The following is a 122685-nucleotide window of genomic DNA, read 5'->3' as shown; positions in this document are numbered from 1 at the left end:
GCTGTAAAAGGCTGAATTATGTATTCCACAGCAGGCAGGTTGTTCAGTCCCCCCAAAGACATCCATGTCTGTTTAATCCATAGAGTCAGTCAATAAAATAGATTAGAGGAAGACTCTTACCTATCATTGAAAGCTTGGAGGAGGAAAGGAGCCAAGAAGGTCAAGTGATCTCTAATAACAACAAAAAGCACCAAGGTTGACTCTTCCCTAGGGTCTGTAGAAGAAAACAACCCTGTCAACCTTGATTTTAACCAGTGAGACCTGTGTTAGACTTTTATCTAACACAGATAAACTCTACCATAATATACCTGCACAATAGGAGGGCACTGGCACACACTCCCACTAAAGGGCTAGCAAGATTTGAAAACATCTATAAAAACTCCCTATTTGGTATTATCATTGCCCTAAGATCATTCGGGCTTAAGTATTCATTTCACAGCACTTAAACAACACTGCCCGGTATGTCCTTGCCTTTTCTTTCCAATCAAGTCGATTGCAGAAGAGATTTAGTGACAAAAATCTCATCAAAATCACAAAAACAGTGATTCTCAGGTGTAATCAACTGTTGGGTGATAATGCTACCACACAGTGCATTGTTTAAATTTTCCAACGTGGTGCTCCTCACCAAGCCTCACACACTTAAGGATTGAATACAGAGAGGCTTAAGTCCAATTTAGAAACGGTTAAAATAATTTCTGTGAGGAAAATGAAGATTGAGAACTACTATTGTGATTGAATGTATGCCAGAAATCAAGTATTTAATTTTTGTCAAGCTGGAGGTAGAACACACTACTCCTGGTATACCGAGGAAGCCCTCTATCGCTGAGCCACAAGCACTTCCCACCACAAATTTTAAAATAAACATTCTTATAAATTAATGTATAACTATTACAGAAGAGCAAATGTACAAGTAGAATTTTCTTGTCTACTTAAAAGAGTAGTCTTCAATAAAAGATCTAAACCAGTACAAAAGGATTCTGCTATCTTTATAAAAAACAGATGACTGGCTGGCTATGGCTACTGTTTAATAAAAATCTAGATGCTCCCTCATTTCTCCCCAAAAGAATTAGGCTACAAGTCTGCAGTGAGAGTCCCCAAGTCACACCCAAGGCCATAAATATGAGGATATTAATATTCATTAGGCTAATATGTACACAAGATGCTCAACCACCTTGCGTCTTACTTCTGCCACCCAGTGGCGATACCCATACTGCTCTCACAGGTCCTGCTCAGTTACAAACTGCTCCTGTGTGTTCACCAGGCTGTTGTTGGGCAAGCTCTGGTCGAGGCCAGGAGTTTTTATGCACCTCCCTGCTTGAGTCACAATACAGTTCCTTGAGCAAGGGGAACAGGTTTCCTGTGTATTGTGACACATGACAGGAACCCAACATGTAAGAGGACGTGATACCTTAAGCTTCTTAAAAGAATTTTGTTGTTGTTGTTAATGTGTGATGTCTAAATTTGGGTTTGTAGGGATTTTTCCCCCTCTGGCATTTTTTGTGAAGCGTATAACCCGCGACGGTGTGTAAGGCTAGGTGATACCGTGGCACACAGCACTACACGCCCCTCCGCATTTGGCGCGGATGTGGAGTCGCGGGGTCACACGCTCGCTTCAGCCTGCTCCGGTTTTCTCACGGGCAGGGCCGAGTAGAGCTAGGCTTCGCCACCATACGGCAGACCACCTGCTTCCGAGAGCACCTTCTCTGCCGGGGTCGCCTCACGTCCTTTCACGCGGACGCCGGCGGGGCAAAAACGAAGACGTGGGTGACGCGAGCAACTCGCAACACCAGTCCCTCTCCTCCGCGGCAGCCGGGGGAGCCTCCTCGGCTCGCCCAGCGGGTCCCCTCGCGGCCACGCCCAGGCCAGCCCCACCGCTGCATTCTGACCAATCGGAGCCGACGTGCCTCCCAGCACGGCCGCGGGAGGAAGCGCTGGGACGGCCGGACGCCGAACGGCCGTTCACGTCAACGCGGTGACGTCACGCGCGTGCGACGCACCTGTCGGGCTCCGACTCCTGCTGCTTCCCTTCCAGTTCTGCGGGTCAGGGCCGGTCGGGTCCGGATCGGACGGCCGCTGGCTCAGTGCGGTTGCGCTCTGGGTACCGGCTGTCGGGAGGATGAGGCTGGAGTGGGCGGAGGTGTGAGAGCATCGCTGCTGCTCTGGTCCCGGCGCGGAGCGCGGAGCGCGGATCTCGTCGTAGTCCTTCGAGAGCGCCCCGAGGCTGGAGACTTGAGTCGGGGCAGAGGCAGGTGGACTCGAGGGCCCGCTAGAGCTGCAGGATTGGACTTCACCCCGAAGCCAGCCTCCGCCGGTCCCACCTGGCCGCACTGACGTAACCTCCCCCTCAGAGCCGGGTGGCAGTGAAGTGCGCCAGGGTGGGCACCCGGGAGCGGCGTCCCGGTGAAGCTCCCGGGGCGGCTGGCGCGCGATCTCAAGCAGATGCGGGGCTCCCAGGCAGCGCAGCCACCAGCCGCCCAGCCTGCTATGCCTCTGCGCTGCGAGGTGAGTCGCCAGCTGTCAGGTGTCACGCCTCGGCGGCGGCGGACGCGACGCCAGACTCCGGCGTCCCGGTTTCTTCACACAGTGCTACCTACCTACCTACCTGCTGTCCAGCCCATGAAAGTCGCCCCCATTTCCTCCAGGAACCCTCGAAAGACCTATAAGAATTAGAACTAGGTGCCAAGACACGATTTTGAATTTTACCGAGTTTGTCCAAATTTAGCAGTAACGTTTAGTTCTTCTGTCTTCAGGCTTAACGTATATCAAGTCATTTTTTTAAAATCTAAGTATTTTCGTGTTAATAGTAAATTGTTGGGCCAGAAGTTACCTTGGGGAACTTCTTCATGCGATATGCTTAAAGTCTGGCGTTTTAAAATTAGAGGACAAGGAAGTTAATTGCATATTCATCAGGTGTATTCTAATTCTAGCCCCAGATTTCTATTTCTTTTAGAAACAACGACTGTTTATGTCAGTTGGACCAATGGTGACCTTGCCTTTTAATAGCTCTGTGCTGAGTGTGTTTATAAAACTTAAAAAGTTCAGTTCGGCGAACTTTTTTTGAGCCCTTGTATTCAATGCCTGCGCTACCACTGTGGCTTATGTATAGTGGACACTTTGTAGATGTACTTTTCGCCCATGAAGAATCTAGATGATTATTTTCTTAGGATCAGTTTTACATGCCTTTGTAAGTTACTAAAAACAGGATTTCAGTTCGGGATATACAGGAACCCCAGTGTTCATGTGCATGTTGTTGACCAGGCTAGAAAGGTGCCGATTCTGCTAATGCCCTATTTTATATGGCTTTAAAATCAGGTGTGTGACTTACCGTGTTTTCTCAAACTGAGTAAGCTTATATATAGTGTTGGCAGAATTTGTTACAGATAGCATTCAACCCCACCCCCGCCCCTTCCTCTCTCTTTGATACTTCAAAGACTGTTGAGTGGCAGCTCCAACTATTTTAAAAGGTCAGTATGAATAACTTAGGCCATTGCTTGGAAATAGTTCTGTCTTATGTACTTAAGTCTTTAAGAGTTAACCCGGTTTTGAATATATATCGTTCAGAAGAACAGATTTGTTAAGGTTCTGGGTTTGCAGTAGAAAAATGGCAACTGTCCAGGTCATGTTGGTGATAGGCCTTCTGTTTCCTGTTGTGACATGTTGGTAATAATTTTCAGACCTCAGGAAGCCAGATTTGATCTCTGTGGTGGGTCATATATCAAAGTTGTATCCTGTTGGTTTTGACCACTATCTCCGCCTTGTAGAATTTCTAACTTGCTTTGTAGTCAAAATTGTCAGAAGACACTGCCTATATATATGATATAATGCATGTAAATGAGTACCTTCTGTAGTTTAGGGTCTCTCTTTCTCTCTCTCTCTCTCTCTCTCTCTCTCTCTCTCTCTCACACACACACACACACACACACAAACACATGCATTATATCATATATATAGGCAGTGTCTTCTGACAATTTTGACTACAAAGCAAGTTAGAAATTCTACAAGGCGGGGATAGTGATAGAGAGAGAGAGAATGAACGAACTCAAGTTTTTACCAGTCTCACAAAGTAGATGCATTCATTTTGTCTGTTTAATAGGTGTGGAAATGTAAGAAAGAATTTAGTTGTCATTCCTAACATCCCACAGTAATCTTCGTCAGAACTGAGACTGAAGCTCAGCAGTGTCATTCCAGAGCTCTTGCTTCCAATCTTCAATGGCTACACTGTCCTGCATGCTTTACTAGGTGACACTCTACAGTGACATGGCACCAGAGGTCCATTCATTTATAATTTATAAAAGGGGTGTGCAATTGCAGAAACTCTTATAAGTGTTGTTTTTAAAAAGAAAAGCATCCAGTATTACCATTTTAATAACCTTTTATGTCGGTCTTTTTGTGCACATTCATATTTGTTGATAAACATTGCAGCTACAGTTCCTTTTGATTCCTAAAGATAAGTGTTCCTAGTTAAGTATAAAGTGAAGGAAGACCCCCTGCAGCCTCACACATTTCTGGGACTCAGAGATTTGCTGCAGCTGGGAGGGAACCAAGGAAACCGGTTCCTCCCATTCTTGGGAGATTAGCTGAAACCTGTTTGTTTTTAAAGTCTCAGCCTTCCATAGCAGCTTTTAAATTGGGTCTTTGTTTTATTTTTTTTTCCCCATCTTATTAGGACCCTTGTATTTGTGGATCCCCCACACACACACCCGCTGACTTTTAAAAATGCTTAATTTCCTCTTTTCTTGATGCTTGTTTCTGTTTTAATTTTCAAATTGTACTTATGTGTGTATATTTGAGGTATAAAGTAGCACTTTGATAAAAGTGTTCACTGTAAACATTAAGTCAAACCCACATAGATCAGCATGTCTTTCATCTTTGTTGTAGAAACACTTGTGTTTGAAGAGGTAGCAGTTTAAAGGCATGCAGCTCATCACGTGTAGCTGTTCTCACTGTGCTGTACAGTAGGTCACTAATTGCCTAGGTACTGAAACCTTGGAGCCTTTGGCCAGCCCCCTCCCCGATTTCCAGCCCTTTGGAACTACCATTTCTACTTTGCTTTTGAATTGGATTCTGTAGATTGCACATACAAGTGAGATCATGTAGTGTTCTTCTGTGCTTGTTTACTATATCTGTTGATAGACACTTAGGTTTTCGTATCTTTGCACTGATAAGTAATAGTATTTAACTTAAAAGAATTTGTAGCTTTAAGAAATATTCTTCAGGGAGCTAATTATTTTGTTTTTTTTTTGTTTTGTATTTTTTTTAACTAAAATATATAAGGTGCAATTTCAACATGCTAAGTAAACAATAATTATTAAAAATACCAAGTAATACTACTTTTTGGAGAAGCTAGTTAGATTATTATCTTATTCTGGAACGTGATAAATTCTGTCTTAATAACCCAGTGGATCTAATCAACCCCTTCCTCTGTTTATTCTTGCTGTTCTGTCCCCCGCCCTTTAGAACAAATCCTGTGAGTTTTTAGCTTTATAAAAATTTATTTGTATATTTTATGTATATGGGTGCTTTGTATGTACATCTGCACAGCAGAAGAGGGCATCAGATTGATTATAGATCAGACAGTTGTGAGCCACCATGTGAGTGGCTCAGTGCTGAACTCAGGACCTCTGGAAGAGCAGCCAGTATTCTTAACTGCTGAGCCATCTCTCCAGCCCCTGCTGCGTCTTTTTTACTGTGATGTTTTACACTGCTCTTGGATATAGATGGACTTTAATAATGTACTTAAACTTGACTTACACAGAATAAATTTTTTTTTCATTTTTGCTATCAAAATGAGAGAATACTTAGCATTTTGCTTATTTTCCTGATAGAAGTCAGTAACCATAATGTAACCTTTAGATGCTTGTTATGTCTGTGTCTACTATAAGTTACTGTATTTGAAAGAAGCTAAATAATCCTATGTTATTCTTATTTATTTGTTTTAGAGATGGTATATAGCACTATCTGGCCTGCAACTCCCTGTATAGAGCAGGTTGGTGTCAAATTCACAGAGATCTTGCCTCTGCCTTCTGAATGCTGGCATTTAATACCACACCTAAGAAAAAATTATGTAAGAAATTTGAGAGATTCATTTTACTTTGGGTACTTATTTTAAATTGAACCCTACCCAATGCTGTTATTCTCACTAGATTACATTTAATTTCTGTTGTATAGTGATCTTTCTGATTATTTTAGATATGAATTTTTCTCAAAAGACTGCATATTTATATGTATGTCTATATTATATATAAAAATATATAAGCATATAAAAATTATGTACAATGTAAAAAATTGTAAAATATATTACATACCTACATACACACATACACATATGTATTACAATTTTTCCCCTTACATTTATTTAAGAAGAAGGGCTCCAGATAGAGAGGAAAGAAAATGAAATGAGGACTGAAGATGACTAAATTTTATTATATATGTATTAGAAACTATCAAACTAAATTAGAAAAATTAGAAAAGATTGCTTACTAGAATAGTTCTGAGTTAATTCAAATTATTAAATTTCTTCGATGTATATACATTTTTATTGTACTTTAGTATATAAATAACTCCTCAGTTGCATCTCAAACTGTTTACTAAACATGTGTTTTATATCTAATTCCCACTTTCTATTGACTTTGAGAAAAGGTTATTTTATTTATTAATGACTAGTATTGCCTAGTAGTAAGTTTTGTTTCATTTCAGTTCATTATGTCTTCTTCTCCACTTTGCCTTGTAATCCCTTGATAGGAAAAGGAGGAAGATTTTTCCCTCAATGTGAAATCAGATGGAAAAAAGAATGTGGTATATCCTCTTGATGGAGATCCCAGTGGATCTGCGGTCTGGTGTCTATTTCTGTCCAGATGTCCTGGGACAGTGACTTAAGAACAAACATGTCTGCCTACTCTTCTCTCTCTGTTCTTCCACTTCCTGCTTTCATTGACTTTCCTGCTTCTAGAAGTGAAATCTTTTCATTAAATGTAGAGAAAGAAACACAAACATTAGAGCTATTGCTTCATTTTCCCCTAGTTCTCAATAGATCCAGATTTATTGATCTTTCTTCTATGTGACACCTTAAAAGTATTCTTTGCAGTTTTTACTATGGTTAAAGATTCTTTATTATGCCTGCTATTTTCTGTGTTGGGATTGAACCCAGGGTCTTGAGAATGCTAGACTCTACCCTGAATTTCATCCACAAACTGATTTATAATTTGGTATTGAAGCAGTACCAGAACTTTTTCCAAGTGCTGTCCCTGTGTGCAGTTTTTTTCTTGGTGGTGCCCTACTTATCTAGCTGTTATTTCACTCTTCTCAGAAGCCACTCTTTCTGCCTCCATTTAATCAGGCACTCTCATTTATTGCTATTAGGCTTTTTGCAGCTGTTCTATGGTTCCTTCCACACTGTATGGCTATATGACTATACTGCCTTCTGCCACTAAGTCAGCATCTCTACATGTATTCTTTTTAAAAAATATTTTATGATTTATTTTTATTTTATGTGCACATTTGTCTGTGTGAAGGTGTTGGATCCCTGGAACTGGAGTTACAGACAGTTGTGAGCTGCCATGTGGGTGCTGGGAATATTTGCCCTCTACAAATATTCTAAAGTTCTGATATCATAGACTGTGTTTCATGGTGTGGAAGACTCATTCATTGACAGAATAAATTTGAGAAACATTTCATAGATTTTGTTTATCAAGTTCATGTTCATATAGTTTTTCTCAAAAACTTGGGCTGTAGAGATGGCTCAGAGGTTAAGAGCACTGACTGCCCTTCCAGAAGTTCTGAGTTCAATTCCCAGCAACCACACGGTGGCTCACAACCATCTGTAATGAGATCTGGTGCCCTCTTATGGCCTACAGGCATACATGCAGACAGGACAATATAAACATAATAAATAAATAAATAAATAAATAAATCTATTAAAAAAACTTTTATACTGGTAGCAAATATAGTATATAATATATGATAGATTACCCAAACATACTGACCATCATGCCTTTCCCAGAATTAGAAGTTCATGTACCTGCCTATAAATGATTTTCCTTGTCTCAGCTTGGTAGTTCAGTTCATGCCACTTTTTAAATCAGGTAACCAACCCCTCCCCCAATCCTACTTAGCTTTTTTGAGACTTCAGAGTGTCTCAAAAATTGGGGGGGGAGAAGAGTGTTATATTTAGGGTTTCTATTGCTGTGGAAAGACATCATGACTATGGCAACTCTTATAAAGGAAAACACTTAATTTGGGTGGCTTACAGTTCAGAGATGCAGTCTATTATCATCATGGTGGCATGCAGACAGACATGGTGGTGGTGAAGTAGTTGAGAGTTCTACATCTTGTTCAGGCAGGCAGCAGGAAGTGATCTAAGACACTGGGCAGTATCTTGAGCATAGGAGACCTCATAACCCATTCCACAATGACGTACTTCCCCCATAAGGCCACCTCCTAGTAGTGCCATTACTTATGAGCTTATGGGGGCCAATAACATTCAAACTACCACAGGGAGTTTCATGTCATCTATCACAGTGAGATGTAGTCTTTTTCTCTGAGTTTTGTTACGTTGTGCCATTTGTCAGGTTCTGCTTTTTACTGTAGGAATACAGATCCCCTATATAAGAAAATACTACATTTCCCTTGAAGATAGTATATAATGTATGCTGAAGTTTACTGAACTCTGAGGCCTGTAAAAATATGGTATATAGTAAAATTGCATTCATAGTTATGTCAATTTCTGATACTTTTTAGCTGCTCTATAAGTATTTGTGATTAAATGATTATCTTGAAATCAATAAAATAACTCACATTTTAATTGAGACCTAGTATAAACAAAAGTTTTTTGTTTTTGAAAATCTTGTATACATATGTATATAATATATAGTGAAATATAATCATACCTATCCTCATTTACCCTTTCTTTGTTTTTAAAAAGATTTTAATATATTTCTATTTTATGTATGTAAATGCTCTGCATGTATGCCTGCACGCCAGAAGAGAGCATCAGATCCTATTTTAGATGCTTGTGAGCCACCATGTGGTTGCTGGAAATTGAACTTAGGACCTCTGGAATAGCAGTCAGTGCTCATAACCTCAGAGCCATCTTTCCAGCCCTCATTTACCCCTTCTAATACCCTCCATGTCCCATCTATGTCTGTCACCTTCTCAGTTCACTTAGTATTGCTCATATGTGTGTGGGTGTGGGGCCATCTACTGGAGTATGGTACAAATCTACCAGTGGCTACATCCTCACTAAATGGTTCTCTTTCTGTCAGCAACTATTCATCCAGTGCCAATAGCTCCTTGGTAGGGGGTAAGGCCTGGAAGTCATCTGCACCATCTCTACTGGGGTACATTTTGGCTTTTATGATCTTGTATAGGTTCTGTGAGTTCACAAGATGATAGCCACGTCCTATATAGAAGAAGGCATTTCATAGCACTCCTCCTCATCCTCCAGCTCTTAAACTATTCCTACCTCCTTATCTATGCCTTGGTGGTGTGATGTGGTGTGGTGGTGATGGTGGTGGTAGTGCGTGTGTGTGTGTGTGTGTGTGTGTGTGTGTGTGTGTGTGTGTGTGTGTGTGTGTATTATAGCTGTTCTGTTTAGGGCTAAGTACTCAGACTCTTATCCCAGCATTTAGTTTTGCGTGTCTCCATTGATTGCTGCCCAGTGCAAAAAGAAGCACATATGGGTATAAACATAAATATTTTGAAGGCAATTTGACAGGACAACTGTCAAAATAAGAATAGTAGGTTCTACCCTTGGGCCTTTGACCTTCCCAAGAGGACCTGGTACCAGATATGAAATTCCCGATGTCAGAGGATTTAATCAGAAAGATTTAATCAGAAAGTTCTTGGTTAGCCCTTACAAGTTGTACCATTGCCAGGCAATGGTGGTGCACACCTTTAATCCCAGGACTCCAGGAGGCAGAGGCAGGTGGATCTCTGAGTTTGAGGTCAGCTTACTCTACAGATTGAGTTCCAGAACAGCCAGGACTACTACACTGAGTAACAGTGTCTCAAAAAGAAAAAAAAAAAAAAAAAAAAAAAAAAAAAAAAACCCACTCTTGCGCTAGTGGGCACATTTGCCTGGCAGGTTGGTTTTGCATCACGAAGGGTCCAGTGCTGGGTAAGACCATGGATGTCTTCTCTACCTCAGTAACTTGCTTAGCAACTTCCAGCACTGTGAAAGCTAATCACCAGGGAGGAAGTTTCCTGGTCATTTTGGGGTTCATTGCTCTGTGTTCTGCAGCCAAAGTATATGCTGTCTTCAGCAACAGATCTTGTGGTCATGATGGATAACCAAGGGCAGTGGCAATAGCCTGTGTTCTGGAGACCTCTGGGGCCTCCCTGACCAGTAAGCGGTAGAAAAGTTCCATGTCCTGCTAGTAAAACATTTAAAAAAGATTTAGATAGGAATGAGTCTTACCTACAGATGGTTAGACTTTCCCCTCTCTGCCATCATTGCTTTGGAGATTTTGGTCCTTCTTTCTGGTTGCTGACATGGAGAGTTTTCATTTGCTACTTTCTCCAGATTGTGACTGGCTTCTTCTCTGTTTAACTTCCCAGTCAGACACATAGTTGACTGACACACCTTGGGAGCTTAGCCATTATCTTCAGTTCTGCTTGACTGAGACCACAAAGCTCCTTTATGTTACTTGCTTTCAGGATCTTTGGGAAACAGATATGAGGAGCATTTGTGTTTTAACAATAAAAGTAATAGCCATGGAGAAAAACTGATGAATTGAACTTTATCAAAATTAAATAGTTTTGTTATGTGGTAGACATCCTGGGCTACAGAATGAAACCTTCTCACAAAAAACAAAAATTCTCAAATTGAATACATAATATATATGCCACATACTTTGCTAACCATTGACTATATACTAAAAAAACAAAAATTGAACAGTACTAGACCTCAGGATACATTCTAGATCAGAAGATCAGTAAATTAGTAAAACCTCAGAAAGCTTAGGTCAGTACTATACAAGGGGAACTGTAAGAACTACTAGGAAATTTTGATATAGGCAAAATTTGACTCAGGTACTGGGGTAGACTTTTTTCTTTAACTACCTGCATGGCTGTGTTTAAGTTATTTAAACAAGTTTTTTGTCTCAGATTTCTCATCCATTAAGTGGAGAGAATAATAACTCCCAAACTGTATTATTGGCTCGTAGTTAATACATGTACTTTTTCAAAGTGTTGTGAGAGTGCTTGAGAGATGTATTTTCTAACTAGAGGAGTACTTTCGTTTGTTGTTGCTGATGTTTTGAGATGATGTAAATTCCTGAGGTTGACTTTGAACTCTGGATAATACTGTGTCAGTATTCCTGAGTAGCTGAGCCTACAAGAATGTGCCAGATGCCTAGCTAATTAATGGATATTTGATGTGCAATCTGAAAAATGAGTAGCAAAGTCAGATGAAGAGGAGAGGGTATGCCCCATGCGAAAGGCAAACTGAACCAGGCAGGACTGCCAGCCTGGGGCTTTTCTGCTCTGTTAAAGACTTCTAAGAAGTGTGAAAATGATTAAAATATTTTAATACGAGAAATAGGGAGATTAGGTTACTAGTTAGACTTTTTTTTGGTGGTGGGGCCCGACTGCAGTACAAAGATGAAGTTAGAGGCAGGCAAGGTGCTTGTGCTGGGGTCATTAGAAATTTATTACCGTACACTAGACTTTATCTCTGGAGTCTGATCTTCAAACTGTAGGAAATATGCAAGCTACCCTGTACAACTGATTTAAGTAATACAGTAACACTCTTAGTATAATAGGTTTTTATGGTAGAAGAAATAAACATAAAGTTGCAGAACAGCAAATATTTCTTTGTAATTTATTTCCACATTTTTTATTTCAAGGCCAGTTTACTGTTGTTGCAGAGGGTGTGTGTGTGTTGAAAACTGAACACGTTTCTCTTTGAGCTCAGTTGAGTGGGAAGCTTGGTATTTATTGCCTATATTCTATTCCAGTCACTGAATTAGGTGCTGAGAATATGGGTGAGTGTTTTTTGAAGGAATCTTTAAGGGAATTATAGCACAAATTGGTTTTTAAAAAGATGGCTATTGTTTAGTAATGTTTGGTTTTCTAAAACAGAACTGTAGTTTCTGAATACCTTTGTTGTTGAGACACTGTTATAGTAGTTTTTCATGTGCAGAAGAAAAAGTACCAAGGAGACAAGATTGTCTAAGAACTTGAGTCTTGGTTGAGTTTGGGCACTTGATCATGTTCTGTATGTACCTACTGTGACTTTGTAGTCAGCCTTGCTTTACAAGCCTTACTAGTTTGACTGCCACTATGGTTGCTGAGCTCCCCACATGTCATCCTACTTATACATTCTTATTTTGATAATGAGCATGGGAGTAATGCATTAAAAATGTAGGAGTGTTAGTTTTGATCTATAAAGAGTAAAAACAATGAATACAATAATTTGGTTTTACCTGCTTTGAAAAAATGAAAAATTTTAACTATTTACAGTTTTTCCCTGGTTAATGGTTGACCCTAGGCTCAGAAATACTTGAATATTTCAAGTCAATTTAAAAAATTTTAGGTTACAATGTTAATTTTAAAAATTAGGTAGTATTTGCCTGAGGTAAACTCCAGAGGACTTGGAATTTCAGCCATGTGCTCCCTGCCATTCTTGTGGGCCTCTTCCTTGCAAAGCCCTGTCCAGTCTGTGCACTCACAAGTGATTGCGTACTGTGGTCCTTCCCCGTTCTGTGCAGTAACCCTCGCACTGTAAGTGCACCTCTGCACTTGATGTATTTACACTTAGAGGATCTTAAGATTGTACAGTACTGCTTGGAGGAGTCTTTCTTTCTTTTTGACAGCTGCATAGTGAGAAGAATTGAACCATCCTTCACCACTTAGCATAACAGAGGGAGCCACTGTTACAGAGGATGGACTTAGTATTTTTTAGTACAAAGGCCATAACTTTCATTTCGTGATGTTAGAATACATGATTTTTGTTCTATGTTGGGAAAATGTTGAAGCCATTTTCCCCTTTTTTCCAGATAACCAGACAGCTAAATGGAGTCTGAGCAGCTGTTCCATAGAGGCTACTATAGAAACAGCTACAACAGCATAACAAGCGCGAGTAGCGATGAGGAGCTCTTAGATGGAGCAGGTGCTATTATGGACTTTCAGACTTCTGAAGATGACAATTTGTTAGACGGTGACACAGCAGTTGGTAAGTGCAGCATGACAACTGAGATTTGTAGCCATGAATATCTACCAATACGTATCATTTTTTTGTTTTGTTTTGTTCTGTTTTTTGTTCTTTTTTGAGACTAACATTTGGGGTAACTTTTGAAAGCCAACGTAGATTCAAAGAACTTAAACTTAACTGTTTAAAAGTGGCCTTATTCATAGTATTTTCCTAAAGTATTTTTACTACCTCCAATGTCTTCAACATTGAAACAAACTTTTAAATTTAAATATAATTCAGAGAAGCATGCAATCATTATATCATACTCATGAAGATAGATGAATGTCTGCAAAATAAACAGGTTATATAATTTCCTTTTAGATAAGAAACAAAGCATCACCTAGAACTTTCTCTTCTTACCTTAAAAGATAACTCTTACTTGATTTCCATTTAGATTGGCGTAGTGGGTGTTTATACTTTATGTAAGTGGGGTCTTAATGTATGAACTCTCATCTCTGGTGTTTTTAATTGTGTTTTGAGATTATCTGTGTTGTTGTCTATGGCAGTGGTTATTCTCATCGCTGTGTAGTTTTCCATTGTAAATACGCTCTAGTGTAGTTATTCTCTATATTTCATTGTAGGTTTTAGCTCTTGTTAATAGTACTGCTAAAATATGTAAGTATATATTTTAGTAAAGTAATATAACTCATGAGTTATACTTAATCTGGAATGATTAAATCTAGAGTGTGCATGTCTCAGCATCATCAGATACTGTCAGAGATACTCCAACATTGTGGTATGCTTATCTCTGTCAGTAGTGTGTGAAAGTTTAGTTGTACATCTTAACAAAAACCAAATACTAAAGTGTTATCATTCTTAAACATTTTAACTCTTCTGTGTATTCACAAAGCTTATATTTGATGACATGGGAGTTGAAATTCATTTATATATGTTGACTTGGCTTTTTAGGTTGCTTTCAGAAGTGCCAGATCAATCTGTCTATTTTATAGAATCTTGTTACATATTCTGATTTGTCAAATAAATTTATTGGGGATGTCTTCTCCTACTCTGAAGTGTGTCTTCATTTTCTTAGTATATTTCTTTTGGGAAGTCATTGATTCTAATGAAATCTAGTTAGTATTTTTCTTAGTTCTTACTTTCTGTGTTCTGGTTAATGATCTTCAAAACTGGGTGTGATGGTACATACATGCAATCCTAGATGTTGAGAGAAGGATAGAGAATCTAAGACCAGCCTGGCTTACATAGCCCAACTGTTATTTAAAAATAGAGATTTCAGGTACTTCAGGGGACCAAAGATAGTATTCTGTTTTCTTCTTGTGTCATTCACATTTAGATCTAGAATCTGCTTGCACTTAATTGTGTGTAATGTGAATAAGAATTCAAACTTGTTTTTTTCCAATAGGCATAACTGATTGGTTCAGTACTAAGACAGGCACCTTGAACTCTCAACCAAAATGACAGACACTTTGGGAGATAGTTTCCTATGCTATTAGCTGTAAGATTCAGCAATACTGCACCAAAATATTCACTCCAGTTAGGTGAAATATTCACATGAAAATGAAAAAAAAGAGAAGTAAAAGATGGAAAATACAGAAGAGCCTAAGCATCCCAGTGAGAAACTGTGCTAGCCCCAGGGAACTGCCTACAGTGTTATCTCTGTGTACCAGGTAGCTGTATTTCTGTAGGTGTGTGCTGGGCTTTGTGTTCCCTTACAGTTTGGAAATATGTGCCTTTTTGTCCAGTGACCTCAGCATATATCTGTGTTTTGTAGTAAAGTTTTCTTAAGCAGGATGTGCTCCCTTGATCTTTCTGTGTATCAACACTGGTGGAGGAATTAGAGAAATTTAAATGTGACTTGATTTCTTTCCATCCTCAGATAGTTTTTATAGTATATCCCTGTTCTGCTTTACTTTCTGTTGCTTTGATGCAATGTTATTGGCAAGGAAAGGACTTATTCCATCTTAAAGGTTACAGTCCATCATATAGGGAAGCCAGGAGCTGAAGCAGGAACAGAAGCAGAGACCATGGAGGAGTTGGTTTACTGCAGATTGGCTTACTCTCTCCAGACTCATTCAGCCACTTTTCTTATGCCACCCACAGTGAGTTGGCCCATCCTATGTAAATTAGTAATCAAGAAAATGCCTCACAGACATGCCCACAGGCCAATCTGATGGAGGCAGTTCTGCAGTTGAGGGTCCCTCTTCCCAGTTGATAACCAAGATGAGCCATCCAAACGTTATTATTCCATTAGGATTTCAATTTCACATGCTAGTTTCTCACTGGGATTCGTAGGCTCTTCTGTATTTTCCATCTTTTTATTTATTTTTCATTTTCACGTGAATATTTCACCTAACTGGAGTAAATAGTTTGGTGCATTATAGCTGAATCTTATGGTAAAGGTACAAGTAATGGTGTAGGCAACTGCCAAACTTCTAAAGTGTCTGTCATTTTTTAAAATAAAATTTTATTTAAATTAAAAACAATCTTATATCACACACCAATCCCAGTTCCCTCTCTCTTCCGTCCTCCCATGCCCATCGACCTCCCATCTGACCCCCCATCCACTCCCCAGGGAGAGTGAGGCCTTCCATGAGGTATCATCAAAGTCTGTGACATTATTTGGGGCAGGGCCCAGTCCCTCCCACCCCCCATGTATCTAGGCTGAGTTTCTCTCCATAGGGAATGGGCTCCCAAAGCCCATGCACTAGGGATAAATACTGGTTCCACTGCCAGAGGCCCCTGACTGCCCAGACTGTCTGGGTCCTCCTAACTGAGTGTCTGTCATTTTTTTTTTTTTTCATTTTTTTTCTTTGAATTAAAAACAAGATTGTTTTACATGACAATCCTAGTTCCCTTCTCCCTCCCATCCTCCCCTAACACCCTCCTAACTAAAACCCTACCTGAGAATTCCTGTTGACTCATCAGCATTTGATTGTGTCGGTGATTTGGAGATTTGGAGATTTGGAGTGTAGCCATTCTATAATACACAAGCTGTAATACACAATTTCTATATTATACAAATTTGCTATTTTTTCTTTGAATCCCAGTTTATTGAAATGTATTTCTTATGCTAAGGAAGTCTCCATGTTACTATGTGCCTTTTTGAGCATATTAATCACATTTCTTGACATACGTGTCTGAGAATTTCAGTGCCTGGATCATCTTTGGTTCCATTTCTGTTGCCTGCTTTTTTCCTTACTTTCTGGATTTGTTTGTTTGTTTGTTTTTGCTTTAACGCCTGTAATTGTTAACTGAGTATTGGACAAAACTGGACAAACAATAGTGGAGTCACTGGGTGGCAATACCTGCATCAGAGCACTTTGAAATTTTTCTCCAGCAGACATGCAATTTAGGATCTGGCAAGAGAATTTACAACCTGGTGGTAGCTTTCTGTTAGTTGGTCTCTCAGAATCATTTTATTCTTAGGGCATTGCTCCTGAGATTTTGTGTTTTTTTTTTGTTTTTTTTTTGGAAGCTGCTATATTTACTGTAGGTATTTAGTGGTAGACACCAGTGCTCTCTCTGTGATTCTTTTAGCACCTTAAGATTTCCAATAGCTCTGATTTTTATTGTAATGATTGCTTATTTGCCCTTTGCGTTTTTCTTTTGGGAATCATAAATACTTCAGAAGTATAGTGGCATGGGCTGAAGCACTTCATCTCTTTTCTCCAGGTATCAGTCCATTCAAATTCCTATTGCTATGGTGGTGTTGTCTTTAGCCCTTTCAAACTGTCAGAACTTCACCTTGTGGGCTTCTCAGTTACTCTGTTTATGAGCCTAGAAATGGCACAAAACAAAAATGGTTTAGACTGTTGTGTTTACCTCTTTGTTTCATTGCTTTTCAGAATAGTAACACCTCCAGGCTGCCTCTCTCTGGGATGTTCTTTGATTTAAAAAGACAGTATTTGTATTATTAGCCATTTGCTTTCTTATAATCACTGATTTTTTTCTACTGACAGTTATAAACTAGAATATATGCATTCATAATTTCAAAAATGAAGTGAAATGAGCAACATTATCTTTTTTCTCTCTTTAGCTCTTTGGTTTTTTTATGTGGGTGTAAAATTAACTCAAAGTAGAAGAAAATGGAGGAAGGATCCAGCACCTCCCACTGCCATTAAGTGCTGGTGATGCTATTACTCTGATTTTTAAAAAAGAGGGTTAAGCCAAGTGGTGGTGTTGGCTCACATCTTTAATTCCAGTACTTGGGAGGCAAAGGCAGGTGGATCTCTGTGAGTTCAAGGTCAGCCTGGTCTAAAAAGTGAGTTCCAGGATAGCCAGGAATGTTACATAGAGAAACCTTGTCTCCAAGAACAAAAACAAACAAACTAACAAAAAGGCTGAAGCAGAAAGGGAGGACAAGGGTACAAAAACATGACCTGATTTTCCTTCAACCAAACCTACCAATATACTTCTTTGTATGTCACTGACTAGAACTTGACAACATACCCTAACCAAGACCAGCCACTGGCAATGGGAATGGCATCACTGAGTAGTTATAGCAGTCACGATTCCTTTACTGGACCTAGGTATGTTACCAACCAAATGAAATTAAGGATGTATTAGCAAGGAAGAAGTTGAAAAGGTATTAGGGGAAGCAGACATTTGTATTTTTTGTATAGATTTTTGTCCTCAAAGTTAATTATATATTTTTAAGTTTGATAGATATTTTGAATACTATATCTCAAAAATGAATTTATTTTCTTTTAAATGCTTTTTCTTACATGTGCTTATTGTGTGTGTGTGTATGCATGGCATATTGTGCATGAGGAAGTCAGGTTAACTTAGTGGAGTCGGTTCTCTCCATGTCGATGAGTGGGATCTAAGGTCATCAGGCTTGTTGACAAGTGCCTTTACCCACTGAACTGTCTCACCAGTCTCAGTGAATTCTATGATACACCCTTTGAATTGGCAAGATTGTTGTACAAGAAGAAGTAAATGTAGTAGTTTGTTTTTTTAAACAATCTCAGTGAATTCTATTTTAATACACCGTTTGAATTGGTAAGATTGTTGTATTTTTTTTTTTTTTAAACTCTTTGAGGAACCCACTACCCAGCTGCCAAATAAATACATTGAGACTTATTCTTACTTATGAATGTCCAGCCTTAGCTTGGCTTGTTTCTTTCTAGCCAGCTTTTCTAACCGAAATTATCCCGTTTCTCTTTAACTACAATTTGCCTCTGAACTTTAACTACAATTTGCCTCTGAGCTTCTTACCTTTTTTTTTTGTGTGTGAGGTTATAATTTTTTTTATTTATTAATTCAAGTTAGGGAACAAGCTTGTTTTACATCTAAGTCCCTTCTCCGTCCCCTCACCCCCTTTCTTTATTCTGTATATCTTTCTTATTCCATGGCTGGCTGTGTGACAGAGTTTCTGGCTCCTGGTGTCATCCTCTCCTTCTCCTTTTCTTGCTCCTCCCTCCTCTTCTCTCCAGGGAGCCTAGATTTCTCCTCTTATCTATTCTCTCTGCTGGAGCCCCACCTATCCCTCTCCTGCCTAGCTATTGCTTGTCCAGCTCTTTGTTAGACCCATCAGACAGGCAAAGTAACATAGCATTACAGAGCTTAACAAATGCAGCATAAAAGAATGCAGTGAATCCTTGCATACTTCACAAATAATCCAAAACATAAATGAATGTAACATATCTTAAACTAATATTCCACAACAAAGTAATGCCCGAAGGGCTAGCAGTAGGTGTAAGGATTGTCTTTGAAGCAGTGAATGTCCCTGAGAAAGTGTGTGTGTGTGTTCTTTCAGTGTAGTTGATGTGATCCTTCCAACAGCGCAGAAAGGGGATGTTTGGAAGAAGTAGGGGCCTTTGTCATCATGAACTCAGACAAGTGAAAGGAAAGTTCTTACTCTTGTGAGGGCCTGTGTCTAAAGGTTGTGACAGTGAATAGTAGAACAAGCTATTGGGAATAACTATTCTTTCATGATTCAGTATTTGTTTAGTTTTCCAAGACAAAGTCCCACAACACAAATAAGCCACAACAACAAAAAATCACTGGAAAGTAGCAGTGATGTATTGCTGTGTGGTCAGTAGCCTTCAAATTGGAAACCTGAATTTACATCCTGGCTCAGCTAATTCTGTAACCTTTGGCAAGTCAGCCTCTGCATACCCCATGCTTTCCTATTAAAAATAATAATCATTGAATGAGTGCTCTGAGAATAAGTGCATTAGAGATCTTTACCCAGATGATATAAATTGGGTCATTGAAAGGGTAGCTGGTTAATGATAGAGAACCTGTTAGGAGAGGCTGTTTCTGTTTTCTCCCGTGTTCTTTCTGCTTGGATATGCTAAACTCTTTTATCCTAATATAAGCAAATTCATTTTATGAGAGCATTCATGCAGCATACCAGTTACATTTCCAGTATTTCTCATGAAAAGGACGTAGGCCTAGATATGGAATAGGCTGGTTATAAGAGAAAAATTGCTTTGGGACTCCCCACAAAATAGCTGTTTTTGTATAGCTTATAAATCCTTTAAGAAATATATTACTAATCTCAAAAATAAAGTACTTAAGAACACATAGTCATAAAAATAGAAGTATTATTAAAATTGTGATTGTTATTATTAGTAACCTAAATGAAAGGCCAAAAATTTCAGCAATATCTATATTAAGTACAGCTAATTTGAGTGAATATTTTAATTTTAGTTGATTAAAAATCTTCAGAAACTAGAAACACTTTCATTGCAAGTAACAGGAGGAAGGGCCGAGTTTGTGTTGCCAGGATAGATTCATTGAAGTGAACCATATGGTTCTGCCATTGCCAATGAAGCACATGGCTATTCATGAGCAGAACCTTAGAATTATTCTTAGCTAGTGCAGTCTCTAGGTGAAGTAAACTACTGAGAATGACAGAATAAACTATAGGCAACCACAGGCTTAAGCAGATTAATCGTAAGCAGTTGCTTTGCGGTCCTAATGTAATTATGATGTTTAAATATGAACCTGTGTATATTTTTGTAGTGTCTGAAATGTTTACCTGGCAGTGTCAAGGGATCTTTGAGGTTTTTAGATTGTGTAAAACTGAATGTGAGAGTTGAGAAGTCTTATTACTAATTGCTTTAATTTTCTTTGTATGGAAAACCCTTAAAATATTTCAGAAAGATGCTTTAATTGTTGGAACTTTTGGGGACATATGATATGTGAGATTGGAATACAGGTGTTATTAATTTCTCAAACACAGGTTGAGTATTCTTTACTTGAAATGCTTAGAACCATGTTTCATATTTTTGAAAGTACTTTGACGGGATAGTATTTGCACATATATAAAATGAAATTTCTTGGGCAGGGGACTCATTTAAACACAGAATTTACTTTTACGCATAACCTGAAAATAATTTGTACTGTATTTGCAGTATGCCTGTGCCTTGGCTGTGACTGCCTAGGACTAGCATGAATCAGGTGGAGAGTTTCCTGTTTCTGTTTCATGTTGGTTCAGAAAGTGGATTTTGAATTTTTGGATTAGAGATTCTGTATCTGCGTATCAGTTCATGAGCTTTAAAACTCAAAACTGATTTGTGATATTAGGCACAGAGGTTCAAAGCTATTAAAAGAGACTAGCATTCAAATATCTACCATTAGGTTCAACTTCATTAAAGATATTTATACTTCTATTTACCTTATATTCATTCTTGTATACTTTTTTTTTTTTTTTTTTTTTGATACAGGGTGTCTCTGTAGGCCAGGCTGACCTCAAAATCACAGAAATCTGCCTGTCTCTGCCTCTCGAGTACTGGGACTAAAGGCATGTGCCACCACCACCCACCTAATCTTGCAGAATATCCTTAAATTTTCCTCCATGAGAAATTTCAGAAGGAATGCTAGGCAAAGTAGACACAGAGTGGCCATTCAAGAAATGGGATGGCCTAAAGGACACTTGTTAGGATGCGGTCACATATGCCATCCTTATTCCCACTGAAATCAGGATGCTTGACCAGTAAGATGAAGTGGAGTTTATTAGGAGAAAAGAACTTATACAGGAAACAAGTGACTGTTGCAGGCTCCTGCTCCAAGCATGCAGACCCTGCCACCTGGATGCTCTCCGCCACCTGAAGGGGCTTCTGAGCCCCAATACAGTCCTTTTAACTGGTCACGTGTGACCATGCTCAAATGGGAGTGGTCAGTGTACAGGTGCAGGGGTGGGGGTTGGGATAGGGTGAATGTCTCACCACAATTCCCCTTTTAGGCTAAAGAAGATTTAGGTTTCATACAAAACTATATACAATGATAGCAAATATCAGGTATGCTCTAGAGAAGGAAATGTAAAACATATACAACTTAAGACCTACTGCCAGTGAAGCAACATAGAGCAATTGGCATGTACTACATGTCCAGTCCTAGGGTAAAGGCATAATAGAGATTACTATGAAGTTGTCCTAAACTGGAAAGTTTAAATCTTGTACCTAATATTTCTGTCTAGGGAGAGAGGACAATAATTGTGACAGTCTAATCTTTAACCTCATCCAAGACCTGAGGAGGATAACAAATACTAGGGTAGGCAGGAAGTCCAAGCAACTGACTTCCAAATGTGCAAGTGAAGACAGAAACAGCAGGCTGCCTGGACTGTCACCCAAAGCCTCACAGCAGTATGGGGGCAACCAGCTCTGGCTAAGGCCTAGAGTAACTGACTGACCAACACAGAAGCAGGTTGAAAGACTGTCTTACACTGACTTGGCAGGGTTCAGCAGTCTTCTTTAAGTTTATCTCCTGCAAGCACAGTAGGACAGCATGTCCAAAGTCAGCGGTTGAGGTGGGGGCAATTCTTTGCCTAAGAGGCCATTAGCTGAGGAGAGAAACTCCAGACGGAGTGTCAACAGTGCCCAACATACTCTTGGGAATAGCTTGGTCCTGTCAGGAGCAATTGTGTCTCAAGTCAGTGGAGTACTAATATTTGAATGCCATATTATACAGGACTTAGAAGTGTTTGAAGATCAAATATCTATGTCTCACTTCATAGGTATAAGAAGCATGAGTAACTATAATCTGTAATTCTCAGAAACATAGTTGCTCGATGGCTGAAGCTTCCCAAAATAATTTAGCAAGGATAATGACTTCAAAAAATACACACACACACACACACACACACACACACACACACACACACACACACATACACACACACCCTAACATATATAGAACTAAAATGTCTTGACTAGAGGTAAAACTGTAAAATTCAATATGATAAAATATCCTAAGTGTCAATATACAAAATGTATACACATCAAAGTTTTATATTTGTGTGCAAAACATCGTAAACGGAAAGAAGACCCTATACAGTCAACATACAAGAATCTAGCAGTTTAGGTTATCCAAAGCTAACAGTTGCTAAAATTAGTTCACAAGAAGATATGTTAATCTACCTATATCCCATCCTAACCATACCTTTCCTATCTATACCCTTAAACTTATCTAAAAGAGATAACCCCAGTCTGAGCATCACCTTCCATATCCAACCCTAAACAACTTAAAACCAACTCTTAAGCAGGTGATAATTACCCCTTTTTTATCAAAGAGAGAAAAGAAAGAAAAGAACCAAAATGCCACCAGTAGGGAAAGGGGTCATTGTTTTCTTAGAATTACTTCCTGCTGAAATGGGATGATGATGACTCCATGGGATCCTGTAAGGGGAAAAAAAAAAGTCTGGAGAGGATTAGCTGTAATGTTTTTAGCTATTCTGCGTGAGAGGAGATGCTTGACTGAAGTTCTTATCTGAATCTCTGGCCAGGGTTTAATAAGGAGGTGCACTATTTGATCTAGCTAGTCTGAAATTGCCTAGAGCAATTTCAGTCCCAAACCTTTGTATGCTAGTTCAATGACATCAAGTTGAATCAAGTGGCATGGTCAGTTATACAGGTGCAGGGGTGAATATCTCACTACAGATATGCATGGCATCAACATCTTGAAACTTTGGTATCTAAGAAGTAGGCTCGTGTTATCCAGGCCTTTTGCTCTTACTGGGTAAAACCATAGTGCACATTTCTTTTGTATAGTGAGAAATAAAATAGTCTACTGTATTCTAACAAAAGAAGAAAGGCAGCTCATAAAAGAATATATAAAATTCAGTAATTAACTTAAGGATTATATAAGAATTAAGCAAAAGGAAAGCCACCTGAAGTAACAAAATGTAGAAAGGACAACAAGAAATAAATGTTACCAATATACTTAACATTAAGTTAATAAAAAATATTTTATTCTGCTGTGTGTATTAGTGTTTTGCCTGCATACATGTCTGTGTACCGTGTGCATCCCTGATGCCTGAGGTGGCCAGAATAGGGAGTCAGATCCTCTGGGACGCTAGTTATATACAGACAATTGTAAGCTACCACAGGGGTGCTGGGAATCAAACCTGGGTCTTTGGGAAGAGTAGCCAGTGCTCTTAGCTAGCTGAGCCATCTCTCGAGCCCACCAATACACTTAAAAAAATGTAGTATTTGAAAATGTCAGGCATGTATATAATTTTAGTCATTTTCCTCTTACCCTTCACCCCCCATGAAACCCTTCTCTCCCAAATAGTCTTCTTCTGACTTTCACTTCTGCTTCTTGTGTGACTAATTTAGTTAGGGTTGCTTATATGAACATGAGTGGGAGGTTATTGTTGCATCACAGACAACTTATCAGTGGCTATATCACTAGAGAAAATGGCACCTTCATCCAGCAGTCACTAATTCCTCAGGGAGGAGTGGTACCTTGTAGACTCCTTCTATGCATGATCAAATGGTAATGCCCCAAAATATAACATAAATGAGTTTTGTGTTTAAACTCATACCTCACCCCAAGGTGTCTTATATATATACGACTGTCCCCAAATCCTTAAGCAAACAAAAACAACAAAACACAAATTTTGAATACTCTGGTCCCTAACATTTTGGATAGGAGTACTGCATCTGATCGGCATTATTTATTATAGTTTGACAGGATTCAAAAGTTCATTTCAGACTATCTTTGGATAGATGATACAGTATAGATAATGTTTTAGGAATTCATCATTCATTTGATTATTTCTTGAAGAGTTACTCTTTGTGTGATTTTAGGCTTAGAATTCTTTATATTCAGTTAGCTTTCATTTAGAAATAGTAAAACTTGGCCTTTTTGGTGGTGGCAGATGCTCTTAACCACCAATCCATCTCTCTCCAGCCCCACAAATTTCTTCATAATGAAGAATTCTGACCTTGTGTAAAAACAGTTTTCATGAATGGAACCTCTAGTGACTTCTATTTAGTCTTACATTGTATTGAGCTTTACTACTTCCTTTTCCTTTCTTTCTTTCTTTTCTTTACTTTGTGTGTTTGTGTGTGAGAGACAGAAAGCCTGGCCTCGAATTCACAGAGATCCAGCTGCCTCTGCCTCCCTAGTGCTGGGATCAAAGGTGTGCACCACCACCACCACCTAACTAAAAAGAAATCTTTTAAAAAAGGAATAATTTTGTGTCTGTTGGAAGACATTCAGTATTGAGAATAGGTCAAATGTGTATGCTCTGTGTATGACAAAACTACAGTAATTTAACCTATGATTAGTTTTAATGAAAATAGTGACCATGAATGCCTTAGAAAAGTAAATAGTTCATCCAGGAATTCACAAAATACCTATCTTTGAGGTAGATTTCTTCTTAGTGTGTCTTTTTATTTTTTTGGTTTTTTTGAGACAGGGTTTCTCTGTGTAGCTTTGGAGCCTATCCTGGCACTCGCTTTGGAGACCAGGCTGGCCTTGAACTCACAGAGATCCACCTGCCTCTGCCTCCCGAGTGCTGGGATTAAACGCACGCTCCACCAGTGCCCAGCTTAGTGTGTCTTTAAGCAGGAGCTTTTTTCTCTTTCCCAGATCTCTTTCTGTTGTACTATTTAGAAAATAATTAGGAGTCCTGACCTTGTACATCTGCCATGTGGTACAGGCTCCCTATCCCTGTGTTTGTGAGACAGAATGTCACAGTGTAGCCTGCTGGCCTGGAGCTCTGCCTAACAGATGCTGGGTGATAAGCATGTCTCACCACACCCTACTGGTGACATCTTTTAAAATGTAAGTTATTAGTATTTGCCATTATGAATTGAAGAATATTAGTTCATGTAAAATATAATTTTAAAATGTATTTTGACATTAATGAAAAATATATTTTCTCAATAAACTTGAGAAGAGTGGCACTAATTTGCATTTAAAAATATCTCTAATGTTTTGCTTAGTAGAGGACAGATTCTCAAATGTGTTTATTATGACATGTTAGAAGATCCATCTCAAAAAATACATAGTTAGAAAAGAATATAATTTAGAGCTTCTTGTAGGTCATTGTGGATATTCTCCTTTGATATACTAAAACGTGACAAGTGTTAATTTCTTAAAGGCTAATTGCAGTGTTGAAACCATTAATGAATTCTTTGTGCTCTGTAAAATTTAATCTATTTGTCCACCTTGCAGTTTTAATGGATAGTCTACCCACATACTCATAAATAATTTGCAAAATTTATTTATTAACACATCATTTTACTATTAGAGCCAAAACAACATACTACAGGCTGAGTACCTTAAACCATATACTACTTTCTTTTCTTTTGAGTCCTTGGTTTGTAGGTAGCTATCTGCCCTCTCTGTGTCTTTGAAGTATTTTCATAAGAAACAAGGCACACTTAATTAGGATTTTGTTTAGCCTTAATTACTCCTTTAAAGGTTAATTTGGACCTTATCTCCAAATACAGTTACTTTCTAAGAGGTAAAGACTAAGATACAAATTGAGGGGGAGGAACACACAATTCAATCCCTAACAGTCATCTCTGTACAACTTCATGCATACAATCAAGAAGCCACAGGTGTCAGAAAGTCTTGAACTGATAGGAAATTCTCTGGGTCACGGGTTCAGTATTTGTTTTTGCTTAAAAGTGAATTTATTATCGGTAACAATACTACCATTTGTTTGACTTGAAGAGGTAGGCTCACCTGGTTTTGTAGAGAAAATGCCTGCAAGATTCTGAGTTCTACACAACTGTAGTTGGTGGTCTTTCAAAAAGTGAGGTTTGTGAAAGTAAGTTCATGTTTCTGCTCACATATTAGCTGAAGTATCTTTCCCCAGGTGGGCCTTTGTAAGGGTGACAGAGGGATAGATTTTCTGTTTCCACACATGGAATATTAAATAGAGCATATGGCTAAGAGTTGTGATTTGATAAAGTATTATTTGCTGTTGTGTCTGGCATTTATCTGTAAGGAAAACAGGACACAATTGTGAAAAATGCATGTTGTGACAGCTTTGACTTGTGCTAGATGGTGGCTTCTTGTTACTCAAACTATATATACAGAGGTCTGTACAAAGAAAAAGGTGTTCTGTTTGGCTGAGTAATGGCCCCTCCCATACCCTCTCATACTCTCCATACCCTAGTTCTGGGTACCTGTAAATAACTTAACAGCAGATGATGAAAGGGACTTTGTGATTCAGTCAGTGATCTAGAGGTGAGGAGATTAGCCTGGAATAACTGGGTGGTGCCAATGTAATCACAAAGGTCTTTAAAAGAGGAAGGCAGGTGGATCAGTATCATTGGTAGGAGACTCCGAGAGGAAGCTGAGAGGTTGGAATGATACAAGAGGAGGCTATGAATCAAGGAACTAAGGAGGCCTTTAGAAGCTGGAAAAAGCAAGGAAACCGATTTTGTTCTTAAAGCCTCCAGGAAGAATGTATTCCAGCTGACATCTTGATCTTGGACTTCTGATTTCTACCTAGTACTGTAAGTGAATGGTTTTTTTGTTTCAGTTAGCAAATTTATATTGATTTTTCTTTTACAGTAGCAATAGAATTTTGGTAAGTGTGTTAGTATTAATGGTTTTAACTTCACAGACATGTTGTAAGAGATCTTACAGATCTCCAGGGTCTAAGGACCCCACTTGACGCAATGAATTTTGTTTCAGGATAAGCTAGAAGCCAGAAGCTGCTAAAGAAAGTTACCATCTGTTAAAAACTGCAGCCAAGATTTGTTGTTTGTTTGTTTCCGAGAAAGGGTTTCTCTGTGTAGCCCTTGCTGTCCAGGAACTCAGAGATCCACCTGCCTCTGCTTCCTGAGTGCTGGGATTAAAGGTGTGTGCTGACTACAGGCAAGCTTGTTTGTTTATTTGTTTGTTTGTTTGTTTTTCAAGACAGGGTTTCTCTGTATAGCTCTGGCTGTCCTGGAACTTGCTCTGTAGACCAGGCTGTCCATGAAGTCACAGAGATCTGCCTGCCTCTGTCTCCCTCCTGAGTGCTGGGATCAAAGGTGTACACCATCACCCAGTCCCCACTCCCCCCCCCCACCTCCCAGCACAGGCAAGGTTTTTAATGTATAGACTCTGCATAATATTCCAGTTCCTTTGGCCATATATACAAGGATGGAAAAAATACCTGAAAATAATGGTTTTTATTTTGGTCATGGAATTTTAATACATTTTTCTTTATTCATTTCAGTGTCTTTCAAATCCTAACATTTTGGCTACAGAATTAAAAAAAATAATAACTGACCTTAAACTTCCATGTCTGTGATAAGGGTACATTTGTTATTATTGGAGGATAAACTGTTACTTCACCAAATGTTACTTGTAAATGTGCTGTTCACCATGCATCTGGCTGCAGTTTCTCTAGGCCCTTTGGCCTATTGATTGTTGTCTGCTTCTTAAGTTAGCTCCTAGGACCTCTGGACAGCCTCATCTGGAGCTGCGGCTGCTGTTGCCCTTCCTCTGTAGCTGTCCATGTTGCCTCTGCAGTATTTGCTTTCCTTGTCCTTGTTTGTGCTGTTCATTGCTAGTTGTACTCCAATATGCAAATTTTTGAAAACTTTTTCAGTAACATTATCCTAATTGTTCCTTTTCGTTTATAAGTAGTTTACTTTCTTTACATAATTTTCTTAGGACTGATGCATTTCAATTGGCTTTTTTTTGTGACAGGGTCTCTTGTTGCTCAGGCTAGCCTTGAGCTCCCAGTTCTCCTCAAATCCTCAAACTTTATGGTAAAGAAGACCTAAGTTTATCATGGGCAGCCATATATGCTGATTATCCTTTCCTTATAATATATAATATTGTTATTCATGTAGAAGGAGCTCTTTAATGCCATTTTGTTAAACAGCCAACTATTTAGCATATTAGCTGTTCATATTTTATAGTTTTTAAGAGCTCTTTTTGGGGATCATTATGAATTTATAGAGAAAAGTTTGGTTTAACTAGTTAGCCATAGAAATGGATAGACTATTCAGTTGGATAGGAAGCAGTATGTTACTTATGCTGTCATAATTGCAGTGTACAAGAACCCAGCAAAATGGTAGTGGTGTTGGGGAGGAAAAGTGACAACATTGACTCTTTGGTGGACAGCAGAGCATAGCTATATTATTTGGTTTTTCGAGATAGGGTTTCTCTTGTAGCTTTGGAGCCTATCCTGGTACTCCCTCTGGAGACCAGGCTGGCCTCGAACTCACAGAGATCCGCCTGCCTCTGCCTCCCAAGTGCTGGGATTAAAGGCGTGTGCCACCAACGCCTGACATTAAGTTTTCTGACACTGTCAGGAATTGTCACTTCTGCTTCTCAGTTTCCTTCTCTGAAAAATGAGGAGAAAGGTATCTAGGCTGCCTCCTCATTTCTGACTAGTTTTGTTTGTTTGTTTTGAGACAGGGTCTCTCTCATTTGGTAGTCTTGGCTGGTGTGGAACCAGGCTTATCTTGAACTCACAGAGATCCATCTGCTTCTACGCCTTGAATGCCGGGATTAAAGGATGTGCATAATTTATAGACTAGTTTTAGGAAGGGAAAAAAAAAAGACTATGGTAGAAGAAATTGTGGAAGTGTTTTATTATACCTGAAAGTCCTTTGTGGCAATTTTGGCATGGTTAGGCAAAGTTTAAACATCCCAGTCATCAAATAGATTACATCACGACATTCCTATGGCTTATCCCGGACTCATAAAAGTATTTTATGATTCACTTAAAGATTTAATAGTGATTTGGATTACTTGTGTGGGAAAACACAAAATGAGGCTGTAGTATCTTACAGTGTCAGAAACAATACTTTAAAAACCTACTGGGATCCTGTTAGAGGACCCTTAAAGAGGCCCCACTGGGCAGAGCTAGAATCAGATGAGCCACGAGAGAAGGAATGTGGACTATTGCTTTTAAGTATGAAGTGAGCCCACATCTCTGCTATAAATGATATAAATGAATGGGGGGGTAGTCTACCTTATGGAAGAACTCCAAAACTTTATGTAGCTCTTGCAACTTCATGGAGAAAGTGAAGTATGGTATCCTGAACTGGGATCTAGAATACAAAGATGACATGTGCAGAAAGCATTCTAAAGTCCAAGTGAAGTTTGGAGTTTAACCAATGTTAATTTTTAATTTTGACAAGTGTACCATGGAAATAAAAAATATTAACAGTTGGGGGGAGGGAGCTAGGAGAATGAGAAGGGGAAAAGAGGAGGGGTGTGGAGGACATGAGGGAGCAGAAAGGTTGAGTCAGGGGAAGAATAGAAGATAACAAGAATGGAGATACCATAATAGAGGGAGACATTTTAGGATTACAGAGAAATCAAGAAACTAGGGAAATGTCTGGAGATCTACAAAGATGACACTAGCTAACAATCTAAGCAACAGAGGAGAGGCTACCTTAAATGCCCTCCCCTGATAATGAGATTGATGACTGACTTATATGCCACCCGGCACCCACAACTAATCACTGAACTGAACTGGAATCCAGTTGCAGAGAAAGACAAGTGATGACCAGGCTGGTGAAACCCACAGAAACAGCTGACCTGAACATTGGGGAGCTCTTGGTCCCCAGACTGAATGCTGAGATAACAGCATGGGACTGATCCAGACCCCAGAAACATGGGTTTCAGTGAGGAAACCTTGGAAATCTACGGGACCTCCTGTAGTAGTTCAGTACTTATCCCTAGCATAGGTGTGGAGTTTGGGAGCCCATTCCACATAGAGGAATATTACCTGAGCCAAGACACATGGGGGTGGGCCTAGGCCCTATCCCAATAGACTCTGATGACACCCTATTTAAAGCCTCACCATCCAGGGGGAGCAGGAAGGATATGTGATAGGTAGGGTTTTAGTTGGGGGTGGTGGTGGTAAGGGAGGATGGGAGGGAGAGGGAACTGGGATTGTCATGTAAAACAATCTTGTTTCTAATTCAAATAAAATCTACAGAAAAAATAGTAACAGTTGGGAAAATGAGTAAGAAGTAGTCAGGATCTTTCTATTCTGAGATTAAAGTTTACCCTTTTAGAAAAGGCTGGGGATATAACTTAGTGGTAGAGTGCTTGCCTTGCATGTCCAGGTCCCTAGATTCAAGCCCCAGTACTACAGAGATACATACATACATAGAAGATTTAACAGACTGTGCTTGCAGACCCAGTTTCATTTTAGCCAGAGATATAGTGAAACTCTATCTCAGTATGTTCCTATCACCCGCATGGTTAGAAATAGTTGATTTTAAATATAAAATCTAAGTGAACTTGTAGAGAATATGAGGAATTAAAAGTAGAAGGTTGATTTTGGTTCAAAGGGATTTCCAGTTCCCCAAGTGGTACAAGATGTTTGCAAGGGGGCACAGTAAAGAAACTGTGCTGACATAAACACACTATGATATGATAACTGTTTTTATTGTAGGGAAGAGAGAGAGAGGAGAGAGAGAGAGAAAGAGAAAGAGTGATTTAACAAGTACTTGTGATACTGAAGGAGCCTGGAGGCTGTCATGGGTTTTGATATGCAATCACAGGTATATATCAGTGGAGAGCCATATGTACCTTCTGCCAGAGGTAAGGGTAAGGAAAATGAGTCATTTTGGCAGACTGAAACTGGTTTCCCAAGTTCCTGAGAAATTCTGGTGTTTAACTACCAGAAATTCTATAGTCTGGCTTGAGTTCATTTCTGGGTATACAGACTGCCTTTTGGAGTTTGGGATTTGGAGTTTATTTCCTTTGGACTGACAGTTGAAAATACAAATCACCTCACTTGGTTATCATCTTTGGATTTTGACTGCTTTTTAGATGAAACTTGTTCCCATGACCATGCAGACATCATTATGGTGTGTATGTGTATATGTAATTATGATGCTGTATATACTCAGTTTTGTAGATTTAATTTTAACTATGTATTTTCCAAGATTTAATTTTAACTATGTATTTTCCAGTCCACAAGTAATTATTAGACTACTTTATGGACCAGATACCAAGATAAGTACACTTGGGATAATGGATGAGTGAGAATGCTGTGGGTCTTTGTTTGGAGGTTGTTGATATCTAGGGAGAGATGATGTACTATCTAGGGATGATGATTGTGAGAGCATGTAAATCGTAGAACCAATGACATGTCTGTCCTTCAAGGCAAGTGAAAGAAGGAAGCAGTAGACTGGTGCAATGGGAGCTGGAATACAGTGTTCACTTGGAGGCAGAGCATCAGCTAGTGCTGAAGCTCATAGTGTGAAGCGCCAGGGAGGAACAGTGTCTGGAGTGCAGAGAATGGGCCTTTAGAAAGGAATAGCCAGAGACTGAAGAAATAGCAAAGTAAGAGCTTAATCATGAAACTTAGCCTGGGCGTTCCCTTGAAAGTGATGGAACTCACTGAGAATACTAAAGCTAGGCAGTGATAAAAGGAGCCTGCTGTGGTGTGGGCAAATCAAGTGGTGAGAAGTCCTGGACCTGGTAGTGTGTTAAAAGTGATAGTAAAATACAAGCTGTTTGTAATTGCTGCCTGCTGGGAAAGGAAAAAGTACTTTTTTCCCCAATGGAGTGTCAATGGGTATATCAACTAACTCCACAAAATGAACTCCATGAAATTTTTATGGGCTTTTTGTTTTACCTTTAGAGTTAATTTTGGAGGTAGGGAAGATCTGGGAAGAGTTGGGGAGGAGAAAATATGACCAAAATATATTGTATGAAAACAAGATATTGTAAAACAGGAGATTATTGCTAGAATATAACAGTTGAAATGCTAGGAGTTGGAGTTGGTTGCTTTTATAACTGATAATGAAGTTGGGTGTTCCTACCTCAGGTAAAAAAAACTCCAGCACAGTAATCCAAGAGTAGCCATTTGTACAGTGTCCTTGTTTGTAGTTTTAAGAGCAAAAGAAATTGTTTTGTAGTAGAAAGTTGTGGTGTTGCTCAGAAACCAAATAAAGGAATTCTGAGTTAGAATCTTTTTATTTGGCAACAGCATGCTGACTGTGAGAGATGACAAGCTGCTTTTGACTGTATTGTTATTACTTGGTATCCACCAATAGCATTGGTGGTACTATTCTACTGAGATGTGCCAGCACCATGTCACATTGGGTACACATAAACTCACTAGCCATACACCATTGAGAATCTTTTTGGGAAAGGCTGGTTTAGAAGCTGTGATGACTATTCTTGGTTGTCAACTTAACTAATATCTGCAATGAACTGTAACCCAGAGTTCATGGTGTTCTCTGGCTACATGCTGGAATGCAGGGGGTCTTTTTCTTTGCTGCTAGCACATATTTATGGACTTTTTGGGATTTTATCCCAGTTGAGATGCTGAGTCTCCTGGGACTGGATCCTTGGACTTTTTATTCACAGGTAGGCATTGTTGGACTGCAGCCCTTAAGTCACTTCCAATATGGGAATATATGATATTGTTTAAAAGTGCTATATATGAATGAATTATATATATTCATTCTATAAGTTCTGTGACTCTAAGAGACCTTATATAATAAGAAACTTTTTAAACACTTTTTACTTTTCATTGTATGTATGTTCTTGTATGTGCATAGTGAGTAGCAGATGCTCATGGCTGCAGAGGGATGGCTCCCTACAGTATTTAAATTGTTAAAGCTCTGGTCTTTCACCAGTTCTTTAGTCGATGTAACTGGCTTTTTGTGATAGGTGTGTCCCTGGTCTACAGTTAGGCTTTACTACTAAACACCATGACTAAAGCAACTTGGAGGAAAGGGTTTGTTTGACTCACACTATGTAACAGAAGCAAATAGGATTATGCAGCTACCCAATAGAACACAGTTCCATGGCATTTAAAGTCTAAGTCAGTACGTAATATACAGTGCCTTTTGTACTTTCAAATGGTCATCTTCCTTTTGTGCTGGTCTGAGAGAATTCAAGGCCTTCTTGCATTTTTCATGTATGAGCCATAAGTTAGTTTGAATTAGCTGGACTAAACTAGGTTTATACTTATTAATGGGTGGTTTCACACTCAAGTTTTTATCCTGAAAATTAAAATATTCCTTGCTTAGGAATTAAATGTATTCAAATACTTACTTTTTTCTGTTCTTCCTGCCTGGACTTTATTCTGTTTCAGAATGGTTCTTTTTATATTTTGAGAGAAATCTATTTAAAGATCATGCCCAGCTATTTTGTGCATATTTCTTTTCTGTATACCATATTCCAGAGTATGTGTGTGTGTGTACATATATGTATATATATAAAATGTTAGAACATTTGAGGAAATAGCTAAAAGTACAAAAGTAATGTTTTCTAATTTTTTACTCCCCGAGGTTATTTCTTTTTTCCTGTGTTTTTTTTTCTCTTTGTTCCTATCATCAGTTTCTAGTAATTTTCTTATTGAACCCATTCCATTACCACACCAATTAAATCCAGCACTAATTACTTCTCTCTTTTGATTAACAATCATCCATCCCCTTAGTAAAAAGATAAACTAGAAGTTGTCAGGCTTGGTAGTCTTGTGTCAGGACTAATTTATTAGACTGTAAAGGCCAAAAGAAATAAAAATGTCAACCTCTTGTGAATCACTAGTTCTGATACAGATGTATTAAGCTCCTAGCTGCAGAGAAACATTTTTGAAAAAAAAACATTCTGTGACAAGGCCAGAATTTGCCTTGGCAGGCTTTGCCTTGGTCTCTAAAGAATTTGCCTTGCTCATTTTCTTACCTAGAAATCTTAGAAACTCACATCAGATGAATTTAGGGAACAATGTATTACTGTCTGAAAACAATAAGACTTACTTAGTACTGTCATCATACAAATTCATGTATTATATTTTAGGCTAAAAATGAGTGTGTGTACATATATGTATATATATAAAATGTTAGAACAACAAATAGCTAAAAGTACAAAAGTAATGTTTTCTAATTTTTTACTCCCCGAGGTGGTAATCAACCTTCAACCATAGCATTGGTAAAACCAGACAGACCATACTTTCTCTGAGTGATGACAACATCCATTTTTAGTAATGATAAACTAGAAGGGTCAGGCTTGATAGTCTTTGTCAGGACTAATTTATAGACTGTAAAGGCCAAAAGAAATAAGAAATGTCAAAACTCTTGTGAAACTAGACATACAGATATTACCAAGAGAGAAACTAGAAAAAAAAATTCTGTGACATGGCCTTAATTTGCCAGGCACCATCGTGAAGGCCTAAACCCCTCTTAGAAGCTCACTCAGATGCCATCCTGCTTCTCTGATGAGACTTCCTGTCAATACAAACATGGTTTAGGAAGAATGAGTGTTTGCAGTATAAACCAGTTATTTACTAGCCTTACTTTAAGAATATACTGTAGTGTCCTTGAGAGAGAAGGTGTTTGTTTTCTGTAATTTATGACCCTTTTGAAACCATAGATCAGCACAAAGGAACTGGGGATATGGAAATGGGAACATAACTTAAATCCAGAAAAGTGAATCAGATTCCCTGTGAGGACAAAATGCAATATTTAGAAATAGGATCTTTAGGCTGGGAGGGAGAAAAGAGGAAAAAAATGAAAGTATAACATTTTTCATAAGTATAAGATTTCATAAAAAAATGAAATCTATAACATAGAGGGTGTTGATAAAGTAAGCATGGATATGTTTAGTAAAGCCGACAGAGCTAAGAATTAGCTTTGTGAGTAATTGGACTTAATCAAACTTTTCAAGGTGGGATACAAATGAATAATTGTAGAATAAATGGATAAAAGAATATGAATAAAATGAATAGTGAGTAAAAATTAAAAATGAAGCTTTTTACTTAAGTGCATATTGTAGTGGCTAGAACAAATAGATTCAAAATAGAAATCATTTATATATTCTTGATTAGAAGATAAAATGTTATTTTAGAAATAGCCATCTTTGGAAGTAAATTTGCTATGTTGAACAACCAGGTTTTCATAATTTGTCTCTTATTTTTTTTCAGGAAGAAAAAAAAACTTGACTTATTTGTACTGCTAAGTTTTATTCAATGTGCTTGCTTGCTTAAATTTTTAATGAAGTTTTAGTCATTTGGTGGTCAAATTCCTTTTATCTACTAATCGCTTTTCGTGGCTTTGGCTTTTAAAATTGTATTTACTGCATTTATTTGTGTGTATTAGGAGTCAGGTGGCCATATGTGCCATGGCATGTGTATGGAAGCACTTGTGGACATGAATCTTCTCTTTCCACATGTGTGGGCCACTGGAATCAAACTAGTGTCAGGCTTGGCAGCAATTTTTAATGCACTGAGCCTTCTCACCACCCCCTGGACTTTTGTGGGGCAGAAGGGGACAAGTTTAATATTTTATTTACTCCATGTAGAAAGCCTTTAAAAAATGTAGAAAGCCTTTAAACTACCTATTGTTTTATTTGAATTATGAAGCTCTTGTGTTTATATAAATTACAGTTAGGTACTGTGGAGACTAATGGTAGCTACAATAGTAATATTAATAGCTAAAACTTAGTAGAATCTGATTGAGTTAATTTGGCCCTTTCCATCATAAGGTACTCTTCCCAAGCATCACATGACCTGTGCTTAAGTCTGGTGGGGGCTTATGGCTTTGATATTGAAAACAAATCGTCAAGGATGTTAATTTCTTGTTACTGCTATTACACTGAATTTTCTATGGCTCTTTAGGAGAGGAAGAGACAAGTCTTCTTTTGGCAGGTGTTACTAAGTAGGCCATTTCCCAAGGAACAGGGAATTTGCCAGGCTTTTGTGGTGGAGAGAATAGAATGAATAAATGCTGTGGGGAGTAAAGAGCTTGTCAGAAGATGATTAGTTCTGTGGCACCAAAACCAAGAGATCAGTTTTCCTGTGAGAAGTAAAGGAAGCATTGTAGAAAAATAGATGTGTTGAAGTCTTTTTCCCTACCCTGCTATACTTGGTGAATACGTTTGTTTTTCCTCCCTCCTGAAAGCAACTTTAGAAATCCAATTGTTAAAATATATTATTGTCAAAAGGGCATCCTGTAGGCTTCTGGTTAAAAAAATAAAAATAAATTTTTTGATATTAGTGATGCTTTGTTTTACACTATTTGTCTTCAAGCACTGTTATAAGCAAGTGCTTTATATTGTATTTAAATTTAGTAGTATTTAAATTTTAAATTTTCAAAAAAAGTTATTCTGAACCTACTCTTGACAAAGGTGTCCTCCTACCCTAAAATGTGTAAGTATACCAATTATGAAATTATTATTTTTACCCTGTTAATACAGTGGCAGTGATTTTTGGGTAAGTAGGTTTGGGTGCTTATTCCACTACTTACTTACATTGTCACCTTGATCTTGTTTCAGAGTATTCTATTCTTGTTTTTCAAAATTATAAAATGGAGAATAATTTTTTTTGTTTGTTTCTTTTTTTTGTTTCTCAAGACAGGGTTTCTTTGTATTGCTTTGGAGGCTGTCGTGGAACTTGCTCTGTAGACCAGGCTGGCCTCGAACTCAAAGAGATCCAGTTGCCTCTGCCTCCCTAGTGCAGGGACCTAGTGCACCACCAACGCCCGAGGGAGAATAATTCTTATCTTACAATATTGTTGTATTAGATGGGTTGTACTAAGAACAATATCTATTGCACAAGTATTCTACAAGTGCTAGGAGTTTTTTATTGTTTTCAGATATGAGCTAGTTAGGAGGGTCTAGCCTTTGCAAGGAAAAGTGATTTTAATCTGATGGGTCCACTTGATTTACTTTATCATTTATCACTTGTGCTTTAGTGTCATGTCTAATTGACCAACTCAGGGTCACAAGACTCTTAAATTTTCTTCTAAGGCTTTTACACTTTTAGCTAATCTTAATTTTTGTTTATGGATCAATTTGAGTTTTTTGTTCGTGTGTGTGTGTGTGTGTGTGTGTGTGTGTGTGTGTGTGTGTGTGTGTGTGTGTCTTTGTGTCTGTGTGTCTGTGTGTGACGTGGGGGTCTATTTCATTCTTTTGCATGGATAACTATCCTCAGCATCATTTGTTGAAAAATTATTCTTTTTCTATTAGAAATATATTTCTTCAATGAACAGCTAGACTTAAATTTTCTACAGATAAATGTTTAGGTAATTAGTAAATGGTGCATTTTATTTCCATGGGTGACCGAGTGTTATACAGTTCAATGGCTATAGAAGAATGAAATGAAGCTGAAAACCCTTCTTAGTACAGTTAATTAGTGATGGCACTTGCAGGCCAGTCTCCAGTTCATTAGTGGAGTAGTTTTTTTTTTTTTTTACTAAGTGAAGTCTTTCCGGTGTTGAGATATTTGAACTGTGAAATTGACATTGATTATGTTGTTTGTTGATCATATTTCTAAGAGATATGCTTTTGAATATATATTAGCATAATTATTATTAGTTACAAATTTGAGACCCCACCACCACATCTAAAGTTGAATAATTTCTTGCCTACTGTAGAAGATACTTTTGTCCTCCCCTTCTCTTTTGAATGTTGCCAATGATTTGGGTTAAGATTAATACTATATGATTTGATCATATTAAATGAGTATCATATAATATCATCTAGAGAAGTCTTAGACACTGAAAAATTTGAACAAAATTGAAGGTTGTGCTTTTTTATTTCCTCTTATCTGTCAAATATTAATCTTTCTTATTACTTATCTGCTTCTGGTCTACACACTGGCCTCTAAGCTAAGAGTGGCAGAGAGAATGGACATATATATGGTCTAGGAGGTTAATAAGTAATGTCTGCTGGATCACAGAGCTAATAGGTGGCAAAACTGGGATTTGACTGTCTAAAACCTTCTAACATCAAAGTACATTAAGGTCTTTTCTAGGCTTCTCTGAAGGAAAGTATTTGTCCAGACTTTTTTGTTACAAATTTTAACTGGTAGGTAACTATAAGAAGACATTAGATTGGCCTGCACAGACATTTGTGATTAAATCTCCAGGGAAGTGTTTCTCTCTCTCTCTCTCTCTCTCTCTCTCTCTCTCTCTCTCTCTCTCTCTCTGTCTCTCTCTCTGTGTGTGTGTGTGTGTGTGTGTGTGTGTGTGTGTGTGTTGCAGGGTCATGGGGGGGTAGGTCTTAAATTTGAGAGCTAACAAGCTTTAATATAGTTTAATACCTTGAAGTCCAAGTAGCAGGAGCCAGCTTGCATCCTTTTGATAATTTAGCTATTAAAATGAATTAGTTTCATTTTTTATATCAGTATATTTAAAGTTTATGTATCCAGCATAAAGAACCTTCTTTCTTTCTCTCCTTTTCTTACCCCCTTCCCTCTCCCATCCCACAGAGAGTTCAAATCCTGTGCCTGTTGCCTGACTGGCAAGCTACACTTTTTTTCTTTTTTTCTTTCTTTTTTTTTTCCTGGCCAAGGCATGTAGAGATCTGATAGATCTCTAAATCAAGACTACAGACTTCATAGGGTAGAAGTGTTCTTTAAAAAGCTTAAGATGTTACCAGAAGAGAAGTAAAGGAATACGAAATGGGCAATATTAATATGGACCTTTTGCACAAATAGTGTCCCTTTAATGAGGATAATTACTTGATTATTTAATCATTTTAAGTTGGAGATATACCTGTTATTAATAATGATTATTTGGAAGTGGGCTTTGAAAACAAAGGGACAAGGAAAAATTGAAATTAGGAAAGGATGATCAGGGATATGCATATAATTCAGATACTGTTTGCAATGGTCAAGTGATCTAAATGTTTAAGTTATAGTTCATCATAGAAAAATATTAAACAGCTCATCAGAAGTGATATTTTTTTTTGTTTAACAATAAGACTTTCAGAAAGTGTGAGTGAAAAACTCATCATCTAAACAAATATGGCTAGCATGTAAGTATGGTCTGTATATTTCACTTACAGGAAATGGAAAAGGCTGAGGCCAATCACTAGTCTCTTATGACTCTCTTGTTTACTTGGTTCTCTCCAGTTTTTTCCACAGCACATCTCAAGTAACAGAGCAAGATAGGTTCTTTCAATGGCTTCTTGCCATTTGTTTTCCGTACAGATTTTTGAAACCTAAAAAATCATCTCTTGGGCTCAAAGTATTTGCTTTTATGATTTTCTCTTTTGTGTGGCTTTCAGAATTCTTAATTTGAAATGAGAATAATAATGAATAAAAATATTTATTCTTTCTTTATATGCATGAGTGTTTTGCACACATATATGTATGTGTACCATGTGTATGGAATGCCTTCGGAGGCCAGAAGAGCGCATCATAAACCCTGGAATTGGAGTTACAGATAGTGGTGAGCTTCTGTGTGGGGACTGGGAACTGAACCTGTGTTCTCTTCAAGAGCAGCAAGTTCTCACTTCTGAGCCATTTCTCCATCCTCAATAGTACTGAATTCTTATCTACTCTTTTTCCTGGTGATTCATGTTTCTGATTGTCAGGGGAAGGAAATAAGGTCATTCATAGTTCCAAAAGGTGTTTTCCTACATCTCCATTACTGTCTTTACAGATAGCAAATGAGGGCAGCATTTGCATTGAGAAATGACATCCTGTAAGTTTAGGTGAATAAAATCCAATTGTAAGGAGTATTTTTTGCTGAAGACAAAGAAAGGCATAATCAAGGAAGCACGATGGTCTTGACTAATCCTGTTTTAACCTTGAAGACCTTTTTGTTTTCCAGAGCTTACTTATATATATTAATTTTAGAAAAGCCACATTACCATTTCTGCATGAGTTTTTCATTCACAATTTCTGAAAGTCGTATCATTAAATGGACACATATCACTTTACCATTGCAAACAATAACTGAATCATATGTGTATTCTTGTCATCTTTTCCAATTAATTTCAACTTTTTCTTGTCCCTTTTTTCAAAGCTCACTCCCAAATATTCATTATTAATAATAGGTATATCTCCAAACCAACTCTTGAAATACTGTTTTAGTATAAAAGAAGTGTATCGTCAGTGTAAGAGAACTTCAGTTTGTGTTTGGGTAATACCTAAAACTTGTCTACTTCATGTGTAAGATGATGTTGAAAGATAAAGTTGTTTACTCTGTTGTTTATTAAAAGATTTAATACACATGTAATTGATTTGTTTATTTTACTTTTGCATATGTAAGTAAAACCTTATACACGAACATACTGCTATGAACTGAATACAAAGAAATGATGCATTTGAAATACTTTGTGGTTAGTGTTAGGAAATGTACCTTTAAAGTTATTCTACATGTGGGGTGTGTATGCATCTCTGATGTATGTATTAAGGTGGACTCAAGTGTCTTTTCCTCCAATGCATTTTTACAATTTGATTTGTGTGTGTGTGTGTGTGTGTGTGTGTGTGTGTGTGTGTGTGTGTGTGTGTGTTGGAACAAAGTACATAAAAACCATTTAGAGGTATCCCATACTAAAGAAAATATTTGAGTTCTTGAAAATATTGGTTTTCAGAAGTTTTGATTTGCTACATAGTTTTGTGACTTGGCAAGTTAGAATAGTTTCCATAGGGTAAATATTTGAAAGTTGCTAAACTCAAAACATGTGAATGATGAATATAAGTATTTGTTGTGCTCCTGTTTTCCTGTTTCATAAAAGTGAGAATAGCAATCTTTTTCTACTTTCCAGTTCACAAATGTATTGGAGAACTAGATATTCCATATGCATATATTCATGATATTAATAGTCTAGAAATGTTTTTTCTGGTTCTGGTGATGTATTATTGTACATGTGTGTTGAAGGGTATAAGAGTTCTGAGTTTTGCATAGAAAATAGTGAAATCAGAAGTCTGTAGCTCTTTAGCTCCATTCAGATAAGGGCAACACAGGGGACACATGTATTGGCGCTTGTAGAGCATTTAATAGGTGACTCATGTATACATGAGATGTGTGTGTAGTGTATGTATTCATGTCTGTGCATGTTTGTGTGCAACTGCCTGTGGAGGCCAGAGGTTGATGCATGGTGTCTTCCTCAGTCAATCTCCACCTCATTGTTGGTTAAAGACTTATTCATTGATTTATTTATTTTCTTGTTTGTCTCTCTGTGTGTGCTACATGTGTGTGGCTGCCTGAAGAAGCCAAGAGGTGGGGTTGGATCTCCTGGATCTAGAGTTACAGGTGATTTTTATTGGGAACTGAACTTGAGTCCTTTTATACACTTGTACCATCTTTCCAGAGTCATTGCCCTCCTTTTCCTTTGAGAGAGAGACAGGATCTCTCAATAAATGTTGAACTTGCTAATTGACTAGAGTTTATTAGCCAGCAAGGCTCAGAGAGTGGTCCTTATATGTGTGCTTCCTATTATCTCACTACTACACCTGGACTTTATGTGCATTCTGAGATCTGAACTTGGGTCTTCATGCTCACACAGCTGAGATCTGACCTCCAGTCTTCATGCTCACACAGCAGGCTTCTACTGACTAAGTTATTTTTTTTTATCCCTGTAGTATATTCTCTAAATAATTTCAGGGCACTTATTGTGAATGATTCTCAGCACTGAAGACAATAGAATCCTCACATATTTATCTGAATTCCTGAAGTATTAGCATTTTACCACATTAGTTCATTCTGTGTTTTATTCTTTGCCATTAGTTCATTCTGTATTTTATTCTTTGCATTTGTATTAAATGTGCCAAGTTATATAAAACATATAACATTTTCCATAAATATTATGCATGTATGCATATTTATATTTTTAATTATGCTAAGAATAAAATTCTGAGAAAGTACATGTTTTCCCAAATAAAGAAGTACATTTGTGCTGGGTGGTGGTGGCTCAAAGTCTGTAGATTGTGTTGCCAAACTCTGGCCAATTTGGACGCTTCATATCCTCCTCTCCCTCCTTCTGGCAAAATTTCACCTGTTTCTTAAAGTTTTCTTAGAATGCTTTCATATTCATTCACTGATGCATTTCTGTACTTTATTTTGTGTACTGGGGCAGACAGAGTTAAGTAGCTGTAACTTTGTGGCTTCCATGTCAAAAATACTTGCCCTCTAACTGTTGGTTGGCTTTTGTATTGTAAGTACTCTGGCATTTGTGTTTTTTGTTTGTTTGTTTTTTCTGTAACATGTTTTAGGAAATAAAAATTATTCAACAATTGTACAGATAGAAATTTAAAATTCCTAGTAGTGAACTTGTGGGTTTGAGATTATTTGTATATGTCTTAGTTACTGTACTATTGCCATGAAGAGACATCATGACCAAGGCAACAAAACCCTTCACAATTCTAAGAGTTATCTTTCCTATTGGAAAGCAACTATTTGCATTTTACCAGATGAAAATTATTTTCTGTTTATCAGAATCACAAGTTGTCTTCTAACTGTAGTTCATCTTGTTGTTGTTGGTAAATGATATTTAGTTCACATGAACTTCTCTTGTCCAGAGTACCAGATGACAATTTGGGCTGCTTGTTAATATGAGATCATGAGTATCCTTTTTACCTTAATTTATCCAAAATATAAATAAATTTTGGATAATCAACATTTCCTCTACCTTTCAGTGATTTTGTCATGATATTTGTAACTTACCAATTTGTAAGGAAGTTGCAAAACTCACTGTTACCTTAGAAAATAAAATTGTCTTATCTTTTTTGTTCTGCAGGAACTCATTATACAATGACAAATGGAGGCAGCATTAATAGCTCTACACACTTGCTGGATCTTTTGGATGAACCGATCCCAGGTGTTGGTACATATGATGATTTCCATACTATTGATTGGGTTCGAGAGAAATGTAAAGACAGAGAAAGGCACAGACGTGTAAGTGGTTTTAGTATTTTATAAAAATAGTGCAAAATGGATCATTTAATATTACATTTCGCTGGGCCGTGGTAGCGCATGCCTTTAATCCCAGCACTCAGGAGGCAGAGGCAGGGGCAGGTGGATCTCTGTGAGTTCGAGACCAGCCTCTCTACAAGAGCTAGTTCCAGGACAGCCTCCAAAGCCACAGAGAAACTCTGCTTCGAAAACCCAAAAAAATTAGAAAAATAAAAAATAAATAAAATAAAATTACATTTCTGCCAATGATCTCAGTTCATCAAAATGATACACATTAAAATATATTTGACGTGTCTTGGTTTCCCTCTTTTAGTTCTTTATACCTTGTATTTTTCTGGACAGGGTTTAGGTGTAATTTAATAACAGAGACAAAATACAAAGGAAAGGGAGAAGCACAGTGTAGGAGTTGGGTGAGGACACCAAGGTGATTGCTTTCAGCACTCAGCAGCTGAAGCAAAAAGAACCTTGTTGCATAAGTCTAATGGGAAAGGAAGATAATGTGCTGAGAAAAAGAATGATTTTGTAGGGATTTGCTGTTTAACATTTCCTTTCCCAGTACTAAATGCTGAGATATTTCTCAAGTTGGATCCTGGATAAAGTTTTTTGGTTGCATAACAAGCCAGTGTTTTTGTTTTTGTTTTTTTGTTTTTTTGCTTTTGCATTTTTTTTAATGATTTATTTTATTTCATGTGCAGTGGTGCATGTGTATTTGTGTGAAGGTGCTAGGTTCTCTTGTGCTGGAGACACAAAGTTGTTAGCTGCCATGAGGGTACTGGGAATTGAACTTGGGTCCTCTGGAAGAGCAGTCAGTGCTCTTTACTGCTGAGCCATCTCTTCAGGGTCCCCTTTTTTTTTTTTTTTTTTTTTTTTTGAAAAACAAATAAATTTGAGGCATGTTAGTGCATGCCTATGATTCCAGCAACCAAGAAGAGGTGCAGGAGCACCTATCTCAAACAAAACAACCCCATCCCCCAAATCCCACAATTTGGTGAATCCAAATTGGTATAATCTAAAACATAAGTTTTCAAAGAAGAGAAAGAAAATTTCTTTCAAATAAAAATTCAAAATTTCCAAAGCTTCTTTATGTGGTATCTAACTTGCTATCAAAATAAGTTTATACAAGTTAGCTCTAATTTTTTGTCTTGGTGTCTGTTTTTATGTGAAACCTGAGCCTGCCATAGATTGTGCCGTGTCAGAAAGAACTGTTGTTCAGATGTTTTTGACCTGAGCATAACTGAAAAGAAGCACATGAACTCACTGTTCTCATCCAGCGAGTCTTCTTGTTTTAAGCACTCAAATATCCTTTGAACTAGAAAAAGTACTGAGGAACCTCAAGAAACTTTTGTTTATATGAGTTAATAGTTCCCTGATAAGTACTAAAATTCGGAATATTTAAAAATACTAATTCACTTAAAAATTATGACTATAAACCTATTTGTAAACCTAACTAATATTATATTAAACTAATACATTTTCCAATTTAAAAAAGTATTTGCAGAGTGTGTGTTTTTTTTAACCCTGATGATTGCCTGGCTTAATAAAAGACTGGTGGATTTTTTATATCTGCTTTTGCATTCTAATGTTATGGTTCTTGCTTAAAGAACAAAAAGAAAATACAGCCTCACACAATTGTAGTTTGAAAAGCTATAAGTATTTCACTTGCCATTTTAGATTATCAAAGCTGTTTTCTGATAGAATAAAATAACAAGTAGTAGTTTGCAAAAGATTAGCTTTTGTGTGCATTCTGAAGTTGTCTTAATACTGCCTTTGTTACCTTAAAAGCCATTGTTTCACCTTAAACTTTGAGGATGTACTTTCTTACTTTCATAACATGAAATTATCATTTGGAAAATACTACTTTGCTGATGTATGGATTGTCAGATGTGGACAGTGTTGTTGGTTGGGTTTGTCCTGGAAATTTAAATAATGACCTATACAATCTTAGTATGCTGCTCCTGGGAATTTAACTCATGTCATATACAACCTTAGTACACTGGAAATAGTTTTTCTTGCAAAGCTTCAGGTGCTTTCATGGGGCCTTCTAGTTTGTGGATTTTTCTTTGAGAACTATTTTTTTTTTTAATCTAGCCCATGTTGATAATTTTTATTATATACCATCGTGTATCAGAAAACTACCACTGAGTAAAAATACTTTACGTTGTTTTTAATTTGCTTTACAAAGTGACAGGTAATATCCCCAGTGATTTCTTTAGAAAAGTCTTTATATGCATTACAGTTTACTTGGCCAATAGTAGATTGGTAAGCATTTAAGTGATTTCTATATTTTTTTTGTTGAGTGGTGCTGCACACGTAGTGTTTCTATATTGAAAATAACCTAGCAAGTGTTTATTAAGAGACTGTTATGTACAAACAGAGGAACAAGAATGACAGACTGTCTGAAAATGCTTTAGTATTATCTTTTAAAAATATGTTGATTTTTATCAAGGAAAAAGGAAAGTGAAATTTAGTGACTGTTTTTAAGACATGCCCTACATCCAATTCTAAAAGTGGTTGATATCTGTGTTTGGATGCTTCTGTTATGAAAGGAATAAAATTTCCTCATTGACATAGAATTTACTATGTCTTTTTATTGGTCCTTGTGACTTTTGAATAGATGACCCATTTGAAATAGATCAGGCTGTTGAGTTCCAGCTGTAACTATCTATCCTACAGGATAGTTGAGCAGTGAAGTCCTGGATGTACAGCAGAGCTTCTTAAACTAAGTATGAGTAGGACTAAAGAAGCTGGTTAGGTCTGGGCTTAGAAAAACACTCTTAGGAAGACAGGTGTATGTACCCTGTTCTTAATGAGGGGAGATTTGCAACAAATATGTTTCCTTCTTGTTAATCTCCTAACTGCCTACACTTAGTCTGTTGAGGCTGCTTTTCTCCTGGTTTGCATAGTGGAGAGAGTCTTTGGCTATTGCAAGTGGATTGGAGCTCTGCACCTAGGTATTCACAGTTCCATAACTTTGGGGGTGTCTCTTTGCCCATGCTACTCATATGTTTATGAGCATTTTCTGTCCTATTTTAAGTTTTAAACACAATTTTGTTTTATTTAAGTACTGAAGCCAGATGTTTCCAGCTGTGTTATCTAGCTTCTGATGTGTAAGTATCTGTGTATAGCAGTTAAGGTTTGAATTTGATGTAGTTTGATACAGCAGAGGTCAGACTTTCATGTAGCTTATGGACCCCTTACACTCAAATCCAGAGGTTCTTAAAATACAGATCTCTAGCTCTTAGATAAAATGTCCTACAGTCCAAATTTTGCTGCTGTTAACTTAGTTTACAAGGTACTTTCTGTGTTGTGATAACTTGATAAAATTAGACTCAAGAATTGTAGAAATACAGTTTTATAAATGAAGCAAATATTTGTAATTTCAGATCAACAGTAAAAAAAAAGAATCAGCATGGGAAATGACAAAAAGTCTGTATGATGCTTGGTCAGGATGGCTGGTAGTGACGTTGACAGGACTGGCTTCAGGTAAGGAAAAAGTTGACGGCACACCTTTGGTTTGGTTTTTAAGTTAGCTGAATAACTCCTCCTCTCCTAGATTTTTTGTTGAGTTTTTGGTTTTTTTTCAGGGTGTTTGCTTCCCTTAAGAAAAAAAAAAAAAACAAAAGCTAAGTAAAAGACCAGGAGACAGAGTTTTCTGAGTCTAATTTTGGCCCTGGCACTTTGTCTCATCAACTTGCCTGACTCAGTTTCCATATTGGTGAAAATAAATGGTTTGGATGAATGAAATATCTTGTATTTTAATATCATAATTGATAGCTTGTTCTCCTGTAGTATTCTAGCAGCTCTGCATGTATTTAAGCCTGTGGCAATCTCCATCATTAACAGCATCCTACCCATGTTACGGATGAGGGACTAAAGCACAGAGAAGTGGCTTGGCTGCAACCTTACAGCCACAGTGGCTTGGCTCTACTCATGGTCTGTTCTAGCATTGCACTGCCCAGTGTGGCCACCAAGTCTCTAGAGAGCAGAGTTGAATAACTAGCAGCTGATGGTCTGAATACCACTGGGCATAGTTTTAATCATTCCCAGCATCTAAGGCAGAAAACATGAAAAAGTAAGGTATTTGTGGAAAATAGAAAAAAAGTATTGATAACTGGCATTTATAAGAATTTTATGTTCTGGGGGCTGGAGAAATGGCTCAGGGGTTAGGAGCACTGGGTGCTTCTATAGATGACCCAGGTTCAATTCCCAGCACCCACATGGTAGTTCACAACTGTCTTTAACTCCAGTTCCAGAGGGTCTGTGGCACTAGGCAGGCATGTGATATATAGGCAAAATATCCATCAACATAAAAATAAAATAAAATAAAATAATTCTTTAAAAAATGAATGTGTGGCCCATTGGGAAAAGAATCATCTAGATTTGAGCATATTTTTAGTATTCTGTTAGTAAGGTAATCTTTGTATAGCTTTGTGTCAATTAAGAAAAAATATAAATTTATCATGAAGTAATTTAGTGAATGATGTGGACTTCCTTAATAATGAACATTTTATTTTATTATTTTGAGACAGTCTCACCGTGTCACTCTAGCTGTACTGAATTTGCTATGTAGACAAAGGCTGACCTCAAACTTAGAGATTCACCTTATTCTGCCTCTTATGCTGATATTGAAGGTGTGTGTCACCACACCTAGCTGTAAGCATTAAATTTTAATTTGGTCTATGTCATTTATGAGTCTACTGATTAAGTTTCGGGTGGAAACACGCTACTAGTTAACTTCAGTTGCCAGTGTTGTGAAGCTCCTGTCAAGTAGCTTTCTTTTGAAGGTGTTTTATTGGTTTTAAAATAACCTTTTCTCTTTTTAAAATGGCAATTAATTTTAATGATGTGTTAGTTTTAATTCCAAAGAATATCAATTTTATTTTAAAATAAAGCTATTTACAAGTTTCAAAATTGTATTTACATTTTTAAATTTAAAAAAATTAAAAATTTAAAATTAAAAAGTTAAAAGCCTTAAGTTTGGATACTAGTTAACCCTTTGTTTATAAGATTTTTTTGCTTTTTATTAATCTCTTAACTAGATAGTTTCAGCCCTCCCTGACTAGACTTACATAACATTTCCAATATATCCTTACAGGGGCACTAGCTGGATTGATAGACATCGCTGCTGACTGGATGACTGACCTAAAGGAGGGCATTTGCCTCAGTGCATTGTGGTACAACCATGAGCAGTGTTGTTGGGGATCTAATGAAACAACATTTGAAGAGAGGGATAAATGTCCCCAGTGGAAAACATGGGCAGAGTTAATCATAGGTCAAGCAGAGGTAAGTCTTGCCTCAAGATGAATTAGTTGTTGATGTAGATAAATGTGTCTACTTCCCATAGTTATAGAATTCATCACATATTAGATGATTGTAACCTGCACTAAAGGAAAAAAGACAAAGTCTGTGTGTAGTGGAGAGGAATGGAAAACCTTTAAATACAGTGAGAACAAATGCAAATTGTTTGAAGCAGCTTTGGTGTTATTTAATGTATACTCCTGAGTCACATGGGTTACGATACAGATTTATTAGAGAAGTATAGTTAGTGCAATGGAAGCTGTATAAAAGTAATAAAGTGGACTGACATATTATGTCACTAAGACTAGAAAATATGAATTATGGAAGTGTAATATATATATTTTAATGAACAGTTTTTTATGTTGTTATTCTTATTATTCTTAAATTAATGACAAGCTTGCTTCACATGTCAATCCCAGCTCCCTCTCCCTCCCCTCCTTCCCGGTCCCCTTCAAACCCTCCTAATTCCTTACCTTATCCCCCCCTCTGCTCCCCAGGGAGGGTGAGGCCCTCCACAGGGGATCTCCAAAGTCTTCCATATCATCCCAGCCTGGGCCTCGGCCCTCCCCTATGTGTCCAGACTGAGGGAGCATCCCTCCATGTGTGTATTTTGTAATTTATAAAATCAGCCTTTCTGGGTTGAAATATGTTAAAGAAGTTCATATATTTTTTATTTTCTTGGCTAAGATACATTTTTAACTAAAATAGAAGTATGTCCTTTCCCCTTCTCTTTCCTCCCTCCATCCCCTCCCAGGTATCCTCCTTCCAACTCCTCCTCTGCCCCTTTACTCTTAAATTGATAGTCTGTTTGTCTTTCATTGTTATACACACATGTGCAAACTCAGGAATATATAAATACATCCTGCTGAGCCTATTTTTATTTGTTTGTCTCTGTTTGCAGGGCTGACCATTTTGTATTGGATAACTAAAAGGGGAGTCTTCCTTAGAAAGAGGCCAATACTCTGTCATTGGTCCCTATAGTTCTTTGTCCAGGAGTGGGGTCCTGTGAAATTTTCTCCCCTCCCACATTAATGGGTCTATACCAGAAAGTCTACCTTCAAACAGTATCTCCTAGAAAAAGGCAGCATAAGCAAGGCCAGAACAATGGCAGTATTAATAGACCCATTTTCTGCCTTTTTCTAGGAGATACTGTTTGAAGGTAAACTTTCTGGTATTTTGGTTCTTAAAATCTTTCTGCCCCCTGTCTGCTGAGCTATAGATGCAGGAGCTATGGTATAGATATATTCAGTGGTGCTGGGCTCCCTATAATGCATTGATCTCTGCATTATGTACAGTTACAGTTTTCTGAGGTGATCGTGCCTCCCACACAAAAAGGGTTTTCAGGCCTTGGACTGGAACTAGGCTTATTTGCAGAAGGTCATATGTTTTTTTTTTTTTTTGTATTAGTACAATATTTAATTATATTATTTCATGATGTTCTGTACTAAAGCTTAAATTAGATTCAATATTTGTATATTCACATGGATATATTTTAAGATATAAATATTTATATATTCACATATGGACTTTATTTTTGGTTTTGCAAGTCAGGGTTTCTCTGTAATAGCTTTGACTATCCTGGAACTTGCTCTGTTGGCCAGGCTGACCTCAAACTCAGAGAGATAGTCGTGCCTCTGCCTCCCAAGTGCTGGGATTAAAGGTGTGTACCATCACTGCCCAACAACATATGGATATATTTTAAAAACTTGAATTATAGCCTAAGTTTAGGTCAATAATATTTTTGGTATTATGTTCCACATGTTTTCTGTTTCTTACCTTGCATAATTAAAGTCAGTTTAAGAATCTCCAGGAGAACTGAAACAGAATGAAATCTGAGTGACGGGGCTGGAGCGATGGTTCAGTGGTTAAAAGTGGCCACTGCTCTTGCAAGGGACCAGAATTCAGTTCTCAGCATCACGTGGAAGCTCACAGCTCTAACACCATTTCCAGAGAATCACATTGTCCCTTTCAGTATGCTGTGGGTTTCTGCATGCTATGGTTCAATAAACTCACACAGCCAAACACACGTGCACATTAAACAAACAAACAAGCCTACAAAAGGAAGGAAAAATCAAGTGCCAACACAATTTTACCTCCACCAACTATTTCTAAGACATTTGTGGTAGGCATAGGTCAGTGCCTATGTATCTATGTAACAAGACTTTAGGAACAGGAAAACTAGGAAATTTATTTACCAAATGGAATAAGGCTTCTTAGTATGTACAGTGTTAGCTTTTGGATTCTACTTAAATATTCTGTTCACATAAAAAAAAAAAAAAGCTTCTATCATTGTAGAAATAAACCAGGAGACTTTTAGAGCTTTTATCCAGTGGTGTGTGTGTGTTGCATGTGCTTGTAGTCCCAGCTACATAGGAAGCCGAGGCAAGAACATTTCTTGAGCCTAGAAGTTTGAACTCAGCCTGGGTGCATATCTGAATCCCAAATCCAAAAATCATAACAACAGTAAGGGTAAGTTTTAATTAGGTTTCTTATGTAGCAGGCACTTGAGTTAGTGGTACACTGTAAAGCAAATGTTCATACTCCGAGCTATTTTTGTTTTTTAGGGTCCGGGATCTTACATCATGAACTACATAATGTACATCTTTTGGGCCCTGAGTTTTGCCTTTCTTGCAGTTTCTTTGGTGAAAGTATTTGCTCCATATGCCTGTGGCTCTGGAATTCCAGAGGTAAGCCTATAATATCCATTGCACGAAAATTGTATGCTGCCTTTTGTCTTTAGGAATTGTTCTTTTTAGAAAATAGAGGTTTTTTGTTTGTTTGTTTTTTGTAAGCAGGGGGCTAGAGAGATGGTTCAGCCTGTAATATAGAGGTTGGTCGTCGTCATCATCATCATCATCATCATCCTCTCTCTCTCTCTCTCTCACACACACACACACACACACACACACACCCGTCTCTCACCGTTAATATATAGCTCATGAATAAGCAAGTTAAGTTTAAACAACAAAAACTTGAGAAATGTTCTATGGCCTGAAGTTCTTTGATGAATTAGTCAATGTTTTGCTGTGTTATTATGATTGTTATGTATCCTCCCTTTCTAAGATTGTTGACTGGATTAAATAAACTAATGACTCATCAATTTGGTCATTTTATTTTTTATCTATCTATTTGCTCGATCTATCTATCTATCTATCTATCCATCCATCCATCCATCCATCCATCCATCCATCCATCCATCTGTTTTTTTGGAGACAGGATTTCTCTCTAGCATTGGAATCTGTTTTGGAACTTGTTCTGTAGACCAGGCTGGCCTCGAACTCTCAGAAATCTGCCTGCTTCTGCCTCCTGAGTGCTGGGACTAAAGGCTTGTATCATCACTGCCCAGCACAGTCATTTTATATTCTAAGAACAAAATTTACCACAGTAAGTCAGAAGTATAGGTGCTTAGTTTTTATTTCATCAATAGTAATTTAAAAGAGGCTTGAACTCATTTAATTCTATTTTTTTAGAAATTAAGTTTTTTCTAACATCTTTTAAAAATATGATTGTTTAGAGACTGTGTAGGTAAATATAATTTTAATAAAGAATCAATACCTGCAGTTATCAGTTGTCATTCATTCTCTGTGGTATAAGTAAGAAAGAACATTCCATGTGATCAGTGTGGTGAGAAGGCATAATGTCTTTGTTCTTAACAGACTGAAATGTCTCTGAATACTTTGTGTTAATTCCTGCAACAGACATTTTCAAATTTGCATTTGATTACATATCACTATGGCCCTACATTTGCTTTACCATGACCTCTAGTATTTTTATTTGTTCCTGAGATAGGGTTGCTTCTTATCTTTGGTTACATACATAATTATATGACACAGATTTATCATATGTGGTAAGATAAAGTTTTTTTTTTTTTGTTAATTAGGATATATTTTATACTTCGCCAAAGTTAGGTAGGTAGTTTGGTGAAACATGAGATTGTTTTAGCTAAGTTAAATTCACATTTCCTAAAGGAAACTAAACGGCCTTCATCCTTCCTTTGTAGATTAAAACTATTTTGAGTGGATTCATCATCAGAGGCTATTTGGGAAAATGGACTTTAATGATTAAAACCATCACATTAGTGCTGGCTGTGGCTTCAGGTTTAAGTTTAGGAAAAGAAGGCCCCCTGGTACACGTTGCCTGTTGCTGTGGAAATATCTTTTCCTACCTCTTTCCAAAGTACAGCACAAATGAAGCTAAAAAGAGGGAGGTAAGTGGTGTCTGTAGCTCATTTAACAGAAGAATGAGTGTTATATAAACTTAATGTTCCTCGAATGATTTCCTCGTGTTTCTGTGTAACTTGTTTGGATAAATTGTGTATTCAGTTTAAAACTTGTGTTTAGCCTGTGTTTTTTTTTGCTTTTCTAACTTGTACCTTTCTGGAATTGACTCACTGCTGGTTCAGTCAGACTAGCTATAACCCCTTTGGCTTCCGTTGATTTCTCAAAGTTCTTTGCTATTTTTATTCACTTGGCCTTTGGCATTACTCGGTGTTCTGGCTTGGGAAGTTAAGCTGTTTTTTCCTCCTGGAGACAGTGTCTGATGCCATGGATATTGGTTGTGATACACAGAAAGTTCTGAGTGCCTTCAGGACTTGCAGAGTCTTAAGTCAGAAACTTACCTTACAGGAAACAAGGGAAGTCCTCCTACACTATTCTGGGCCAACATGAGCTTTTCTAGCAAACTGTTAAACTAGACTGCAGCTCATGTATTATTGTGGATGTTTCTGGATGAAAAGTAGCATCTTGAGCTTTTCTAGAGCCTTGAGTCTCTTCAAGAGTCTTAAATTCTGTTTTCATAATCTAACCCTGCAGCCTTAGATGGTACAGAGATCCTATGGTTGTTAGGGGATGGTTTTTACATCTCATCAAGGATTGAACTCAGGCCCTAGCCTTTCATCCTGCTGGTACTAGTATAACCCTCCCCCAATTTTATCAGTTTCTTTACTATGAATCATTATAGTGCTTTTTAATATTAGCACTGAAGTACAATTCTTGTATTAGATACAGATATCCCCAAAGTGGAACACTTAAAAGCATCATAATGCATTTTTGAATGATAATTGTTATTTTATAACTTTATTTTGTATCTGGTATTTTGGAAGTATTTGCTCACATTGTAAACTTATGGCACTGCCATATTTATTCATAAGTTAAAAATTAGCGCTTAAACCACTAGGAGAACCAGGTGGTGGTGGTGCATGCCTTTAATCTCAGAACTCAGGAGGGTAGAGGCAGGTGGATCTCTTTGAGTTCAAGGCCAACCTGGTCTACAGAGTAAGTCCCAGAACAGCCAGGGCTACACAGAGAAACTCAAAATAAATAAAACAAAAAGCTAGCAGAAATACCATACAGGTAGTAGCAGAATGTGAATGTATTTTTCTCTTATTCCAAAAACTGTTTTATCTACTGTGCTATTACTCTAATTGTATATGTATGTTTAGGTATGTTAAAAAGTGAAATATCCAAATCCTGTATTCTGGGGTTTTAGGTGGTATTCTCAGTACTGTATATATATTCACTAAGTAACACTATTGTGATCATTTTAAAGAAAAGAACAGGGAGCCTCAGAGAAGTTGAGGTACTTACCATGGTTGCACAGCTTGTCTGGCAGAGGCAGGACTCTGCGATGCAGCTTGATACAATTCATGTTCTTTGTGGAGTATAAAATTTGATGATTTGAGCAAGTGTTTAGGGTGCCCACAGATATTTACTGGATCAATGTAGTGAAAGGGATAAAGATTCTTAAGAATAATACTTCACTAAATTTCCAAAGAAATTACATTGTAGTTGATTTCCTGCAGGTGGAAAATCAGCAATGATCAAGTATCCCTAGAGATTTGTCCAGGGTCCGCAAGAATGTGTGTAGCTTATTTCTTCTTGAAACTTTCTTTACTGTTTAGTTGGTGACTCAAAGGGGACCAGCAACAGTTGGTCCTTTTAGAATGATGCCTTTGGAACATTCTTAGAATGATGTGGCAGAATGTTCAGAGTTCTTAGGGTAGTTAAAATCCAGAGATATCTTTAATGACTGTAATGTTCTTGATAAGGTGTCCAGTACTTACCAATGGTAAAGCAATTAGTTACAAAATCTGGAGAAATGATATCCTATATAAAAATAAGCAAACATCTTCTCTCTCCCTGATTGGTAAAACTTAAGTATTGAAGGTTGTCGGGATTCGTTTCCTTCTCTTCATTACAGTACACTTACATTTGTATGTCTGGTGTTAATGTTTTGACTAAATAGAAAGCAAATGAGTTTTAAGTTCAAGCAGAAAAGAAAAAAATAACTTTTAGAAGACATGAACACTTGCCTTTTGCTTTCCAAGGAGGATGTGGAGGTTAAGATTAGAAGCAGCATTTGGAATAACGTGGAATATAAAGTGTGTTTGCTGAGTCTGAGTTGATAAGGGAACTAGAAACAAGCCACTTTCTCTTTGCAGGTGCTGTCAGCAGCCTCTGCTGCAGGTGTTTCTGTAGCCTTTGGGGCGCCCATTGGAGGAGTTCTTTTTAGTTTGGAAGAGGTATGTACAAAAGCAGCATTGAAAATGACATAGAAATATATTTAAAATTGTATCTTGGTGTACATTTTATTTTCATAGTTTGTTTAATAGAATTTAAGTTTTTGAATATTTTTAGAAAGTTTTAAACTAGTTCTCACATAAAAAGTGAGAACTACAAACTACAGAAAATTGTTTAACTTTTTTTGAAAACAGATTTGTTTGAAATTATTTGTATGCATCTGTGTGTGGGTTTATGCATGTGAGTGCAGGTGGCCATACAAGTCAGAAGAGGGCATCAAGTCCCCTGGGACTGGAGTTTCAGACTGTTGTGAGACACTGGCTGGAGGTGCTGGGCACCAGAGTTGAGATCTCCATAAGAGCAGTGTGTGAACACTTTCCTGCTGGACCATCTCTGCAGCTCTAAAGCACCTGCTTTAGACCTTTTATTCATGTGTCAATATTAGCAATTGTTTCCAGCTGAACTTTACTTTGTTGACATATTTAAAAAATAAAAATTTGACTTAATGGAAGCCACTAAAACCTTTGTACCTCTGCTGGCTAAATTATAGTCTATGTTTTCATTTTACTATTTTAAATAAGTTCATAAGCTGACTTTTAATTAAAGTTTTATGATTTGCTTGTTTAAAATTTGTGTGATTATTTGTTAAACAGTTATTGATGTTTAAGAAAATAATTTTATTGCTTCAGTGGAATATGTTTTTATTTTCTCATTGGTTCTTAAATCTTCCCTTTTTATATTTTGCATAAAAATATGCCCATGTATGACTTAATTTTTTTCTTTCAAGAATCAAATCATTTTAATGAGTTAACAAGAGTTTCTAAGGGAACATTTTTTAGCTAACATGATTGAATTAGATATGAAACTCCTTTTGAAAAATAAACAGTTCTTGGTATTCTAAATGATTGTTAGACATTCATAGTAAGTTATTGTGAATTTATAGTTATAAGATAGTCAAAGAAAAAGCATCATTGTTTATTAGGGCAAATCATGTAAATTCAAGCTGCAACAATATTTGAGCTAGCCACAGTCACGTTTATACTTGTTATAATGAGTCAGAAATAGATGATGGCACTAATTTTTCTTTCTCTTTTTTAGGTTAGCTATTATTTTCCTCTCAAAACTTTATGGAGGTCATTTTTTGCTGCTTTGGTGGCTGCATTTGTTTTGAGATCCATCAATCCATTTGGTAACAGCCGTCTGGTCCTTTTTTATGTGGAGTATCATACACCATGGTACCTTTTTGAACTGTTTCCTTTTATTCTCTTAGGGGTATTTGGAGGGCTTTGGGGAGCCTTTTTCATTAGGGCAAATATTGCCTGGTGTCGTCGACGCAAGTCCACCAAGTTTGGAAAGTATCCTGTTCTCGAAGTCATTATTGTTGCTGCCATTACTGCTGTGGTAGCCTTCCCCAATCCATACACTAGGCTCAACACCAGTGAACTGATTAAAGAGCTGTTTACAGATTGTGGACCGCTGGAATCCTCCTCTCTTTGTGACTACAGAAATGACATGAATGCTAGTAAAATTGTTGATGATATTCCTGACCGTCCTGCAGGCGTTGGAGTATATTCAGCTATCTGGCAGTTGTGCCTAGCACTCATATTTAAAATAATAATGACAGTATTCACTTTTGGTATCAAGGTAAGTGCTCATGTGAGATGATATTGAAATAATTTAGAGATGTCCAAAATATGTATGTGTAATGAGAAATGAAATTTTATCTAAATGATTGCAATTCTGAGACCAGAATCTACAAAGCCCTTATTAGTCTGAAATCAAGAGGTTTCTGGTAATTTCTGGAGACAGTGGAACAGAATTTGTTTTTCTGCATTTTCTGTGTCCTAGGGGTTACATGCATTTCCTGGCTTATGTTCCCTTTCTTGCAATTTTCAGAGCCATGGATGGCTGGCCAAATTTTTCTCGTATCTAACGTTTAGAAATAAAATTCTGATTTCACATGGGGGTGGGGAACCCTAGGATTACTTTTAATCTACCTAGATCCTATAGGATAATCTCTTATTTTAAAAGTTAGTTGATTAGCAACCTCAATTCTCTGCAGCTGTAATTTTTTCCTGGCATGTAACATGTTCACAGAATCAAGAGAAGCCATCATTCTGCCTTCTATATCACTCTAGTATGTTAGCTTAAATGGACACTGAGGTCCGAAAATCAAATTGCTAGAGCTATAAATACTGTGACTGTCCATCAAGCATTTAAGATCGTGTACCCTGGAACATCACTTCTCCTAGACTCACTAAATATGGCTTTCTCATAAATGCAAACACAGAGAAGCAAATGGCAGCTTGCCATATACTGTCTTCAAATCATGACACCTATGGTTCCTATAGAAGTTGATACTTGGCAGGGATGGCATACTTTCACAAAGGGAGTTCATGTGGAATTACAACTTCATTTCTGTGACATTGGAAGGTCAATAGTTTTGAGTTTAAGATTGTTTTTCTCTTGCCTTTTTTTGGTCCATTGAATATCAAACTAAAAAAAAACTCTACAGTTTTGCTCTTATTTTTCTTAGCAGAAAGTTAAGTTAAAGGGACCTTTTTTTTTTTTTTTTTATTCACAAGTCTCAGTGTTATTGTCAGTAGAATTATACCACACATTCTCAGTGGCTGTAACTGGCCAGCACTGATGAAGCTGGAGGCAGATGGCAGGCCCTTGCTAAGTCCTAGGCTCTGGCTGACGGATTTTAACTGAAGGTTGTGAATTGTATTTGAATCCTTTGCATTGTATGTCCCTTTAATTAGCTTTGTACTCCCCCTTATGTTCTCTCCTTATCTTCTAGTGATTTCTGCCAGTGAGATTTTCTCTTTGAAGTTGATTCACATGCATATTCCATTTAAATGTTGGGGGCTCCAGAAACATTGCCTGACTTGGGCTGTAGCACTTGAGAAGTAAAATCTGCTGCCTCTGCCGTTTGCAAAAGTATAATGGAAGGACAGTCTTGAGATTACTGCTTCACATTGAACAGATTTAGTTTTATGGAAACACCAGTGCGGGGGGGGGGGGGGCGGGGAGGCACCACTGAAAATTTTGTTAGAGACTGTTTAACTAAGGACTAAGGATTCCCTAGGATAAAGGATAAATAAACTTTGAGTTACTTTCTCTTTGGCTTAGACACTTACTAAGGAACTGTTTCATTTAACAGGATTTTGCTGTAGTTTAATATGTGCTAGAATTTTAGAATTTCATTAAGTTATAGAAACACATGCATAGTATGTAGTTTTCAGTCACATGACTGGAGTTGTGTCACTGTCACAGGTTCCATCAGGCTTGTTTATCCCCAGCATGGCCATTGGAGCGATTGCTGGGAGAATTGTGGGGATTGCCGTGGAGCAGCTTGCCTACTATCACCACGACTGGTTTATCTTCAAGGAGTGGTGCGAGGTTGGGGCTGACTGCATCACGCCTGGGCTTTATGCCATGGTTGGTGCCGCTGCGTGCTTAGGTAATGTGATTGTGTTTGCTTGTTTGTGGATATTTGCAAGTCTGAGAAAGAAAAGAGACAGTATTAATATATTCATGTTTATTTTGTTGCTAGGGAGAAGAGGATGCAAGATGGATGAAAGGAATAATTTTAAAATAAATGAAGCACTAATATTATTATGTAGTTCTGGATTTTGTTTTACTGAGAACATTTGTTTAATGTAAAAATTTAATAATAGCATATTTGTAATATCATATAATGCTTTATGACATAAACCATCTTCTTAAAACATAGACTTAATCTGAATCCTCTCCCAGGAGACTTGGTTTTTTCACTGCTAAGGATCTGAGCCTATCTATAGCAGTTGCAATTCCTAAAATGAGCGTTATAATGAAGCTTCGGAATAGTTTCACTTTAAACTCTGTAGTAACTTATCAGCCTGAATAAAAGATTTATTTTTCAGCCTTCTAGCTTCTAAGGTACATTTGTAGAAAAGTAAGAAGAAAATCTTCATTTTAGTGAAATAAAAGCAAAATAATGACTCTAAATCTACAAGAATCTATTAATTTCTCTGGCAGGAAAAATTGTTAGGTTTTATATTTAAATTTTTCACCAAACTTTGGTATAATATTTAATAATAGCTGGTACCTTGACTTTGTTTTTGCTCAGTGACTCAGAATCTTCAGAAGTGAAATATTAGGTGAAATCAAAGAACAGAATCATTTCCATTAAAGGAGCAAGTATTTCTTTCGCTTCACTTTCTTTTTAGCGTTGCACTAGGTACAGTGACTGATAAGAGGAAAAAGAAATGTGGACTGGCCTCTGGCAAGATACGCCCAGCACTAAGAAAACAGCAGTGAGCGCTGTCTGGGGCTAACAGAGCACAGTGCAGGGTTTAGAGGAAGCAGAGAGTTCCAGTATTCCAGCAAGGGCAGAATAGGAGTTTTACTGTTTTTAAGGTAAATTTTAATTGAGAAATTATACATGTCACCTTCATACTTCTAAAGCTTCTATCAAGATTTATCATTGAGGCAGCCCTCTTTAAAGACTGTCAGTCCCTAGGTCTTCTATCTGGGTATGCCTTCTTTCCACTTGAAGTACGAGCTTACTAATGACAATTTAAAAACTGTGATTCTGTGGGATCTGATTTCTTCAAGCAATCAACTTTAGAGTCATTTTACAATCAGACAGATGTGTCTTGTTCTCAATTCCTAATACCATGTTTAAACCTGAATGAGTTCAGGTCGTATTCGTGTTTTTTTAAGCTGTTATATAAAGAACCATGCAGACTCTTGGGATATGCTAGCACCTAAAATATAAACGTAATAGAGGGCTGGGGAGGTAGTTCAGTGAGAAAGAACACTTGGTATGCAAGCATGAGGACCTGAGTTCTAGTCCCCAGCACCCATCCCAAAAGCCAGGCCTGGCTGTGCATTTCTGTAACCCAAGCATTAGAGGGTGGAGCCAGGTGGATCCTGGGAGCTCACTGGCTAGGGAGACCTTTTTTTAAAGGAATAAGGCAGAGAGCAATAGAGGAAAACAGCAGGTGTCCTCCTGCCCCCTGCCTGTGCACCCACGTGTGTGTAACACACACACACACACACACACACACACACACACACTTTTATACTTTTAATAACTGTCTTGTAGCTCTTTCTCATAGACCTACATAATAGTCCTGTAAGTCAGAGCTACTCTCTTGAGTTTTTTTTTTTCAGAGTAATCTGATTATAGGAAGATTTTAATGCAAAGGCAAATTTGGATGAAAACACATTTGGAATTCATGCTTTGAAGAAATGTAACTGTATTATATAGTATATTTTGAATATTTTGGGAAGCAAATTGAATTGGTAAGAAGTAGACTATAAAAAGATTAGTATCTGAGTTTGCATCTACATGAATTTATATTTGAAATTCTTCAGATTTGTGGCAGAGTTCTGGCTTTGCCTTTTTTGGCTTGATGACTTTGGAAAAGTTCCTTTACTTTGATATTTAATTTTCTCATCTATAAAATGGAAATATTAGCTTGTCCATTATCATTATTTTGATCATTATATTAGATAACTTATACATAAGGATGTTAGCATGGTTCCAGGAAAAATAAATGCTTAGTTTAAGCATAAGAAAAAGCTTGTATAAACTGACTGGGACATGCTGACATAGAATAGATACATAATGCATAGTAGATCCTTATTTTTTTAAATTAAGAAACAATGCTTAATGAACTGACAAGTTAATCTTGTCAGGTTTTGTATTACACTTATTTATTTTCTTTGAGGGGTTTTAGGATAAGTGTCACACATTTATATGGTAGTCAGTGGACAGTTTATGAAAATCAGTTCTCTACTTCCATGTGGGTCTTGGGGGATTGAACTCAGGTCATCAGACTTGGCATCAAGTGCCTTTACTTGCCAAGCCATCTAGCTAGCCCATGTTAAATCTTTTGGCAAATAAAACAACATGATGGAAATGATACTAAAGCCATTGTGGCTGTACATGCCTGTCATCCCAGTAGAAATGAGAGGATTGACAGTTCAAGGCCAGCCTGGACTACATAGTAAGACTTTGTCTTTAAAAACAAAAAGTAGTGCTTAGTTGTAGTACATGGCTTATGGAGTAGGTTGACAGTAACTAAGAGTCAAGGAGGTAAGATAAAGTGATATTAAAATAACAGCACAACAACTAGAGAGATGGCTTGTCGGTTAGGAACACTGGCTGCTTTTCCAAAGGGCTTGGGTTTATTTGCAGCACTCCACATGACAGTTCAAAACTATCTGTACCTCCAGTTCCAGGGTATCAGACATTTTCTTGTATCTCTCAAGGGCACCAAATATGTACTTGGTACACAGAAGCAATATAGGGGCAAACAGATCTACATAGTAAATAAGATTTAAAAATAAATTTAAAAAAGAACCTACCATTTGTTTTGTTTTGTTTTTGTTTTTGGTTGTGAGCCCTCTCTCCAGCCCTGTTTTTGTTTTTAATGAAAGTGTAATGTAGGTCCTGGACTAGGTTGGTGGCAGTGAGAATCCTGAGAAAAGAATGCATAGCTGGGTATTTTACAGAAGAATTCAGATCTGGAGAGGTGGTAGTCGAGATTGTGGAATAAAATTAAGGTTCCAAAAACAGTTACCTAGATTGTCAGGAAGAATGTGTGCAGGAATGTGGGATCAGAGTTGTTGAAATGACCCCTCTTAGTGAAGAAGAGAAACTTGGATTTCAAATGTGTGTTGTTTTCTTCGACAGCCACTTCAAGTTCTTTTTATAGTTGACAAAACAAGTAGAAAGGTCTGGCGTGCATACCAGAAAACACAGGAAAGGTGCCGGTAAATAGAAATAGATTAGGTGACAATGTCAGAGAGTTCACAGCTGAGAATGCTTATCTGAGTGGATGAATAGATAGATGCCTTTATCTCCCTTTCTCCTACATTCTTCCTAAGGATAATGGCATAAACCCAGGTCCTTGTACATGCTAGGCAAACACCCTCTCCCTGTGTTAGACCCCCACCCCAGCCCCAGAACAGATGAATTTTCTACCTGACAGTGTCACTTACATTGTTAATAAATATCAAGCCTTCAAAGTATCCTACACATTTTGAGAAGACATAGAGGAAATAAATTTCTTTACTATTCTACCTATATGTTTAATTTATAAATTGGTAGCAAGCAAGAAAGAGCCATGGTGCACTTATTTATATTTAAGAGATTGTAGTAAGCTTTTACAGGAGTGAAATTTGTCTTTGCTGCAGCAGTAAATCAAAATGGCAAAGTCGTTTTTCATGGTCAGCTGTGGTTTGTTTGTTAATGTTATAAAAGGGTTAGGAATGTTACTTTAATCATCTGTGCTATAACTGGTTGGCTTTTCTCTAGATCATATTAGAAGTAATGGCTGTTATCTTAAGAGCAGTTGTTTTTGGTGATAATGCTTTTCACTGTCAGGGCCTGTCTGTTTTCCATGTTCACCTGCCTAGTGCAAGACTCTAGTAACGTGGTGGAGAGGAGGCTGTCTCCCTGACCAGTGGTGTTTATTTCTTTCAGGTGGTGTGACAAGAATGACTGTCTCCCTGGTGGTTATTGTTTTTGAACTTACGGGAGGCTTGGAATATATTGTTCCTCTTATGGCTGCCGTAATGACCAGTAAATGGGTTGGTGATGCCTTTGGTAGGGAAGGCATTTATGAAGCACACATCCGACTAAATGGGTACCCTTTCTTGGATGCAAAAGAAGAATTCACTCATACAACCTTGGCTGCTGACGTCATGAGACCTCGAAGAAGTGATCCTCCCTTAGCTGTTTTGACACAGGACAATATGACAGTAGATGACATAGAAAACATGATTAATGAAACCAGCTACAATGGCTTTCCAGTTATAATGTCAAAAGAATCTCAGAGATTAGTGGGATTTGCCCTCAGAAGAGACCTGACAATTGCAATAGGTATGGTTTCTAAAAACACCATCATGAATGTATATGCCTTGTGTGTAATAGATTTGTAGAAGGAGAGAAAGCATTGAGGTTTAATTGGTTGGGTTTCTGGGGACAAGTGACGTTAATTTATGAGCTTTAAAATCTTGTGTGCTCTAGAAAGGAACTTGGGCTTCAGTGATTGTTTTTCTGCTATGTGGTAGAAAGGCCAGTAAGAATTTTAATCTTTGTCAACAACTCTAAATCCTCTCTGTATGAAGCCAAAAGTGACAGAGGAGACTCATTAAACAACTAATTGCTACTCCCTAGGGTTTTGGACAGTACCTTGAGCTAGAAATGTCAAAATGAGGTATGCCCCTCCTTCTCTAGGGGTTGCTAGTAGCCAGCCAAAGAAAAGGAAAAGAGGTGAGCAGTTTTAGAATTAGTATAGAAAGTTAAAGGAAAATGGTCAGGTTTTGAAGACAAGACAATGCTAAAATTTTCAATAACTCTATTCCTACTGACTGTGGACAGATGGTGTTTTAAACTTTCGTCACTTTACAGAGACTGTTGCATAGGAAATAATGTTAGTTTAAGGGAATGTGGTACTCTAGATATATGAAATAATCAAGGTGTAGCATCAGAAATGTTGTCACAAGATTACTTTTGAACATATCTCAAATATTTGCCGGTATGGACTTCTGTAGATTTTAAAGTTTTTTACTGGAAAACAATCCTGTACAGTAAGTATATGTCTATGTGTGTATGTTATTACACCATATATATATATAATACATTTTTGGAAGGACAGAAATGTCCTTGCTCAACAAAATACAATCTTTGAAATATCAAATTAGATGTATTCTTTTTAATAGAGAATTAATCATAGAACAAGTTTTTAGAATATTAAATCCAAATGAGAAATCTCCTCATTTCAAATCATGAAAATGAAAGTTTTGAAACTCTTTTTAAAAATATTCTGGGTGCATTAGATAATGAAATCTGGCCTGGCACACACCTCTATAATCCTGTTACTTTGGGATTGCATGTTTGAGATTGCTGGGCCACGTAGCAAGACCCTTGTCTTTAAGAAGAAAGGGGGAAAAAATGAAATCTGTTTTCTACTTCAAAGGCCTGTGAATGAATGACATTAGAATAATTTTAAAAATAAAACAACTTAGCAAATGCCATGCCACATTGTATGTCTAATAAATGATGCTCCTTAAAGTAATTTCTGCATCCATATGCTAGTTGTATTATCTTAATATAGAAACTGATGTTAATGTTGTTTTGATAAATGCATGCATTTATGGAATGTTAAGCTGGTTGCTGTCACCACATATGTTTATTTTATGGTGAGGACTAAAAATCTCTCAAGTTTCAAATGAAATTGAAAAATTAAAGTGACCGTTCTGTATTGGGGTAGGGGTGGTTAAGCGAGGGTGTCTTTTAGCCCAGGCTGGCCTCAGTAATCTGTATGTAGCTGAGGATGATTTTTAAACTCTTGATCATCCTCCCTCCACTCCCACAATAAAAAATGCTGTTTCTTGAAATATCACATTTAAGGCAAAGAGGCTGGATGTTCACTTCTGATACCTTGTGTCATAGAGGAACATTCCAATTCCAAAAACAAATATACTTTTTTTTTCTAAAATTCGAATTTTAGGGTAGTGATACAGCTTGGTTGGTAAATATGTCTAGCACCAGGTTCTACGTTTGCTCCCAGCACTGCAACAAGTAAAAGCCAAACCAAGACAAAACTGTTGAGTGATAAACGTGTTGGTTAGACACATTTAAGGTAACTTCAGAGGCACCAGAGTACTTTGGTGTTGCATTAAGGAGTAAAATTCCAGGATTCCTCTTGGATTAATTTAGCACAGGCACTGTTGCATTATCTCCTCTCTCCCTTTGTCTTCAGTCTGTAGCGAATGATTTCTGGGCTGTCTGCCATCTGTGTGTGTCTATGCTTATCTGAATTCTGTCCTGGGTCTGACTGTCCCTCTTGCTGTAGTTCAGTCCCTGTGTCAGTGTCCCTAACAAAGGGCTTTGTTCCATCTGTGTTGAGCAGCACAGAAAACATGGCAATGAGGAAGGATAAGGACTGTTTTATAGACATCTTTAAGAGTTTTATAAGGGATGAGGTTGTTTACGTCACCTGACCTAGAAGCACTCAGAAAAGCAAGCATAACTGCAAAGACACTGTTATCAAGTAATATCAATTGCATTGTTCGCTGTTTCCAACAATTACCACAGTGCACACATACAGGGATATGGTACTCAGTGTCAGGAGCATAGAAGAGTACCTAATTTAAGAGTAAAGCAATGTATTAGTTTAGGTTATAAAGCTAAGAATCCAAGACAAGTAAGGTTGCTAGTTACATTGTTCTCTTAAAGAGAGGTTCAAGGAACAGGCTGAGTATACAACAGGAAGTCAGCTTAATTACATAGTCTTAAGTGACCTCAAGTGTATTTTTAACTCAGAAGTTCCAGTCTCTGAATGTGAGAGACATTTTCCTAAAATGCATCACCACAGCTAAATGTTGGAGTATTTAGGGTTATATTCATTGGTGATATATTTGTTGTTGTTTGTGTATTTAACATCACATTGTTAATATTGTAGCTACAATTGTTTTTTGAACATTTTTGCTTTCTTTTTCTTCTTACTTATTTTTTATTTTTGCAAGTCACTTTTTATTATGTAGTTTGACAGCAAGGTGCATAAGGAATTTCTAACAAGCTCTAAATACCAAGAAAAGAAATAGTGGGCCATCTTAACCAGAATGTAAATAATCAATACCTTCATGATTTGTTATGCTTAGTGTTATGGAAGTTTAATATATAGTATTTTTTTCCTCTGGTTCCATTTATCTTTGCTTTCTATATTAGATTTTTAAAAAGATATTACAGTATATTAAATTGTCTACTCCTGATAATTGCATATAAAAACTTTCACTCTTCACATTCCTCCTTTTTTCTTTTTCTTTATCTTTCTTTCATACACACAGTTTTCCCTCTATCTCCTCCTACTCCCCTTCCCCCAGATCCACTGCTCCTCCCTTTCCCTTCAGAGAGCAGGCCTTACAGGGATATCAGCCAAACACAGCATAAGCTACAATAAGACCAGACATAAACCCTCATATCAAGGCTGGATGAGGCAACCCAGTAGGAGGAAAAGGGTCCCAGGAGCAGGCAAAAGAGTCAGAGACTCCCCTATTCCCATTCTTAGGAGTCCCACAAAAACCCCAAGCTACACAAATGCAATATATAGGCAGAGGACCTAGTACGGACCCTCACAGGCTCCATGATTGTTGGCTTCAGTCTCTGTGAGCCCCTATGAGCCCTGCTTAGTTGATTCTGTGGACCCTGTTCTCCTGGTGTCCTAGACCCCTCTGGCTCCTACAGCCTTCCTCCACCTCTTCTGTTGGGTTCTCCGAGTTCTGCCTAATGTGTAGCCATGGGTCTCTGCATCTGCTCCCATCAGCTGATGGAGAAAAGACTCTTCATACTTCTCTTTTTGATATTGTTGATATCACATTTTCCATCCTTTTTATTCTGTGTATCCCTTGGTGATAAATACTATTACTGTTTACAGTGTACATTCAGTTGTCATGCACATGTTATATTCTTACGGGCCTAAAGCAACTTAGGAGTCTTCAAGAGCCATACCATGACCATACTTTTCAGGGTACCCATCCACGAGCCTTTAGGACCTCACTTAGTGCCCTGGTATTCAGTATGCTTATAGCACAGCTGCATACAGCTTCAGTGGTCAGGAAGACTAAACAGCACAAATGTTTTCATTTAGAAGCAGTAATGTTTCCTTTTTTCCAGACAGACTGGTGTTTATTATTTTGACTTAAATATTTTTGTAGCAAAATTTATGTGCAAAATATTTTCACTATACCTAATACCATATTTACACACACATATTTTTCAGTTAATATTTAGTCAAAAATCAAGCGTAAAGTTGGGTGACTATTTCATTTGCATATTCTGTCCATGTTATGGGTTTCTAATTTCTTATATGTGGTTCCTTGCACTTTCTGTCTTGGACTCTCAAAGGTGGGAGAAGAAACAGACAGATGGACAGGGCACATTGGAGGGGCAGAGAAACTTATAGAACCTTTCTACATAAAACAGCTCAGGCAGGTGGGGGTTTTAATCCCAGCACTAGGGACACAGAGGCAGGTGGATCTCTGTGAGTTTGAGGCTAGCCTGGTCTACAGAGTGAGCTCCAGGATAGCCATGACTACACAGAGAAACCGGGGGGGGGGGCAGGTCAGTCTTTATTTACTTGGGAGTGTAATTGTAGTTAAGAAGAGCCTGCTCATTCACAGTGGTGGGGTGTAGAGCAGAGACAGCAAGGGTGAAAGTCTTCAATCTCTTCCCCAGTGCAGAACAAGTCACATTCGACATAGGTGGACTTCATTTGATGACAGATTCTGTAGTAAACAGTCTTGTGATGTGTACAGGTTTTAAATAAAATGCCTTATTTGTCTCTGCAGTTAGCAAACAGTTCAGCACCATTGAAGAAAATTGCACCATGATATAATTATAGAAAATTATTGTCAGGTTCCCTTTCAGTCAGATAGGAAAAGTTACCAAGTGCCTTACCAGTTAATTCTCTTTTAAGTAGAAGACAGAACAAAGGAAAGGGACCAGAAGTCAGAGCACACTTAACATTTTTAATGTCACATGAGCAAAGTTGCATGTAAGAAAAGAAAACCCACCAATTGAAAAAGTTTCCTCCTCTTCTCTGTCTTTTTCAGAAAGTGCCAGAAAAAAACAAGAAGGTATTGTTGGCAGTTCTCGGGTATGTTTTGCACAGCATACTCCATCTCTTCCAGCAGAAAGCCCTCGGCCATTAAAACTGAGAAGCATTCTTGATATGAGCCCTTTTACAGTAACAGACCACACCCCAATGGAGATTGTGGTAGATATCTTCCGAAAACTGGGTCTGAGGCAGTGCCTTGTAACTCACAATGGGTAAGTTCAGCACAACAGAAGTCAGTTCCCTCCCTAGAATTACTGGTCCTTATTAACAGAAATTTTCAGCAGAGTAAGAGTCAGGTCCCCAGTGGGCATGTCTGACTTCGTTTGGTTATAAAATCAGGACCAGTCAAGCCCCACGCTGGCCTGAAGAGTAAGGAGGATGTCAGCTCTGTGCTTGTTGTCAAGGATACTGTATTTCAGAGCTGGAGAAGAAGGAAGAGATTATTGAGCTTAATCCTGGGAATACTAGGCTCAGCTTTCAGGGAGCATTGCAAATCCACTGTCTTTTTGTGTTTCATTTGTCTATATCTCTTCCTAAATATTTTGCTATATGCTATTTAAGCCAGTATTTATCATTAATGAAATAATATATGAATATGAAAATTTGTGGTTTAACTAAAAATCTTCTTTAACCATCCTGTTTTTGTTTATTCTTTTTTTTTTAACCTTCTCCAAAACAAATCTAACCCATAAACTGAACCGATAATGGCACACAACATTCATATATTTAGAGCCTTTTATTTCCATTATACTATTTTTTCTTAGTAGAATTTTAAATTTTTATTTAATTATTTTTATTGTTGCTGAGACAGGGCCTCACTGTAGCTAGAGGTGGCCTGGAGTTTGTGATCCCTGTGGCCCTCATGAGCATTTGCCTCCTTGCTGGTGACTTGTTGGAATTCTTAGAACATTGTTTCATGTGAAGTTGTGGAGCAGAAATGATAGGAAAAGGAAACAGATGGTTTTCTGGATTTGTTATGAACTAAAGGCTCACCCTCAGTGTGAAGCTGGTTAAATACTGCATCACATACATCAGAGGGTCACAGCACATTTTATCTTTTCAAGGTTTTGTTTAAGACACGTGTAACAGAACACATGACTCCTCTCTAGAGAAAGGGGGCATAGAAAAGCAAAGGAAGGTAATTTACTGAACACATTCATCCTTTTTCACGTAATTCCTCAGCTCTGCACACTGCGAGGAGGGTTGTATTTGCAGGTGTTTTGTTCAAGTTAGCACTCCAGCTCCTAGACTCCTGCTGCTATTCCACAGTCTTCTCCTGGACTAGTCTGTTTACTGACTATTCTTTCTTCATGATCTTTTCATCTCCTGAAACATTTTCTGGGCCTCTACTGTAGACCGTATTGACTTAGAAATAGCAGTATCGTAGATATTCATACTTCTGTTAAACAAAACAAAGCAGAAAATTTTCTAATTTTCAAATTTTCTAATTTGGGTGTTTTCTAATTTTCTAATTTTCCATGCTGGTTGTGTGTAGCTTTTTTTTTTATATTAGTTTATATAATATAAATAAACCAGAGATGTGCTTCATAAAATACTATGGTCTACAGTTTTGTTTACTGTTGTCTAACTTAGAAAATGGTACCAGACTTCATTGTTTAAAACTTAATAAATATTGGCTTTCATAAAGCTTTGCCTTGGGCCCTTTGAATCATCATATGGCTAGATTGGAAACTAAAGTAAATTTTCATGAGCTACTGTTAGCTTTGAGTTCTCTGTGCCTGGCATGGCTTCTCTTCTGTACTGACAAACACCAGTGCTATTCTGTCAGTGGTGATGAGCTGTGACCACAAAGCCCTGCTGTGTGGCTTAATTTTCATACATCATCTTACTGCTTAATTGACAGGATTTTGGCAGTATAGATCCTAGAAAGGAAAATACTTAAGAATTAAATTATTTGTTTTTTTTTTAAGGGGACGAGAGTTAGTTAATACAATTTTATCTTCTGCTGCTGCTGGCATACATAAAGGAGCTTTCTTCCTACAGGGGGTCATGTTTCATAGCCTTGATTATATATTCCTTATTTCTTTTGTTTTGTTTTGTTTCCTTAAGATTTATTTATTTATTATGTATACAGTGTTCTGTCTGCATATATTTCTGCAGGTCAGAAGAGGGCACCAGGTCTCATTACAGATGGTTGTGAACCACCATGTGGTTGCTGGGAGTCGAACTCAGGACCTCTGGAAGAGCAGCAAGTGCTCTTAACCTCTGAGTCATCTCTCCAGCCCCCATTTTCCTTATTTCTTTACAGAAAATAGGTGTATTCAGAAAGGAAAAAGGTCATATGGAGAGGAAACTCTTGACTGTGTTGTCTGTGAACACTTAAGCAAGAGGGTGTTTTATGTTCAAAGTTAAGTGGTTAAAACTGAGAACAGGTGGCATGTTTGAAGTGAAGACCATGCAGTTCTGGGTAGCCATGTGTTCCATGAATCAGCAGTGGAAAGTAGTTATTTGGAGGGAGAAAAGTACAGCAGACTTGGGACCTCAGGTGCAAGAGAAAAACAGAATAGAGCAGATCTGAACTCTGGTTGTCCCATATTTTATATTAACAGAACTTCTCAGAACCCATAAGTTTACAAAACAAACAGGATGGTAATAGAAGTTGCTAGAAATTTTTGTCAAGTAAGTTTGGGAAGTATTGAATTAAATTACAGCTGAGGTTTCCTTTGGAACTTCTCAGGACTTTGAAGATGTTGATGTTCTTAGATCCCCTAACTGTCAGTAATGGAAGCATAGCTTGCCTGAGAATGCATCCATTTTTTTTTTTTTTTTTTTTTTTTTTTTTTTTTTTTTTTGTGGGGTAACATAGGATGTGTCTTGAAATGTTCTTTTGGAAATGTCAGTTTATGATCTGTTAATTTCCACATCATTGTTTCTTAGCTCAGAAAGAAACATCAGTTATTCTTAAGTAAACTTTTTGCATTGATTTTCCTTTTACCCTTTACAACTGAGAGCGACACTGAAACTGGCTCCATGTTCTCAAGTCAGGCTTCTCTGTTAGAGAGGAGCTGTGTGCTTTTGCCCCTCCTAAAAGTTCTGCACGTTGTCTATCTGCAGGTGCTGTGTAAGTGTCCCAAGGTGGCTGCCTGATCCTTGCAAATGTGTCACTCTCCTCATTTTGCCACACAGTTACCAAGCTTACTAATACAAATGATAAACTGAAATTAATCATTCTATTTAATTGGATGCACAAAGCATGCACAAGAATAAAAATGGTGTTATTGTATTTAATTAAGTGCTAAGAATTCCACATTTCCTAACCATAAGATCTATTGAATTTTTAGCTTAAAAAAATCCTTTTTATTAGAATATAGTAATTGTACAAAATCATGGATTTCATTACATTTTCATGTGTACAATGTACTTTGAACATATTTACCACCACCCCAGAGCTAAAGAAAGAAAAGAAAGAAAGAAGAAAGGAAGAAGAAGGAAAGAAAAAAGAACCCTCCAATCTTTTTCTGAAGCATATTTATCTAGTGATCAAATGCTCATTTTATACAGTACAGTTTTTGAGTTTTGAAGAGGTTGTTCCTGTACTCTGAAAACTTCACTACATTTTTTAAATAAAATAATGTGAACACATGAACCTTTCTCTGCCTTTATTCTACCCTTCCTGCTCCTCCAGCATCAGCCATTACTGTATTATGAGGTAAATATTTGTTAAAGGTCAGATTGCTTTGATGTCTCATAGTGATCCTCTTTAAAAAGTCAGGCCTGGCAGTGGTGCTGCACACCTTTAATCCCATCATGACTCAGGGCATAGAGGCCAGCCTGGTCTACAAGTTCCACGACAGCCAGAACTACACAGAGAAACCCTGTCTTGAAACAAAAACAAAACAACAACAACAAAAAAGAAATCCGAAATTTCCAAGGCAGCTTAACACAAAGTTGACTTAAGCAGACAAATCATCAAGGAGATGCCTGCTTATTTTGAAGACATTTGAGATGGGTTTCTGGAATTTATATCACTACATATTATAGTCAAATTCAATTATTTGTTGCAAAATAAGCATTAGGATATTTAATAATTAAAAGTAGTCTAGTTTCAGGTATCCTTATGAAAATTATTTTGTAAGATGTGATAACTGTAAACTGAGAAATAATTACTTAGAAAAACATGTATTAAAAGTCATTTTGACCTCTACTCATAAATGTTTTATTACCATATTATAAGAAATGGGATTCAGTTCCTGAAAATGAGGTCAGTCATATTTACACTTCTCTTCCTTAATTGGAATTCCAAATAAATAGTAAAAATGTAAGAGATTTAAGTTTTCTTACGGAATTCAAATTCAACCTCCATCCCCCAACACACAATGTTGAGGTAGATCAAATAGCTCTTAGGTTGTTATATTAGAAACTGAAAAACATGTTCATCCAAGGAAAGTCATCTCCCAATTTTAGAGGTCTGTAGCTGTGTGTCATTAAGTTTCTTCTGTACTTTTAGTTTTAGTCATCATTATAGTTAAAATTTATCATATTTTCATTATTTGGTTTAAAAACAATAAACCCCACCATTAGAAACAGTATTCTATCACTTTTGAAGTTAGTAAAATGTCTGAAAATGGAACCTAGATTTTTAAATCTTATTTTTATCTCAAGTTCATGAGAAGCATTCTTATGGTTATGTTTTATTTCCTTCTCTCATTCTTTATCATTATGATTGGAACCTCTTTCAATTTAATTTCTCACAGTTATTAGCATAATAATCTGTTTCAGGATTGTCTTGGGGATCATCACCAAGAAGAACATTTTAGAACATCTCGAGCAACTAAAGCAGCACGTGGAGCCCTTGGTGATTAGCTGTCAGCTCTCCTCACTTAGACACCTTAAGTCAGGAGGCATGAAACTTGTGAACAAACAACCCCACCATGCTGCCAGGCACTCTTATATCTCAACAGATGTCTGTGAGATGAATTAGATACACTGTCTAAAATCCCATTCTTAGAAAGTGAGCCGCAGTTTAACATCCATGAAAATTAGGTAAACTTGGAGAACTGCAGGAAGTCTGGTGGTTGAATAAGGAGACATTATTGGACATGCTTAAACATGAAAAGTCTACCTTAGTGGATTCACCGGTCTCAGCAGACTCCTGACTGGTTCAAAGAAAAAAAAAATGCCTGTCCTGCCCCCCCCACCTTCACTCTCTTTTATGCTTCCTAGTCTGTGTTAGTAGTGTGGCAAATCTAAGCTCCTTTGTGACTTTAACTGAGCTTAGCAAGTAGAAATGCTGACCATTTAATTTTTAATGGGCACACTAACCAGAGCACACTGTGAATATATCTGTGATCATAGCATTAGTCCTTTTTCTGCTACCCCTTGTCTATGTTCAGAGTTAAAATGTGTGTCCTGCCATTTCATTAGTGGACTGTACATAGGTCATGTATGTGCCCCTTTTGTATGATGCTTCTAGATTGTCATCGAAGTAGCTTTTGTGTTATCAGGCTTTATATCTTAGTGGTGTCATTGATTACAGATAAATTTTGATTTATGCATAACCAGTTGTCTGGCTTTAACAATTAATGCCTCAAATTATTTTGCCCTGCAACTGTCATATCTATATGAAACCTGTCCCCATTTGTTTAAGTATACAACTGATTATGTATTCCTGTTGTATGCTAATATTTCACAAGTGTTTCATGCATCCTTCTTTAAAATCTACTAACCTCAATATAGTAGCTACTCATTCATTCTGCTTTCTGCTTTCCCTGTAATAATCTTTCAGGATTGCCTCTTGATTTTCACCTACTTTTTAATGTAAGCATTAACCCTTTCATAACAGCACTGTATCTTTTCGGGGAGCACAAAATTGAAAACAGAGAATATGAGTATGCTTTCAGAGCCCCGGATTGTGCTGTAGGCTTACTTTTGCATCTGAAGTTGGGAGGTGAAGCTTTGTGCTGACTGCTGCTTACCTAGTTCATCTCAATTGTATGTGCTTCCATGAATATTCTGCATACAACTGGGTAATCTGAAAATTATTTCTTGAAATTTTTGGTTGTACAAAATGTTGAGGTTTTAAATTGTTTCCTAATATAATGGGAATGGGTTCCTTTTTCAAACTGGATCAGTATTATTTCCTGTTCATATACCTTTCCAGTTCTGTTACTTTTTTGTTGGCATACATGAATCAAAATAGCTCTGCTTCAGTGAGGCTTGCAGTCCTCAGTCCCAGTGGGAAGGACCTCAGTCAGGCCTGAGTGACCACAGTACTTTTTATGTCAGAGGTTGGTTGCGGGGGAATTTCATTGTCTTTACCAGTAAAACACTTTTTAAAAATGCATAATCAGCCTGCTTGCTTGGCTATCTGTTCCTGTCAACAAAAACTATTTATCTATAGATTTAGCTCCTGTTTTCTTTTGCCTTTTGGTTTAATAGATCCTTTCTGTTTATCCTTTTCAGGCGCCTCCTTGGCATTATAACAAAAAAAGATATCCTCCGTCATATGGCCCAGACGGCAAACCAAGACCCCGCTTCAATAATGTTCAACTGAGTTCTGTAGATGAGGAGAGAGAGGAGACAGAAGAGGAAGTTCGTTTGTTGAATAGCACAATTCTTTAATGAGGGACTCGTCCACTTTTTTCTTCTTTAAAAAAAAAGGAAAGGAAATACAAGCCGAGCTTTTGCAACCTGGTTTGCAAATAATGCTGGGAGAGCAGAGGGATTGTCTGGGGAGGGAGAAGGAAAAGGAGTGAGGTACTTCTCTAAGTGACTGGAGCAGTAATTCATCTCATGTCGATCTGCACTGGCTGCATTTGCTGAGGCTGTGCAGTGAGAGTGCAGGCCTGAGCCTTCATGGAGATGGAGCCTTCACTGGGAATCCTCAAGCCTCTGGCTGGCCTTCAGCACCACAGTGACACGTTCTCAGTCCCTGTTTCTAGAGGGATTACTTTGAATTGAGCCATCTATTATGACTGCAAGGTCTTGCCCTTTTATATCAGAACTGTTCTGTTTAACTCATGAAACGTATAGTTAAGCATTACCTTTCTACATTCCAAAAGAGCTTCTCTCTCTTTCCCCTTCCCTTTTCTGAGCTGTAAGAAAACCTCTTTAAATTGGTGTGTCCTTTTGAAGCAGTCCTTTCTCATATTGAGACGTACTGTGATTTTACTGAGGTTTCATCACAAGAAGGGAATGTTTCTTGTGCCATTAACCATGTAGTTGGTACACATCACTAAAGGCTTAGAAATGTGCATACACACCACTGCTGGCCAAGCAGTAAAATCTTGAGATGGGAATGAAATCTCCTAGCATGTGTGGTGTGATTCAGATCAAAAACAAAGAAACTGGACTCTAATCAGTTTTTTTTTTCCTCTCAGACTTTATGGATAATGTGACCTACTCTTATGCAAATTTTCTATTTCTAAAATTCCTACTATGACATACAGTGCTGTTCAGCATAATTAAACAATGTTGCTGCTGTGACAGTGACGAGAAGGAAGTATTCTGTTTAGCTGGACCTGTTATTAATTGCATGGTAAACACTGGAACTTTTTTCTTGAAATTAGATTATTCTTTTATTTCAGGATGTTTCACTGCTGACACTGGAGATGAAATGTAATTCATAACTTGCACTAAATGTATATTTCTTTTCTTAAAAATTTACCATTCTTATTTATATTTTTATGGATTAAAATTTATAAAATACAGATCAGTTAATATTGCACTTAAATAATTTTACCTTTTTAATGTGATTTTTTTTTTTTTACTAGACTAATTCTGACTTAAAAATGTGGAGGTATGAGCAGAGTTTACAGTGGGCGCAAGGGTTTGAGAAGAGATGGTCGCTTCTCTGTGATCCAGAGTGCACATGATATACCTTCCGAGTTCTCACTGCCATTTCCTGGGTTATGCCCTCTGACTTGTCCATTCTGACTCGAAAACTAGAAAGTTGAACATACCATAAATTACTACTAGTAGATTAAAACCAAACCTTTCAAACAAAAATGAAAACAATAAAATCATAATCTGAGTATAACCTTTAAATCATTGGGTAGGTGACCTTACCTGAAGTGTTAAGAGATGATTGATTTGAATAGCCATGGTGCACATTTTTGCAGGATTAGTTATAAGGTACCTCAGAGTATTGGTAATTGTTATTTGAAAATGCCTGTTTTAATCATGGTCTTAATTCACTACTGGCAAAGGCACTTTACTCGCTAGATTGGCCCAGATAGATCTGTGAGTATGCATTTTTGAAGGGCAAATGCATTTGTGCAGACAGACATTTTCTGAAACAACTGGCAATGAGCCATTTTTTAGTATTGGTGAGATCACATTAGATCTGTATGATCTTGATGACTTAAAACATTAGGAAGCCATATTAGAATGATCCAGAGTTCACCAAACTTTCAAGGTTTCTCAGCTGTGCTGTCTGCCAACAATATTTTTGTCTTTTTACTTCTGTTGGCAGATTTCAAGATCTTTATAGCCCTTTCATTGTTGTTTGGCTAAACAGAGTACACTCGTTTTTAATAATAGTTCTGTAGATCTTAAAGTATATTTGCAGTGTGCAAGGCACTGCTGGGGTACAAACTCCTTTGCTTGGCTGATGGTTGACTGAATCCTTTCTGGGTTCCAAGTCTTCATAGGAGAAGCCAGTTTCTCGGCAGCTTCACACAGTAAAACTAAACATGATTTTATTTTCTGTATTTCCTTTTAGATTCTGCTCTCATGACACATCGTATTTCAGAGATTGACATTTCAGGGTACATATTAAAGCATTCATTTTCTTTGTTACATTTCTCTATTTCATACTGCTGAAATACATGAAAAGTGCCGTGTTCTTAATGTGTTCAGAGGTTTGGGGGTTTTTGTTTTTTCCTTTATGGTATTACCATCTGTTCTGTTTTTCTTTTTTCATACATTAAGGTTTGGTTGATTTTCAACCAAATAAGATAGTGGAGACCATGAACTACACGTGCCTAGCTGATTGGCAAACTTACTGACCAATATACTAAGTACAGCGCCTTATTTGAGTACCCTTTTTAAGAAGGTATGATGAAAATGGGCAAAGGTGTCAGCATCTCTTATTAATAATTGCTTTTGGTTTTGGTTCCTGAAGAATGCTTAGTTGTTAATCTGTGATGTTGCCTAGAGCTGTATTTATCTGTTTTTATTTATACTAGTGTAGTAAAGCTGCATATCATTACAGTAAATATGATTACTGTGATGAGTTAATAAGAAAAATCTATTAAAATCTCTACTTCAATGTGTGGTTTGGCCTTTAATTGCACCTGTACCAGCAGCCTCCCCTTGCACAGCTGCATTCTGCAGTGGAAGCCAGCGTGCCTGGCACATGCAGCCTCAAAAGCCTGGTGCTTGCGATACTTCAGTCAGGTTACAGCTCTTCCCTCTCTTGCTTTGTGAGCAAGGAGCCAGAAGAGGAGGAGGAGGAGAATGCTGGATTGAGGATGTCTGGACACTTTTCTAGCAACAGGCGAGGGCCCCCAACTGTCAACACAAAAGATTCCCATTCAGTTTCCAGATGTTTTTGTTTTGTAGAAGAAAAATAATACTGTCTGCACAGAGGGAATAAATGGCTTTTATGTTTTAAAATACACAAACATCTGCTTTAAAACAGCAGTAAGAAACACATGAATGAAATTTCAGTCTTCTAATACTAAGCATTTAGTTAAGAGGAGAGCACCAAAGGGCCAGGATAAATCTTTTATCATGTACTTTTCCACTTGAGTGTTCATGGAACTTAAATGTGATGCTCTGAAAGTGGTAGCATTCGAGAGATGGTGAAGGTAAGCAGGATTTGCTAATGGATTGCTGAGCATGTAAGAGTGAGCTCAAGGGTTAGCATGACGGCAGAATGGCCGGGACTGGAAAGGGATGAAGGAAGAATCGCCTCCTACTGGGGTTTACACATGAAGCTATTTTGTGGTTATGTAAGTGGAGGCATCAGCACACCCTTAACATGTGGAAATCAGAGGACAACCTCCAGTGGCCAGTTCTCTCCTGCCATCATGTGGGATCCAGAGATCTAACTCAGGCCGTAAGTCCCGCTTGAACATCCCAACACTTGAGGTGTTTTTTTTTTTTTTTTTTTTTTTTTTTTTTTTTTATGCTGTGGGTATGTACAAGTACCCAAGGGACCAGGTGTCAGCTGTGGAGCTGGGGTTGTAGGCACTTGTGAGGGCACCTAATGTGGGTGTTAAGAACTGAACTTGGCTCCTCTGTTAAGAGCAGTACATGTCTTGCTCTTTAATCACTGAGCCATCTCTCTGGCCCCTGTGCACACACGAGTGCAGATGCCTCTGGAAACTCAAGTTATAGGTAGTTGTGAGCTGCCAGATGTGGGTGGTAGGAACCGAACTGGAATAGGTAGGTGCAAGTGCTTTTAACTGCTGAGCTATCTCTAGCCAATACACTTTTAGTACCTTTTAGGATTACAAGTGAGAATTTCAAGTAGGAACTAATATATACATGAGATTCAAGTTAAAGAGAAAGGTCTACCTTGAGCTAATTTGGAGGTATATTTCCAGAAACAGGGTGAAATTACATGGGTTTAAGTTTGGACAAAGGCAGAAGAGCAACAGTGAAATGAGAGAAAAGAAAATGCCAATGAGGTGGGAAGGGGTGAGTTAGACCAAATGAAGGGAACCCCCAGCAGCCAGCTATATACTGACAGGTGAAACAAGGGCTGAAAGTTGGCCAGTGTGAGCAGATTGATGACCTGATGGAATGGTGGCATGTAATAGTGGAATGGGTCAGTTAGGCAGGAGAGAGTTGTGATTCTTCTGTAATGTTTCAGAAAAGGAGTCTGTTACAAGTGATTTAAAGATGCAAGATCTAGCTTTTCCCATGGTGACAGCAATGCATGGGAGCAACGGAAAATGAATTATCTAAGTGTGTGTGAGGGGGGGTGTCTGTGTAGGCTAAAGAGTATGGGATCTTGAGCACAAAGTGAGACATAAATGTAAAAGGCAAAGTATACTGTGCATTTGAGTCTGTAGTTTTGATTGTTGCCACTTTTTTCTGTGACATTAACTGAGGATGGAGGAGACTGAACACAGATGAGAAAGGACTAGGACCCATGGGCATCAAAATGGCCATCTGCGGTTAAAATAAATAACCTCAGCATGACATGTAGCACATTTTTCCCTCTAGCTACTTGGTACAATTCTGGTGAAATGTAGGCTGTTTGGTTTAGGGTAGTAACATAAATTACAACAGAGTTGAGGATGGATGCACAGTGATGGGAATGAAAACTTAAGGCTTGGCGAAGATTATAGTCTGGTTGAAAACAAAAACAAAAACGGGGTACTAGAGGAAGAAAGATGAAAAATTGGGGGTAGTATTTAGGTAGTAGGCTGCTTGGAACTGTGATGAGGTTTCATTGTTAGCACTGACCAGCTACAAGTTTGTCAAACCCTAGTCTAGAAAACGGAACTGAAGTCTGTCCATTGGATCAATAAAAGAATTACGGTGGTGTAGTTTAGAGACAATGCTGTTAAGACAGGTTAGTTTTGAGTTAATGTGAGGATTTTAGGTCCCTATAAAGTATCATCTCCCACTTTCATAGCATTCCATTTCCTTGGACACACTCAAATACTTGAAAGATTAACAGAAATCCCATTAGTAGGCCCCAAGAAGTAAGAACATGGATTTAAGTTGGCTAATAACCCTGATTGAGTTATGATAATTAATGAATGTGTTCCAGTCAGATCCTAGATAAATGTATTTAGTATTGAATTCAAAGGGACTATGCCTTTAGTAAAGGAAAAAGTTAACAAAGGAAGCTTTGGTATTCTGTGATAGAATGAAAAGTGTTTAGTAGCTGAAAGATTAGTTACCTCATTACCCTCATTACTATATCCACAAACATCCAAATTGTAATTGCCATATACATAATTTTGTTTAGTAGGGCCATGGGATCAAACCTGGGACCTCACTTAGACAAAGTGCTCTACGGTTGACCTAATCTTTGATTCCAGAGTTAATGGTCATGTCTTTTGTTCAGTTCCTAACTTGGCTCTCATAGGCTGGCTTGGCTTCTGGAGATACAGTTCCATGTTAGGCTTGTTTGTGTGACATGGATGAAAAGTTGGCTCTCCCATTTCATTTGTTTGTGATAATCTTGTTGGATTCGTATTAGTTCCAGGGCATGTAAAAAGTCTTATAGTAAAACTATATTTTTGGGACTGTCACATCACTAAAAGCAGAGTGTTTTTAGTTAATCTGGTATTTCTAATTAATAGATGGTTATTTGAATTTGGACAAGCACTATTTTATATAAACATGTTACTACTAGAGACAGCACTCAAAAAAGTGTTAGAAACCAAAGAATTTCTAGGAAGTTAAGAGTGTCATTTGTTAGCATGTGAAAGAAAAACACTGGAAGAGCTGTATTATGAAAGTTTTTAATAAATGTTTCCATTATTTATTTCTCTTCCTTAAAAACAAAGCCCCATCTGACAGTCCTACTTCAAAACACTGCACTGACAGAGCAACTCACTCATCCTGCAAGCTGATCTATGTTCTCTGTACTTCTGCTTGCCAGATGATCTTCAATAATTTTTGCAAACAGATCCCTCTTCAACAGATTATACGCAAGAGGTAAAAGCTGGCCAGCAACTTTGTGAAAATACTGAAAAGCAAAAACGAAACAAAACAAAAAAAACAATCAAGCAGAGAAAATGGCAAGTACAGCTGATAATATAATGAAAAGTCCTCCCCTCCCCCCAAAGCATATCTTGACGGGAATTCAGAACCATTACAAATTTCCCGTGGTCCATTATGTTTTATCAACCCTTTTGTCCCAAACTGCCATTAAATGCTTTTTTTCCTTAACTATTTTCACTAGTTATGATATGAAGCTTTTTTCTTTTATAGACCCTATAGTAAGTATATTAAATATAGGGTTCAAATCACTCATCATTATTTTAATAATTTTTTGTGTATGTGTTTTGTCTATATGTGTACTATGTATTTGACTGGTGTCTAAGAAGTCACAAGGAGGTGTCAAATCCCCTGAAACTGGAATTGCAGACAGTTGTGATCTGCCATGTGGATGCTGGTAATGGAACCAAGGTCCTCTGGAAGAACTGATCCATCGCTCCAGCCTTTCCCCTTTATTCTCAGACTCATTCTCTACCATGTAGACACTTCTTCCCTGCTAAGAGTTCAGTCTTAGGTTTACTGAATGATTTTACAGTATTGCTATTATATTCACACTAGTGGGAAGTCCAGAAACATTACATTCTTTTGATGGCATATAGTAAGCATTTATTTAAGTACTTATACTGTACCTCATGTGATTCTCACAACCATCAAGTTTGTTTTTACCTACTTCACATCTCAATGGTATTTCCGGTTAGGTCCTTTGTGACAACTGTGTCATTCTGCCTGTTTAACACTTTAAATACTTTTTACTGATAACAAGCAACCATAGGTAGAGAAACGCTGTATCATGTTTTACAGCAGGGTTCTCCACCAGTAACATCAACTTTTCAGGACCTACCCCATAACTCAAAGTGGGGTATAGGGAAGCACTAATCTGCAAACAAGCCTCCAGATGACTGATGCACACTGAAGTGAGAGAGCTACTGGCTTAGTCTTGCTCTTCAGTGTGGCATTCCTGTCACACAGGAATGTTAGTGCCATAAGGGCCCCATCTCTGACCTGCTGAAGCAATCTGCATTCTTTTTTGGGTGGGAGGGAGGTTGCATTCTTAACAGCTACAGGTGGCTCCCAAGCATTTGCAGTTTTTGGATAATGGATTTAAGACACTGCAATGGGACTGTCTTTGTGAGTCTGGGGAAGATTCTACCAATGACTTACTAAGATAAAATGAGAAATGTGCATGGTATATGAGAAGACAATTTTACAGGAGGAAAATAAATAAAAAGGTACTAAGAAGACTGCCCAGCCTTACACAGCTACGGATGATTTAAAACTGTAACTAAGCCTTATGGGCCTTTCAACTCTGTGGCACCTACAGTTAAAGTAGCACTGTTATGGCTAATTTTCTTAAGGAACAAATAATGATAGACTACTAGCTCCAATATTTTAATTAAAATATTTGAAAATAGTATTGTAAGACACTGTATCAGATAACCACCGAAGCAGAACCAAAGGAATGGTGTGTGTACATTCCCACATATATCCCCACAAGCCTATATATATACACACCCAAAAGATGACACGCCCCTAGTATATTGATATGTTTGCCAAAATACAAGATTTCCAACAGTTTTAGAACTTTTTCTTTAAAATTACTTCAAAAGTTCAATTTGAAATACAAGCTGGAGCTAGGTAGTAGTGGTGCAGACCTCTGATCCAAGCACTCAGGAGGCAGAGGCAGGTGGCTCTCTAGACCCTGTCTCGAAAAGCAAAAAAAAAAAAAAAAAAGCTGGGTCCATGTCTTGCCGGCACTGGAACTTAAGAATATCAGTGCAAATCTGAGTGGTGGACATGGAGTAATGGGGAAAGGCAGAATTTTTACTCACATGAGAGCCATAGCAAAAGAGGTCCATTCCTAATTCAAGCCCCATGCCATAATCACATTCATCATTAGCAAACTGCACAAAAGTCATCATTTCCTGAATGGGAGCAAATGCTTTTAGTCTCTCCTCATCACTTGCAGCCTCCACAATTGCCTTGCAAATTCTTCTGAGGTCAGCTGAAAGAAATCAATGATGTAAAGATAGCACATGCAAAATCACACAACCATCTTTAATGGTAGATTTTCCTACGTCTTCTACTACTTCTGTCTACTGCTACTCAACTGATGCCATCTTAATAATCTGACAAGCTGCAATTCAGAAGGTCAATCATAGTATTACTTCTGATTGAAGCAGAAGGGATGCCATAATTTCCACAGGGACTGATTAATCCTGCCTTCAGGGAACAGGGACCAGTATGAGAGAGAATATATAGGATTGGTGCATATATGATTCACATTTTTATAGAATCACATTTCAAAAGAGAGGGCTGGTGATAGGGCTCAGTGGGTTAGAGGTGCTGTATATACGCCTGGCCACCTGGGTTGACTACCAGATCCTATGAGGTGGCATGACAACTCCCAAGAGTTGTCCTATGACTCCATATGCACCCCTGAGCATGTGTTAGCCCCTACCTTCTTCTCTCTCCTTCCATCTTCCCTCTCCCTCTTTCCTCTCTCTCACACCTACACCCAAACTCAAAATATGAAACGAAGGATATCCAACTTCTAATATAGCTCTATTTCAACGTAAATCAGTACAAAATGTTTAATACTGGTTCAAGTTATAAATTTAAACAAAATTTTTAACAAAATTTTAAATTTAAATTATGTCATTTGTCAATGGCACCAGCCACATATAAAGTGTTCAGGAGCCACTTATTGAACACCTCAGCCAGTCACCCCCTGTGAATTCCTAGGGGGAGAGTAAAACTACAGTAAATATAAATTGCCACACAAAACATCCTAACTTATTGGCTTGATACACCACTTAAAGACTGGTAATTACTAAGACTCATTTCTAGTTCTGAGGAACAAGTGGGCATGTGAATGAGGCAGGAATACTTGAGGGGGTACTAACTTGGATTTTCTTTCAAATTTATGCAACAGAAATAATGCCAAAAGGGGTGCTCACAGTAAAGAAACAGAACAATGTTAAAAGATTTCAGCAGAGTAATAACTAGATTTTGTGTCATCATCTAAGTTTTTCTGTATGACTGTATGAAGTAGGATGTCAGGTATATGAAAGCTGAAATGTTCACAAAGAACTAGTGTTCGTGACTGCAACCAAACACTTAACCCTCAATTACTATGTCAAAGTTATTACTATGTCTAAAACAAGTTGGAAATAATAACCTAAACAATGGGTTAAAATCTCTTAGATTTTAAAAGTAATTACCTTTCATCAAGTATTATGTGACATCATACTAAGAACTTTATATCCTTTTACATCCCGAATACCCCTATGAAATGAACATCTCTAATTTGCAGATGAAAAGGACAAGGTTAAAGGTCAACAAGCTATGAGTGCAGTTTTAATTCATCTACCTGAAACCTGACTTCGCTTTTAACAACTAACTACCTTTTTCCCAACACAAGGGAACACTTTCTCCATGTGTACAAGCACACATACTCATTAACACATGAAACACATTAATTACCATCTGTTTCAGGAAGCTCTCTATAGCCAACATCATTTTTATCTACAGGAACGACCAAGCCTGCACCATGAAAGGTCTTTGTCACGACCTAAAGTCAAGAAAAAAAAATGGAAAAAACACAAAATGAGACCAAGAAAACAGACCCAAAAGAACAGAAGACTCCCCACCACAACAGACACATAAGTCCAGGGTATTTTCACACAGAGCATTCAGGGACATTGTCTCGGTAAATCTGGATCCTGGGGAGAATACATTCTTAAAAATCAGAAGTCAAGCATTTGAAGTAATTATAAAAAAATTTACAAGTTTGTCTTATATATGGGTCAGAAATAGGGTGGAGTTTGTAGAAAACAACTCTTCTCAATACTGCCAAATTCAGAATTCCATTTTTGACCTGAAAAATTTAGTTAGGCTCATTAGTAAACTGCAAAACAGGATAGTTCTAGTATATGGTGCCGTTGTAGACAAACTGCATGACTAGTTTACCTAATCATTCATCTTCAAGGATGAAAACAGGCCCAGCTATAGGAGTTACCATTATAAACCTGGTTAACATTCTTTTTTTATTATTATATTTTATGTACATTGGTATTTTGCCTGCATGAATGTCTTTATGAGGGTAGTGGATGCCCTGGAACAGGAGTTACGGACAGTTGTGAGCTGCCATGTGGGTGCTGGGAATTGAACCCAGGTCCTCTGGAAGAGCAGTCAGTGCTCTTAACCACTGAGCCATCTCTCCAGCTCCCCTGGTTAACATTCTTTTAGTCATACTTTTAGCAATATTTTAGATTCCTTTGTTTCTACTTTTTTGTTGTGTTTTCAACTTTTCCATTTTATGTGTATGTCTGTATACCACTTGCATGTCTGGTGCCTAGAGAGACCAGAAAAGGGGATCAGATCCACTAGACCTACTTACAGATGATAGTGAACCTCCATAAACCTCCTGGGAATCAAACCCTGGGCCTGTGGAAGAGCAGCCAGTGTTCTTAACTCCTGAGCCATCTCACCAGGCGCCAGGCTTGAATTCTTGATCCTCCTGCCTCAGCCTCCTGTGTACTGAGGTTACAAACGTGCACCAATGTACTTGGCCTTGTTCTTTTAGTAAAGTATCTTCAATATTCTACTTGTTTATGTAGTCTAGTGAAAGCTTCCAGGACAGAAGAAAAGTAAAGTCCTCAAATGCCCTCTATTTTTCCCTAAGTCCCGGGTGTGTGGAAAGTTCCTTCACCTCCACCCTCCTGCTTGCCCTCCCCTCCACCTCTGTCATCTTTTGCTAAACTACCCTGAAGGGCAGGATAGTCAAAAGAAATTTTTAGACACTGATCATGATTTAGGAAAAATTAATTATAGCCTTCTATTTTAATCTTTACAATGGATTAACTTATGGTTGCAGTTCAGTCTTAAATGTAAAAACAAAAACTAAAATACTTGAAGAAAAGCAGACTTTCTCCCAACTCTGCACAGATTTCTTGCACGGCAAATGTAGTGACTCACATAGACTTTGTATTCCAAGTACTACAAAGTGCCATCTACATGAAAACACTGATGCACTGTGTAATGCTGTATCATGCTCTGTCACACACTACAATGCAGATTCTGTACTACTATGCAAAGACAAAGTCACCAACATACTACTGGAGCTGAATTTTTCAGGAATAGAAAATTATGAATTAAATAAAGATCTCTCAGTAACATTAAAAATTATACATAAAAGGGATCTGAAAGTACCTATCAACATAGAATGAGAAAATCCTAATTTTCTTGTAAATGATTTTCCTTGTTACTAGCTATCTTTTAATGAAAAACAAATACTGAATATAAACTTGGGAGGAGTCAAAATAAGCACAACATGAAACAAGTTTCAATCATATTTTTAGATGCAGGAAAGCATTAGTGAAATCTCTGAACTAAGTTCTAGCCATTAACAAGGGCCGCAGGACCAGCCAGAATAAGAGAAAAAGAACGGCTCATTATAAGCAAGGATCTTTGCAAAGAACTTGCTGACCAATAAAATCCACAAAAGCTCAGTGTCTGGTCAAGATACCTTCAGAATGCATGGTAGCTAGGCCAGGCTCATTGCCCTTTCTTCTGGTAAGGGATTTCCCTTGAGAACCAGACAGGTAAAAGAACAATACGAAGTGTTAAATATCACTGTAATTACTCTCAAAATCTTTAGAAACCATTTCTGTTCTTTAGGACTGAAGAGAGTTACTAAAAGAGCAGTTCAGTCTGTGGCTGAATCAAGATCAGAGTGAGGCAGGGTCCCCAGTAACTAAGTGCACTAAGAACTCTTCCCCAGTTCCTTCAGAGATAGTAAGGGTGCCATTTGGCTGAGCATGTTCGGACAAAACAACTTCAGAAGACAACGTGAAAGGCTGGAGGAGAATGCCAGCCCCCACTCCCCCAGTGCTTATGAGGAATGCCGACAAAAGAAAAAAAAAAAAAAAAAAAAAAAAAAAAAAAAAAAAAAAAACAGAATTCTTTTACCTATCTGTTGACTTACAGATTTATAACTGAAAAAACAAAAGGACCCGAGAAACTGAGAATTGTTTGCTGCTTTATAAAACACTTTCTCACTCTGCAGGCACTAGTAAATGTTGACAGGGTCAAGGAGGAATTGAGAAAATGAACAAATCTTAAACCATACTGTTTCTAAAAAGCAAGCTGCCTTTGCTGTCTTAGGTCATCAAGTATAGAACGACACCCTTAAAGTACCTTGCATGAAAACGAGACCTCACCCATCAAAAAATGAAGCTTAGTATTAAGTACAAAGCTGTTTTTATTTAAAATACCTTTATACAATGGCCAATACAAGATTAAAAGACCAGAATGAGGGACTATAAAGGTGGCTCAGCAGTTAAGAGCACTTGCTGCTCTTCCAGAGGACCCAGGTTCAATTCTCAGCACCCATATGGCAACTCACAACTAACTCCAGTTACAGGAGATCCAACACCCTCACACAGACATACACATTGGCAAAACACCAAAAAGACCAGAATGACTTACAGGACCACATGAGTCAACCTGCAGGCTGACCTGACCTGACCCCTGCTCCAGCCCCTGGGATTGTCATGTAGCTCTCTTTAGGACAGGGCTAGAGAAAAGTACACAGTGCAGATGGGGAGGAGCCAAGAGCACACTAGTCAAACGATGGAGTGGAACCCTACCTTCTTGTCTCTCTGTCTCATCTTCATGGTTCTCTGTTCCAGTGAGTATCCTAGTTTTCTGGCTGCTTCTGTGAGTTTTTCATCTATGTTTTTCAAAATACTAGTTTTCTTTCTATCTGTTACTTCTTTAAGTTTTTTCATCAAAAATAACCTGGAAAAGAAGCAAAAGCCTTAGTTATATTGCTGGCCTCTATTTAAAACACAGAAGTCAAGGAGCTGAAATGAAAATGGAAGTCCTCACAGTTGCATCAAACAAGGAATAAGCAGTACTCATGTTAGATGTCTGTATTATGTATCTTCACTGTAAACACTGGAGGCAAACATAATCAAAAGCCAAGGTTGAGTTTTAAGTTGTACTGCTGGAAATTAAGATGTGGCATACAGAGCCGGGTGGTGTTGGCACATGCCTTTAATCCCCAGGGGTGGATTAAAGATCTGCCAGAGACAGGCAGATCTCTGTGAGTTCAAGGCCAGCCTGGACTACAGAGCAAGTTCCAGGACAGCCACAGCCACACGGAGAAATCCCGTCTTGAAAAACAACAAAAAGATATGGCATACTGCCTTGGAGAGAGCTGCCTGGCTCACAAGGAAAAGGATTTTTTATTTTTAATAAAAATAAAAAAGTAGCACACTCCTGGAATAAACTGACTAATTTTTGCTGCCTACATTAGGGATTTGCAGTAGTCATTTAGACCATGTAATTTTTCACTCCTCTCTATATATGAGGAAACTGAGGTACAAAGGATACTAATGTCAGATTATATGCCATGTAGACCCAAACCACAAAAATCAGCACCTCCTCATTGCAGCACAGTTGTGTAATCACCATGGACTGTATATTAAGAGAATACATTAACCATTAAATCTGGTCCCATCAAAATGGGAATGAATCCTACCCTTAAGCACTGTGGAGGCTAGGGGGCCTTCAAGTACTCTGTCTCTCCCTTAGACACATCTACACATCCACTGTTCCTTCACTAAAACACTTCATTATTCTGAGTAAGGCACTGTGCAGTCACCAAGACCCTTTACCTGTCAAGCTGTTATGATCATCTCTATACCAGTCAGAGCTACTATCAGCTTCAGCACTGCTCCATGTTTAAAGATGTGCAATGTGCAAAGGGTGATCATGATCATGAAAGTGATCATGAAAATTTTGTTAGACCCACTGCAGTTTTACCGATACATGTTTTACAGCAGTCTGTGGTGGTTAGCTTAGTGTTGAAACTTCTCATTACACCAAGTTCATTCATTCCATTATGCAACATGAAAAACATCACATTCATGACTATTAGGAAGTTCCAGTGAAAAGCTGTCAAGCTCACCATAGTGTTTACTAGTATTTCCCAATTTTTAAATAAAAACCTTGAATTTTAATAATGACACAAAATATAACTGGTCATTTCTTTGGTTTGAGAAAAATGCCTGCTCTGCAAGATCTTGTGCCCAAATAAAAGTTTGCCAGTCACTCCCTCTCAGCCAAAGTAGGTAAAAGTTCAACTCACAAATCACATTAATTCAATGTGCAGAGGTACTTCCTATTTCCCATTTCATTCTGTACACCGTTAGGATATGCTGGCCTGCAGCAACCTAATGCACCTGGAGATGTGCATCACTGATGTCCTGAAACATAGCTGCATGTACTGAACGATGAACAATGCAATACTGCCAACGCAGTAAGTGTCAATATGCTGATTCTTACAAAGGGGACAACAGTAATTCTCTTGTGCCACTGATCCACAAACAAAAACACAAAACCATTGTATTACTACAAATACTTCTGACCTTAGGTCAGGGACCATAGGTCCATGGGGTTAAAATTATTGTAGCATTTAGTTTCATGGAAGGAAAGAAAGGCAAAATATCACTCCTGCTGTTTATGAGTATAAATTATTTTCTACATGCATTAGACAGGAAAAAAAACCAGAATCATTCTGTCCCATTATTTGTCCTCTTCACAACAAATCAAAGTCATGGCATTTATAATATGCAGATGTTTTATATTTACCTTATCTTCCTTTTTCTAGATGTACTATTTCTATAATTTGCTTCTATAAGCAATTTATAATAAATACATGTTTATAAATATCAAATTCCTTTTTATAGCTATACATAGCCTATTCAATGACATTAATGTGTACTTAGCACAGTACCTGTAGGTGTTAACTACCAGCTAAGAAATCTTGGAATATGGATGTATTCAGGTGTTTTTCATATTGATTTCCATAAAGGTTTTACCAATTAACACTGGTATCAGTAAGGTTCTTAGATCCTGACAATCATTGGTCATTGTCATTGCCTAACCTTTATTGACACTGCTTTCTTAATTCGAATTTCTTTAGCTTTTGAGTCTTATACAACAGACACAAATAATCTAGAACTTGGATTGTTTTAAAATATTAAGACTACTTAAGCGGGCTGGAGAGATGGCTCAGAGGTTAAGCACTGGCTGCTCTTCCAGAGGTCCTGAGTTCAATTCCCAGCAACCACATGGTGGCTCACAACCATCCAGATTATGAGATCTGGTGTCCTCTTCTGGTGTGAGATATACATGGAAGTAGAATGTTGTATACATAACAAATAAATAAAGTGTTTAAAAAAAAAAAAAGACTACTAAGACTTGGGGAGTTACAGAGTTAGTTCTGTGGTAGAGCATTTGCCTTGCAAGTGTAATGCCCTGAGGTTGGTCCCCAGCACTGGGTATTTTTAAAAGATACATTTATATGCTATGATGTTTTTAAGGTGACTTATAGAGCATCTACTAGGGAATAGTATCATGCAAAAGACACAGCCCCTGCCCTCATGGGGCTTAGGTGCTAGCATAAGAGCCAGTAACAACTACATTTCCAATAAAGACAATGCCAACTTAAATTGAACACTAAATCTTAAAGGTTTAGAAGAATGGTATCAGTGCCAAGGATATAACGCAAGTAATAGGCACTTGTCTTGGCTGCTCATGGCCCTGGCTCAGCCCCAGTACTCAAAAACAAAACAATAAAAAAACCAACCCCAGTGGGGGGAAAACCTACACCAGTTACAAATGCCAAGCAAGCAAACTATACATAAAAATCAGGTCTTAGCAGAGAAAGAACAAGCTGTGGCTGTCCCTCATGTGTACCAGTGTGTACACAGCATAGAATACTGGTAACTTTGGGTGGACTTGGTTTGAATTCTTTAATAATAATAAATTATACTGTTAAGTCACATGAATAAGAGCTCTTTAGAGTCATGCAAAACACAGTCTATTTCATGTAATAAAGGTTACCTTGTTGAATAAAATGCAATGTAAATTGCATACCTACTAACAAATGACTTTAAATCATGTATGTGGCCAATACTAGTTGGTTCATTCAGCTGGATTCTAACCCCTTCCTACATGAAAAATTGGTGTATTTCCCATGCCCTTTGTTTTTTTTTTTTTTTTTTTTTTTTAAAGCTGATTCCACATGGGAACCTGGCTTATCCCAAGCAGAACTCTTTCAAGTCTGAAAGGCAGAGGGGATAGGAAGTAGTGGCCATGCTTCTGCAATCCCACTTTGTATAAGCTGTAGAGACAGCTGCAGATGAGATCTCAGTACCTCATCCTTAGCTTCATGAGGTTGAGTGGCAGAGGACAGGGCACTGATTTTTCTGGCATAACTGCAGATCAAAGTTACAGCTCTCGAGATACTTGAGCAGTTCATTTCCTTGCTTCTTGATACAGCAAAGACAAATGCCACTGACAAGACAGTCATCATACAACTGTTATCCCTGGAGGTTCAGCTTGTGTTAGTAGCTCTTTCATAAATACCTACCGCACTCTTAGAAACTGTTCAGTTGAACTATATTGCAGTTACAATAAACTCTTCATGGCACTGTTTAAATGTAATGTCTAGTTAAAAACTCTGAATGAAATTAAGACTAAATACTACTCACGCACTTTTGCAATGTAGGGGATAAAACCCAGAGGTTTTGACATGCTAAAACCATGTTCCACCACATGTACAGAGCTCAACCAGAATCAAGCGATACATCCATTAAATAAGTTACAAAAGCTTTTGATGACAAGCAGCAAAACTTCTGCTAGCCTCAGAAGTCACAGAAGTGAGTCCTAGAAATCTGCCGTGTTGGCATCACCACAACCCTACTCTGTAATGTGGTGTAGACATGCAACAGAGAGACCAAAAGAGAACTGAAGTGAAACAGTTTCTTACTTGATGGCAGCAAACACATTGTCTCCATTTTGAATAATTATACAATTTTTCTTTGCTTCATTTGTACCAACATATACTGGAAGTTCATCAGGAGAATCCCTGTTTTAACAAAAGATAATAAAAATTTAGCTGCCAGGAATTTATGATCCAACACTCAGAAAATTAAGTCTATAGACAAATTGCACCTGTAAAAAGCAGAATAAGCTTACTAGGTTTAAGCTCCAAGTATCTCCAGACTGTCTATGAAAAATCTTATCTATCAGAACACAAAGCCAGGGTTCTTAGTACCTAATTATTTTTTCTCAAATATAAAAGATGGGAAAGAAAGTCTGTGAACAGAGTGTTACAAACAACTGATCACCTTAATTTTACAATTTATTACGGGGGGGGGGGGGGAACAAGAAGAAAAAGTGGAGTAAAAGCCAAAAATAAACAAGACAGATTATAAAAAAAATTGAAGAATCTTATTCATGTATATTTTATTTTAAAATTGAAGAAACCAGTAGATTCTTGGCTAAGGTTCTAGCAGCCAATTAGTGTCAAAACCAAGAACAAAATCCATCTGACCCCATTCTCAGCCCCACGAGTGTTCTGTACAGTACTTCTCTGTAGCCATGACTCATCTTTTCTTCTATTACTTCACTTTGACTTTACAACACAGGACTACTGCTACATGTGCACAAGCTATTTTTCACATTACCCTATCTGCTAACAGTTTACCTATCTGCGGGCATTCCCTTCATTCTCATAATATTCCTATCAAATATATGCTATTATCTCTGTAATTTTAAGAAACTGAGTCACAGAAAGACCACAGTCACCACTGACTGGCATACCCTCATCAAGATAATAAATGGCAGGACCAATCTTTTGAGTCCTTTGGCCCCTGGAAGTGCATGGTTTAAGTCAAACAACTGGTTTACATCATCTTATTTGGGCTTCAAACAAGCTCTTCTGATCCCCAAAGGACAAAACTTTATATTGGAAGAGAAAAAGAGATCAGGGAAGATTAATGTAAAGAGTTCACCAGCCTAGGCAGGCTACAGAGGTGAAGGATAGCCAGAACAATAGGTAAACCACAGAGCCACCATAAGAGGAAACAAGTCTTTCCTTGGGGATGCCAGTGAAGGGCTGGAAGACTCATTGATACCAAAGCAGCTGTATTTGAGAGAGAGAGATGATCTTTTACCTGAAATACCCCATGTGGTACTGAGTTTTATTATCTCCAATAATAATGGTCTGGAACTCAGGAGGGTCATAGTAAAACCTCCAGTGAAGATTACAGTTCAAGCCTGTGGATTTTGTCTTCATTTTATGTTTCCCAGCAAGGATATCATAGGGACCCACTAACCGAAGTCCAAGGCTTGTGGCAAGTGCATCTATAAGGAAAATAAGTTTACTCAGGCAACACTTTCTAGAGGCAAGTAGGAAATAATGCCTTTCATCACTTTTTTTTTTTTTCTCTTATTTTGAGACAGGGTTTTTCTGTGTAGCCCTGGCTGTTATGGAATTTACCGTGTAGACCAGGCTGGCCTCAAAATGAGAGGTTCACTTCCCCCTGCCTCCTGATTCCAAATAATTCTTAAGCAAGTTGTTTTAAAGAATGCTTTTAAAATCTGTAAAAGTGTTTTTGCTCAATGGAAGAATGTTTAACAGAAATGTGGCACTAAATTTAGAATTCCCTCTAAACCTACTACTGAAGTAGCTTAACATTTGAAACATTCCTGTCCCTCATGTAGCCCAAGCCAAGCTGCTCTGCATTCTTTTAGGCCTAAGAGCCACACATTTCCCTTGCCTCACTGCTATCCACTATTAGCTACAAATACACAGATTATGGGGGAGACAACATAGGTCAACGATAGAAAAAACCATTTTCTTTCCTTCTCCTCAGTGGGCACTCCAGGTTCTGTTGACTTTCAGCTACACTGTGGACCATAACACTCAATGACTCCATCTGTTTTCACAACCATGGGGGCAGAGTAAGAAAACCACAGTGCCATGAAGGCTGTGCAGATGTGCAAACTGATAATCTCACAGTGCCTGCAGCTTTTCTAGGAAGGATACAATCAAGCATTAAGCCCTCCACCCCTCAGTAAATATCCTTGAAGAAAATTCTTAGTTTACTTAGTCTATAAGACAAGTTTATGCAACTGCTAATTTTCCTTTACACGTACATGGAGGAATATCCTGAAACCGATTGCCTTTGCCAATAGGTGACAGTAGCATATTATAGCATTATGGTTTGAGTATGACGTTAAACTAAAAAGGCTCATGTACTGAAAGCATGGGCCCCAGCTAGTGACATTACTGAGAAGTGACCTGGCCAGTAGGAGGTAAGGTCTGGCCGGAGGAAGTGGTCAATGACTTGAAGGGTTCCATCCTATCCTATGATTCTTGCACCCTAATGTTCTTTGCTTTCTGTTTGCCAAGATGTACACAAGTTTCCCAACACATCCCTCTGGCATAACATATCACAGGCCCCCAAACAAGAAAGTCAACTAACCAGGGTCAGGAACCTTTAAAACCATGACTCCAAATAACTCTGTCTTCCTGCCAGGCTGTTTTTCTCAGGTCACAGCCATAAAAACTGACTACAGTTAAGTATTAATTTGTTTCTTTGACAACATAGCTCTCATTACAAACTGTGGGAATGTTCCTCTGTCTTCTTTTTTTGATATGATCTCACTGTGTAGCCCAGGCTGGCCTGAAACTCGTTAAACTCTCAAACCAGTGTCCTAATTTCGGAGACTGTAATAGGCATGTGTCACCATACCTGATTGCAATCCCCTTTCTCTATGAGTTGGTTCTGTCTTTCCTCCAGTGTCCTATCATCTCTTCCAGTCACAGAAGCACAAAGGAACTCACCAGCTGGCTTTTCAGGATCAAGGTCTTCACAGAACTTCCAGAAGTGATAGAAATCTTCAGGCAGGGAAAGCTTATAAAGGTCTTCGACTTCTTTTCGAAGGTCGCTGGAGACATCGGCTTCACAGGATTTACTTTTCTTCACTTCAACTGTCTTCTCACGCTGGAAATTGGCATATATAACTTTAGTTCTCCATAAGAAACCCCTAGCAACTCACCTTGCATACCAATTATCACCTATAGTTGGTTAGTTTCTATGAACTACATACATTTTTTCTAAAGATTTACTTTTATTATTGTGAATTATGTACATGTGTGTATGTCTGTGTTGGGGTTATGTGGCTACCTGTATTGGAGTTATATGATGTTGAGAGCTGCCCAACATATCAGGAACTGAACCTGGGTCCTCTGAAAGACCAATGCATACTCTTAACTGTTGAGCCATCTTTTGAGCACCATTTTAATATATGTTAAAAAATGACATTTATAAATAAAATCCTAGGAATTCTTTCATACAAAGTAGAAATAGTTTACATGGTGGTCAAGTAATACCTACACACAGCATGTCTTTAAATATGCTTCTCCATGGTAGCAGAAACACAAAAGAAAAATTTTAAAAATTGTCAAAAAGGCAGAATTTCATTACTCCATAATCAGCACTAAAGATGATTGCCTGGGCAAAGCCAACATGGGATATACAGTGAAACCATCTTAAAAAACAGCAAATAAAAAAAATGTACAATGGCACATATGTACAAAGAAGCCAGGATGAAACCAATTACTTTGTATTCTAACCACAATCATTGTGAACCTTCCATTTACAACTGGGGGCTTCCCTTTTAACACTCCAAACAAAATGAGGGGAGAGATGCTAAAGTTAATGAGAATAAACTCTGATCGAAAACCAACCACTTATTTCAGAAAAGGCTTTGTAATGCCAAGACTTGCTATTCTTTGCATCTTCCAGCACCCGTGCAACGTAAACAAGCTAGGCTTGAGGATGCTACTAGACAGCTGACTCATTCCTGCCATGGAAACATGCATTTGGAGTATATTATTCCCATCACAGTCCTCCTTTCAACCCAGACCTGGCTCTGAACAGAGGGTAACTGGACATATAACCCTCTCAGGGCTAGTGGCATCTAGTGGTGCAGAGGCTGGGGACAATGCTCAACACTGTACAATGCACAGGAGGGCTGCACTCAATGTCAATTATACTAGAGTTGAGAACTTTCACCTAAGTGTTTCTGATAATTATGTTTTCTCAGAGGCCCAGGTCTATTAATATGTATCAAAGTCTACCTGGTGTATTTACAAATCAAATGGCATGGTTGTTCACCATGGCACTGTCCTTAGGGATTTAAATGCCAACTGACAGGGGAATGGATAGTTACAGGGCTTTCAAACAATGGAGTACACTAAATAAAGGGGAGTATAGTTAGACAACAAGGCTCAATTATGAACTATTTGAAAGGAGTAGGTGTAGCCTTGTTAGAGGAAGTATGTCACTGGGGGTGGGCTTTGAGATTTCAAAAAGCCCATCCCAATCCTAGAGTCTCTCTTCCTGCTGCCCGTGAACGAGATGCAGAACATCCAGCTACTTTTCCAGCACCATGTCTGCCTGCACCCCACCACACTTCCAGCCCTGATGATAATGGACTAAACCTCTGAAACTGTAAGCTAGCCCCAATTAAATGTTTTATAAAAGTTATTATAGTCACAGTGTCTCTTTACAGCAATAAAACAAGATGTACCATAATAGCTTTTTAAAGAAAACAACAAACTCTAAAAGGCAAGTGAAAACTCAAATTCAGGGTGATAAAGTGACTAGAAGCAGCAGGTAGTTTAGGCAGAAAGGATAAGGAACATAGGTGAGTGGATGCAGAGATGTGGTAGTGTTTTATCTTCAAAGCTATTTTTTTAATTTAAATTTATTAAATACAATATATTTTGGTCACTTCCCCCACGCCCCCCCCCAACTCAACATGAGTCCCAAGGATTGAATTCAGGTCATCAGGATGGTGGTTAAGTGCTATTACCCACTGAGCCATCACATTGGACCTTGTTTACGACAGGGTAAACTGGTAGCCCAGGGTGGCCCTGAACTTGCAGTGTAGCTGATAATGACCCTGGAGTTTTGATCCCATCGCCTCTGCCTGACAAGTGTTGGGAATGTAAGTGTGTGCTAACACTCTGGCTTTTGAGTTGACTCCTGACTTAATTTCCAGCTGTCACCTGGGGCAAGCTACTTAACCTCTCTGTGCTTTGTAGTCTCATCTAAAGACATGGTAGTATTTGTTTTCATAGTTTTTCTTTTCTTTAATAAGGAATAGCTCTATTTCAAAATAAAACAGTCCTGGCAGATAATTGATGCCAGCTATTATTGCCTGCTATAAACACTCCACCAGATCATCTTCAACCTTATTTCTAGTTAAGCCAGTTATTCTGCCAAAGCAGCCCACTGTAACTTTAAGAGACTTCTCGGATCTGCTTTAAGCCAATGAGTTTCAAAATCCTCACATTCCTAACACGTAGAATTTGAGACAGCTGCTCTCTTTAGACTTCATTTTTAACTTGATGTGAGAAAACTCGACCCAGTGTGAAAAATATAAGCACCGTCTGCTATCCGTTAAGCCTTAACCACAGCCTCATCTTACCTAACCAGTTTAAAATTCCACTAGAACAATTTTTGTTAAACTTTAGTTTTCCTGCTTAATTCCTCTTATTAGCTACTGGATGCTCAGGGAACGCACGAAATCATGTAAAAAGTCCAGACTGGCCACTTCATCACTCATTGCATCCCTTACAGTTTATGTCAAAGGATCTCTTATTTTTCTTCTCTGCCATCAAGAAAGATTTTCAAGACCGGGCTGCCTTAAAGTCTTCCTGCGGCAGGGCATGGTGGCGCACGCCTTTAATCCCAGCACTCAGAGACAGACAGAGGCAGGCGGATCTCTGAGCGTTCGAGGCCAGCCTCCTCACATAAAAGAGTTCCAGGGCAGCCGGGGCTACAAAACAGACCCTGTCTCAAACAAACAAGGGTCGTCTTTAACAACTCCAGGACTTGCTAAATCCAGCGTTAAGCCCAAGCAAAAAGTTGAGGGTGAAGTGCGCGCTCGCGTGGGTCCCGTCTCCTTGACAGTTCCTCCACAATCCGCTGGGCCCGCCAGACCTCCGTTTCCATCAGGTGGCTGAACTCATGAATGGATGTGTGAATGGTGGGTCGGCCGAATCGCTGCGCGGGAACTGCGCCCGGGGACGCCGGCAGGAGCTGGAGAGGAACGACTCCGGCCAATTTAGAGATCAGACTCCGCCCCCCGAGGCGGAGTGGGAGGGCACAGGCCCCGCCCCCTGGGTGCGGGTCTGTCGTGCCCTGACCCCTGAGGTGCCACCAGGGCCTGTCCACTGTCCAGGACCCAGGCCGGGTGCTCCAGAGATGATCGAATTTGGGTCCCCTGACGCGCTCCAAACTTCGTCCTCAGGTGCATACTGCTGGCCAGGTGTCTCCTGTGATGCCGCCTCACTTCAGCATTTTCGTTTTCTTCTTTTATGTTCATTTAAAGAGTTGGTCTTTTGCACCCCATCCTTTACCCTTCCCTGTTACACAATTACTGTGTATCGTCAATTCCGCTTTTGTTAATCTTCGAGAAGTAAATCCATCTTTTTTTTCTTTCCTCTCTCGCTCTCCTTTTCTTTCCCTGTATCTTCCCATCTTTACTCTTTCTGCTTTCGTTTCTCTCTCATTCATTCTTAATATAATTTGCTTTTTACATCTCGGCTGTGCTTAGTGTAGGGCCTGAACACCAGCGACACATCCCCCCGCCCCACAGAGAGCTAGTTTAAAAGGTACAATCTCGGGTTGCACCCAGAGTTTAAAAATCAGAACCTGATTTTTAGAAACAATATAGTTTGGAAGACACACTGTTCCATCACCGTCCCAGCAATGCCCTGTTCCCCATTCTTGAGATGGAGTCTGTACTTCATTATTCATAATTTGTGTACTCTCATTTTGTGGAACATGCCCTAAATTTTAACATTATTTTATTTTTAGTTATGTGTCCATATTTTTAGCACGTGTCCACAGAAGCCAAAGTAGGCATCGGATTCTCCGGAGTCACAAGAGGTTGTGAGACACCCGAAATGAATGCCGCATAAGGGCAGTGTGTTAGTCTTAACCATTAAGCAGTCTCTCTAGCCCTTATCCTTAGGTTTTAAGCAGGTGCACAGCTGTTACCGTGTGTATAACTGATGCAGGAATGAAAGATAGGGAAAAAGTAAAAGAACGTCAAAACTATAACAGTCCTTCCATCTGGTGCATGTTTCTCACTAGATTAAAGAATTTCAACATGCCTAACAAAACTTGAAAAGACTACTCAAGACTGGTAATATAGTCTTTTCAAGTGATTCTACCTCCTTTTCTGAGAGCTATTTGAAACATGGGTATGGAAACAGTAAACCATGCTTATGACCAGCATGTTTGTTTTTGGCCCCTATGACCTCTGATATTGACCTTATCTCATTCATAAACCTTAGCAGTGCACCTCTTAAAATACCTTGTAATTTCATTTACAAAATGAGGTTCTTTAAGATGAGAAAATTACATAAATTAATTCCTTTAATATTGAAACTTTAATCTTTGGGAGTGTTTATACATTATATCTTTTGAGCAATATAATTTCAAAAGCTATATATAAAATTTAGAGTTTTAAAAGACATTAATGTGTGTCTCTTATTGCTATGCATAGTTTTATTCTTGTTGTTTTGTTTTGACAGCTTGACACAAGCTAGGGTCATCTGGGAAGAAGCACCTCAATTGGAACAACACCCCTGTCAAATGCCTGTAGGTAAGTCTGGGAGGTATTTTCTTGATTAATGGTTGATGCAGGAGTATCCAGCACACTGAGGGCAGTGCCACTCCTAGGCAGGTGGTCCTCGGTCCTATAAGAAAGTAAACTGAGCCAGGCATGAGAACAAATCAATAAGCAGTACAGCTCCATGGTCTCTGCTTCAGTAACCGCCTCCAAGTTTCCACATGAGATCCTGCTCTGTCTTCCCTTCACTGTGGACTGTGGGCTGTAAGAGAACATAAACCCTTTCCTTCTCAAGCTGTTTTGGGTCATGGTGTTTATTACAGCGATAGAAAGCAAACAGATGCTCTTACCAACCACCCTTTTAGTTTCTCTGTGTGCTTATGCTCCTTTCTTAATGAGTTCCAGCTTTGCTTCACACTGACTTGTCCTGAAATTCTTTTCTGCAGTATTGGTCAAGAGCCCAACTGCCCCTGAGTAAAGGTCTCTGGGAGGAAGTCTCGTGGAATATTATTTTAACTAGCCCAAGATGTGTACATTTGTTTATGCTGTCTTTGTTAATGATGCAAAGATGAGTTACATTTTCTGTGCTGCATTTGTTTAATTATGTAAAGATGTGTTGCTCTTGCACCTTGCCTGCCTAAGGCACCTGATTGGTCTAATAAAAAGCTGAATGGCCAATAGCTAGGCAGGAGAGGGATAGGCAGAGCTGGTGGGCAGAGATAATAAGTACAAGGAGAAATCTACTCTTGAGAAGAAGGAGAGAACAAGGGAGAAAGAGAGGGACATGCCTGAGTCCAGAAGCCAGGCAGCCACCAAGCCAGCCAGACTCGAGAAACAGGAAGGTAGGACACACAGAAAGAAAGGCAAAAATCCCCAAGGCAAAAAGATAACCAAGTTAAGTTGTAAGAGCTAGCAAAAAATGAGCCTAAGCTAAGGCCAGCCGAGCATTTGTAACTAATAATAAGTCTCTGTGTCATGATTTGGGAGCTGGTTGGTGGCATAAAAGGAAAAGCCTGCTACACGGAAGTCCTCACCAACCCCCACCAGCTGCAGCAGGACCACAAACCCAGACATGGCCCTTGGCAGCAACTTGCAACCCACAGATATTTATCCTTTGTCTGTCTATAATCTATTCATCCATTCAGTTCACAAAATGGCTGAGAAGTCCCACAAACAGTTTTCTCCAAGTTGGGAACCCAAGAAAGCCGACACCTGTAGTTTGAAGTCCTGAAAGCCAGGGTACTGGTGCTGAGGAGTGTAGTTCCAGACCGCAGGAATGACAACTAGGGTCACTGAGCACAGGAGAAGATGGATGACAAAGCTCAAGAAGTCTGTCAGGGGCTATGGGGAGGGAATGGAGTGGGGAAAGAGGAAGAGGAGGAGGAAGAAGGGGGAAGGAGAAGGAGAAGATGATAGGAGGAGGTTGAGGAGTGTGAGAGTGAATCCTCTCTTCTTCTTTTCATTTTATTCTGACCCTGAATGGACTTGATGATGCCCCCGTTCACATCTCTTCCCACCTCTGAGGACAGTATATTTTATTCCATGTTTTATATGCTTTAGAGTAGATATTGTCATTAGGGATGATCCTGATGAACTTCTGTATTACATGAATTTTCCATCATGATGACATCAATACCCAAGAGAAACAACTTGAGAGAGGGAAAAGGATTTCTCTTGGCTTATGTTTTCTGTTCATGATGACTTGGCTCTGTGTTTCTGGGTCCATAGTGAAGCAATATGTCATGGTGGAAGGCTGGAGTGGGAGAAAGTTCCTTGTCTCATGGCAGCCTAGAAGAAAATGGACCAAAAGGGGAGGGCTCTGGAACATGATGGACTCTTCAGAGGCATGTCCCCAGGGTCATACTTCCCCAAGCCTCCCCAGTTCCCCGATTTCCCCCAGCTCCCAATAATGCCATTGAAATTGAATTCACCAAGGGCTTAATCTGATTAGGTCAGTTTTCAGTATCCAATCATCTCCAATGATTAACCCCAGAGGTATGCTTTATTAATCTCCCAGACATCCTCAGTCAAGATGAACTGTCACAACATCTGTTTTTAAAATTCTGCATATTAAAGTAAGACTGTTAATTGGTGATTGCCAGGACCTCTGATTTTCCCCAAGAGAACTACAATATGATGTGTTAAAAGAAATGTACACCAAGTCAGATTGAGTGGCTCAAGACTGCAATCCCAGTTACTCAGGAGGCCAAAGCTGAGGTTTGCAATTTCAAAGCCTTCCTGAAATACAGAGTGAGTTCAAGGTCAGCCTGTGCAACTTAAAACTAAGAAGGTAAAAGGGGGTTGAGGGATATAGCTCAATGGACTTTTACCCATTGAATCATCTTCCTAACCACAACACACACACACACACACACACACACACACACACACACACACACACACACACACACACATACACTCCTAAAAGCTACTGGATTTACTATGTAGATGGTGGGATGTTAGTGAAACATGGATCGTAAAACAAAAGATAAGCAAAAATTTCCTATGAATCCTTTAAAAGAATGATTCTAATATACCTCTAATTTTAAGCTCTGATTAAAGAGAAAAATTTTAGAGGACTATTTCTTTCTGATCTTTTGTGTACTCTCAAAACCATATTGTCATATTTAGTCTCTTAAATAAGCATTTGTTTGAAGAGCTGCTGAAAACTAAAGGCAAGAAGAGAGCTAGCCACTTAGGATTCAAGGGGCTGTTGTGCACCCTCTTGTCAGCAGCCACACGGATTCTGGGCAACATGACCCATGGCTCGGCACGTGTGTAAGGGATGACAATGCACTTCATGAGCCCTGGGTGGTAGAAATCTTCATTGTGGCAATCAGGAGTAAAATGAATCCCTGTGACAGAGGCCATTGCCCATCTATAGATGATGACACTAGTACTGAGAAAGCCCAGGGGGCCCTGGACATGCAGATTCCCTGCCCGCCTCATAAAGCAGGACTCCTTTGAAGGCTTGTTGGCAGTGAGGATCAAGGAAAGGCTGGTGATCGCACTGATTCTAGAGGAAATTGAACTTTGTGGACAGTGAATTTTTGCTATATAACCACATTAAAACTCAGCAAAAATGTCACACATGGTGGACATGAGCCCACATTCTGATCTATTCTGTGACCACTTGACCCTGAAGTTATTCAGCTGAACAGTGAGCAAAGTGTTCTGTTCAACTTTGCTTAAACCAGATCGATAGCTCTGGTATCATGTAGCCTTAAGTTAGCACCAGCTAGATGATCCAGACATCTTTAAAGGGTGTCAAATATCACTCAATTTTCATATTTATAGTGGACAAAAAGCATAACTAATTCACTGGTTCATTATCTTAAACTACAATGTTGTATGTGCATGCATGCATGCATGCATGTGTGTGTATGTATGTGAAAGAGAGGTTCGTGTGTGTGTGTGTGTGTGTGTGTGTGTGTGTGTGTGTGTGAGTGAGAGAGAGACAGAGACAGAGAGAGACAGAAACAGAGACAGGGGTGGGTATGTGTGTGACTGACGCGGTTTGCACACTATGATGTGGTGGAGGTCAGAGGACAACTCCAGGTGTTAGGCCTCACCTTCCACTTTTTCCAGACAGGGAGCTTGGTTGTAGCTGTGTACACCAGGCTAGCTGGGCGGTGAGCTTCTTGGATTCTCCTATCTTCACCTTCATCTCCTCTTAAAGCACCGGGATTTCAGCCATGAGCTACATACTTGGCTTTACATTGGTTCTGAGGGACTCTAACTCATGTCCTGATACTCTCATAATAAGTGATTTATCCCTTGAGCCCCAGTTGCCCACAAATTCTTTTTTTCCTCTATTTTTTATTTAAATTAGAATCAAGTTTGTTTTACATGTCAATCCTAGTTCTCTCTCCCTTCCTCCTCCCCTGCTCCCCACCAACCCCCATCCCATCCTCTTTCTGCTCCCCAGGAGGGTGAGGCCTTCCATGGGGGATCTTCAATGTCCACAAATTCTTATAATCTAGCTTTAGGCATAAATTGGCACATTGTGAGTGCTCAGTAAATATTGACTGCCTTCCCTTAGTGAGTAACAATTAACAACTTTAGTGGCCATCCATCCTCCCATCCATTTATTCTTTTGTCACTTATTCAAAACATTCATTTAGTCCTTGTTATATATAGGAACTATTTTAGATATTAGGAAGACTAAGAAGATATAGTTGCCATGTTCCAGGAAACTACAGTGCATGGAATAGACCTATGAATGTAACACATATTCAAAGGTATGAAAATCATGTGTTTCTACCACATTTCAATCATCCAGATATATTACTCTAGGTAAGTTTTTTGTTTAGTTTGCTTTCTATTACTGTGATAAGAAACAATGACCAGGGGCTGGAGAGATGGCTCAGAAGTTAAGAGCACTGACTGCTCTTCCAGAGGTCCTGAGTTCAATTCCCAGCAACCACATGATGGCTCACAACCATCTCTAATGAGATCTGGTGCCCTCTTCTGGCCTGCAAGGACACATGCAGACAGAACACTGTATACATAATAAATAAATCTTAAAAAAAAAAAAAAAAAAAAAAGAAAAAGAAAAAAAAAGAAAGAAAGAAATAGTTAAAAAACCATGACCAAAATCTACTTGGGGAGGAAACAATTTATTGAGCTTATATACTGTGAGTCTCAGGCCATCGAGGGAAGCTAAGGTAGAATTGAAGCAGAAGTCATGGAAGACTGCTGCTTCCAGGCTTGCTCCTCATGGCTTTCTCAGATTGCATTTTTATACAACCCAGTACCACCTGCCCGGTAGCAGTACCACCCACTGTGAGCTGGGATCTCCCACATCAATCATTAATCAAAAAAAAAAAAATACCCCACAGACTTGCCTACAGGTAATCTGACAAGGCATTTTTCTCAACTAGGTTTCCTCTTCCCAGATGACTCTAACTTATGTCGACTTGACAAAAACAATCAGGACAGACAGTCTCCCTAAAAGGAGTGCTCTAATCACTTTACTCTTTGAATATCATAAAGTCAAGCAGACCTAAAATTCCAAGCAAGTAGTAGTATCAGCAGGAAATGACAATCGACAACAACCAAAGGTGAGGTTTCAGGGAGCCAGAGCCGTTAATGCAGGGCCTTGATTAGTTGACAACACAGGGAGCATCCAAAGCAGAAGCTGAGATCAAGATCTGGGAAAACAGCCAAGGAGGCAGAAAAGAGGACCGTGGGGAACAGCTTCTACTACAAGGTCCAGATTCAGTGTTATCTGCTTAGTTATCACCATCTCCAACCTTTGGGACTTCTTTTCTGAACATGTTATATTTGGCAATATCAATAGACATGCTAACTGTCACTGAATTGCCACTAATGAATACTGTCAACAAAGCTAGAAAATGCAAGGAAGACAATGATATTTGGTGATGTGTAAATAAAAAAGTGCATGTTATTTTCTCTACCCCAAAGAGTTAAGTGCGGATAAGAATTTAACTGGTTATTCTTGAATTTCTTTTACAATAAACCAATTTTTATAATCTTGAAAAGAAAGAGTTAAGTGCACTGCTATGTAGACATATCCTAATGTCCAAGATTATACCAACACGCACTGTAAAAACTAATTGGCTTTGTACTTCTAGAATAAGGGAATGGTGAGATGAACAGAGAACACTGGCTTGATAGAAAAGGGGTAAAATAGAAATGAGATGCCCCAAAATGATTAATTTCTCTCAAAATTATTTTTCTTATAGGATTAAAGCAAAGGGGCACTTTTTATTGCTATGAACATAGAAGACTGGAATTTAAAGTTGTCCTGATTTAAAGTTCAGTTTAAGTGGGTGGAATAGGAGTGATTCCATTCTAGTCTGTTTTGCTGGGCCTTGGGGTAGGAACCTGGTTCCAAATAATGACCCCACCAAGTCTTTACTTACGACTACAGATGGCAGCATAATAAAGTGGGTGCTCACCTAGCTTATCTTTGTCATTTGTGTTCCCTCTTTCAGCTTGTAATTGAAAGGTCAGGATTTAAACATGTGCTGAAGAAGATATTGTCAAACTTGGGTTCTAGACCCTTCATCATTATATGCTCAAAAGCCTTGCTGTAAAACATACTCTCCAGAAAAGAGCTGCACAGGAAGACCAATGGCAGTACAGATAGATATACACCAGCCACTTTCAGTGTCTCATTTCCACATTGACCTTTTCATTTAAGACGATGAATCCCCATCTTTTTGTGAGAGCATTACTATAAATCACCAAACATAGCAATAAATAACAATGTCATTTTTCTTCAAGTAAAAGGTCATCCTTGTGGCTAAGTGACAGTTTATAGCACACCTCCAAAGATGCTACTGCAAGTGATCCTCTTTCTTTAATCGTATAGTTTTTCTATTATTTTGACAGATCAATCCTTCAGGCCATCCCATATTTTACTTCATATAATTGACTACTTTTTCTCATGGCTCATGTTTCTTGATCTTTCTTCCCCCACCTAAAGATTAAATGAAAGCCATTTTTCTTCCAGGGATGTTTTTCTTTTTCTTTTTACGTGTTTGTGTAAATAAATGCTTGCATATATATTTATGTGCACCATGTATATGTCTGGTGCCCTTGGAAACCAGAAGAAGACATCAGATCCCTGGAGCTGGAGTTACAGGTGACTGGAACTCCACTTGGCTGCTGGGGAACCAAACCTGGGCCCTTTGCAAGAGTTAACCACTGAGCTGTCTTTCCATCCTCACTTCTAGAGACTTTTGGCTGGTATTTTATTAATCTGAATTGTGCAAAAGGAGAGTGTTCCAGGACCAAACCACAGGACTGCACAGATGGAGAGCTCTTGTGGGCAAGTTGTCAGGTCAAATCCTGCTGCCATAATAAAGAAATAAAGAGGGCTGGGGAGATGGTTCCATTGGTAAAGTGTTTGGCATGCAAGCATGAGGGCCTGAGTTCAATCCCCAGAACACTCAAAGAAAAACCAGGCATGGTGACATGTACTTTTGACCCCAGTACTGAGGAGATGGAGACTAGCACATCCTTGGAGCCCATGTCAATTGCCGTGTTCCAGATTAGTGAGAGACACCATTTCAAACAAAAGCAAAACAACAACAGAACCTGACAACAAACAAACTCCCAAATCAAAACAAGATGAACACACCTGAGGGATGACACCCAAGGTTGTCCTCTGGTTAGCCAAATGCAGCAAATGTGTGTGCAATTGTACACACGCACATCTCAAGTACACACACACACACACACACACACACACACACACACACACACAGAGGAGGAGAGGGAGGGAGGGAGGGACAGAAGGAGGGAGGAGAAAGAGAGAAACCAAGTACAAATAACAATATGCTGTGTTATTAGCACTTGACAGTGGGCCATTGCTAATGGAGAAGTATCTTGCCTGAGCAGTTCCTAACGACTACTTAGAGCTGGAGATAATTGCTTTCCTCCTGCCTGGTATAACTCTTTATGAGATTGTCCTCTTCAGTGGAATAGTCCACACCATGTCCCTCAATAGCCTGCCCTCCCTTTGGTTCCTGGTTCATGTAGTTGTCCAACTGTCTCCTGTCCTGGGATGTCTCCCCCAGAGTGTGAACTGGACTAGACAGTGTTGGTTTTGAATCCCTGTTTCTTTTCCCATCTATGTGCACCTGGATAAGTTAGTTAATATTGTTCTCTAATTTTTTTAAATTTGTTACTGCACATAGTATCCATACCTACTTCATGAGGTTGTGGTATTGGATTTAGAGCACACATATAAAATATTAGATTGAGATATAATTATGATGAAGCCTTTAAATTCAAATTAAAATCCCACTTCCTCTTAAAGTTGTTGCCAACAAGTCTTGTTGGAAGGAATAGCTTCCTGTGCTGATTTAGGAAAGCACTTACTGCCCTCAGGACCAATAGGGCCTTTAGTATATGTAACACAATGAATAAAAGACCCAGAGACTGATATTGGGGTTCAAGCTTCAAGCTGAAGATCAGAAAAGCAAAGCAGCTGGTCACTAGCTCTCACTCTATCTCAGACTGAAAGGCAATCCTGGCTCCACTAAACCTCAGGCTGTAACTCACCTTAGTGTGGCTGGAGAATCCTGAGACTTCAATGTCTTCCTACACTCAGTGTGGCTAGAGAATGAATGTCTGATACTGACTACTGAAGACCCTGCTCCTGTCTTTTATACCCCTCTAGTACTGGGATTAAAGGCGTGTGATCCCAGGTGCTGAGGTTATCTTTGTGTGAGCTATTTCTCTTTAGGACTGGATCAATCTTTCTCTCCCTCTCTTTTTTTTTATTAATTTATTTTTTACATTCCAATCCCAGTTCCCTGTCCCTCCTTTCCTCCTGCTCCCGCCGCCCCCCCCCCATCCCGCTCCTGTTCCCATGTGCTGCGCGGAGAGGGTAAGGCTTCCCATAAGAAGTCTAAGTTTGTCCCAAAGACTGCATCAATCTTGTGTAGATCCAGGCAATGGTGGAGAGGATAACCTAAACACCCTTCCCCTAAAATGAGATTGATGACTACTCTTTATGCCATCCTAGAGCCCTCATCCAGTGACTGATGGAAGCAGGGACAGATATCCACAGATATACACTGAGCTGAAATCTGGAACTTAGTTGAAGAGAGAGAGGAATGAAGATCGAAGGGGTCTGTACCAGGTTGGAGAAACCCACAGAAACAGCTGGTTTGAACAAGAGGGAGCACATCGACCCCAGACGCTGTCTGGGAGGCCAGTACAGGACTGATCCAGACCCCTGAACATGGATGTCTATAAGGAGGCCTCTGCACTCCAGGGAGCCTCTGGTAGTGGATTAGTATTTTTCCCTGGTGTAAGAAGGGACTTTGAGAGCCCATCCCACGTGAAGGGATACACTCTGGCCCTGGACTCATGGGGCAGGGCCCTGGCCCAGCCCAGGAAGATTTGGTGGACATTGCAGAGCCCCTGTTGAGGGCCCTACCCTGCCTGGGGAGTGGTGGGTGGATGAGGTGGATGGGGGTAGATTGGGGGTGGGGGAGGAGGGATGGGGTGAGGGGAAGGAGAGGGAGAAGGGACTTACATATGAAACAAGCTTGTTCCCTAACTTGAACCAAAAAAAAAAAAAAAGTTTTCTCATCCAAAAAAAAAAAAAAAAAATCTTGTGTAGATCTAGGTGGCCTTGGACTCACAGAGATCTCTCTATCTCTTAATCCTGAGTCCTAGGATTAAAGGTGTGTACACCATCTCCTAGCTCCTGGCTGCTGGGATTAAAGGTGTGTATCACCACTCTCTGATCTGTATAGCTTGAGGCTGACTTTGCTTTCTAAATCCTCAGGCAAGCTTTAATAAATCATAAGTAATATATCACACCATAAGTATATATGGTCTTGTGACCTGGTTAATTGTATATTAATGTGTGTATATATTGCAATATATAATTATATATATTACAATACAGGCCCGTGTGTGTGTGTGTGTGTGTGTGTGTGTGTGTGTGTGTGTGTGTGTGTGTATGTATGTATGTGTGGCCCTGGGAGTGCCGGGAACACAGGACCCAGAGCACCCTGCATGCTAAGCATACACTTTACCACTGAGCTACCCACTCTCTCAGACCCTGAAGATTGCCAATTTAAACTATTGCACTAGGCAGGACATCCCCATGATAGTAATTTTTACTGACAGGACATTGCCAGGAGTCTCCTTGTTATTTGAGACTGACTGAGAGCTGTGTGATCTATTTTCATTTCCAGTGGAAACAATCAGCCCTAAAGAGAGGGTTCAAATAAATAACCACGGGGGGGGAGTTGGGGGGCCAAAGTTGCTTTCTGACATCAGCCGCTGAGTCCCACTGCTGATATAGTAGCTTTAGGAGGTCAATTTCGTGTCAGTGCTGGCCTATTGAACAGCAGAGAGAGGAGAGGAATAAAGCCACCAGAGGGAAGCAGGGGGTCATAGGAGGGCAAGAAAGAGGAAGAGACTGTGCGGCATAGCCAGTGGCTCCCCCCACACCCTAGCTGTCTTTATTGCTGCATGGCCGTGAATGGTTGAGCTGGTTATCTTTCCTCTTCTCCCCCGCCCCCCAAGAGACTCATTTCACATTGGGCTGCGCTGCTGCAGGCCTGCCACCCTGAGTCACTTACAGCCCAGCTTTGGCTTCCTGTGTTCCACAGTACAAGCCAGGAGAAAGCACCTCCACCCCACAGGCTCTGGGCAGAATTTTTGGTTCTTTCAGCTCTGTATTAGATTAAAAAAAAAAACAACAAAAAAACATTTCTATTGGGATGCAGTTGTCAGTTGCCATGGTATTCTGTGCAAACAGAAGCCCTTTATTCCATGTTATGTTTTCAGAGCAGTCATTCTGCAGTGTCTGTCACAGAATGAATTGCTCTGATAGCTGATCGTTCACAGGTGGAAAGCCCTTGAGATTTTACTGTTTCTATTAGCAGTACCTGAGAGCCACTTGAGACCAGCTCTCACAGATCCTTGTATATGGAATTGTGAACTCTCAGGCTTTTATCAGGTTGGTCTTGGGGAAGGAAAAATGCATTTTGAGGGTAGGTAGAGATAAGTAAATTTTTTTCAAATCCAGGGATCTTGGGCTAGGAGAGAAAGCAGGATCAGTTGTTGCATCCTAATAGTGGGGCAACTGGTCAACCAGAGGAAACAGTGTTTATTGTGTCGGGTTTTTGTTTGTTTGTTCATTTGTTTTGTTTCCTTTCCCTTTCTATGGGCTTTATTATTGTCTGTCTGGTCTCTACTGCCTTCCTTCAGTTCTCACTTTAGAAGCCTGCTAGGGTTTGTACTTTTTGTATAATGCCCCTTTCCAGCCATTTCCAACTTTCCATTATAACTTCTCACTGCTGTGAGACCAGCAGGACATATGCCACACAAATTGAGGTGTTAGTGAGGGTTGATTTCCATATGAATGCCATTTAAGGCTTGAGACAACAGGGCTCAAAAATTCTGTCTCTTTTTCTTTCTCAGTCTATCTCTGTCTCTGTCTCTCTCTGTGTTTCTCTCTCTCTGTCTCTCTCTGTCTCTCTCTGTCTCTCTCTGTCTCTCTCTGTCTCTCTCTCTCTCTCTCGTGTGTGTGTGTGTGTGTGTGTGTGTGTGTGTGTGTGTGTGTGTGTGATGTGAGTATGGGTACACATGCATGGAGGTCAGAGGACAACTTGGGGGGGGGTCAGTTCTCTCCCTCCTCCTTGTGAGTCACAGAGATCAGCCTTAGGTTATAAGGCTTGATGGTGGGCGTCTCTGACCTCAAAAGAACTATGTTTAAATTAATTGGGAAGACTAAGCTTGGGAAGATGCTTTTGTATGATAGGTCCCAGCTTGAACCAGTATCCCAATGACATATTTATTTTCATTCATTCATTCATTCATTCATTCATTCATTCATTCATTCACTCTTGCCTGGAGGAGAGTGGATAATTTCTGGGTGGGTGTCCGAGAGAAAGACTGAGCAGTAAGGGACAGTGAAGGCATGTTTGAGTATGCAAACTCTGTAGCCAAGGATCTTGGATCAAGCCCCAGTTCTTCTAGTAGCTGGTAGCAACCTTGGACAAGTTGCTAAATCTCCATCATTAAGTTCTGTTTGGGAAATGGTGCTAGTTGGAGTGAGAAGCCTCTCAAGGGTATTTCGAGTTAATTTGCATAGTCTACTTAGAATGGTTTATCACACACATTGTATGCTATGTAAATGGAAGCTTTAAATATTATTCTGTTCCTCAGCACTTTTGATGGACTACTTTCTGAGCTGGACGAGGAGAGGAAAAGGGTTGTAGGAGGGGATCCGTGTACGAAACCCAGGGACTACTGTGCATTCCTAATTGAAGAAGTGTGGCTCAGAGAGGGAAGAGGACAGCTGCCTGTTGCCTTGAGGCATGTAACATTGCTCTGGTTCAGTGAAAACCCTGAGCTTGAGGCTGTCCAGGGCTTTCTTCTTTGGGAATGTCAGGAGGTGGTTGGGATTTCACTGAAGGAGAATGCTGTCACTGTGTGGAGGTCCCCTTTCCCTAGCCATCAGCCTGAGAGGGAAAGAAGCAGAAGGGGGTGACAAAAAACTTTGTACATGGGTCATGAGCACTAATGGAGACAACCCTCCAGGAGACAGACTGATGAATTAGCTCGGCTTTATTCTACAGTATAAGGAATACATAGGCTTGGGGGGGGGGGACTGGGGAAAAGCCTAATTTGCATTAGGAGGCATGCTCCTGACACAAGGTTTTGTATGGGGCAGTAGGGTCCTATCAACATGGCTTATCAATTTGCCTAATTACCTAATTATCATGTGGGTCATCAAGGGAAGAGAGTTTGCAGGGAAATGTGTCAGGGGTCAGGCATGGGGGTGGGCTACTGACATCCTCCAGATAAGGTTGTGGTAGAATGTTATTTCCAAGTGTGTGACTTTTGTTTATGCTGTGTTTGTTTAACTCTGTGAAGCTGTGTTACTGTGCCTGTCTAAAATACCTGGTGGCCCTAATAAAGATCTGGATGGCCAATAGAAAGGAAGGAGTAAGGATAGGAGGGCTGGCAGGCAGAGAGGATAGGAGGAGGACTGGGGGGTGAGGAGCAACAAGAGAACAAGGAGAAGAGGATATCAGGGGCCAGCCCTCCAGCCCCCCCAGCAATCCATGGGGTAAGAGTAAGATTTACAGAAGTAAGAGAACAAGAAAAGCCCAGAGGCAAAAGGTAGATGGGTTAATTTAGGAAAAGCTGGCTAGAAACAAGCCAAGCTAGGGCTGGACTTTCATAAGTAAGAATAAACCTCCCTGAGTGATTCACTTGGGAGCTGGGTGGCAGGCCCCCTCAAAAAGGCCAAAGAATAAAAAACACCAACTACATAAGGCTAGGTAAAGAGCAGGAAGCTTTTGCTTGGGGGGAGGGAGTCCTCCATGTTGCTGAGCTTAGAGAAAGCTGCCAGGCTATGGCAGACTGTGACCTCTTCCAATGGACTGTCTTCTAACATCACTGAATTACAATATCTCACAAAAGCTCCTATTTGAATGCTTGACCCCCTAGCTGCTTCAGGGGTCTTAGCTGCCCTGAACTTCAGGAGGTGGAGTCTAGTTATTATTGGGACACTTAGGGTAGGCCTGTGAGGAATAGTAGCCTGACCCCTACTTCTGACAACCATTGTGCTTCCTGGACCATCGGAATATAGCAATCACAGCTGCACGCTCCCCCTGCACAGGTGGAGATGCTCTGCTGTGTGTCCCCTGTTAAGATGGACTGAACTCTTGATCAGTCAAATCAGGCCTTCCTTGTTTCTGTCAAGTATTTTGGTCATGGTGATGTAAAAGTTCTGAAGACAGAGGGAGTTCTGGCACCAGTGCCGGTGAGACAGCTAGTGCCAGGAAGAGAATGGGAGAGATCTGCTGTGTATACACAAGAGGCGCTGCCTTCAGTTCTCATTAAGTCTAGGGGGGAGGGGCCTCTACAGCAGCCAAAGGACTGTATTATAGAATCAGAGATGAGGATGCTTGTCTGGGTTTTAAACATCCAGGAGAATAAGAAATCAGGCTGCCAAGCTATTTACTTATTAGCGCTATTTTGAGTTTGTGGTTTGTTCTTGTGGATGCTGCCTCAAATTTCCCCCTCTTGTCTTCCACATAGTCTCAGAGAATGCAGATACAGATACAGATACAGATATTGTTAGGAAAGCTGACGTAGTACTGAAACGATTGGCACTTCTGTGCTTGAATCTACTGACATTTTTGAAGAGGCCTTACTTAATATTAGTGCAGCCATAACAGGCTACGGACTAACAATCTGGGACTAGGCCTCACTCTTACAATAACCAGGAAAAGCCACAAACTGTACCCTGCAGGGGACCAACCCAAATTGAGACAAACAAGTACAAGATGCTCCAAAACATTAAGAATAGCTTACCTAACTTGTATATAGGTTGCCAGTTTCCTTGCAGCAATGCTACTACCAATCCCTGTTTGAAAAGACTTCTATTACCCCATTCCTGCCCAATCAAGTGTTCCACCCCCATCTGAATCTAGAATTCCCCTACCTTCCCCATCCTTTATTCCTTAAAAATCCTGCCATAGCAGAGTTCAGTTCTCTCCCTGATCCAACCTCTGAGTCAGAACGGACAGAGAGCCCAAGCTCCAGCTTTCAATAAAGGCTGTTGGTTTTTGCATATGAACTCAGACTCCTAGTGGTCTTTGGGGGGCTCATGACATGGTCATAACAATTTTAACTACTGTCTGGGGCCCTGGGGCCTGAAGTCAGCACCCTGCCACTCAGATTACAATCTGGTGGGATTTTCCCGTCCCTCCAGCACTGGCTCTGCCACTGCGGCAAATGCAGTTCTTAGTTAAGTTTCTAGCATTCTATTTACTAATAAAGATCTGGGAATTAGATGTGGGGGTGAAAACCTGCTAGCCCAGACAGGCTGAGAAACAACCAGTTGATCTTCCTTTTTGGCTGGAGACCCAGCATGAGAGTGTCTCCTCAGCTTTCCCAAACCCAAAAGAAGCAAAACTCCAAGTCCCTCCTGAATCCTTCCTGGGCATCTCTCTATCCATCTTCCTAGTTTCTCTATATGGCTAATAATTCCTGTCAACAAGTTGCTGACTCCACCTCCTGGTCCAAGGTTGATTTTATTAACACAGTCTCAGGTTTCACCGATTGATCAAATATCCCGAAACAGCTGATGGTGTAACTTACTCTAATAAGTGTCATCTTTATGCTAGGGAAGCATGATGAGACCCGGACACATTTCCTTCATGCGCTGCTTGTTGAATAAATGAGCTGGCTCTTGGCAGTTGAACACTTGTCTCTTCAGACAAGGCAGACCAATGCCTAGTACTTCAGAGCTTAATTGCTCTAAGTGATCGTATGTGCTAGTATTCTCTTTCCACATAGATGGTCATTTCTTAGGGTGAGGATAATCTTACATTTCTTTGATCTTTCTGCATTGTTTGCAGAACCCCAAAATGCAATAAGAGCTTGATACATATTTGAACTCCTTCTGTAAACAATAGAGCAGTGTGCAAACATCTTGTCAGCTCATGTAGCATACACATCCTTCTTACTCCCATGCCAGTCCAAAGGAAGACAGGGTTAATCCCTCTGCTTTCCTTGTTTCTGATTATCTTCACATGAAATGGTAATTGGTATGCCTTTACTGTATCCTAGGATAGACAAGACTGCCATATGAGTTTGCTTGACACAAGCTGTGAAGATTTATAGGAAAGGTGACTACAAGAAAACAAGGATTTCACTTTTAAACTCAGAACTTCTGTGCATGCATCAGCAGTGATGGCCAAAAACTATGCAGACTGCAGTGATTCACTTGCTGGGTCAAGGTAAAATCAGGCTAATGCATCAAAATAGACACATGGCAGCAGAGAATGCATTGAAACAGCCTTATAGATTCTTAATAATTTATGCAATACCCACACCTCAGTTAGCTTCATTTTATCTGGAACACGCTTTTGCTCATCGAGCAAATACCAGGCATATACTTGTATAAGTCCTCTTACATATTTGTGCATGCTCTGCTTCTCAAGACTGCAACCAAGAATTGGATCTCCTCACAACTGCTCCCTCTTACAGCCTTGACACAGATGTGATTGTAATGGTGATCTCTCTATGAGGTTTCTGACTGTGTCCAGAAGTTCAGTGGGCAGACAAAGCAGTTCCTCAAACACAAAAGCTCTTTGGACTCCTTTGCCCTCTCACCTAAGGTTCTTTCTCAGTCCCTTTCCTTCTCAATTTTGACCTCATGAATTTCATGAGAGTTAAAAGAGCATGAGCCACCTACCAGTGGTTATGTCCCGGAAGAAATGGACACCCTGCTCACCCAGCATACATTAACTATCTACAGGTTCTTGGGAGAGGTGGGGCCTAGTGAGCCCCTTGACACTCCATGCAAGGAATGTAAGGCCTGCACAAGAGTAGACCTGTCAAAATTCCTTATTTTTATAAGATTAATGTGCAGGCTGAGGGTTTCCATAGTTTGTAGCCACCCAGGGTTGGCTTTGAATGTTTTCTAAGTGGAACCTCTTGTTCCCATCCCTTCATATTACCACAGAAAAGAAAGATCAGATACAACTAGACACCTATGCTAAGGCTCTTCCTCCCTCTGTCTGGGAAAATAGACAAGAGATCACATGGTCTGGTGATTCTAATGTATCCCTTGGGAAGCAGACTGAGATGGCTGTCAGCAGGTGGGAATGCCATCAGTCACACTCAGAGGAGGAAGAGAGACAGAACTGTTCAAAGGGAAAACAACAAACAAAGTGTGTGTGTGTGTGTGTGTGCTCGCGCAAGTGCGTGCATGCATGCATGTTCATATGGAGGCCAAGGTTGATGTTAGGTTCCTTCCTAGATCTCGCTTGTTTTCTTGAGTTGGGGTCTCTTGCTGAACCTGGAACCCACTGCTTTATCTAGACTGGCTTTCCAGTGAGCTTTAGGATTCTGCCTGTCTCTACCTCCCCATCACTGGGATCACACACACACACACACACACACACACACACACACACACACACACTGTACCTGGCTTTCTACATGGGTGCTGATGATCTGAATTCAGGTACTCATGTTTGTACAAGAACTTTACTGACTTAGCTATTTCCCCAGCCTTGGATTTGCATTCTTGCTTCTGTTTTCTTCCTAGAGACCAAAATGGCAGAATGAGACAAATGGACCAAAAACTGAGCACAGTAAAGTCAATGCCACATCTAAAGCAGATGGAAGAATATTTTTTTTATTAGTTCAAGTTGGGAACAAGCTTGTTTCACATGTAAATCCCTTCTCCCTCTCATCACCCCCATCCGTCCTCCCCCACCCCCAACCTACCCCCATCCACCTCATCCACCCTCCACTCCCCAGGCAGGGTAGGGCCCTCAACGGGGGCTCTGCAATGTCCACCAAATCTTCCTGGGCTGGGCCAGGGCCCTGTCCCATGAGTCTAGGGCCAGAGTGTATCCCTTCACGTGGGATGGGCTCTCAAAGTCCCTTCTTACACCAGGGAAAAATACTAATCCACTACCAGAGGCTCCCTGGAGTGCAGAGGCCTCCTTATAGACATCCATGTTCAGGGGTCTGGATCAGTCCTGTACTGGCCTCCCAGACAGCGTCTGGGGTCGATGTGCTCCCTCTTGTTCAAACCAGCTGTTTCTGTGGGTTTCTCCAACCTGGTACAGACCCCTTCGATCTTCATTCCTCTCTCTCTTCAACTAAGTTCCAGATTTCAGCTCAGTGTATATCTGTGGATATCTGTCTCTGCTTCCATCAGCCACTGCATGAGGGCTCTAGGATGGCATAAAGAGTAGTCATCAATCTCATTTTAGGGGAAGGGTGTTTAGGTTATCCTCTCCATCATTGCCTGGATTGTCAGATTGTGTCATTCTTGTTAGGTCTCTGGAAATCTCCCTAGTGCCAGATCTCTCCTCAGACCTATAGTGGCTCCCTCTAATATGGTATCTCTCATCCTGCTCTCTCTCCTCTATGATGGAAGAACATTTATTTTCTCCCTAATGAAAAGGAGTTTTCCTTCTTGTGGGCTTGAGGTGATAAAGACTTCTAAAACCCTCGGAAGAAATGAAACCGTTTTGTTAGACACTGTCTGCTCATTTGCTTTGAAATGAATTACTAAATGAAGCCACCAAAGGACACTCTCAACTCCCCATTCTCCTCCCTGTATTTGTTTTTTATGTAAATGGAAATGAGGTTTGCTCCATCCATCCTGCCAGACACTCCTATGCAAAATTCTCTAGCCATGTCCTCAGCTGGCCTCCCACATTCAATCATTTCTCTCTCAGCTGAGAGATTGAGGTGCCTCTTTCTAACTCATTTGAATTCTCAGACAGTTTAAAAGCCTGGCATTTGTCCTGCAGACTAGATGATTCTTTCTGCTTGAGGCCAGAAAGATCTATTTTTATTTCATGCTAGTGACTGAGGTGTGGGTGATACATAGGGCATGGAATAAGCAGGAAACTGAAAGGAACATTTCTCCTGGTTTGTGTGTCTCCTAGGATATTTCGATGTATATTCACACCCCTTCCATCTTTACTGAAAAATGTGCCAATTCTCTTTTTGATTTCTCTGAATCTGTTGAATACAATGTTGGAAATGTGTGCTTGGTTTATGTTCTGCTCCAAGCTCAAGCCTTTCCTTGAATAGTCACGATGCTGAGCACAAACTTCTGCATTGGCTGTCTGTTTTATCCCCCTCAAATAATGGGCTTTCAGTTTTTCCAGTACATTCTCTTGGCCTGACTTTGGGAAGTCACTGGTAAAAAATAAGCTCCCTTACTGGGCCCTGGGAGCTTCAGAGAGGGGAGGTCAGAGTGAAATAAGCTACAGGGATGCATTTTTTTTTGAGTTAGCTTTTTCTTCCTGTGTAAATCTGGATTTTATGAATTCAGTATCATTTGTGAGATGCATATAATTGGGAAGTGTTCATGTGTTTTGTTGCCTCATGTTTAACCACCCCCTACTATTTTACATTTTACCAGCATCATCTTCAAATATATCTGAAACCCTGCTTCCTCCTGCTATTGCCTCAAACGTGCCACCCCATCCCTCCCACTTGGTTCTAGCCAGCAGTGGTTCTTTCTAGAATATTACTATTGCCTTTTGACGTGCATCTGCATCACTCCTTCTCTTCAAGCCTGTCTTCATATGCAATGTGACCCCCCCATCCCTACTGTGTGTGTGTGTGTGTGTGTTGGGTTCTGCCGATAGAGATTGGGTGTACTTAGCAAGCACTTCTGCCCCCTGAGCCCCCGGAAGCCCCTGGCCCACACTGACACCTACAATCTGCCCCCCTCTCCAGCGCCATTGAGATCTTTCAGCTCCCCAGAAGAGTCAAGTCCTTCTCTAGCCCCCACTCCAGTAAATTTTGATTTTCTTATTTGGAATGGTTTCCCATCCTGCCTTAATCTGCTAAATTCCTTTTCAGGTCACCTCCCTAATGTAGTTCTTTACACAAAATCTCCCTGTCATTTTCATTTCTAGTGATGCCAACATCCAACATTAATTAACATGGCTGACTGCTCATTTCATGCTTGTCTTCCCACTGTTGACTCCACAGAGCTGTACCCGTCTTCATTACTGTTGTGTTTTTGGTGTCCAGCACAGGTCATGGTACCTGATCACTGCTCCAAAAACATTTCTGGAACCAAGAAAGAAAAGTAGAGTTTCAAAGAGTGTGATACACTTTGCCAGGAAATAGTGGCTATATGTGGACAAACAAGAACTTTCATTCATTCTGAAAATTTTTTTCTTAATGTAGGGTCTCGCTACAGCCCATCTGCCTCTTCCTCCCAAGTGCTAGGTTTAAAGGTATATGTCTCCACACCTGCCTTTGTTCTGGATTCTTTGGGATCTGAAGTTTTCTGCTGAAGATAGGCAGATCGGATGTGATGATTTTGGAGCACCTTGTGGTTAAAATAATCAATTGCAGGCAGCCATTCATTTAATGAGTTATTCTGGGCAAAGCTCCTCCTGGCCTTGTAGACAAACACAGTCCCCAAATTAGAAGCAGACGCAGCAGCTCCCATCAGTGATGCTGTGAGACTTCAAAGCTGGCTACATCTGTGCTCTCAAGTGACAGCACTCATTTCAGAGTGCTGTAGTTTTCCCTTCCCCATTACTCCAGCAAATATAAAATATATAATGCAAAACAAACCACTTGGTGAATAATAAGACCACAGATTAAGTTGACCAGACTCCAGATTGCCAGCGACCTTGTGGGCCACAAGAGGGCACTGCTTAAACTCTTGTTAAACTTGGGGAACAATTGAAGGCAGAAATTTGGCAAGCCTAGGCTTGGCCAGATGGACACCTATTTATATGATAGTGACTCCGGAATCCCATTTATTTTTATGCTATGGAAATTTCAGTTCTCCACGTCTGCAACAAAATTTGCATTTGAAATGGCACTATTAAAGGCAGAGAATTGTTTTTGTCTTAAAAATCTAATTTTAAGACTAGTTTTGTGTGAAAAAATGTAAGCAATCGTTTAGGTGACAAAGAGATGATAATTCTTTCAAAATAAATCTATTTCTAATTACTTATTAGTAAACAGGCTCATGAAGAAATAGCTTAAAGTGTTTTCTGTCAACAATTAGCTTAGATGATTTTAAATATTTAAATATATGCAATGTTTAGATTTTTAAAAGAAATGTATTAATTGCACTGGAGGACCAATTTTTTAAGAACACTGAGATGTAATTATATACGAATTTACATACCAGGAGTTGATTGTACAGTGGCTATACCTACCAGCCTTTCTGGTACCTAAGATGCAGTTAAACTGTGTACAGGGATATGACTCAGGGTCAAAAATATGTTTTTCTACACAAGGGCTACAGAGAGGCACATTGTATTGATTCAGTGACCAACACTAACAACAGTAGTGATAGCCACTGGATGTTTATATAGGCCAGACACTATGCTTAAAGCATTTTACACGGACTAACTCATTCATTAATCCCTTACAACATTGTGAGAAGGCTACTAATATTGTTTTAATTTCAAAGAAGAGAGAAAATAAATGTTAAGTGACTTGTACAAGATTAAAAGCAATTAAGTGAGAGAGCCAGGATTGGAACCCCTCTCCTCTGAGGCACTTAAACGTAATTCTCAGTTGGCACATCTGGCTGAATCAAATGGTCCAGTAGTGTGGCTAAAATCCTTCCCTTCCTGTCACATACATAGTTATCTTGTATATAGTTATCCTTATTCTGAACATCAGGATTTGGTCAAGATGAGATTCTCTTCCTCTGATAAAACCCTTCATGTATTGGGTGCCTGTGCTTGGGCAGATTGTCGGTAAATAGGAGGTGTGGGAAGGATGATGGTTTCTGCTGACTCACTTGTGTGATGTCAAGCTTTATGGGAATACAGACGAACTTACTGAATCATAATAACAGACATCATCCAATGCTAAAAAGAGAAGCTACCAAAATGTTCTATGGGATTTCTTCCAAAATACTTTACCTCAGTGGTCCTGCTCCCCCAGTGTGTTTTAAATAGTGTTCAGCTGTGTCTTACAAGAGAATGCTAAATATTGTCTTCCTGGCTGGGGGCGCAGACTGGGACTGAAGGTTGCAAGGAAGTGAGAGGCTCCAGTCTTTTTGGTCATTGTTGGTGGCCTTCCTGTATCTTCTCCTTTCCTCTACCCTGAGCCCTACTCCTAGCCTTAGAAAACACTGATACTTTAAAGGTATTAGAGTATTTGTTGAGGGGGAAAAGTCAGTTCTAAACATAAAAACAAATGACCAAGTCTTACCCTTTCATTTTTTGTCTCCTCAGGCCTCCAGTCAAGTTTTCCTAATGAATTGGGCTTAGAAAAGATAGGATTCTCCAGAAAGATTGGAAAGCATATTGCCATAAGATCCCTTTATTTTTCCACTCACTGTGGTTTGAATAAGGTTTATGCCCTTATTCAAAAGTTCAGGTTAAAAAGTTCAGGTCTTGGCATCCAGATGTCCACGGTGACAGCCCTGGGAGTTGGCCTGGATCTTTATGAGATAGATCAGTTGGAGGTTATCCTGTCTAATGAAGTTGTTGGACCCCAGATGCATTTTTTGGTTCTTGGTTCTTTGTGACATTTTCTTCACTGTACTCCTATTATCGATCTCCCATGAGCCTTGTCTCTAAGTCAAAGCCAGTATAAATGTGGGGTATGTACCTAAACTTAAATTTCAGGTAAACAACACAGGTTTTTCCAGTTTTGGTATGTTCCAAATATTTCTTGGCAGCACTTGTATTAAATGCTATTGACTTTTTATCTGAAGTTCATATATAGCAAGGTGAGCTGAGCTTGCATTTGGTAAAGTGGACCACCCTACATTCTCATTTCCTCATCAACCATCACCTGGAACTTAGCAGTTATGAGCCAGACCACTGGGAAGCCATATAATTGTTTCTCTGGGCTTAGTTTCTCAGCTGTTAAATGGGGACTGTCAAGCAATCCACTCACACTGAGGCCCATTGACATGATTGTATTAAATGAATACACTGGAGTTCTAGGTAATTGTCTTAGATGATTCAGCCAACTACAATAATTTACCCAGACTGGGTTGTTTTATAAACAGAAATGTATTTCTTGTGGTTCTAGAACATGATACCTGCTCTTTTGGGTTGTTGAGGGTCAGTCCCAAGGGTGGCACCTTCCAGCAACATCTTCCCATAATTGAAAAGGCAGTAGGTCAAAAAGGAGTAAGGCATCCTTTCAACTTCTTTTGTAAGAGTGTTGACCCATTTCCTGAGGGCAGAGAGCTCAGAAAATAATTACTTCCTGAAAGTTCTCTTACTACAAGGTTTAGAGCCCTTTTTACCAGAAATGTTTGGGGCTAGAAGAGTTGATATTTTGGACTTGCTTTCTGGATTTTGGAATGTCTGCATGTATCTTAAGAAGTATCTGGAAAGGGACCTCCATTGTGAAATGAAATACATGCATGTGTATGAAACATCAAGGCCAGTATGTCTGATGCCCACCAGCACACACAACCCGAAGGTGATTTTTGAATTAATTTATTGTTTTACATTCCAATCCCAGTACCCCCTTGCTCTTCTCCTTCCACTTCTCCCACTCCCCCTCACCTCCCATTTGCTCCTAGGAGAGGCCTTACCCTCTCCTAGGAAATCTACTAAGTCTGTCCCATCATCTAGTTGAGGCAGGATTAAGGCATCTTTCCACCCCCTACACCTCTGTGTCTAGGCTGAGCAAGGTATCTATCTCTCCATATAGAAAGGGCTCCACTAAGTCAGTTTGTGCATTAGTGTTAGATCTTGGACCCACTGCCAGTGGCCTCATATATTGTCCCAGTCGCACCGTTGTCACATACATTAAGGGAGTCCAGTTTGGTCTTATGCGGGTCATTTGTCAGACCTGAGTCAGTGATCTCTCACTAGCTTGGGTCAGCTGATTCTGTGGGTTTTCCCATCATGGTCTTGACTGCTTTGTTCATATTATTGCTCCTCCCTCACTTCAATTGTACTCCAGGAGCTTGGCCCTGTGAATTTCTGCATCTTCTTCCATCTGTTTCTGAAAGAGGGTTGCAGCTTCTCTGCATTTTTGGATTGTAGGCTGGGTATCTTTTGCTTTATGTCTGGTATGCATTTATGAGTGAGTACATACTGTATTTGTCTTTCTGGTTTTGGGTTACCTCACTCAGGATGTTTTTTTTTTTTTTCTAGTTCTGTCCATTTGCCTGTGAATTTTAGGATATCATTGTTTTTTACAGATGAGTAGTACTTCATTCTGTAAATGTAATCACATTTCCTTTATTGAAGGTTATTTTATATAATACTTTCAGTGCCCCTGTGTTTGGACTGTGCATGCTCATATAAGATTAGATATGGAATCTTCCACTTGTGACATGATGTTGACACTTAAAATATCATTTGGGAGCCCTTGGGGTTCAGATTATGAATGTTAAGCCTATGTTGTCATGTTGGGAGTTATCTTTTATCATGTGAATTTTGGAGAGACACACATCTTCAAATCATGGCAGTAACTGAATTAATATTACATATATTGTTGCCCTTCCTACTTAACATTGTATAGGATAGTGGTTTGTATATCATCAGAATGTTTTCTTTCATCCATCTTAAAAGAGTTTAGAGGTGTGAAGAGATGGTTCTTTGTCCTATAATTGCTAAAAGGTTCCAAGACATAGAACTAGAGGGAAAAATAGGAGGGAGAGAGAGAGAGAGGATGGGAGACAAACAGATTTCTTCTCAACATTTGGCTTATGCGCATGTGTGGCTGAGCTTATACATTTACTCAAAGATTCTAAGTCCAGGAAGAGCAAGTGAATTAATATAACCACTCTGTTATATTAAGGATTAGAACCACTCCTAGGTGGTTGGACATGAGGTCTCATGAGGTCTGGGCTAAAGAGCCTTTGTTGTCTAGAACTACGGGGCTGGGTTACATGCCCGGGTCCCTACCAACTCACTTCCCAAAGGTGATGGGAGGAAAGGCAGGGCACACCTTCATGGGCTGTGAGTATAGCAACAGCCTTCCAGACACTCCATTCTGAGTCAACGAGTCTTCCCAAGAGGCTCATCGCCCCCAGGGACAGGCTTGAGTGCAAGAGAGAGCAGATATTCACTTTGAGGCCCTAGCTATATTAGAGAGTCACATGAGAAGAAATTCAAGGTCCAACCATTTTTATTATCTATTAACAGCTGAGA

The 122685-nt window shown here is 39.0% G+C and overlaps 2 protein-coding genes and 1 long non-coding RNA gene across 8 annotated transcripts in view; 2 read left to right on the top strand and 1 right to left on the bottom strand.

The window, feature by feature from the left end:
• The first annotated feature begins 1975 nt into the window (after positions 1–1975).
• Clcn3 (chloride voltage-gated channel 3) lies at positions 1976–76637 on the top strand. Of its 4 annotated transcripts, XM_027394078.2 has the most exons (14): positions 1976–2502; positions 12996–13171; positions 42791–42948; positions 46350–46449; positions 48062–48249; positions 50829–50951; positions 52265–52471; positions 54704–54784; positions 55881–56426; positions 58062–58248; positions 62266–62664; positions 67401–67617; positions 72146–72221; positions 73829–76637. In XM_027394078.2, exons 2-14 carry the CDS (start codon positions 13012–13014, stop codon positions 73985–73987), a joined length of 2601 nt encoding a protein of 866 aa, XP_027249879.1. In that variant the 5' UTR covers positions 1976–2502; positions 12996–13011; the 3' UTR covers positions 73988–76637. The 4 variants fall into 4 exon arrangements, with proteins under 4 accessions (XP_027249879.1, XP_027249883.1, XP_027249882.1 ...); XM_027394082.2 differs by lacking the exon at positions 12996–13171 and having other exon boundaries at positions 1977–2502; XM_027394081.2 differs by lacking the exon at positions 72146–72221 and having other exon boundaries at positions 1977–2502.
• A 3144-nt stretch (positions 76638–79781) lies between these two features.
• LOC100761052 (histone PARylation factor 1) lies at positions 79782–94206 on the bottom strand. Its single transcript, XM_027394083.2, has 8 exons — positions 94189–94206; positions 93765–93924; positions 92089–92278; positions 90900–90998; positions 86707–86857; positions 83540–83627; positions 81886–82058; positions 79782–80024 (listed from the first exon to the last, which is right to left on the bottom strand). The coding sequence occupies exons 1-8, from the start codon at positions 94204–94206 to the stop codon at positions 79893–79895; spliced, it is 1011 nt and encodes a 336-aa protein (XP_027249884.2). The 3' UTR covers positions 79782–79892.
• Positions 94207–97075: 2869 nt separating this feature from the next.
• The window catches only part of LOC103160176, a 136403-nt gene continuing 110793 nt past the window's right edge, over positions 97076–122685 (top strand). For 2 of the 3 annotated variants that reach the window (XR_003480924.2, XR_004772169.1), the window contains exons 1-2: positions 97076–97243; positions 98535–98605. This is a non-coding gene — a long non-coding RNA (uncharacterized LOC103160176). Of the gene's footprint in view, positions 97244–98534; positions 98606–107075; positions 107135–122685 lie in introns of those variants that run through there. The other variant, XR_003480923.2, reaches the window with a different exon arrangement.

The sequence above is a fragment of the Cricetulus griseus genome (genome assembly GCF_003668045.3).
Source record: "Cricetulus griseus strain 17A/GY chromosome 1 unlocalized genomic scaffold, alternate assembly CriGri-PICRH-1.0 chr1_0, whole genome shotgun sequence".
Lineage (NCBI taxonomy): Eukaryota > Metazoa > Chordata > Mammalia > Rodentia > Cricetidae > Cricetulus > Cricetulus griseus.
The sequence above is the reverse complement of the archived record's forward strand: the minus strand, read 5'-3'. Positions and strand labels throughout refer to the sequence as shown.

Bases quoted from the DNA above. Each gene is read 5' to 3' on its own strand.
- Clcn3 (XM_027394078.2), top strand. From the start codon at position 13,012: ATGGAGTCTGAGCAGCTGTTCCATAGAGGCTACTATAGAAACAGCTAC. The intron at 50,952-52,264 runs GTAAGCCTATAA...CTTCCTTTGTAG, and splicing joins GTGGCTCTGGAATTCCAGAG to ATTAAAACTATTTTGAGTGG. The intron at 62,665-67,400 runs GTATGGTTTCTA...TGTCTTTTTCAG, and splicing joins AGACCTGACAATTGCAATAG to AAAGTGCCAGAAAAAAACAA.
- LOC100761052 (XM_027394083.2), bottom strand. The intron at 83,628-86,706 runs GTAGGGTTCCAC...TCTTGACTTTAG, and splicing joins TGAGACAGAGAGACAAGAAG to GTCGTGACAAAGACCTTTCA. The intron at 82,059-83,539 runs GTAATTAATGTG...GATTTCTTTCAG, and splicing joins AGAGCTTCCTGAAACAGATG to CTGACCTCAGAAGAATTTGC.